This window comes from Dicentrarchus labrax, unplaced genomic scaffold (assembly GCF_905237075.1).
Source record: "Dicentrarchus labrax unplaced genomic scaffold, dlabrax2021, whole genome shotgun sequence".
Classification (NCBI taxonomy): Eukaryota; Metazoa; Chordata; class Actinopteri; family Moronidae; genus Dicentrarchus; species Dicentrarchus labrax.
The window spans coordinates 20,066,546-20,202,229 of NW_026136701.1; the positions used below are offsets into that span (position 1 = coordinate 20,066,546).

Below are 135,684 nucleotides of genomic sequence, written 5' to 3' on the forward strand. Positions count from 1 at the left end.
CATATCTGCTAATTGTGATAAAGGCTTTTCATGCTTGTACTTTCTTCACCCTTTCAATGCTGTTTCTTCTTTCTCCCCCTTACTTTCTGGTTTTTCCTATTTCTATAATATCCTGACAAATACTCCACCACCAAAAGCTGGCCAGAGTACCATTTGGGTATGAGAATGGATGTAGACAGGCCCTGTAGAATATCCAGGAAGTTAATTTTGGAGGACTTCCATGAGGCATTCTGGAAAGACCCACTTCCAGTTAATTCAAATTAGAACCTCCAGAGTTGTGAGAGTTTGCAGCTGAATGGGATTCACCCTGTGCAACCTGTCCCCGGGTGTTTTTTTTTCTGTCTATTATCTGCTCATCCTAAAACACACCACAATCATAGAGGACCATCACACACCATAAACACCATGCTTGGGGCCTCTGAGTGCACTTTTAAGTTTGCAACACTAGGTGTCTCTCTAAGGATTTGGTGAATGAAATCCAAATTCCTCAGCAAATTTGAAAACCCCTTAGTTCCAAATTAAGCTCACCTCATCAAGCAGAGGGAGGGAAAGTAAGTAATCTGGTGCCCATTGACTCAATCAGTGCAGCCTGGAAGTGGGCACCACTCTCTCTCAGTTTCAGCTTCATTTTGTTTTGCTGGCATGAAAACAGAAATGTTGCCAAAACATATAGTAAAGAAATATAGTGGCTAAAGACAATAAAAGAATAAAAAAGAACAATAGGGATTATGTAGCATGTCTGTCTTTCTCTTTCTCTTCATTACAATTTTTACTGTAAGTCAACAAATCTTTTGAGTGATGAGTTCTATCATTTTAATTTCTTATTTTCCTTACACACAGTCATCCAGCAGTAGAAGGTAACTAAGCACATTTCCATAACTACTGTATTTACTTACAATCTTGATATATTTCCATTTCCTGCTACATTACACCATACTACGTTTCAGAGGGAAATGTTTTACTTTTACTTTACAGATTCATTTGTTATAGACAATATCAATAAGCCATTACATTATGACCACCTGGGCACCCTGGTGGTCATAATCTTATACACCCCCATATACAAAAACTGTGATGCACTGTGTGTTCTGACACCTTTCTATCAGAACCAGCACTAACTTTTTCAGCAGTTTGAGTTACAGTAGCTCGTCTGTTGGACTGGACCACACGGGCCAGCCTTTACTCCCCACGTGCGTCACTGAGCCTCGGCTGCACATGACCCTGTCTCCGGTTCACCACTTTTCCTTCCTTGGACCACTTTTGATCGGTACTGACCACTGCAGATCAGGAACACCCTACAAGAGCTGCAGTTTTGGAGATGCTCTGACCCAGTCGTCTAGCCATCACAATGTGACCCTTGTCAAAGTCACTCAAATCCTCACACTGCCCATTGTTCAATTGCAGCCTAATATACCCCACCTACTGACAGTTGCCATGATAACCAGATAATAAGTCTTATTCACTTCACCTGTCAGTGGTCATAATGTTATGGCTGACCGGTGTACTAGATTAGGTTTGTAACTATGATGGCTTAACATAACCCAAAACATAACCCAACAAGGTACAGTCTTTCCTGTAATGAGTATTTTCTTTCCCAACAAATAGATGATGCTGGCAGTATTATAACGTCATCAATACTACAATTTGTAAAGCCAAAACACAAAATAACTTTGTTGAAATACTTTTATGAGTCAAATCACTGGCCAACTTTTTCAGTTGAGGTTGTTTTCATGGATGTGCTGTGATAAATTTCACAGACTCCCTATCACAAATCAGATTTCTACTTATCAGAACTTCCGTGTTGTCTGATGTGCTGAATGGTGCAATAAAAGCGGTCTGTCAGTCAGTTGTATATGCTTCTTTATTGAGTGTGATCAAGCTTCGGCCAAACGTCTGGAGCCAAACCAAAGCCCAGACCATTATTAAGTGTGTGTGTAGCACATATCTGGAGCTTGTCTGACAAAACCACCCAGTATGGGGAAATGTGGGTAACAGTGGTTTTTGTAACATAGCTGCAGCTATAAGGCATTGATGTGACATCATGTCTTCAATTACAGTGAGATGATCGTGGGCTGACGGAGCCACTTGTCACATTTGTCAAAGGAGTAAAAGCTTTCTATGAAACCCTGGAATTCATTTTTTTCACTGAAATACAGAAAACAGTTTCTTCAGTAGGAATTATGTCATATATTAAATATAAAAGCAGATCTCTTCACACATATATCACTTTTGCCTCTTTTGTTGTGTGTATAAAGGACCCTTTTCTTATTCCAACTGTCAAACCTTCAATCTCAAATCTTATTTTAGGCTTCTCTCCTCACTGAACTGCAACTTTTCTTAGAGACTGAGCAATGTGACCACATTTCTCACCCACTTACACCTAAACAGGAACTTTCAAAGTATAGCCTTTAACTTTGTGTGCGCATATGTCTGTGTTGTGTGTGTGCATCTCCATCCACGAGAGCTGTCGTGCATGGGTGTGCGTTTGCTTCACAGTTTATGCGTATATGTGATTTTCTATGTTATATTTGTTCCAGGGTATCAATTTGGTGAGCAGGGCTTGACTTGGTGGCCAGTAATAAACTTCTATTCCAGTGCTGCCTGTGCAGTGGCCTTCACCACAGGCAACTCTGTGGCTGGCCGCCCGTGCCACCACAAGGAGAGCCATACATCTAACTGGTATGAGTCACTGCCCATTTACTATAGCTCTCACACACAGGGCCACAAAGCGATGCATCAAGTTGTCAGGCTTTCAAGAGAAATCATCTGGGGGTTTTAAATTAAATTCAGATTTTTTAAAAACTTGACATGACTGCACTTGACAGACCATCATGGGATTCACTGAGGAAGCTACTGTACATTGTGCTAAACAGTTTATGTTATCTTAAGCTCACAAATGGAAACTATTTTAATTAATTTTATATAGTTCTGATAAAGAAATGTTTGGTTTAACAATTATAAAGTTTTAGTTAGTAATATACAGACTGTACAGTCTGCTCCTGTGCCAAAAAAGGAGAAATAAATAGTGAAGCAAACTTTGAACACTCCTCTTTGGCTTTATTTGGATGTTTACTTGAAGATATATTATAATAGAGGGGTGATAGTATTCTGTGATTATGATATCAGCACATTATGAATTACTCAAAAGCAAAATGTATTGAAAAGTTGTTAGCCTTGTATATGCTTTAACTAACATCTTAGAGAACACCAAATGTGTATTAATTCTCTGCTGAAAAAAATTCCCAACAAATGCACGATTTAGGGAGTAGGGAAGTCAAAAAAAAAACTGACTCATTTTTGATTTGGACTTTTTGAAAGGATTTGTTGATAATATAAAAATATACAGTGAACCACTCATTCAATAGCCCCAATAGGATATGCATTTATCTATATGTGCTTTGTTGATTAATTACAGTGCTGTTGTTCTGTTTCCAACCTCTTCACAGGCAGCATCATCAAAACAAGTATCCATAATGTACAAACATATTACATTATTGTATTTCTCTGGCTTCCCAAATTGGGTCATCAATCACAATTCTTAGATCAAAACAACTTCCTTCTGGATTCACTCCTGGCATTTTTTGTAACGACCTGTGTAGCTGACAGGAAAAATTTAATATATAGGAAAATATGCTACCTGAATCATGGTGAAGGCAAGGATGTCTTTGGAAACAATGACACTCCTATTGGGAGGAATGATTCCACATGTAGGAATGTGTTCTCTTTCTGTTTAAATGATTCCAGACACACTGCTCTCCCTATCGGCTTTACGCGGGTGCACAGGCAGCAAGCATGCACATGCATACGAGAGCATTCACTGAGTACTTAAATATTTTAGCAGTCGGGGGTCCACTAATCTGTAGTACACACGAGGTTTTGCTGTAGCATCACTTGTCAGTGACTTGTTATGGCATTAGGCATCTAAGACCAAAAGACAGCCATTACTGCAAATGTAAACCCAGCTGCTCTGCCACCTCAGTGTTTGAGTCTTACTCAAAGAAGTGTAAGTGCCTCCACTGGAAAAGGCAATGGATCAGCGTCACTCAAAAATGTTCATAATGGTCTTTTATGTTATTGCAGGTCCACCCAGCAGCTTCCTTTCCTTACAGCCAGGATTTGGCATTCTTTGACAACCAGATGTTGGACCCAGAAAAAAGACTAATGTGTGGTGCCAACCTCTCTTATTAAGAGCAGAATTCAGGAGTTACAATAGCTCATATGGGTTGAAATAAAGACATGAAAAAATTTAACCGCTCATGGTGACGAACCCATCAGAGAATTATCACCCAATTCTGCAGTTCCCCTTAGCTTCTCTGAGCATTTCTCGCAGTTCATTGTTTTGATTAATTCTCACCTCCCTCATCAGCTTCATATTCAACAACATGCAGCAACAGCTGAGCAAAAAAGTGGATCATTTAGCAGCTTAAGAACCTAATATTTCCCCCAGGAGTTGGTCTAGAGCAGAGGTTTTCAAACCATGAGGTACGCATCCCCAGGGGGGCGCAGGAGAGTTGAAGAGACAACACAAAGTAGCGAGATGACGCAAATACACTGCTGAGGTGAAAAGGACAGGCGAATGCTATTTTATGAAAACAATGGGAAGTTATTAGTTAGCTTTTGTAGTTTGGCCTGCTGATTTGGCCCGATTATGGAGGGGGTCAGCAGTTTGAGCTACAGCAGTGGATGTGACACACAGCTCATCCTTCTTGGAGTGATAACTCAGTTAAATCTGAACACATATGATATGCACATAAATTATCCTTAAATCAGAAAACAGATGCTCCTAAGATGCTCCTTTTCTCCAGTGTCAGTGTCATCCAGGGATTATGTGAATTGTACTTCCAGAACTTAGAGCATGATTGTCCTCCAAATCAACAAAAAAATCCATAAATATTATAAATATCAACAGAGCTAACAGGAGAATGAATCTTGGACTCTGTGTCGTAAATAGGCAGTTGTTTGCCATATCGACTTTTGTGTTTCAGTTATTGCAGGTTTGACATAACATCTTATTATTATTATTGAGAGATAATTTATTATTGTCTACTGTCTCTATCCGCAACTACCCAGTGCTTCAATGACACAGAAATAAAAAAGTAAAACATGTGTCGTTTTCTTCCATTACTCTTACCCCCCAGTCCTAAGAATGATGGCTTTTGATTGGCTTGTTGCAGAAACTTGCGGAGGGACGCATAGGCACCGCAGTTTACCAGCACCGTGGAAACAACACTCCATCCAGCTGGAGGTTACTGTAACCCAAAACCACCATGTTGGAAATCACCCAATCCATACACTGTGGGAGGTGAAGAACATGGAAAATAGTGAGCTACTGCTGCTACTGCTTTTACCTTTTCCACAGTAACTGTCAGCTTAAATACTGGTAAAAAAATCAAGATGGAGAGAATATATTAAAGCTCCTGGCCACAGAGATGAATCAGTTTGATGTGGGCTATCTACCAAAATTAAAAAAAAAAATGTTATGGTACTTTACTCAAGCGAACCATTGTTATAGTGCCATTAGTCGAAGATATTGTCAGATCCTCATTGCAAGTGGAACAAAATGGCCCATTCATACTCTCAGTGTTGTGGGTGACATGAGTGCAGTACTCTATAATCTACCTCATCTGTTTTTCCATATCTCCAGCCACAGTTGTGTCTTTGGTCTTCCATGGGCGCACACACAGGCGTAATCAAAGAATTAATCCAATGTGGTTCGTATTTTAACCACTTTTTGCTTTGAGGTATGGTAACTTTGTCTGTTGGCCGCAAATCTCGTTCAGTGCAACAAATCTGAATCTTTTGTCCTTGATTGTATACCATTTTATCAATTGTATTAGATACCCTTTATTAGCCATATCCATGTGTGACACACTACATTAAAATAAGCAAAGATTTAATGAATACTAACCAACAGATTAGATAACAGTAGATGACAGTAAGATTACAGGAACAGGTTTGAGCCAGCAACATAAAAAGTGCAAGTAATATTTTAGCAATGTGATGCTTTATCTGTAACATTTTCCTTAAACAGGGCAGCCCTTCAACATGTGACTAAACAGAAAAACATGTAATCCAGGGTGTGTAATTTGGAAGCCAAGTCACGTTTTCAATTCTTGACACTTAAAGGACTTATTCAGATGCCAGCTCCAGTTCTTGGCATCCACCATGACCAACATTTTTTCTTATTTTCTAATTCAACTTCTTTTCAACATGTAGGTACTCTTAGGATAAAGAAAGAGTGAAGTGGAAAAGATGTCAGTTTCACTTAGAAACATAACTGTTGTCAAACAACATGACTCACTTGGCAAAGGTACAAGTGTGATTATAATGATGATTATGCAGTATCTTAAAGGGAATTTTTACAATACAATTTACCATCATCACTGAAACAAAACTAAGAGCCATGCTTGCAGCTCTGCGAGGCTGTACTTTGGCACAGTGGCGCACTGAAATAAATGCTATTGTCAGTATGCTAACATGCTTGTTTAACAGATTTTAGCATCTTAGCATGTTAGCATGCTAAAATTTGCTAATTAGCACAAATTTAAACACAACCAATGTCATTTGTCTTGCAAGTAGCCTATTTGTTCATAAATTAAAGTATTGGGCAAATGACAATTTTGACCTGATGGTGGCACTAGATGAAAACTTAAGGCATTACTAAAATTATTACAATTCCTTTTGTGGTAAACATCAACTAGCTCCAGTAGGACCAGTAAATAAATAATAACAACAGAGTTTCTTATTAATAATATCTCAATTACTTGCCATATAGTTTCAGTCACAGCGCTATTTATCTTGTCATTTGGAGCAGGGTTAACCATGTCTCAATTTACAGTATCTAATCCTCCATTTGCTTGATAAATAGTCCTCATTGTGCTAGTTTAGCTGTTGTTCGCTTACATTTAGACGTTGATTTATTAGTTGAAGCTGTGTTTGTAGTCTTGGTTTCATTCATTTGCATCATACTTTCCTCTTATTTATTCACATAATACAGAACATGGCTGTCCTGTCATGAGAATGACAAGCCATTGCAGGTTTTCAGGGTGATTTGAGAAGACACCTGGAACTGACAGTGTTACTGGCTCGTAAGAGTGCAAATATCTTCAAGGACTTCCAAAAGCAGGCTAAAATTAGTCAAATGCTGAAATGCAGCTCAGCTCACAGCTGGGCTCAGTAAATATGCCTATATGTATTTGTGTTGAACTGTTATCTTAAAAGGGTGATGGCTGGTTGGAAAAGGACTCTCCCCAGACACATTTTTATGACTGGAAACCCTGCTTGCATACCCACTCATTAAGATGTCAAAAGGAATATACCTGTTGCAATAAAAAGTTAGCCAGCGGACATTTGCTTAGTCACTAAACTGTAAGCAAAGGCCATTAATTCTAGCATAAACTCCCACTCCTGCCTGTGTATCTTGGTAGTCGTCAGAAAAACAGCGGAAAGAATAACCTTTTGCCTAAATGTTCATTCCCACCAACCCCTAAGAAAATTATAGGACACTTTCAAATTTTTTAAATGTATATCTTAATGTTTTTATGAGTTGGTCCCAGTTTTGTTTCTATCTTGTGCGTGCAAACAATAGCACAAACATGCACAGGAGGATGTGGTCGACCGCCATGCTATTCACATTGTTCCACAGACTGACAGTTGGTGGCAGTAATGTGCAATATGCCAGAAAATAAAAATAGTAGGTGCTAGTGGTTTCAAAAAACTTTAAATCACCCTTTTAAATGTTTTAATGGGGAAGGAAGTGCATTTAACATTAGGTCTCATGGATACAAATGTGTTTTGGTGAAAAACTGTGAATTTAAAAATAACTTTATTTACAAGAAAATTCCCCAGAGTACCTTTAATACCCCCTCAGTATTGTGCATGAATGAGCTAAAAGAGCACTGTTAGGCCTTTTCCGGTACACACACTTAGTTTTGAACTGTTTGAATAAGTTGTAAACTCAAAAGGTTGGTTCCCAGCTGGAATAAAAAAATAATTCCAAAGAAATTCCTTGGTAACCAAAGTGGAAGTGTCATATTCTACATGTCGCTGTGCATTGTAACTTGGCTGAAAATGGCTGATAGCAGCTGTGTGGAATTGTTGACAAATGTGAAATTGATCAATATAATAGATTTACAGGTCATAAAAACCAAAACAATAAGCTAGAAAAGACTTACAATCTCAACAGACCCTTACAGTTGTTGATAATCAATATTACATGTGTATTTGATTGAACGTAAGAAATAAATATTAATGTAACTTTAAGTAACACTGAGTGTTGTTGAGTTGCATTCACATGTGGTGATTTAACAGATCTTGTGATGTATTGTTTACCACCTCAGACTTTGCCCAATTCCCAGACTCATCCTTCAAAGATTGATCTTCATCTCCACACACAAGAATGTTTGTGAGAATAGTTTCACAGTCTCAATAGTACAATTCCTATTGTACTAATGTCAGAGTGAAACTGAATTCAAAAAGTAAAAAAAAAGTTTTTATGCAAAGCATCAAAGATGACAGAGAGATTTATGCTTGACCACAACAAACAAGAGTAATGAGGAACATTCATGGCTTATAAAAACATCAACTCCCAGAGTGCTCTAAATCCAATAAGGTTCATGAGTTCAAACGTCTTCAGTGTACAAGGCATGTGTCTTCATCTGCCAAGTTCTCTCCTTTGTTTTTTGCTCTTTTCTCTCATCTTTCCAGTCTCTTTTTTAGACGTTATCTCACTTATTTGTTGTTCTAGTTTAAAGACCCAAAGTCAGTAAAGCAGTAAGTCAGTTTGCCCCCAAGTATGATAACAGGACATGACTTGGGGAGAGGTTTTGTCTGTGCCTAGCTGTATTTTCAAGCCTCCACATTCAGTGTCAGTCAGTCTCCCACTCCGCTATCAGTTTTTACTGCTGACGGCTGGAGACAGGGCTCAGGGAGACTTTGGCTCATGAAATACGAGATGCTTGGGGCATGTTTAGATTATCCCAGACCTCTCCACTTAACTCACCATAACACTCAGTTCACTGCTGAGAGGAAAGGCATTCATCACACAGACTTGACAAGACAAGAAACATGAAAATAGGATGGCCTCTTTTCATCTATGTCACTCCTCTGGTACAGTTGAAGGTTGAGTACGATAGCTGATCTCTACTTTTGTAACTATACAGACCTACCTCTGTAGAAATTGTCCCCTTTGCAGCACAGTGTTGTTCTTGTCAATGTTAATTGTTTATATACTGTCAACATTCAGTATATTATTTCAGCTAATGTGTTTGTGTTTGTTCCCGCTTGAGGTGTTTATAATGTAGTATCTCTTAATCTGTGTATATTTCTGATTATTGTTTGTCATTCTAGCGGCATTGCTCCAGGAATGGCAATGGGAGTCTGTCAGACAGTCCACCTCTTCGGTCCTGACTGAAATATCTCAACAACTATTGCATGATAGCAGTGACATTTAATGTAGGTATTCATGGTCCCCAGGGGATGAATCCTACTAACTTTGTTGATTCACTGACTTTTCTTCTAGTGCCATCATGAAGTTGACATTTGTGTTTGAGTAAAATGTCAGTGACAGCTATGGATTGCCATGAAACCTAGAACAGATATCCATGGTTAAAAACTCCTGACTTTTCTTCTAGAGTCAGGCTTAGCTGTTCCTTTTGATCCACTCTGATTAGCAACTAAGATGGTGAACATAAACTCTTTTTCTTGTTAGTCTTTCATGGTGGGTTCAAAAGACTCATACTTTATGCTGTAGTCTAAATATACCCTATTTCCGATGATTTTCCTTTTAATTATGAGGATATTACTGTATAGATACTGACTCTAACAAAGAAAGTGTACATAGTGTGTTGAGTAGAGACCTGTATTTTCAAAAACTTTAAACTTGTCTAATTGATTGTTGTTTATTCTGTGATATGTCACTGCTGACTTTGCAATATAACACTCGGTGACCTTACAAATTTTGAAAGTGAAAGCACACCTTCCCACGTCCTGGCAGACTCCTACTAGGTGAGGCTGTCTGGGTACCACATGCACTTATAATAAGCATGCCCAGACAAACATACATTCCACTCAGTGGTTATGCGGTCTGCAGTGTCTAGTATGCATCCCTCTCCACTCCCAACCAGCCACACACAGCCTTCTAGCTGGATAATTCATAGTAACGAGAATCTCTTGAGGTTACATCTACTTGTGATCTGGTAGAGGATGTCTGAGTTCAGAAGACCTGCTTGAAACTTTGTTCTTACTGCAGCCGTTTAAGGGAATTGTTGAAGGGAACCATCATTCAACTAGAGACACTTTCATGGGCTCCCTGTCATCCAGGTGAAGTAACTTTGAGCACCTACTGAATTTCTATGCGCTCTAGGGTTGCTGACTGCTACGTGAAGGCAGCAAATGAAAAGAGTCATCAATAAGGTGTGATAATGAGTGTCATGAGGAAATGCTGTTGTACATTTAGTTAGAAGATATTTCCTGGATACTGTATAGTGTTCCACAAGCATCACAAATCACAATAAATGTACAGACATACAGAAGTACTGTCTAGAGAGAACTGAACTCAAACAACTGCAAATCTGCAGAGAGGTGTGTCAGTCTACTGTTTCTGGAAAGCAAGAGGAATTTTATTCTGAAACTTCTGAAGCACTCCGATTAAAAGCCGCCTCCAGTAGAAAAACAGCAACTGGGCAACATTTTCAAGACATTTTTGTTTTTATAGCTGCTGCTCTGGGCTGAACCATGTAGTAGAGTAGAGACTTATTATAGAATAATTATACAATGTCATCTTGGTACACATTGGCACTAAATGCAACAGTTGTAATCATATGCTTCCAACTACAAAGAGGGCAGCTCTAAAGACAAGTCTTCTTGAAAATTGTAGACTGTCCTTGGAAACAAGAACCTATATGGAGCTGCTGGATGCCTGTCAGTACATTTTGTCGGCTGTCCGAGTCCTGTTTGAAAAGAAGAAACTGAAGACTTTAGTTTCAGTTGTTCAGATTTCCTCTCTGCCAGCGCAGGAGGGCTCGTCAAATGAAACCAAACATTTTGGGCCACAGTCCCAGGAAGCAACATGAACAAGAGGTTCTGACATTTTCTTCCAAACAACTTGAAATGGAATGACCAAAAAAAGCCAACCATCTGCCAGAAAGCCAGTATGCAAAGCCAGGCTACTTTCAAGAGAGTTTTTTTTTTTCTTCTGCTGAGCGAGAACAAGGTCATCACATCGAGTCATAGATAAATAATGTAAATAATTCAGACAGTCTAATCACAAAATTAGCCACAGCTCATTTCATCCCACCTACTATAACAGAAGAGTTACCCCTTCCTGCTCATATTTCTGTCTTGAGTATGATTTTAATATATACCATAGTGGGTAATTTCCTCCAAAGAATTTGCTGCAAAACAGAGATATCCATGGGTCCTAGGTTTTGCATCCTTCGGTGATACCCTGACTTTTCCTCTTGGAGAAATTGTTGAATGGAATGCAACTAAGTTTGGCACAGACATTTGTATGCCGCTAAGGATCAATTGTAACAATTACTTTTCCTCTAGAGCCATCATCAGGTCAGATTTGTATTTGTCCAATGCATTTGCTTGTGGGGAAAAAAGGTGGGAAAGTTACAGTGTCGGACAAACTTGACTCAGCAGTTGTCATCAGGGTGCCCATGAGCAAAACATCTTCCCTTATTAAGTCAAGCTGCACAGTGGCCAAGAGTAGAAAACTGGTTTTCCAGAGTTGCAACCAAATTTAAATGAGTTTGAACATAAAAATGCTCAGCAAATTGTCCTGGGTAAATAAATGTTTAAAATTTGCATAGCCATAATAAATCAGACCACTAGCTCTGCAAAGCCACACTTACATGCAGCATTTCACCTTACTTTGAAAGGAATTCCAGGCATGCGGCCATTGATCTGTATTTTCTATTTTTAATCCCTATTGTACATTATCCAAACTATTAATTTTTAATTAGCCACATCTGCACAATGCTTTAATAAATCTTTACTTCAACATACTAAATATCTGCTGAGCCTATATGGTTCTAATTTCTGCATTGTGATAAAACACGTAAACACTGACAAATTTTCCGAAATGTGGTTTGGGTTTGTGTGAGAATGGCTGCCATCACACTGTTAAACCCGACTTTCATTGGTACACAAGGAAAACCAAATCAAGGAGGAGGACTCTATAGCTACCACCTGTGCTTCCATTCTTTGTTCCAGTCATCTTTAACCATTAATTATTTTCAGGCCTCAGGAGTCTTGCTGTCCAAAAAAAAAAATAAAAAAAAATATAAGGGCTCCTTGAGGAAACTCCTAAAGTCTGGAAAACATTTCTTTTTGGCCACTGAGGCTTTCATATTAGCCGTTGGCGCATGTAGATGCTATTCAGGCTCTTTTCACATTCTTATGCTTTCAGGAAACCTCTGAAATAACAGCTCCACCCCACCACTTAATTTGCATCTAGTGGGTTGAATTTAGTTTACTATCTCTTCTACTGCTCCATTCCATTACTTGTAAGCTTATTTCTTTATGGGTAAGTTAGACCAATTTCCTTTATTTGTGTTATTTTCCTTTAAATCTAATCCTTAACTTGAAGAAAAGTGTTTAGGAGTGCTTCAGGGATAGTAGTATCTGTCTAGGATACTGCACTGAGCCCTGTAATTAGGTTGCACTGGGATGTAGTGATGCTCTGCTTGATGCTGCTCAGACTTCTTCCTAAGCACAGGGGGCGGGTCCGAGACAACTTTCCCGACTTGTGATTTGATGAACGCCGGATTTTCCAGCGTCAGTATCTTACACTCTGTTCAGGTTCAGTGTTGCGGCGTTTGTCCAGCCTCCTGACGGTGCGTAACTCTCAAGGAACAGTGGTTTGCGCTTTTTTCATGAAAGCCCTTTACCATCAGTCTGAGATCTGGGCTTAAGGGGGAACGGATCTGAAGGGCCCAGTCTGGCTGTGAGAGGCATCCTTATACTTTAACACCCATGGCGCTGTAGTATAAGCACATTTTTGTGGATTGTGGAAGGGACCGAATTTTATTAAAAGTCGCCCGTTTTCTGTACAACTGCGGGCGCTCACCATGGAAATGCAAAGGTGGACCACCAGGTGGAAAACGAAAAGGTGGCTATGGGATTCAACGCTAACCGCTGTGGTCACATTAATTTTAATTCTACAAGCTGCCAGTGTCAGAGCAGGTAAGAAGCTTCATCCTACCTTCATCCCAGGGCATCCCGGACAGCTTGAGCGCGTCCTATAGGCTGGCAGCCAGCCCATAGGTGATAGTAGGCTGCTGGCCAGCGATCCGGCCATCAACTTTAATTTAGTAGACTGACAACCGCTGACCAGTCGCCATAACTTAGTTTAGAAACATTTTTAGTTGCTCAGTAGACTTATCCGCCTTATCCAACATAGTAGACGATATTTCTTTTGTGTTGTTTTACATTCCAAGTTTATTGTCGTGTGTCACCAAATTAACTGCACCTGCATCAAAGATTCCTGTAACTTTTAAATGGCTTTACTGTCACCACAATGTGTGTCTACATTTTGTTTATACATTTGAAGTTGTTACCTTGAAGTGTACGTTTAACTTTAAATGTATAAGCTACCTGCGTAGTTTGAATTGGTCCAAAATTCATGTTGGATTGATTGTGATATAAGGTTTTTCTTGGCACAAACCGACGGAGATGCTGCTCTGTCTTAGTTTCCTCTGAGTACCTAAGAAGGCGAAGTCTGCCATCCAGGTGCGGTCAACGAGGAGAGGTTGACATGGTTGATTTCTTCTTGACACGAATAGGTGGTTCGCGTCAAAAAGTGAATACACTGTTATAATTGACAGCCTGCTGTATAATTTTGGAAGCTAATGTTATCACAGAAACACATTATTTGTGTATGTGTGTTCCACTCCACCACTTGGTAGTACATCTGGAAACCCTTCAAGTTTTACGCCTGACTTTTACGCACGACGTCTGTTGATATAATTAGTTGTCCACATTAAGTTTTTCCAAAATATCAGTGAAGTAAGAGCCTAATAGTTAAATAAAACTCACAAAATGCATAAAATTAGTTAAATATTTTCTCTTATAAGCTGTCAGCCATTGATATCCCAATCTGACAGCTGTCAGAGTTTACTGGCACAGTGTAACTTTATACTTATAGGTTTTGTGATAAATACTCCGAGAGTTTATATAATACACTGGACACTGTGGAATTCTAGGAGAGAAATTCATATTCTGTCCTGAAGGATCACCATCTTTCCACATTATCTGGGCTCCCACTAAGTCCAAGAAGGGGCGTTGATGGAAAAAAAAAAAAATCAGGAGTATTTTCTTTGCTTTAAAAACACATATGTGGGTCACATTAACTACTGTGTTTATATTTCATTTGTCTCTGGAGTCATAAAGGCATCCATCCTCTACTGTAGCTTTAACCAAGATATATTTGTGTGTGTTAAAGTTGTGTGTCTGTTTGGATGCATGTTGCGTTTTGATATTTGTGGTTTTGACATTAGAGCAGTTATTATGCAACCTTTCAAACACTTGTTTTCTTGTATGAGACCCATAATACTGACTAAAGTTATTTAAATAACGTATATTTATCTGGCTTTTAAGGAAGGCTAATATACAGTAGTTGGCCATTTGTGCAATTGCATCCTGTCCAGACATTTCCTGTTTTAAGTCCCACCCCATTTTGAACCATCAGCATCCATTGTTTTTACTGTACAAGTCCTTTGATCCATAAATAAATAATTCCTCAGTGGGCAAATTTCAAAGAGCTCCGCAAAAATGAAAAGATCATGAAAGCAAATATCACAGTGGCATGACTTGCCCGTTGCCCATCTTTCTTCACTCTGACTGATATTTAAACTAACCATAATTGCATGATGTGCTTACAAACATTTACAGGCTTTCCAGCATACTTTAATTGCTGCCTATGCTGCCAACTCTCAGTAGATGGCAGTGACTGAGAAAAGATGCTGCTGCACGACTGCAGGGCCACAGAGACATTAAGTCAGAATGTCGCAGATTTAAGTTAATCACAAGTCTAAACTTAAACATCAGACTGTATGATTCTGATGAGTTATGAGTCGGAGAGTGCTGGAAATGTTGCTGAAAATTGTATTTTAATGCACAAGGGTCTGCTGGTGAAATTGCTTTAATGATTTTAATGGGTTTCTCGTGTCCCTACATGCTTCACAGCCTCAGGAGAAATCACACTTCTTTGACATGTTAGTAGCTTGTTAACATGACAGATAGTATATCACATGTCCCTGCCAACAGTCAGAAAGATGTGTCATTAAAAATCAGAGAGAGACTGACAAATTACCCCTCAGACAAGACTGTGGCTAGTCTGGTACTTTTAGCACGAGAGAACTGTCTTGTCTCTCATGTGGTTTTCATCCTTATCATTAGAATATGGTTTATTGCTTTAGAAAGGTGGAAAGATGGGAGTCTTTTTTTCAGGATAAGTTGAAGGTATAGCATGCTGGCTCCAAACTCCTTGAAGGCTGGAGCACTTTTAAAAAGCTATGCCTATTCATTTGGGGTCTTTAATGGTTTTGGGATATCGCCTGTTTTTCAGGGCTTCTGTGAAGCGATGGTTGTGGAAGGAGAGGGGCTGAAGAGTTGGGGGTGCGGGTGTGTGTGTGTGTGTGTGTGTGTGTGTGTGTGTGTGTAAGTGTGTGTGTGTGTGTGTGTGTGTGTGTGTGTGTGTGGTTGGGGGGGTTCGGGGGGTTCCTGGCCAATTCAGCACATCTGGAATATATGAGGCCTTGAGGTATGCAGTAATGCAGAAAGGCATTCTGAAACTCACAAAGAGACCTTTAGTCCAAGCTTTCTTTTTTTTTTTTTCAAAAACCAGTAGCTCTGTACTTGAGACAATATTCAGAAGAGTCACAGACTATTTTCTTTTTTATGAGACATTTGGTGTGAGGTTTAAAACTTGGCATTTGGTAACTCACATTTGTATTTCGTTCGGTCTGTGTTTGAGTCAGAAGTCAGTCTGGTGGTTCAGCGTCTTTCTTTAAGCCGTTTTTACTCCATCTTTCACTTGATATAGTCACGGTGGGACTAAATTTAATAGAAATCAAAAGAAAATAAATTCTGCTTTGCTTGATTTCCCAGCAATGCAGCTTCCTTGATGTTTATACTCTTAAAAGTTTCAGCGCATGAACTGTGGCATTTGATGATATGGACCCATATCAGCATAAATGACTCGAATCCTTTCCATCACTTATAGAGCAGATCTGCACAACCTCAAATGAGCTAAAACTGGAGACACAATCCCCGAGCATGTGCTCGAATCAAGTGAGTTTGATTCCCCACTCAAGCTGCTATTTTTCTGGTCACAGGAGAAGTAGCTACAAGGGATGGGGCCTTCTCCGTTTAGTTTCATGTATGTTTTAGTTAGGGGGGTACAGGGAGTGGTGCCAGGGCCATAATGGGTTCAGCATGTGGACTTATAGCTCCACCCATTAGACCCCCTCCTGTTCACTAAAACGAACAGGAACTGCACAATCAGCACTTCCTGTCTTCACGTGCCACATGACTCACAAAAACGGAAAGTGTAAACAGGCGTATATTTTTATAATAAAATTCCTTAGCTTTGACTATAGATTAATGTTGAAATGTTTAGCAAGGAGGCACTATAGGAAAGTATGATGAAAGGACACAGTCACAGTTTAGGATCTACATTTTGTATGAAAAGAAATAACTTTCCCCTAAATGAAAACGTTACAACACTCTATTCCTTTACATAATATTTCTTCAAATAATATTTTCAGAATTGGTTCATCTATGTTTTTTGACCAAACTCTCTAACTGGTTTGCACATTTTTTAGTTTTTAGATTTATGGAGAAATATAAGGCAGATGAGGAGATTTCCTGCAGTGTGAATTTCAAGCAAGCCGTCTGTCTGATCCCTTTAAATCATTTTCCCACAATGTTTGCAAGCCGGTATCAAACACATGGATCTCAATTTTTTTCAGAAATGGGAGATTTCACATTAAGCCTGTTATTAGCTATTCCTTAAAGGCTTTATCTTCCCAGCTGACCATTCAGACATTGTTTATCATAGCTGGGCCTTTGAAGAGGACACATCCTGCCTTTTGACTCACTGAAAAGAGATGAGTAATGTGATGTCAGGACACTGGTTTTTGCTGCTGTGGTTTATGTAACAGTTAAACAAGTAGAATGTATACTTGGGTTTGGAGTGGAAATGTAACTGTTCATTCATTTTATTGTCTGCATTGGACCTCTGTTAGCTTTTCAGATTCCCTTTTAGTTGTAGATCTATTTTTTTCATCAGGCCAATACATATATTAATGTGCGGTTTAAAAGTCCTTCTTGTTACTTCAGTATATTAACAGCACAACAGTACAGATATGTTATTGCATGTGATGAATCTCATTACATTATAAATGTTAGGAAAGTTATGGTCAGAAAGTGTTTGATCTGTATTTTTGTGTATATGCCAGCATGCCAGCGTATTATTAACAATTAAAACCCCAACTTTAATTTAGAGACCCCTCACCAACATGGATAAGAAATAATAAGTCGTGGTTTTGTTCATTATTTAAAGTTAGATTATATAACTTTTTAAAGGAGATAACACATTCTTCATCTCGCAAATGAAAAGTTGAATTTATAAGCAATAAAACACCCCCTTGCTCCTTTCACGAACTCAGGCTGCTACAGCCTTATTTGGTCTGGTATGGCCAGTAGCTTATGATGGCTAATGTTAGCAATCTTTAAAAAGGCACTACTCTGTAACTGTCATTACTTATTACTTATATTACTACTGTGAGTTTTCTGTCTCTAACACTACATCTGAGCATTTGCCATTATCCTGTAATTATGACTTGTGGCACAGTGGCTGCTGTTTGGCAAAAGTTACATAGTATCGAAAGATTTGGGTGTTAAATGACTTAAAAGCTGCTTATAAACATTAGAGCTACACTGATTAATATAACAGATATCATATTGGTGTCAGCTGATCAGTTAAAATTGCATGCACGTTTGAGGAAAAGGTGCCTTACACAGTCTGTCTACCAGAGAGCATAGACAAGTAGACTAGATCTTTCAGTTGTAAAATGGAAACATCCCAAAAAACAACAACCAATGAAGCCATTCATATCAAGATGTTTTTTGTCGTTTTTTATCGGAATTAAAAAAAAATATTTTGGTCTCTGCATCACAAATCCATTATTGGTCGGCACATAATAAACAGATCACATTTGACAGATAGCAATGTTGCAATACTGTATGTAAAGTATGTGTATTTTATAATGAATCGGTTGCTTAAATTGCACACTGCCACGTATGGACAAGTAATAACATACTGCAAGAGCTACACTGCCACAGTCAGAGAATATGAGTCAGAATGAAACAATTTGTTCACAGCTACACTTTTCACTTGTCACACATTTATCTATTACAGTTCCCATAATGACTATGAATTAATATCCTCCTACCACTATTTTTAAGCAAATTCAGCCTCAGGCAGACATGCATTAAATCACGCTATACTGTGCGTCAACGCTCCAGTTTATACACTAGCCTTAAAACATAAAACCATATTAGGCTTCTTAAAATCCTCAGAATCACAGTGTAAATGATGAGAGAAAGAGAGTAAAAGTCTCAGAAATTAAGATAAAGTTACACAATTGCAGGAGAGAGAAGAAATGATCAACAGTGTCTATGGCTGCAGTGCACTGTAGTTTCACCCCTCAGTACCAGGTCCATTGATAGAAAAGAGTCTAGTAGTGTTAAGAAGCTTGTAAAGCTGCCCCCCTCTGCGTTCTCCTTATTCCAAAGACCCAGTGATCAACAGCAGTGAGTTTTATCATCCCATAGATGCCATGGCTTTTGGCTGGGTAGGGGGGAGGGGTAATTATGTCTGGTGGTTCCTAACATTTTTACTGCTCCTCTGACAAGGTAGCTCATAAACGAACAACTGGTTGAACTGACAGATTTGGCCAACCGTCTCTGCATAGGCAAGGGGTGTAATGTTGACTTATCATCAAAATGCCAGGTCCTATTAGATTTTCTGTTAACTGTTGAAATATGCTTACAGTGTACTGTAAAATTACATGCAGTTTTTACAACATGTACACTAATAATACATTATATAAAGAGCATTTCCTTCTATAATCTCATACATCATCTTAATTGTTACATTTACTTGTATTTGAATGTTGTGTGTATTCATTTTTTGGGCTATTGTAATCAGTTTTTTTGTTCTACCTTCACAGCTGAACCAGTAGATGTACTGAAGGTTCTAGACTTCAAGAGCTCTCCGGAAGGAGTACGGAAAACAACAGGTTTTTGCACAGTCCGGAGAGGATCCAAACCCGACGTCGCTTACAGAGTGGGAAAAAATGCTCAAATCAGCGCTCCAACCAAACAGCTCTTCCCAGGTAACACTCCTTACCTTCAACAGATTAGCAGCAACTTTGTCCATCAGTTGCTTCGGACAGTAGAAAGTAGAAAGTTGAATGCAGCATTTTCTTGAGGATCACTTACCCACTGTTCAGGAGGTTTTATTGCCTCTGTCATCTCCTGGAAACTTTGAACATACACTTTTATCTGACATCTGAATTTTATTTGGGCAAATTTCAATAGGGTTCTCAGAGATGAGAGATGTCACCATATTTGGTTTTTGGTCTAGCATAAAAACCATGCAAAAGCAGACACAGGAACACTTACATAATCTCATTGTTTGGGTTACTAAGGCTACAGCTAGAGCTCTTTGAAGCTATTCTTCACTTCACTTTTAGCTAAATGCTTTAAAAACTAAACTAAATGGGGAATGGGAATGCCATGAGTTTTGCAGGTATGTGGTCATAAACCAAAGTGATTGGACAAACTGAAAGTGCGAGTGGTTGTGACTTATCAGTCTAGCCCTAAGGGGTGGACTGACTGACCGACCACCAGATTGCCCTCACTGGAGCAATGCTGCTAGCATTGTTAAAAATGTTATGCCTACTCAAACAAATAATTGTTTGGATGAGCATGAAACCAATGCACTTGTTTACTGTCTTGAACCACTTAATAGCAAAACAGAAACATATTTAAGAAATTTCAACTTGACAATAAAATAGCAGATAATGATGTAATCAGTGTCTGTACTGAAACCCTTCATTACAAACACCTGTCTTCTAAAATGCAGTCCAGACTTTATTTTCAAGAAGATGCACATGGATGCGTTGGTGTTTCAGTAGGCCCCAAGAGCCCATAGGGGATGAGAGTCACTCAACACATGCTGTATGAAATGTCAAGTAAACATATGAGTCAAGTAGGAAGAGCAACAGCAGATTTTTGTTATTTAATATTCTGGGGAGACCCCAAATTTATTGCAGCAAATCAATGATAGGAATATTTCTTTTGATGTTTTGTGGACTGATCTTGTCAATAAAGTATCTTTCCTCAAGTTTGATTGCTGGCTTGCTGGGTTGTCTCAAGTATGCTGTATTTGGCTCATGTAGTGAAATGTATCAGTGTTTTCATACTGAATGTGCAATGCCTGACTCAAAGTCTGCTGCGGGGCTGTTTGTGAGAAAAAATGCCATGTTTATTTTATTAGGAAGGAGTCCACTCAGGGAAACACAAAAGCCATTTGACTGTAAAACCATTTGGTTTGCTACTTTCTTACACTAATTGCTACTCATCAGCTAATCCAAAAATTGAATTATGAACTGTAGAGGACAAGAAGTCTTTACTGATGGTTGTAGAAAACCAATCAGCTGTTGGCAGATGTAAATTTGATATTTGCCAATTTCCAATGTTGCCAGTGGCTTTTTTACAGCTGAAATATGAAACATTGTGTATTTAAGCACAAACACAATGCATAATAATGTATATCAAAAATGTTAACATCCATTGGAGGCCTGTTAATTCTTTATTACAGGGGCAAAGTATAGAAAGAGACCCCAGTTGCTTACTCACTCCAAACTAACTTGGCAAGAAAGGGTATAGAAATTTAGTAGGAACTGAGTGCTGTTAAGTATATTGGCCTAGTCTGTGCAGTATGTGTTTGTTTGGTTCAATTTGGCGTGAATTCAAAGAAAAAAAGCTGTTCAAAATAGTGTGAGGTATTAGAACAAAATGTCTGTGATTTTTGGCTTAAACTGCCAGCACACCTTACACTTTCAGTAACGGAAATTTGAAGAATATAATTAAGCTTTAGAGGTGAGGCATTGGAGGTGTGTCAAAGTGTCAAAATGTCCTCAGTCAGAATAATTGGACTTTTATATGATCGGGATTAGTTATTTTGTCATTGAACCGAGCTATTATGGTTTTAAAAATATGACATTTGTTTGAGTATTTACAGCCTCTGTAAAATTAATGTGGCTACATCACCACTATAGAGTCCTTTCAGGGGATGCCAAGGTCTCTTTTAGCTTCCTTAATAAACCCTGCTCCAGGTCCACTTGTCTAGACACTGAAGTTTAATGTGAGGAGAGAAAGTTAGACAGCTAATAAACTTGCCATTAGTCAATTTAGTCATTACAATACAATTGCTCTTGTAATGACATCAGTAGAAGATAGATGTGTAGAAGACAGAAATGCAGTCTGTATTCCATCTCTACTTTGCATTTAATGCAGATTATTTTCAAAGACCAATAAATAGCTCCCCCTTTCAAGGCTTTTATAGAAGTGTGAGTTAGATTTAGAAAGAAATAGCAGTGTTAACTTTTTCGATATTGTCGACCGCTTAGCACAAAAACTGGATAGGGGGGAAACATGTAGCCTGGATCTGCTTTGTTTGTCTGTAACGTGTACAAAAAAAGAGTAAAAAGGACATGACGATGGTTTTACGTGGGGTTATATGCTAAACTAAAGCCAAAGGCTGCTGATGGTAGCTTCGTATTCACTGTTAAGTCAAGTCAAGTCAAATTCTATTTATGTAGCCCAAAATCCCAATTTGCCGCAGGGGCCTTTACAATCTGTCCACAATCAACACCCTCTGTCTTTAAACCCTCAATTCGAGTGTGGAAAAAGACTCAAAAAACCCTTAAAAATTTACATTGTAAAAATAAGGGAGTGGTATCTTCTCATCTAATTCTCAGCAAGAATAAGTATTTTTACCAAAATGTCAAACTTTCTTTTAAATTAAAGAAGGGAGGTAGGCAATAAACCTTTGCAACATCCTCAGAAATGAAGAAAACATTGACTCAGCATCCCCACAGGAATTATTTAATTGAACTGAATTAAAATACTGTGGTTATACCGGGCAGTTCCCATGTGTGTAATTGCATAAATCTGAAGCAGAGCAATGCTGTACAAGCTCTGACAGAAATGTACATTTAACCAGATCTTGCAACTAAATATCTTTTGGTCTTTTAACCAACATACCAATCTACCTGCCTGCTGCTTGTTGCACCTTCAGGGGGAGTTTTCCCAGAAGATTTCTCCATCCTGTTTACCATCAAGCCCAAGGCCGGCCTCCAGTCCTTCCTGCTGTCCGTGTACAACCAGCAAGGCATCCAACAGCTTGGCGTGGAGGTGGGCCGTGGCCCCGTCTTCCTGTATGAGGACCAGCATGGCAAGCCTGCCCCGGAGGAGTACCCCCTGTTCCGCTCCATCAACCTTGCTGACGGCAAGTAAGTGACTGACTGCTTCTCAAGAGGGTTTGAACATGTTGGAGGTCAGATGTGGGTGGTAGAGTTTTGTGTCCCCTGGATCTTTGTTTTTCTGTATTGCATTTTCAGTGTTGAATTTAAAATCTGTTGTGAAGCCTGTGTGACTAAATCAAAAGCAAAGCAGCACATTTTGCGGCTCATCTTTGAGCACTAGATTTATAGGTTGTATTTTATTCTAAACAAAACCAATCTGCTTAAAGTATTTTCTCAAGCACAACATACTTAACTCGTCTTGCCTGGTAAACTGACACACTGCTCTGAGGATTTATTACCATCTTATGTTTGTTCAGTCATTAATACCATATGGAAGAAGTCAGACAGTAATGGCAAATAAATAGCTGGCTGCAATTTGATGACAGCCTTTTCTTTTCCAGCTTATTTACAGCAGTGGTATACTGATATGGAGTAATGAGCAGGGTCTTCATAAATGGCATAACTTTCCAATGACGCTGATACAAAACATTGTTACATAGCCATCTATCACACAAATGCTAACAGAAATGCCTTGAAATGATTCCACGCGGTATTGTTTGTCCGTAATAAATTATATCAGGAAAAAAAGTACAGTTTAAATATACAGTACTATCATGACTTTCATTTACAATTTAGCTATTTATGTAGCCTGTAGTAGTGTGCAGTTTACATTTTGACACAGGTGAAATGTATCCTTTCCAAATTTACTAACAAAACTGCCTCTGTATTTTTTAACCATTCTCTCTGACATATTGTTTCACCAAATCTAAATAATATTTCCCTGCATATTCAATGGTATGGAACCTGTAGACATTCAAAGGATAGTCTGACATGTTTCGTGCAGAGAGTTAGATGGGAAAGTTGATGTCTGTACGATGAATATGAAGCCACAGTCAGCAGCCGATTGGCTTTGCATAAAGCCTGAGAGCAGAGGGAAACAATTAGCCTACTTTCATGACAAACAACAGTTTATGCTATTGACAGACAGATTTTGTTAGTTTTTGGAAGAGCCAGATTAGATGTTTTCCCCTGCTTACAGTCTTAACAGTAGGCTAAACTATGCGAATCTACTGCTGGTTATAGCTTTATATTTAGTGTACAAATATAAGATTGGTATCTAGCTTATCATCACAGCAAGAAAGCAAATAAGCCCATTTTGAAACTATTCCTTTATTATTATTATTTATTTTATTTGAACAGGGACAGTGCACAATAAAACATTAACCATGTATATAACAAGGAGAGATTCATTGCACCGGGTTTTAGCAAATTGCTATCCCCCCCCCCCTTAGTCCCTGGGCAGGTAGAGGGAACACAAAATAAATTAAAAACAGTTTCTAAATTCACAGTTGTGCAAAATTTCAATTACAAAGTTTTGAATACACACATTCCCACATCATTAAAACAATTTAAAACAATTTACCCCCCTCCCGCCAACTTTTATAAATAAATATGCCGCCACCCAATCAAATACACACACACACACACACACACACACACATACACACACTCACTTTAACCACAGTCTGTGGCAATTTTCTTGAAAGGACAGGAAGTGCCAGAGCATTATGGTTGTATTTCTGACTTCCTACTGTTCCCCCTTGTTGCACAGATGGCATCGTGTAGCAATCAGCGTGGAGAAGAAGAGCGTCACCATCATTGTAGACTGTAAGAAGAAGTTGACCAGGCCACTCGGCAGAAGTGACCAGGCTGTCATCAACACAGAAGGCATTACTGTCTTTGGCACCAGAATCCTGGATGAGGAAGTCTTTGAGGTAAGGCGGCCATATTGAATCCCTATTCACCTGGATCAAGCCAGCTGCATTTTGATGAATATGATGTCAATTAAGTTGAAGGAGTGATTTTAGGTTTTGGGAAATGTGCAGTTCGCTATCATCCGGTCTGGAAGACATGGAGGCAGGGGAAACAGGTAACCTGCCTCCAACGCCACAAATAAATTTCCCCTTAAAACCATTTTTTGTTTTTGACAAAAAAGTTTTGTCATTTCTGTTTGTTTACAGAAAACATCTAAATACTGGCAAGAAAATGAATGTGTTTCTGCATTAGTGCAAAGGACTTAATTACAATTAATACCAAATTGTCATTATTATTATCTTAAATAGTTTTTGCATATGATATTATTGGAAACATACAATACACTTCACCTCTGACACTTGAATCTGTGTGAGGGTCTGCTTCAGGATGTCCATTCATCATTTCTGTCATCTACACAGTGTCTTTTGCAAATACAATGCAGACATTCACCACTAGATTGAAGTAATTATGTTTTGAGGGAGTCTGGAAAGCTTACCTATGCCGGCGATTTCTCCATTCTGGTTAAGTATGGAGGCAATTGAAAGCATATTGTGAATCCTGCTCTCAATGAGTCTCATTTACCATTGTGAAAAGGGACAATTTTAGTGTCTAATACTTTAAGTCCAAACGCTTTAAGGCCAGACATTTTATTTGTCTTTCATTAACTTGTGCATACAGTAAATGGTGAATTTTATTGGCCAGAACAACAATATTGGCTTTGTGTACTTGGCAAGAGCCATGAGCAATGTCTGTAGAAAGGCTACTTGCACAGTGTGTTGTTCAAAGTGCTTTTCTCTTCTCAACACTGGTTGTATTTGGTTAAATAGTTGACTTAATAAAAGAAAGACTGAGGTCTAATGGGCTTCAGTTGTTCATATTGGACAGTGTGTTATTTGAGAAGCATGAGTTTTGGAACTATTTGTGAAACGTTATTCACTCAATAACTATGACTATCAGAGCTCAGAATCCTAAGTCACAGCTTAGTGCGTGGTTACTAAGGTGGCGATAATGAGATGGAGGTCCTAGCTACCAAGTTTAGCACAGGTAGCTGTGAGCTGAGTGGAAAATGTGAGCTGAATGCTAGCTCCAAAGACAATAGGCTCTCTTTGATGTCTGCATGTGGAATGCTTGCTAAGTGGAACAGCCTGCAAAATGTTTGCCTCCAGGTCAGAGATGACTTTCCACAGAAAATGGGATCCCACTCTTCTTCAATGATAGATTTTTGGCAAGCAGATCACATTGTTAGGTATTGAGGTTAAACATATAGACAAGTTTTTACATGAATGGTGAATATAATTTACAGCAATATTTTAATATTTTATATTTTTGCTAAAATACAGTGAGCACAATCATAGTAAATTAGTTTTAAAACATTACCAACGGTAAAGAAAATAAGGGTGAAAGCGACAGTGATAAGAGTGTGGATTGTAATTAAGGTTGTTAAGTGGAAGGGATAAAAGTAGCCTAGCACTTTCACTAAGCTGATTCATCACCAACCATTTGGCTTTTGTTAGTGCTCTTTGTTTGAACATATATTACACTAAATGGTGTTGAATTATAGAATAATTTGTTTTGTTCTCTTTTTAAAAACCTGGAAAAGAGAAAATGATTCCTTTTGTTCCAAGCGCTGAGGCTTTTTGCACATTGCAAGGTGGTTTTAATCAGTGTATCACACAATAGCAATGCTGTGGTGGCCTAGCAGTCATATCTTAAACTCTAATTATTTCCATTTCAAGTTTAATAACCCTAGATTTGTTGATTGCAATCTGGCTACTTGTACAGACCCTTCACTGCTGTCTTACTGGCCACAAGGTCACAGGGTCTTGGCTAATTGTATATATTCCTATAGATAAAAACAGTTTTGGAAGGTAGATGTAAGCCATGTGTTTGGTATCAGTATACCTTGGAGGCTATGGAAACTTTTGGAACACTGCTGACTGCATTATCTGCTGTAGATAAACACAATGTGAAGATCTGAAACATCTCTGCAATCAGGTAGAGTCCAGATCCTCCAAAGCCTTGTATGTATAAAAATGGTTATTTAAATTGTATAGGGATACACCTAAATGCATGATTTAAATCTAAAATGTCGAATTAATTGGGATTCTTATCCATTATCATTGTGTAGGTTTTAGGTTATAAAGCTCTGCTGTATGTATAGTATATATATTTCCCAGCTGGTGGAGCGTAAGATATCTCGATGACTACTAGATTACTGTAAAAGAATAGTATAGATAAACAGAAATTGAAAAATGACAAGTTGAGGTTTTATGGGAAGTTATGTGCTTGATGAACAACAGCCAGATTGCAAATAGTTATTTTTACATTTCTGTCTATGTTTGGAAACAGCTTTAGAGGTTTTCATTGGTATATTTTTGTAATTTGGAGAGAGTCTTTATGCTAAACTAGGCTAATCACCTTCTGACTCCACCTCCACACTTAATGCACGGATGTGAGAGTGGTATTGATCTTCTCATCTAATTCCTGGCAAAAAAAAAAAAAAAAGCAGATTAGCCTATTCCCCAAAATGAAAAAAACTTTTTTAAGATTCAATTTAACTTAAATTTAAGATGTGTGAAAATGTATAGTCCCTAGAGGATAGACACCGTTATTGTTTTTATTCCTGACCTTCGTTGCCACCATTGTTAGGCCAAAACATTCCCTTGACCAACACTTTGGTCAGTGATAAAATATCTTAAAATTACATTTCTATATTTCCATGAAAGGTGCTTTGGTTATTCATGATGCCCGGAGGATTGGTTTTGATGAATCTCTGACAGGATTCCACTGTAGCTATAAGCAAAGATGGAAGTCCATTCCAGATTCTTACCCTGACCTTTAAAATAACCTTACCTAACCCCAACCATCTCTAACCATTACCTTAAAGTTGTCTATTTTATACATAAGCATACCCATCTCAAGGCCTATACCTAAACGTACTTTAGCAAATGTATCCAACAAGAGACAAAACATTTGCTGTAGCTTTCCATTGTTTTTTTGGAAGAATTATAGATTTACAGCCACAAGAAAACATCCAAGACCAACAGATTAAAAAACTGTGACTGTTTTGCATACCTATCCTGAGTTTCACAACTTTGGATCCATTCTGCAGTTTAATTACGGAGGTTGGCCATGAGCTTTCTCACTAAAACTGCTTTGAGCTGTGAGGACAGAGCTACATTACTGCAGTAGATTGCATAAGCAGGTGTCAAAGATGGAAGCACAGGGAAGAGTGAAGGCTAGGGGAAAATATGACCAGTGTGTGCTTAGTCTTGGCTCAGATTGCACAGCTGTTTAAAAGATATGCTCACTGACCGGGCCTCCAAATGCCTTCTTCCCCCCCCTTTCTTCTGCTTTTTCTTCTTTTAAATAAAAGCCACAAGATATTTGAATCATCTCTCATTTTTATGCAAATCCTTTCTTCAGACTTTAAAGGACAGGGTGGGATTCTTTGTTTGTGCAGTACGTCAGAATGTGCGTTTGTGTGTGTGTAGTTATATACGTGCATGCATGCATAAAAATGTGTGCATGTGTGTGTAAGGAGAATCAGGGCAGAGAGAGGGAGAAGACGAAGATAGTTTGTTTATGTGTCTGTCATTACTGCATAGTAGATTGTTCCAAAATGCTGTCCCTCAAGCAGGATAGTCTTTGGCAGAGGAATCTAACAAGATTCTGATGGGCTCTAAGCCTTAAAGTGAATCATTGTTTATGGTTGAGTCTGACTGTTTCTCATCTGTCTAAGTCACTTTTCACCCTCCAGTACCAGTCACAGAATGTTTTGGTTAGGACTGTGTAATAGGAATATAGTAATTAATTCATATTTGTATGTTACTGTGACTGAGAAGGTTGTCAGCTACTTTGTTCTTGAACTTTTCTAACGGCAATCTAACCCCTGATGGTGCAGTGTCGTCTTTTATCAAATTGTGTCTGTATGTGACCTCCTTGTCCCTTGCGCTGTGACCCTCACTAAATAGTACCAGCACAACTAGGAAGTAATGGACCCGAGGTGCTTCTTAAAACCTTTGCTGATGAAAAAGACCAGAGCAAGGAAAAAAGAAAGGGAGATAGAGAAAGAGAGAGAAGTGAAGAAAGGGCGGGCAGACAAGCAAGCAGATGGTTCAAACAGTTCAACAGCTTTGTGAGCTACTGGCAGGCGAAATGTTTTAATATTCGAAGGGTGCAAGACATTTGTATGCCCCCAGTGCTTGAAAAGAAACTTTATCCCTGTGCTGACCACAAAGGCTGCATTTGATAAAACAGTGGGAGAAATCTGGAGACTATTATACATTTTTCCTCTTTTCTGCTTCTTGGTTAATTGTTGTCCTTGTAGAGTTTTGAAATTCCATCTCTCTATTTGTTCTTTCAAGATGTGTTCCCCTCCCAGAGTTTGGAAATGCAGGCTTTTTAGATGCTAAGTGTGTCAAGTTTGTGCAAAGGTGGGCGCAAGAGATAAAATAAAGAAAACACAGAAGTGAGTACAAAAGATGCAAGTTTGCACAATGTGCATTTTAAAAGTAAAAACATCTGCAAGAGAGAGAATTTGAGAAGCCGAAGTCCACATGCCCTCTGAGATGGCCACATCTGGTTGATGATACCTCTGGAGGTTCAGTGTGACGAGCAGGTCACAATGACACCATTAAAGGTTTTGGTTGAAGTGCTTATTTGATAGAAGGTAGCTCAAATGAAAGGTTTTTAAAGCAAGGTCTGTGGATTATCCAGAGTTGGGACATTATATCTGGAAAATTAATATGTCAATACACCTGTACTGTCTATAAATCTCAGACAACATTGTAGTAGTAAAGACTGTCCTTTCATTTTCTGTTGAGAGCCCATGTAGTTTCCCTTTAAGCCTAGATAAAATCCTGGTGTCATGCTGTTTCTTAAATAGCATCAAGTCTGTAAAATAAAAACTGATCACACAAACATAATTTGTGATCTTTTTCTCCCACCTTTGCATATGTGCATTTGTGTTTTACTGGGTCAGACCGCAGATGCTTTGGGCATAATTCCAAATGTGTGTTCCAGGTGCATTAATATCCCCCAGCTGTGTCTGAAGGCAAAGTGACCTTCTGCACCTGGCCATAGACAAACTCCTTTCGAACACCTAATTACATACTTACATGTTGTGTAGACATTAGTGAAAACTATGTTTAATTTGTGTACAGTGTAGGGAAGAGCAGCAACATCTTGAGATTCACAGATTGCTGCTTCCTGATTTCGATGTAGGAATATATATTTAGGGGAACATTTTGTACCAAATGCTAAACTATTACTGCAACTTATGGTACCTGGATTTGTTCTGCCCAAAACAAAGTCTAGCATTCAGAAGCTTTAAGTGGAACAAAAGTAAAATCCAAAGATGGCAGTTTTGCAATCCTAGCAAAAGAGGAGAGATTGGAGTTTCAAAAAGGTTTGCCTGTGAGGCTTTATTCAGGGCAAAATGTGTTAAAAAAACAAACAAAAAAGCCTAAGTTGAGGTTGGTATCCTTCCAGAAATTGACACTCTAATGCTGATAACGTTTCTAAATCAAGCATGGTCTTAATTTTGTAGAGTCAAACTATAGCTTTGTTTATGCCTCCAAATTAGTCGAGCGAATGCAGAATGGGAAAACCCCTGTGCCTCCTGTCATCTCTGATCCAGTGCCAGCAGGAACTATCTGCATCTAATCAAAGTTGTGTCTTGATTTTTGAGGTCAGTCATGTGCTTTGCTGAGGTAATGTGTGCATATAATCAGATGTCAACTACTCAGATGTCAACCCCCCCCCAAACACACATCTATCCTTCTGAGTGGCATTCAGAAGCTCAAATTTGACGTCCTATTAACAACACAATGCCAAGGACAGATTTCATGGTCTGTTGAGGGCTTGTAATACTGCCAACTATTAGGTGATCATCCAGCTGCCAGTTATTTTCCTTTTAAGTGACTCTGGTTCCTCATGGGTGTGGGCTGTGCGTTGGGAGGAATACTCTCAACAGCAGGCGCCAAGGTCATGTAGCCCAGAGGCAATGTAGTGGTGTCTGTCCGCTGTTTTACATTTCTTAGCTTAAAATCAGATGTGAAATGTGTGTGCTTGAGGAAAAAACAGTGGTGTATTTATCTCCAGTACAAAAGAAGCCATACTCGTAAAATGGTTTGCTTATGGGTGAAATGTAGGCGAGAAGGAGTCTCTTGTCTTCAATCAGTCAGTTTCAGTTTGTCCTTTTATGCATTTTTTCCCTTGGAGTGGTTGTTGTTACAGTGTGAGATGAAGGTTAACGTGTCATGGCATATTCTATTAACATGCATATTGTACACAGACCCATTAATAGATCGATTGTAGTGTAGCTTAGATAGATGATTTATCCCATTGTGTCTGTGCCAGCTCTGAGCAGAGCCAGGGCATTACTGTAGATCATTCCTGGAATTCTGAGGAGGAACCTCAACAGATGCGAGAGAGATGTGCAAGACAAGCCAGACAGTAACATCAACAAAAGCACCGAGATGCAGACAAAGGAGACACAGAGGGTATAAAAAAGAGGGGGGAAATGATGAGGGAGAAGCCGATCGGGAGTATGGGAGTGATTGAATCACTGACTGGCTTCATAAATAGGTTAAGTGTGTGTGGTCTTCTGACAGAAAATTTTTGGACTCTTCTGCAGATCTTCACCACACATTTCTTGTTGTAGTCAATACAATATGTTCTTGCTTTACACAATTTTTTTGTAAATATACATATAAACACGATTAAAAATATAGTGAATGAGTGGGACTGAACGAACATAAAAAGTCAGTTACCGTCCATGCACACTGGAAGACATGAGAAGAGGAAGAAGAGATATTGCCAAGTGAAATGTGTCTTTGTTTTTAACTGTCTTGTCCTCTGTTTCCGGCCTTGACTTTCAAACTATTTTCACTAAATTATAAAAATGACATACATGCAGTGGCTAAATGTCACTAGACTTTCTGTTTGTCATTGGAGATTTCTGTTGTAGTGGGAGGTTCACGAGGTGCAGGGTGAACTCTTAAGAGCAGGGTATTACCAAACATAACCTTATATAGTATAAATGGCATAATAATTGAAGCTCACTCAGCATGCATACATTAGTCGATATGTAAAATTCAATGTGTATGCCTTCTGGCTGTTGTTTGGGTTGTTCAATACCCTGTTGAGATTAACTGGTCACATATGAATAGAGTGGTGAATTTCTAATGTATTCCAGAGGCCTAAACTTATACAGATGTTGCCTCCTGTAATTTAATGCAATCTGCATGTATGTGCTTCCTCTTTAGGGGCCACCCTGAATGCGGCCTTCTTTCACCTCTACACAGCACTTAGGTTATTTTCCCTATTTATTTTTCCTCTTCATTACTTACTCCAGGTGGATTCTGAAAAAGGTCAGCTGAGGTGCCCATATTGTAGATTGGTAGATAACATTCTCCACATCAGTGGCATAGCAGTTTCTGGTTTAGAAATTCCTTAGGAGACTATCATGGAAAAAGAGCCTGTGGCTAATGGAAGGGTTGGGAGCGGGGATCTAATTTCCTTTTCCAAAAGCTCATGAAAAACAGACGGCCTCAGATAAGTACAGACCTTGGTTATTTATCTGCTGTGTAAGGGGACTTGCCATCCCTAATGGCTGAGTGAGGGGACTGTACAATAGTTATTTTTTAAAAGCTTATGGACTCCTAAAGCCTTGATTTATTCCATAAAGTTATATGTAATTAATAGTCAAGAGTCTACTGCCTCTGGTACTGGACAACATCTGTCTTGTTGTTTTATTGTCCCATTTTATTATCACCACATTGCAGAGGCAATCAAGCGAAGAGGAATAGGTGCATACTTCGTGTAGATTAACATTTGGTTTCCATTTGTAATCATGAAAGAAACAAAGAAAAAAATGGACAATGTGAATGGTCTCTTGAGCGTCACGGCTCAGGAAATAAAAGTCACGTTCATTTTGTGCACACACAATGTTGATTGGCAGCTGGAACGCTTCCAAAGCTTGGATGGGCATGAAATTCAAAATTGAACCGTCAGTACAAAAGATTATCCACTGCCTCAGAAAATACAAGTTTCTTTGATCAAAAAGTCAAAAGTCAAACTCTGTGTACATACAAAATGTACATAGAGTGGTAAACTATAACTTCTAAGGAGCGGTTCCGATTCATATCTCACCGAGCCGCTAACAGCAAGTGAAAGCTTAAGATTACCGTTTGCAGACGCCATATACTACATTCAGAAGTCCTTTTGGATTCTGGTTCAGTTTTGAATGAATTCAGCAACTGTAGTGCCTTGTTTTGTTCCCAATTGCAATGATGGATTGTTCTGTATTGGCTGCAGTTCTTATTCGTGCCTCTGACTGGCTTCTCCTCAATAGCAACAGTGGCTAAGGTTCCTCGGTATGTAGTATTTGGAGCCATTTGCCAAACCAAACTGGAAAAACTTCTCAGCAACTAAGTTGAAATAAATATAACTGATGGCCATAACATAAACCTATAGTGTTGTTAATTATCCAACTGACTCCCTGTTTTTATGTTCATAAACAGTGAGGAAAAAAGAAAACTCTTCACAGTCGGGGGAAAATACTTAACAATTTTTGATACTATAACCTGTGAAATATGTTGACATGGCTTCTACTGACATGCTGCTTTTCTTCTTCTTTTCCAGGGTGATATCCAGCAGCTTCTGATTGTGGCAGACCCCAGGGCAGCCTATGACTACTGTGAACACTACAGCCCTGACTGTGAAACCCCCAACCACCACGACACTCCCCAGGCTCAGGAACCTGAGGGCGAGGTCAGTATCTGGAGGGGGAAGAAAGTAGACTGGCCAAGATGGACTTAGGAGTAGCAATTGGGTGAGAGTAGTAGTTTTGTGGAGGGTGGGAGGAAGGGAGATAGATATGGGAGAGAGGAGGGGGAAGTAGGGAGGAGTTTAGAGATAGTTGGATTGGGGAGAGGGAAGAATAGTTGTAGCAAAGAAAGGAAGGAGGGGAACAGGGAGGGAGAGAATATGGAAGCTGGAGTTTGAGATATAGTAAGGCTGATTACAGGAATTTGGAAAGAGGCCTTCAAACTTGGGTGTTGTTAATACGAGTTAGGAAACAAAAGATGAAGTCAGAGAATAAATTAGGAGGCTTGGATGGATGAAAATTAAGTACATCAATATGAAAGATGAGGTGACTCTAAGTCAAACTGACATTTGAATTCTAAAAAATGAAAACTATAATAGCACTACAACTATTATGGATATTTTTTTCATGTTTCAAAAGAGGATAACATTTTCTTTAGACATATATGTGTAAGCAAAGCCTAAGCTAAGACGTGCGCCATAGCAACGGTTCACTGACATTTTAGGGCGATTGTTGCTAGGAGACACAAAGTCATCTTTCCGGGGGCTATTGACTCGAGAACGTCATAACCTTTTATAGCTCACAAACATTGATATAAGATAGTCTTCCTCTTTTTTAAGTTAAGCCGTCCGCCCTTTTTAAGTGGAGAACCTCTCATGCTATTAAGTTTGTATTCCACCTGGCACATGCAAGCTAGGCGGTTAGCTCCCACTCGGAATCATACACATCATACAAATGGAGGGGGGTCTGGCTAGTGTTAGCAGTCTGTCCTTCATGGGTCCAGTTGTGGTAATGGAGACTCACAGCGAGGGGTAGCCCTGTAGCCTCAGCACTCCACACATTACCACGTGATTCAAATAACACCACGGAACAACGTGTGGAGTGGCAGTGTAACACAGGGAGTGAAGGGATTAAGCAACATAAAAAAAAAAAAGTTTCCCTGTTTTCTCACCCCCATTCTCAACTTTTTCCTTTAATATTTCTGTAACATGAAAAAAGATACATGACAGCTAGTAATAGTAGATAAATATAACCTAGTTTAAGCCAGTGAATTTTTGCCATAAAGACATAAAAAGCAGAATATATTCCCAGCAAATTGGATGATCTTAAAACATTTTGCCAATACTGCTCCAGGCAAAAGCACTTTGACAGTCTGACTTGTATGAGTTTCTATGTCAACTCCAATCTGTCTCTTTCTTTAGTTTGTGTTTCACTCTTGGAAACATGCTGACACATCAAAAAACATTGTTGAGTCGAACTTATCATCTGAAATTCTAATTTTATTACCGCCGGCTCTTAAACATCAGTTGTACCCCTTCCGCCAAATCTCTTAATTGAAATACAGTGCTTTGTGTCAGGGCCTCATTTTTCTTTATTTTTATCTTCTTTTTTTGTTATTTTGGTAGTTCAAGCCTTTTTTTTTTTGTCAGCTGACATTTTCCTTCAGTATTTCACTAAAAAACTGATGAGCTCACACTGGAAACTTTTCCTTTTTCCCTGCCACGAAGTCTGAGCCCACTTTGGAGTGGCCCCGTGATTTATATCACTAACGAGTTCTGCAGGCTCTGCCCAGACTCCCAGGGAAATTTAAGCTTTTCCTTCCCCAGCTAGACTCCCAGTACCTGGAAAAGTAGACTTTAGATCCCTCGTTCAAGAAAAAAAAATTCAGAGTCCGGGTCTCTATCTGAAAATATTGGCTGTACAGTGGATACCATGTCCTGGAAAATATTGCTTCATCATCAAGTTACTCTTCAGCGCCAAGACAAGGAGCTTGTCAATTCTAAATAGACAGCAGGGAGCAGTTTGGATGCAAGAACATTGTAAATCTGGTTTATTCATTGCCGGTTTCTGTGCAGTTTCTATCAGGAATGTTTTTCCTACATTCCAGCTCAGTATTTTAAAGAATTGATTTTCTCCTGCACAACTGAAACATATTTCATCCAGAAGACAAATCACTGTTGTAGAAGTAACCGTAAAAAATGTTTGTGTACGTTGAGGTCTGACCTTCTTTCCCTCAGTATTGGTTTCTAAACTAAACCTCTACAATTCTACAAAAGCGCCGAGCATAGCTATGACCTTAACCTCTGAAGATGCTCCTTGACCTGAAACACGCCGCCTTTGCAGTCGTCAGCCACATGTCTGCAGCTGGGTTAAAAGAGGAAGAGGGAGTGATGCCGGTGGAGGAAGGGAGAGCTTTTTTTTATGAGCACACTTCAGTATTTACGCCTTTCATCCGAGTCTGTGGTGAAGGCCTTCTGCTCAGCCAAGCACTTCAACACCATAAATCTTTATAAATCCTTCCTTCGTTCTCTATCTTTTTCTGTATTTGTCTCTGACCCTCTCCTTCTCTACTCTCAGTCAGTCTAGTAGGCCTGGCCAGAGCTTCACTCTTGAGTGACCTCTCTCTCTCTCTCTCTCTCTCTCTCTCTCTCTCTCTCTCTCTCTCTCTCTGGGCCACTGAACGGAGGCCAGGCCAGCATTGCAGCAGCCTGTGGATCGTGTATTATTTTTATGAGCTTAGCAGTCGTCCGGGGAATAATATTTATCCCTGCGCTGATAGAGCGATGCATATCAGGGGCTGGTCTGTTAACTTAATCTACCCCGCTTTTTTTTGTGTGACAGTGTTAGTAGAACTAAAAGAAAAAAGGCAGTTGAGCAGGAACCTTAAGTTTTTTACATTGGGCTGAAGTGGTTAAATTGCATAATATGTTGTGGGTTGTGCCAACAAATGGCATCAGTGAATAACACTGGTGATTTAAAGGAATAGTTGGACATTTTCAGAAATATGCTTATTTGCTTTCTTTTTAAGAGTTAGGTGAGAAGACTGTTACCACTCTCATGTCTGCTGGAGCCAGGTGACGATTAGCCTAGCTTAGCATAATAACAGGGGGAACCAGCTAGCTCTGTAAAATGACAACTTGAGGTTTTACACTTCATTTTTTGTATGGTTAAAACAAAAAACCTAACGTTACATTTTAATTTGTGAGCTGTAGAGATGCTTGTAGGTAGCTCTTTTTAAATGATTTTTTTTTACATTACCTGTTTCCCCTGCTTTCAGTCTTTATGATAGGCCAGCTAACTGTCTCTTGACTCCAACTTCATATTTATATAAGGATGTAAGAGAGCTTCCAATCTTCTCATATAACTCTTGTGAAGAAAGTGAAAAAGCACATTTCCCCAAATGTGGTAGCTGTTCTTTTCAAGTAACATAACTTCAGTCTTATGTCATTGCATTGTGGTTATATTGATGTCTCTTCTCTGGTGGGTCAGGTTGAATTAATTCTCAAATGTAAATAAACCGCAACATAATACACAAAACAGACCACATTATGACTTGATGGAATGCTGTGGAGATCCAAAAAGAAACGTTCTGTTTAAAAAAAACAAACACATGTTGTCACAGAGACTAGTTTAATGCCCCAGCATTTTTCAACAGTGGTTTTACCCCCTGCTACTGTATTCTGTATATTCCCCATAATTTACCAACATGTGATGAGTCAGGGCAGCTTAGGGTTCCTGTTAATGGCCAGTTAATGAAACCCTGGGGCCATAGTTAGCTTACAAAATTAAGTGGTAGAAGCAGATATGTTTTCTCTGGCATCACATTAATCCTCCAACATCCCGTTGGAAGCAAACAAGAATCTTAATTACTGTTTGCTTAGATACACACATGAACCTTTCAATGGGGCCATGTGAGGTTCAGGGGATAGTTTGGATGGAAGGGAAGCAAGGATTGCTGCTGTCATCCATATGCAAAATTGTTCAGTTTTCATAATGGATGTGATATTTTCATCATTTGACCATGTTATTTCTAAAATAGCATGACTAAAACAAAATATTTTAATAGTTTACAAATAGTAAACTGTTTGAAGAATGATATGCTCTTATATGCCATGTAAAAAATGTACAGTATGTCTTTCAGACATGCTGCTGCCTTATTTACATGATTGTTCTAATTAATTGAACCCTCCCAATCCCTTTTTCCTTACAGTACACTAACTATGAATATGGTGAGCTCTATGACTACATTGAAGGAGAGTTAACCACTGATGCTCCCCCAACTGAAGGAGCCAAGACTGAGGTAACCCTTGACTAATATAGTTATCATGGCTGTTGCCATGAATAACACATGACCACTTGACCTCTTGTTGTCAGCTTTGTACATCTCTTGTCCCTTATTTTCAATCTTAATTGTTCTCCCTTACCCTCTCTTTCTCCTTTGTTCTTCCCCTAATCCCTGCCTTAATAGCATGTCTTAATGTCAGATTTAATAATTTGACTTTTTTTTTTTTTTTTTTTTTTACCTTACTTATAGCTAAATATATACCACAAACATATCATGACTATTATGGACCCCAAATGTCACCCTTAAATTCATTATGTTCTTGGTGCTAGAAACGAAATAGATATGTACATTAGCCAAAGCTCTTGAATAATATATATATATATATAATAATCTCACATATATAATGTTTTCTGTGTGCTGTTCTTGCCTAATTTCAGACAAATGTGGGTGGAGACTACTACACGGGTGAGTATGACTACACCACAGTGGACGGAAATCAGCCTGAAACTCCCACTGAGAATGCGGGACAAGGCCAGGTAATTTCTTAAATATTTTTCACATTTCTACACAAGAAGATATGAACCATGAACAGGAAACATTGTTTAATAACTGCTTCAGTAAAATACAATATAAAATGAAAATAAAAGTAATTTTAGTATAACATGGTAACAGCTGTAGATGATTATTAGTTGGTTGACAACCTAATTTGGTGGTATAATGTTGAATTACATGTTATAGAATTATTTTTGTGAAATCAGGAATGTTTGGACAAACTTATTGGTACAAACTTGCCCTGTGGGATGCATTTTTTTTATTATGGTGGAAAATTCTTGTGCTTCACTGACTTTTAACATCTATCCATCCAATTAACATCCAGATTCCTTTTTATATAATCACTGGTTTAAAATGAGATTTCAATAAAACTGCTTGGGCATCACAAACAACAAGACATATTTTTATGATCGTCTCTGGAGGTTGAAAGCCATCAAGGCCTCACAAAGAACAAACTGCTCACTCTACTCCTTGATTTCCATGAGAAACCGCCTCTATCAAACAGAGTCTGGATAAAGACCGAAGCAGGAAAACTTTGTCATTTAATGAACCGTAACCAATGGAAAATCAGTAGACAGACGCATCCCCTATGTTTCTGCCATATCCTGAATTTGGCAGATCCTGTCTTAATTTGTGCTAAACCATCACATAAAACACAACGTAATGAGGAACATTTGGGGGTTAAACTAAAACAATACGGCCGTGTGCTCCGCCAGCCAAATGTCTGCCGATTGCATTGTGATGTACCTTGAGGTTGATAATGCAGCTTCAGTCAGCTTGAGACACTGCATTCATTTGAAATGACAGGCCAGAGGGTTAACCACAGAAAGTAAACATATGCTGTCCCATGTTGGAACACTTGTCTGATTACTGAGGACTGCGATGGACTGGACAACTTTTAGACAAAGACATAGTATCACATTGCCTGCAGACCTAACCCAGTTGACAAAATACTACTGGTGGATGCTTTTAATAAAAGAGTGTTGCAGTATTGTGTTGTCAGTAAATGGCTTTTATATTACTGCTATACCCTACCTATTTGTTCCTTATAGAGGGTATTTTTCGCTGGATGTCTCTTTTTAGTACTCCATTTTCTGCTGGTTCAGCATGTTGCCCCAAATATGACCAACTCTTTAAATCGCACCTAGATTTAGCCATGGATGGTGGTTTGTTCAATGCTCAGCTGTTGAATAATATCAGAGATTCTTTTTGCCAGTTATTTACCATTAGGTTACAATAAAGCGATGGACTGGCAATAAAAGTTAGTTTAAGCTGTGAAAAAAGACATATTCATTGCTGTTTAGAACATGGAAGTACTCCTACTAAATGATTAATCTCTAATAATTCTGAGCAAGACATTTTGGACTATGATAAGATCCCATGAAGTGAATCCCATTTGTGCATTATTGCAATGTGCTCAAATGCGAGTTGTTATTAATCGAACTGAAAACTATGTGCAACAACTTTTAGCTGACAAACGGATGCATACAGAAGCAAATTTCCATGAGAGGACGATATTGTTTCTTCACTCTCCCCCAACACACTGCCAGTATTTGATGTGTAGTGATGCATTTGAGTGTAACACTGATTGACAAGCTGAGCACAGTCTGATTTACAAGGCAAAGCTTGTAAATCAAACTTCAATTGTTCCTGTACAATCATGTTTACTCAGTGCCTCAGATTCTTAACACAAGAAACACAGATTCTTAAACGTATTAATGAATCTCTATCTTCTTAAACAGTCCTGCTTTTTACAAATTCAGCTCTGATTTTCACTTCATTGGGTTTTTAATAGTTCTTCAAAGTTCTTGTTTGTGTAAACATTTGCATTGACCCAAGTATTCAAGATTATGCAGTCTAAATTACCCCACTGGTCTGTCATGTTGTAATTTTACAGCATGAATGTATTTTACAGTATACACCATATTTATTGACATATGCCACTGTTTGAGTTTCTAAAACATCAATGTGTCAATAGTTTGGGACATCTCACATCCCTACTGCTTTGGAGAGAAACAATTTCTAACATTAAAATATGATCATAGATGTTAATGTTAATCAAAGTGCCTGTTGACAAAACATATGTGGAGTTTCACATATGTTGAGTTTTGGATGCTGTCCCAAATTAGATACATGGATGTGTGCACAACTAAGTTTCACTTAGTTGACGTCCGATAATTTCAGTGTGGTTGTGCTAAATACTAATGCCTTGACTGTGAATCATGCTATAAAAAACATGTGAATCACTGAAGCTGTTCACATGGTTTCATTTCACTAATCAAACCTCCATGTTCCCTCCCATCTTAACAACCGCTACTCGCTCTTTGCGATGCCTGGATTGATCCCAGAACTATGATGGGGAAATAGTGGATGATTACATCACCGGTGTGGAGCAGGTTGGGGTGGACCCCACCGCTGCTGTGGAAACTGCTGCCCCAGTGGACAACCAAGAGAAGGTGGATCCTGGCACTGACGTGTATGAGTTTAAGGAATACGACCTGAAGGAATATGACAACAAAGAGTTTGTAGAGAAGCCATATGAATATGGTGATTATGGCGATTATGGCCCCACTGACGGCAAGCCTACATCTGCAACATATGAGGATGAGTTTGGCCCTGGTGTTCCAGCAGAGACCGACATCAGAGAGAGCAGTGTAAGTGCTGGAGCGGTTAGTAGTGATGGTGGGCGGGGGGGATGTATGGAGGTGGTGGTCAGGAATGTGGAAAGATGGAAGAGATGTTGGTGGCATTTGTTTGTTGGGTTGTTTGCGGTGCCCTTGTGTTTGTTGTTTCGAATGGTATCAGGTTATAGCTCGGAGCGCTCTGCATGCACATTCACCAAACACAAATACACCGGCAAGCACAAACACACACCATGTCTATCTAAGTCTCCTACAGATAAACAGATGTCGACCCAGCTGTCAGTACAGACACGCCCTCCATAACCTCTTGACCCTGGTGACCTTTGCTGTTTATCAAAGGCATCCCCCTACCTGGTTAACCCACCAATGATCTGTTTGGATTATCTGAAGACTGAGGCTTTGCAAATGTTTTTTTTTTTTTTTCTTCTTCATAACATCCATTTAAATCCATATATAAAGAAACAGAGATCTGCTGAGCCAGTGTCTATCGTGGCTCATTTCAGGCACCCTTACTTGCCTCAGGATCCAGATTCTCAGAGGCAGGAAGTGACACGTCCTTGTCTGGATGTTGGCTTGAGATCTGTCTGCCTTGGGTTAATCTGAACCGCTCTATTAGTGCTCTCCACTCTTTAATCTCAGGACACCACAGCTCTACTGCATGACTTCTTTAGGCTAAACTGTACAATCTAGTGGTTTTTGGACACATGGTGTAGGTGGTTTGTGAATTCTTCTCATGTGAAGTCATTGTATGGATAGTGTCAGGTAACGACCTCTACATTTGTGCACAGTTGGGGTCTTTTTTTTTTTTTTTTTTTTTTTTTGCAGTTCCTGGCTGTAAGGAAGCTTAATAAATAGGAGTCAGACCAAAGTCTAAATTATAGCTCCTTGCAAAATGATTCTTGAGGTTTCATTTTCCAGCAGGCAGAAAAAAAAAAAAAAAATCTGCTTTTTGCCTCGAGAACTAAAATCCTTTAAAGCATGCAGAACTCTAGTCAGCATTTTGCTTAGCTTTGTGGAGTTTGTTGGTGTTTTAAATAACCTCCATAAAAAGGGAAGACACCCAACACGACAGGGCATCTGCTGCTCATCCGTCTCAGTTTTTCCATTTTTGGCTTTTAGACCATTGGTGCTCTGCCTTTACAAATGTCTGGCCATGTGAAAATACTCACCTGGTCTGTCTTATGTTCGTAGGTGACTGGAGGTCACAGTTACCTGGGAGAAAAAGGAGAGAAGGGTGAACCTGCTGTCATTGAGCCAGTAAGTAAAGTATTACACTGCTCGGCTTTAATTCTGATAATAAACCTCACAACTGTGAAAGTTAAACACCAAACAACCAAATGCTGAAAGTCAAATTCACACATTTCCTAAATGCATTTAAAAAAAAACATCCGAGAATGGAGAGAATTCACACTTTTAGACATAACTACAGTATATTTTGCCCGCTATCAGACGTTAGCTAGTTGCCAAATAGCTAGCAAGCTAACAGGCTGTCAAATTCAATGATAGATAATTTGATAAGAAAACACTACAGCTACGTAGCTTCTCTGTCTTGCTAGCTGTAAAATAGCGAGCAGGGGACCTCCTTCCTCAAATGAATCATTAATCCTTCAGTTAACCTGCAGCTAATTTTATAGGCCAAGGTCTTTGGTATATAAGCATCAGCTAGCTATCTTATTAGCTTTTTAGCTGTGTGGGCTAGCTAGCCAGGTTTCTATGTCTTACTGTCTGTTGCTTATTTGGTCTCTTATGTTAGCCAACAAAATGTTCAGAGTGGCATATTTCAAAACTAGTGTTGACTGGCTTTTTTTTTTATCGATTGAGACTTTCCAACAGTTCTGACAATGATTTATTAGTCCTTCTCTGCATAATTTCTGGGTAATTTATATTTTCTTTTATCTGTCCTTTTGAACAGTTATCTCTTTCACATCTGATTTGCATCCACATTTTATGTATGTTCAGTATTTCAGTTTCAAATCCAACTTGAGGCCATGTTTATTCGAATGAAGCAGTTAAAACTTTCTTTCCCCTGCTGATGAGATTTAGCACACAACTTTTGGTTTGACGGCAATAGATAAACAACCGCTGTCTACACAAAATGCCGCAGTACATAAGTTCTTTAGAGAGCCATCCTATTCAATTTACCACTATAGGCTAAACATGGACTGAAATAGCAGCTACACTTAAAGTCTCTCCTCCCATACCATCTGTACCACCACAGGCTCCCATCCAAATCGTTAACCACCACACACACACACACACACACACATTATAGAATAGAAAATCAGATAGAAGTTATCTGACTAACTTGTTATCTTCTTGAACTTGTAGCTATAAGTAAACTCCTCAACCTCAGACCTCGCAGGCTCTCATTTCCCCTTCATTCTCCATTGCCTGTGGATTTACAGGCTGCCCTATAATGCTACTGTATCCACTTTTTCCTTTTTCAGGGGATGCTTATAGAAGGACCCCAAGGAGCCCCCGGCCAAGCAGTGAGTATCACGTTCTCCCACACTCCTGTCTGCCTTCCCCAGATGGAGAACAGCTAAAGAGGGAAAAAATGTCTTTATGGAAAGAGCATCAGCCCTGATCGCCAGTGAAGCTTGAGCTGGGAGAGACAGTCAAAATGTGTATTTGTGCATGAACGTGTGTACATCTGTGTCTCTGTGTGTGTGTGTGTGTGTGTGTGTGTGTGTGTGTGTGTGTGTGTGAGTGGTGAGTGCAAGCGAGAGAGAGAGAGAGAGAGAGAGAGAGAGAGAGAGAGAGAGAGAGACAGAGACAGAGAGAGAGAGAAGGAGGGTTGGGGGCTATTTTATTTTGAGGCTTATTTCTTTTTGAACCCATGTCTATGCTTCTGTCTTTGTTGGCCTATACATGTGACTAGACTGACTGTGGTGGGAATGCTGGTTAGCAGCAGTTTGGGATATAATATGCTAAGTATATGTATGTCTGTGTGTGATCTCAGGGTATTCCTGGTACCCCAGGATTGCAGGGTCCCTCAGGTCCCACAGGAGATCCTGGAGAGAGGGTGAGTAGAGGCTGGCCTCATTTCACAGCTGATTACAGATGTTTTTGTGAAGCTCTGTCACTCATTCTACTCATTATAAGCATTAAAATGTATCAAATAGTTTTATTTAGCTAAAAATAGAATAAAACATATTTACAACAATTTCAGAGAAGTTGTATATCAACCAAAATCCATATTTTTTCAGGTTTTAATTAATACAAAATGTACTTAAATAATAACTTTATCCTTAGTCATTCATCTTACTTGTTGAATTATGGGAGTCAGCATTTATATGAACACCCCTGCATGTGTGTTCTTCTTTAGTGGAAAGCTGTAAAGTACAATCCTAATGCCATGGAATGAATAAAGCAGTTGGACACAGCTTGCTACCGCAGCAGTGGGGGTGGGGGGATGGGGGATAAGCGAGGAGTGGTGCAGGGAAATTAGATGCCCATAAACTGTCAATATACTAACAACGTTCCCAAAGAGAAAGAAAGAAGAAACAGCTGTATTGGTATGCTACAGGACTTGTAAAGAAGTTCAAGGAGTTTAAGAAGTGAAATATGTAGAAGCCTAAATTTTTCCCAGCACCGTGGGATTCCACTCATTTATTTGATTGATTGGATGCTACAGAATAAGTGCCTGTCCCCTCCAGAAGGCTGGATCTCAGCTTGTTTTTCCCAAATGTGGTGATTGCCTCGCACCCCTCTTTCATCACCCTTTTAGCACATCTACGTATTCTGTCTCTGGAGGTTAACTCTTTAATTGCCAACAAAAAAATACCCCAACACGCCTCCTCCAATATGAGCAGCAGACGTTGCCTGTACAAAAGGCTTATTGTTCCACAGGGTGATCAGAAAATATTTTGTTGGTCCAAACGTCTCCCACCGCCCCATTCATTTCCTCCCATGAGAAACAGTCTCGCTGAGGATTGACAGGGGGATTAAAACTGACTTGTTTCTGTAGTCTTGTGGTTTTCCGTTGCGCAGTATCCGCCTAGACTCAGCGTTTGATCGGCTCATTTCTCTCATAATCACCGTCTCCCTCCTTTCCACTCAATCACCACTTACCCAGCCCTACAGGACCGTCATTAACACTAGATGTCGCTATGCTATAATAGCAATGGATGGAGAATATTTACCACCTCTGGGAAAAGGCAGATGGGAACACATGGCATCAATTTGAGCCAGCAGTCTGAGATTGCTGCACATGACAAGACTACTAAATAGATTCTGGTTTCTCTGGAAACACTGGGTACTACTTCTACTTTTTACGTTACGTTTTTGACTTTATTAACCCTAAATCCAGTCTTTGCTGTGATTCTATTTGTATTATTCGGTATGAGCAACTTTTATGCTATTTAGTCGTTTTTAGCCACACATGGCTTCAAGGATGTCGGTTTGTAAGTGACAACTTTTAGGTAGATTACCATAAAATTAGGTAAAGAATTATAGGGTCCCCAGAGGATGAATCCAAAAGATTCGGTGAAGATGCTTTTCCGCCCATCCATTACTTCTGCTCATGACAAGATTGAGCCTCAGCCACAGCTGTGCTTTGAACTTAATGCCAACACAGGATGCTAACACCTTACATTTTCCATTATTAAAGTTGAAATTGTTAGCCTATGAAAATGCAAAGCTAGGCATGGAAACATGCTATGGTAAAGAGCAAATAGCATGTTAGCAAGTGACTATTAGCATTAAGTTTAAAATACCTTAGACGGAGAGAGTACATATTAGAATGAAAAAATACCAACTGACAAAGACTGACGAAAGTTAAACTAAGTTTGACAAGCGTAGTGTGAGATCCTAAAATAGCCACCGTAAGAAGAATACGTACTTACTTACTTACTGCTTAATTTATGTTACAATGTAATCTCTTCACTGGTGCCACCCAAAACTCCCCCCCCATTTTCTATTCATTGAACATTTGTGTTTACTGGAATCTAATGAGCACTGTAACCTCCCAGGGTCATGGCTGTGAATTTCTGGTCTTGTTATAAATTCAGTGCTCTCCTGCAATATCCCTAGGCCAGCTTTATAATAATACATTCTTTGTCTTTACTTGTGATTGAATCCCCTGTCTTTTTCTTCTCAGTAGGATTAGTCAATTATCTATTTGGAATAAGCAACAACAATGTAGCAAAGTACCTTCCCTTTGACATTATTGTTGCAGATAAAGAAGGGATTTGCTGGGAACAGATTAGTTGTTCAGCGTCTGCACTGTTACTGTTGTTTGTTAGTAATGTTATCATTTTTTTTCATATTATTTTCAATTTGCAGAGCACCTCCAGGGGATTATAGAGAAATAGCAAAATAATCATGTTATCTCATGGGAAAATATACAACTTGCTTATTAAGCACATCTAATTAATTGTTCCAGGCAACGGTACACACTGGTATACAAGTCAACAAAACAATAGCTGATGATTCAAATTCAATACTTTGAGGATGTGTATGTTAACAACAATACTGTAAGTTCTTTTGAATTGCATTATTGTAGTGAAAGGGGATTTTGAAATCTTTTCTTTTGTTACTGACCTCCAATTGCATTACACTTTCACATTGAGACATGATAAAAGAAGAGAAGCACCAACTCTCTCTCCCTCCTTTGATTCTTCAGGGTCCTCCAGGGCGTCCTGGTATTCCTGGTTCAGACGGTGTCCCTGGGCCTCCGGGTACCATTCTGATGCTTCCAGTAAGTCCTGCCGCTCTCCACATGCCCACTGGGCATTCTGTGTTGTTTCCCTCCCATACTGTACACCTTTTATCTCAGGCACTAGCCCGTGAACTTGCTTCATTTAGCAAGTTTACCTCATAGCATCACCAGTAGGCCAAAGGACCGCAGCCTTATTTTCTTTGGGTTACAAATCACTTACCTTGTAAATGTCAGCCAGTGCAATGGAGTGGAACCAGTGACTGAGGCTTTGAAAGGCTCGGTGACACGTATTTGTGTGTGTGTGTGTGTGTGTGTGTGTGTGTGTGTGTGTGTGTGTGTGTGTGTGGGGCATGGTGACAGCTTTACAGGTTTAACAAAAAAATATTTGAACACACTCACCAGGGGAGACCATTAGATGTCACACTCTTTAAAAAGAGACAAGTCAATTTGTTTTTAATTGTGTTTCTTTTTTGTTTTGTGGTTGACAGTTCCGTGCGGGCGGTGAGGCACACAAGGGGCCTGTGGTTTCAGCCCAGGAAGCTCAGGCTCAGGCCATCCTTTCACAGGCTAGGGTAAGTATCAGGGGTAAATATGACCCCAATGCATCCTTCTAACTTTGGAGGACACTTTACTCAATAGCTGCCATTTAACTATATACAATTCAAACAAAATGTTATAAGAAAAATAAATAGAAGAAAACATTTAGATGACCCAGAAAGTGTAGTAAACGATGAAAGGAGTAATCCCTATTCACAAGTCCCCCTCATCCTATAAATTGTCTAAATTCCAAAATATGGACCTGTGTCAGGTTAGGTAGTATATAAAGCCACGCCAGATGTTCACACTCACTCAGGGGTCCTGATAACCATTGCACTGTTGAAAAACAGGTTAAATTATGCAGCTGTAAGCAAGGTGTGATCTATAGTAGAACACATGGAAATCATTAGGTGTTGCACAAACACTGAATATTCACACATTCACAACACTCTATGGAGCTGGAGGGCTGTCAAAACGGGCGTTTAGTAATGTCTTGAAAGCACTTGTCACCTTTCTGTATTTGTCTTTTATGCCAGAGGTTTTGCCCGAGGCAGGAAAAAGAAGAAACATGGCAGGAGTTGTAACTTGATGTGAAAATGTAAAGGGAATTAAAGGGAGAAATTGTTGAATTCTCTTTGACCTATTTGCACTTTGGAAATGCAATTAACAACCACAATGCAAATACGATAACTAATATGTGAGCTAGGGTCTTCAGTCTAGCATAGAGCTTGAATTGCTTTCCTTTAAATTAGCCAATTATTCAATAATCAGGCTGCAAATAAATCCCAGACAACTTTTTTGGCAGCACAAGACTGTGGTCAACCATGAACAGGAACAAAGACCAGAGTGGTAAACCCTGAACAAGAACAAAGTAAAGTTTGCACATTGTAAGCTTCCATGCTATGCAGAGGCTAAATAGATGGTGTTTTATAAGTGTTAGTGTATTAGTGTTCTTTTCTTTATTCTTTATTCCTTTTGGTTTTAAGCCCAGTTAGTTGAATGTGCGTCAATTTATTTCAGTATTCCAAATTCCTGCTTTATTATTGGGACAGCATGAAGCATACCAAATTAATTTTGCAATATTAGAATAATCCCATAAACAAACAGTAATTTGTACATGATAATCTTCATTTTTAAGGTTTAAAAAGTCAACTTATTCTATCAAAGGTATCTCCATCAGATGGAAGATGCTAATAAACTGACTATAAATAAAACATGGCTGCACTTCTAATGCAAAACATTCATTATCCTAATTCCTTGTGATAGAGGAACACATTTCTACATATACATTCAGATACATTCAGTTGGTGTAGACAGATATAAATGAAAAAAAAGTGTCAACATTGTGAGCTGACTGTTGGGTTGGGTTGTTTCTGTCTGATTCACAGCTGGCTATGAGAGGCCCTCCAGGGCCAGCAGGCATGACAGGAAGATCTGGTCCTTTGGTGAGTAACTTTTGAAAATGTCTACATGCAGACACATAAACACCATTGATCTACTTACTGTAACATTCATTCATTTCACAGTTGATTAAAAACACATTAGGAGATTCGTGCTTTGTGTGAAAGCTTCAACTCCAAGAATGTATCATATCCTAACACACACCAGTACATGCAAATGCACCCACTGATACACACACCACCCTCCTCCCTATTTAAAAATGAATAGCCGAAGCCTTCCTCTTGTTTTGAGAGTGTTTTCCACACAACCAGTGCCTCCATGACTTTCTCAAACAAGGCATACATTTTTCACCAATCCTGTAATTCTTGGATATCAGAGGGATTTTGTAGACGTGGAAAGATCATCCAGGAGGTCTTTCTGTTGTACATTCCCAGTCCAAGTTTGAAATCTTACATTATGTGTGTTTGGATTTGCATTATTTTTTTGTCCACCCTAGATTATATTGGTCTCCTTGCCAAATGAAGGGATGAACAAATATTTGGCCTCAGTGCAGACATGTTGATTCATTAAATCTGTATATATTTTTTAATAGGGAAATCCTGGTGCTCCTGGACTTAAAGGTGACAGTGGTGATTCTGGACCACAGGTAAGAAGAGTTTCTTTTCTTTTTTTACATAATAAACTCATTTGTATTTTGTTGTTTTTAAATTTAAAAATGTTCACTCTTATACATCTCAACATAAAGAAATTGTAACTTAAATAATGGTTTAGTCTTCAGTGTGTAAGATTTAGTCAAACTTTCATGTGTTTTCCCCATAGGGACCCAGAGGTCTTCAGGGTGCAACCGGTCCACCAGGAAAATCCGGAAAAAGGGTAAGAGTTCTTTCTAACCAGGATAAACCAGAAGGTTTTCATATTTTATTACGTTATTGATTCATCTCCTCCAGCTCAACACTGTGTTGAAACATAAGATTAAGTTTAAATTCCCGAATTTCTAATATTTCACGCCAACAAGGATCCGTGCTACGGTGCCCAAAGAGAAGAGCTTGTCTAGTTTCAAACATGGCCTTATTTCAAATAAGTCAGCTGCACCCAATAATCGGCTCTGCGTGTTGTCTAAATTCGAAGGTCATGTTTATTTAACTATAAACTAGTTTAAAAAATGATAGTATCTTCCCTGTGTTTATTCTCTAAAACCATCCAGGATAATTGAATATTTTTGTAATGTGATTTTCACGTAGCCTGACATGATATTTGCACGTCCTCCAGGGTCGTAATGGAGCTGATGGTGCTAGAGGAATGCCAGGAGAGTCAGGGTCCAAGGTAAAGTGCAAACCAGGTTCTCTAATAAACCAGTGAGTGTCTGTAAGCATTTGAAAAGTTGCTCTGCCAAAGAGATTGATAGAGCTAACCATCTGTTGCTGTGCTGTTTCAGGGTGACAGAGGTTTTGACGGCCTCCCTGGTCTTCCTGGGGAAAAAGGGCACAGAGTAAGTATGAGGAGAGATAATTTGGGGTTTTGATGAACAAGGTTGGAGAATAAACTTCATTAAAGACATCTAAAAGTGTCCAAAAATAAGATCATACAGTCTCTTATTTCTAGAACCCCGATCCTCATTGATCACAGTCACTGCCGCTCCGTACCCTGTCCTTACAGCAGCATCGGGGCTGATTGGTAGTTCAAAAGCCACCTCCCATCCATCCCAGTGCTGACAGATATGAATTCTGAACCAGTGGAACTCATTAGGGCGTTTGACCCACTTATGAGATGTGGGACCAACTCCAAAACCACTTGGGTTGCGTATAACCAGGCCGGGAGGCAAATGAGGAGTGCTGAGTTTGGTGTTTGTGGAATTTGGGCCTGCATAGAAAGCTGAAAGAGAGAGGACAGAGATCACAGAGGGGTATTTCTAGACAGCCTTATCCTATACTGAGTAATTACAGGGCCACCAGAGGTAGGCCAGTCCTTATAGAGCACTATAAATAGTAGACACCATATACGTCCATGCCAATTGTGGTGACCATGCTAACTGTAGATTAAAGGCACTTTTGTTGCCATTTTTTGTAACTGTCTTTTGAACATTGTCTGTGTTTTCACATTTTTTGACCCATGTCATATTTTCTTCAAGAAGTAAGAATTAGGAACTTTTTTTCAGTCTTAGCTGCAGGGATCAAGCTTGTGGACTCTTGTGACCCGCCACTCCCACTCTGATATTCCTTGCTTGTGATCTTTTCTCTCCAGGGAGAACAGGGTTCAACAGGTTCTCCAGGACCTCCAGGAGAGGATGGCCCAAGAGTAAGTAGTACATCAGTCACCATATAACTTACCCATGTTCTCTTAAAAATGACTCTGCCTTCCTTAATAACGCACTCTTTCTCTTTTTATCCAAAGGGTGAAGATGGCCAGGTTGGACAAAGAGGTGTGGCAGGAGATAGTGTAAGTGTTTTTATTATCATTTCATGACACAGACATGGACAGAATTTGTTAAGTGCGTCTTACTGAATCAGTACAAAGATAAGAATATGATGAATACATGACCATCATATTACTCATTTCCTGTGCTACTACAGGGCCCATTCCTTCATTCCTTCCTCTACATTCATTTTGGCAATTATTTTAACACACATCCTCACCCTCTTTTTTTGCAACTGTAACGACATTCCTGTCTGCAAGGACCATTGCGTTTGTAATCTCAACCATGCCAAGACAGAATGGCTCTGAATAATACATCAGAAAATAGAACTGGGAAATGTGTTGTTCTGTCATTACCCATGAGAAATTGCCATATTCTGCCTAATTCAGTTCAAATGGGCCATAGAGTTGCATGAGAAATGGTTGCTCCCATTCATACACAAAGCAACATTGTCCTTTTAAAGAAAAAGTTGCGCAGCATTTTATCACGTACACTGTCCATAAGATGAAAAAGCACATTAAGTGCAATGATTTTAAGTGGACAAGATGTTGAGATAAACAACTTTCATTCCCTGAAATGCACCTGCAGTTACTAGATATGATCACAAGGGGTCAGTATTTTACACACTTAAGTCAAGCCAGTTTTATTATATTTCCCATACAAAGTTTCAGACAAATTAACATGAATGACTATATGTTCTTTGGTATTATTTTACGTTATTTTCTTTAACTTGTATTTGTCTTGATATACACAGGGTCCTCGAGGTTTGCTTGGTCCCAGAGGGTCTTCAGGTCCTGGCGGACAGCGTGTAAGCCTAGCTCCTATATGACTTAATTCTCTTACAACTCATAAGTTGTGTTCTAGCTCAATGAGATGGACACCTTCATTGTCAAACTTCTTTTTTTTCTTTTTAGGGTCTTCCTGGACTTGATGGACAAGCTGGTCCCAAAGGAAACATGGTGAGGAATGTTTTGGTGTTTTTTAATATATAGCCATATAATATGTTTGTGAAAAAGGGAGTTTTCCTGCAGACAAGACCACCTTAGCAATCAGTTTGTAATTTGGCCTGCCTGAGGCCAATTGCAGGCCAGTGACCTTTTACCCCTGTGTAACATGACAAGAATGGAGGTCATAGGTAATTTGCTGATTGGAGATGGCAGATGGAGATATGGATTGTCTTTTAATAGTTGTTAGACCTTTTCCGTAAACTATGTGAACCTGCTGACTGAATGGGCCATGATGAAGAGGCCTCAAGCTTGAGTCAGGGATGAAACAGAGAAGCTTGTCTGTGCGTGGTCCCATCCCGCATTCAGCTTCCCAGAGGGTCTGAGTGGGACGTTTGAATGAGAGTAACAGATCATTGGTCGAGACAGCTGGTCAAGCCCACACGTTGTCTATGGTCACTGAGTTACTAAGCCAAAACAAATAAGCAGCTGTTAAAGGGACACAAAACAATAGGAATCCTGTGTGCTTCTCATTAATTTCTCCAAAGTTAGTATTGATCTTGGAATATTCTAAAAATCAAAGTGGAAGACTTCAAAGTGTCCACAGTAGTAGAGCTTCCCAGAGGGTTTATAAACCCTCATGGCACTTACACCAGCCTCTAACATATGGATATTTTGAAGACATCCTTTACGAGTGAAGAACCTAAATGTTTTTACTGACTACATTTAAATCTTCTATAAATGTCTAACTTAGCATTTTGCACTCAAGGCCTTGCTAACAATCACAGTCAGGCAACCTAAACTTCCCTGAATCCAGCATTTGTATTTAGTGTTTGTTGTAACAGCTGGAGCAGATTGCTTCACAAGGGTCTTGTCTGTTTTTGTATATGTTTGGTTTGTGACACACTAAATCTCAGCAGGGATTCCAAACAACCCACCATTCCGGTTAGTCTTATTAGCCTTAATCCATACCCAGATGGCTCTGTAGCCACACAGCCTGTATTTAGAGAAAGATGTATTTCATAGCCAAACTTCAGATCTGACCTGCCACCAGATTTTAGGGCTGGCTTTGTTAGGAACTAAACATAACTTTGGATTAGGCCAGAACACAGACAGCTCTGCTTCATGAGGCAGTGTATCACATTTCTCTCCCCCCTATTTGCACCTTTTTGTTTCACATTCTTGACATAGATTGGATAAAGCCAATTCAACCATCTATGGTCTATCCAAGCAATTTCAACCAAAGGTTTCGTTTAACCCAATACCACATGACTTTTCAAGGTTCACTCCTCATTGCCCTTATATATAAGTTAAATTATTAAAAAAATAAATAAATAAATATATGAATTTGTTGGTAATATTGTTTCCTTCTTTCATCGTCGTGCAGATTAAAGTAAGTAAAAATTAAATCACTTGTAGCTACTTAAAATATTCATTGCATCCTCCCCTTTCTTTGTAATGTACAGGGTCCACAAGGAGAGCCTGGACCTCCTGGGCAACAGGGTATGCCTGGTCCACATGTAAGTTTGTTTTCTTTCCTCTCTTTCTCTCTGTATCATTCTTTTTCCATCCCCTGTCTGATCACTCTGTCTCTCCTGTTGTGTCCCCCATTATTTCCTTTCCTGCTCCATATCTTCGTACCAGTCCTGTCATCTCTCTTCTTCCCTGTGTTCTCTCCTGTTTTATGAATCAAATATTTACAGCCATATTTTTCTTTGGCTCTACTTCCTTTTTCTTCTTTCCCTCCATCCTTCATCCCATAAGTGGCAGCCACTCTATAGAGCATTCCACGCGTAAATAGAGCAAAGAACTTCCCAGTGTTCACTAATATTGTTTCTCTACAACCACGAAGAAGAAAAACATCCTCTGTCCTGCTGAGATGGGACATGTTGTACTGATTTGATAGCACTTAACCCAATTACGCTGTCCAGTTGGTGGCACAGTGAAAAATATTCCATTTTTGAGTCATCTTTAATACAAAACAGTACACCCAATATTGCAGCCAGGGCTAAATGACCATTGCCAGGTAAGATTTTCAGTGCTGCTGACGCTCACAACATGGACAGGATGGCGTCATTCCCCTGGAAAGTTTTAGCAGGGACATGTCCTAATGGTATACAGGTTGAATAAATAGCTTAATTTTAGTTATACCTGGCCGGAGGCAGATTGATGCCTTCCAGGGAAGGCATTGGACCACAGAAAAATAACACAGCCCTCTTATTTTAACTGTTAATAACTTTTTTTATTCTTCATGGGGTGAATTCTCAAGAAAGTCTGCAAGAAGTGTGACTTGAAAATGGCTCTAGGAAAGAACATACCTCCCTTTGCACAGCTGAATGAACAAATCTGAATAAGCAGCATGAAGAAGCCAAGCAACAAAAACAAACTGCTGGAACTGTAGATGAATTCGTTACAAAATTACAAATACAGCACACAATGACAATTAGGTATACACTTTCACAAATTGACAAAGCAGGTGTTGTTTTCCGTCACCTTCACTTTGTCTCAAAATCATGTAAGCCTGGTTACAGCAAAACTTGGGTGACGGTTCTAGTAACAGATCTATCTCCATTGTCTTTCAGGGTCTTGTTGGTCCTCAAGGTCCAATCGGGCCTCCTGGTGAAAAAGTAAGTAAAGAGGGAACCCAGTCACCCCTTCAGTCTTCCCACCACAACTCTGCTCTGCTGCACCCGATAAGTGAATGGATCAGTCAGGAACCTCTTAAGTGATTCAGCAGATACACTGCTGTCTGAGGCTATAGGCCTTTACTGGCTTCTCTGAAGCTCTAAAACACACACATACACACACACACACACACACACACACACACACACACACACACACACACACACACACACACACACACACACACAAGGATAGACCCACACAGACATGCACTCACACACACACACTGTATCCATATTACCATAGGACTATTCCTGCATAAGCAATTACTTTGTCTAACTGAGAGTATTTTGTTTGTGGTTTTGTGGACATTTAATAATATTTCAAGCAGATCAACTTTTGTCAGTCTTCATTGGGCTGTTGGGGGAGTTCTATCTAGCTTTATCCACTATCTGTCCGTTTAACTTCCAATTTATTGCTTTCTCTTTGTAGGGACCTCACGGTAAACAAGGTTTGGCTGGCCTTGCTGGTGCTGATGGCCCTCCTGTAAGTAACACGCCTGACTCCTTTTTCATTTTTAAAATACCAACGGACAAGACCAGATCAACCGTTTATAAACTAAATCTCTTGATTTTATTTTGTAGGGTCACCCAGGAAAAGAGGGTCCTCCAGGCGAGAAAGGAGCAGCTGTAAGTATAATGTAGTTTTGTTGTTCAATCGGATTCTACAGGAAAGTTACAGTAATTGCAGTTGTTGTCAAAGATTCATCAAATGTGTCACACTACAGAGTAAAAAGTGGCACAGACTTAGCAAACAATTAGATTTAGTTTTTGTTAAGCCTACATAGTGTCAGTGCCAGTAGGGTGACGTTTAACATAACCACACAATTTAGATAATATCTGTTAAACTGTCTCAAAATAGAAGCTGACTCATTCATTCTTTTTTGTGATTTCTAATCTCGTGATTTTCTATGATTGCCTCCTTACAGTTCTATGTGGTAAACTGCAATGAGCAAAAAAGCCCAATATGCCATTGATTATAGATGATGCTGTCTATTAACTTTATGTTCATATGCATAACTTTGTCTATTAACTTCTTCAGGGTTGATTGTTGAACAAAAACATTGGGAAAGCATTGTAAATCAATTAATAAAATATTTAGTGAAGTTATCTAACAAAGCAGAGACACTACAGTAAAGGTTGATGGATACTTACAGTTACTTCATCAATCGCTTGACGCTGTTTTCAATCTTTTAGGGTCATCCTGGTCCTATGGGATCCATCGGCTACCCTGGGCCTCGTGGTGTGAAAGTAAGCACTATCTTAGTCATACAGTACCACCCTGCCATGATGAATTTCCATTTTCTCTGAATTTCATCTGGACTCTTTTTTCTTTGTCTCCAGGGTGCTGAGGGAATTAGAGGCCTCAAAGGTGGCAAAGGAGAAAAGGTAAACACCTCCCTACTCTCCTCTTCTTCCTCAAGATGATTGACAGATGTCATTCTTCTAAGAATGGACCCATAAGAGTTGTAATTTCGTCTCAAATGAGGCTTCTTTTGAATCCAGCAAGTGGAAAAAATCTTAAAGGCCCATCAGGCTGGCAGTTAAGTTCTCATGCCAGCTGTAATGGAGTGTGGAACATTAAAGGAGAATGAGGCTGTTTGTAGGCAGATTTCAGTGGAGACTGATCTGTTGCCATTGTTTTCTTGGATGGCTGGGGTTGAACTTGACCTGTTGCTAGCTCCTTGCCACTGGATCGATTTTCCTCTCAATTGTCAGGAAACTGATGCTCTGCAGAGATTATCTAAAAATACTGAACATGATGTTAAAAGCTCTTATACTTTGATACTTCTGTCTTATGTAAATCTCGAGGGACGAGTATTTTACCAATCCCAAGTAACACATTAGGTTATATGCTTATCATATTTTATTGGGTTATGATTTAGTATCTCAGTGCTTTCATGCTTTAAAATATTCCAGAAAACTGGCATCAGTATATACAGCTGTCATGAACCAATGATAGCAGAGCCTTGGAAAAGATTGAAAACTGCATTCTGAATTTTAACCACCAGATGTCAGTATAACAACAAAGAGAAAGAAAGAGTGAGCTGAAACTTCAAAACTGCTTAATTGAATCCTAATTTTAAGTGGCCACTAGGTGTCAGTATTAAACTATTCTAAGGAGTCCTTTTACTTTTGATTGCCAACAGCACTATAAGGCTGCCATGATAAACTTTCACTCTGATTTTGTCACTTAAGTGGTCCATCAGTATTCTTTTTTTTTGCTATTTCAAGTGTTTTAGAAATGAATTATTTTACTTGGTTTAACAATTTTTGCCTCTAAGATACTGGATAAAACACTCATCTCTAAACAATTATCTTTTCTCTTCTCTTTCAACTTCAGGGAGAGGATGGATTCCCTGGATTCAAAGGTGACATGGGTCTCAAAGGCGACAAGGTGAATCATGATCTCTAAAGATAATACTGGTGTTTGCAGTTGCAGAGAGTGATAGCGTAGTAAAGATAATTACACTGTTTTCATTTGTTTCTTTGCATTAAGGGTGAGGGTGGTGTACTAGGACCCAGAGGAGAGGACGGACCTGAGGGCCCCAAGGGCAAGTCAGGACCCAATGGAGAAGCTGGTCCCCTAGGTTTAGCTGGAGAGAAGGTAAATAATCAATACCTGCAAAGACTGAATTGTAAGACTGGATTTTCATTTTGATTGATGTTTTTTATTGACATGTGGAAGTTCAAGCTTGAGTTCAAGCTTTATTGCATAGGAGAACTACATACTAATGAAACTGTAAGGCTTTAAAGAGTCATAAAAGGTTACAACATATACGTATACTCATATATAATTACATGTATGAATACAAGGTCCGTTTCTGGGCTGTTGTGGGATCAAAAACCGAACCACAGTCAAGATTGCTCTTTTTACAGATGTCTTTAATGGACTAGAGAGAAAGCAGTCTAAAGAGAGTAGTTTACTTTAGATTTACAGCTGTCCCGATAAGATTTCCTCACCCTCCCTTCAGCTCTACAACAGTCCCATTTAATTGGCTTTATGTTGCCAACATTTCTCCATGGAGCTTTGATCTTGCCACAGAGTTTCTTGCTGTGTGGTGGTGCAGTATTTATATATAACAAATAAGTATTACAAGTTTACAACAAGATCTTTGCCCGTCAGATTAAAGGATTAAAATATAAATTATGACTTTAAAGAGGAATAATAGTTTATGAATGCTTTAGCAGAGTCATTGTTTTCTTATACCGTAGATAGGCTTAGATCAATCCATTCTGTGTCTTAAATGACGTAAAAACACTGCAGTAATCTCGGAATAATTGTTATGTAAGCAGCCATAAATAGGAAATGCTTAAAAATGACTAGAAATTATTTTTTTTAAAAGGGAGGGACTTGGGGGAAATTACTTTTTCAGTCATTTCACTAAAATTGAAATCGTGATTTGCAAATACAGCCCGCTGCTTTTGCTATATCAATTATAGATTTTACATCATCATCCTGATTTGCTTAATATTAGTGGAACAGCACAGTAAAAGTACAAATTAGCAGCACCAGACTCAGAAGTTTTGGATTCATGATAAGAATATATGACTTTACTTAAGTTTAAAAGCACACGGGGTAGTTACATCAGATTCCGTGTACTTCTTAATGACCATACTCATGTCTAAAATGACCAAAATGGACCAAAGTGGGTTCACATTTGGGATCAAAAGCAGAAAAGGCCTCTGCACGGATGATGTCATGTTCATAGTATTAAAATATTTCCCACACTAGAAGGAAAACTTTATGGTTATAAGTTTATTGCTTTTTGCAGTGCTTCTGTGAACTTTACTGCAGTCTCCAACGATGTCTCTGGTGACACAATGAGAATTCATCATTTGTTTTGTTTTACTTTGCTCCTTTTTAGGGAAAACTTGGAGTCCCTGGATTGCCTGGGTACCCCGGCAGACAAGGCTCCAAGGTGTGTGATGAGAGTAATAATGTATTCTACTGATCAATGCAGAGGAATTCTTACAGTATAAGCCCCAACTCCGCTGGGAGGTCAGAGATCAGTGCCAGCTGTAGGTGTTTGGCATCTTGGTCAAGGGCAGTTCAGCAGTGGGAGACGTTTGCCAACAATTTGAACAGTTGAAGGACAATCTCTGCTCACTGCATTTCCTTTCAGTGTGGAACTATTGTGCTTATGTGTGTTCACATGAATATATGTTTGTGCATGTGTGACTATTTACTGTATATACTGTATGTACTGATTCCCAGTGACTGCAGAATCTTCTATCCATGTCTGTCTGATTAATATCCACTCATATCTAAACTTATAAGCTCTCATATGCCTTTCTATAATCTCCAGACTTGCTGACTAACCCTTACTCACACAAATGAAAACCCAAGCAGACACCTACTGTACTCTCGGCACAACTCTTATAGGAAGCCTAAGTGGCATGGTCACCTGCTGGAGTCATCAGCTGTCCTCCCCCCTTAAACTCTTCCTGGCATTATCTAACAGTCTTGGCATTCCTTGCACTGTAGCGCTGACCACTGTGCCACAGCTCCACTATCAAGATGTGCTGCTGCAGCTGGTTCCCCCATGCTGCTGTCAGCACTGACAGCTTGGCACTGTGGCACTGATATGATGGGTCAGATACACCTACTCTCACAATGTCCACATAGGCAAGTCTTCTGCTCTGTCTGTTAATGTCAGCAGGATCTGAGCTGAGAGTGGCACACAAATTATTAACAGACCTGGACAAATTAGACAAAGTGGGAGAGACGCAGATGAAATAAGATACAAGTTGAGTTGTTGTAATCTCAATATACTGTATTCTGTCCATTCATTTGCAAGCAATTGTATCGCTTCTTTTAATTGCTGGATATTTTACTTAAAAACTACCACTCTAGTGGAATCTGTGTAATAAATATGTAGTAAAATTATGTGGTAACAGTGAAGATAGCAAAAACACAAAGAACATTCCTTTGTTTGTATCCATAAATAATTTTAAAAAAGGCTGTCCACAAAGGTTCCCAGTGGAGCCCAGGATCAGATCTTCTTTTTAGACTCTTTATACTTCAAAACATTTTTTGGAGAGACAATAAAGGCATTCTGACTTTGGCGCGATATAAACAGTCCCATAGTTTCTCTCTATAGCCTGCATTTGAAGTTTTTTTTCTTTCTAAGAAAAGAGAGAGAGAGAGAGAGAGAGAGAGAGAGAGAGAGAGAGAGCTATCCAGCATTTAAAAATTGATTGTGAAAATCAAAAAAAATTGAAGTGTGAAGCTGTCTTAAGTAACTTATAATGAGGATAATTTTACATTGATCTATATTGCTTCATATCAAGTGTTGTGCACTGTTTGAGAAAAAGACACACGTTCCCAGTAACACAGTAACATCAATGTTATAAAATGTCACATTGTCCTCATGAGTAGGTTCAGGGTCAAAGTCTTGGCCCGTTTGCAGCCTTTATCCCCCTCAATCAACCTGCACATGAATCCCTCCATTGGCTGTGTTTTTGGCTGCTGCACCCCATCACTCTCTGTTAACAGCTTTCCCACACCGTTAATTCTGGATGCCATTTGCAATAGCTTCAGTGGACTGTCTTATCTCTGTGACGCAAGTCAGGCTTGTCCAGTACCAGCTCTCCTTTCAGTTTACCATAACTGCACCTCTGTGAAAAACAAATTAAGCAGCATAGATCTCCCTTCCTGCTGTCTCCACAATGTTGGGCTATTTACCTCTTGCAATTCTGCCCACGCTGCCTTGTTGTGGTGCCCTTGCTTATACTGCACAGTATTATGCCTCGTCTACATATGCATGTGAGAGGTAATGAGCACTATAGATGTGCATTGCATCAGGGTAAGTTTTAAACTCACAACACACAGACGTGCACATGACCTTGCAGTGAAGCTGAGACAAAGAAATGTTTAACTTAAATTTGTTGAATATATATTTGTGCTACCTAATGCTGCATAAAGTGAGGCTGCATCGGTAAGCTGCCAGGTAGTCCTTTTATTCATCCAACTGATTTACCTCCTAGTATTTGTTTGACTGGCACCATCACCAATATCAGAGGGCACAGCCTGCGAAAGTCCAATAACTGAATTGCTGATGTGTATCAAGGGGCATCGGCTCTTTCTCCTTCCTTTGTCTTTATTTGTTCCTACTATCTTTTTTATCTTCCTATTTTGCTTCCTAACTATGCTAACAACCTAACAACACCTCTGTCTGTGTGTCAGAAAGTGGCAAGAATGAGGCTTTTCTTTTGGGCTCCTGTTAAGCATTAAAAGGACGTTCTCATTCCTCTATGGGAACTCAAACTATAAACTGTAGCTACATGATTACAATCTGCTGGCAAGTATGGCAGTACTTAAGTTAGGGCTTCACAGTTTCTCCATTAATTAGCTTTGGTCAGTAAAGCGCAAAAGGAATGGTGCTACTTTCTCTTCAGCCTCTGTCACATTGTTACTGGACACAGGCTGCAGTAGACATCTTTTATTTTATATCTTCCAACTCTCTGATGTATTTCCTCTTTCTTTCTCTCACTTTTTCTTTCACTTGTCTTGCAGGGCTCCAATGGATTCCCTGGATTCTCTGGGGCAAATGGCGAGAAGGGGGCAAGGGTAAGCCACAAAATTCATTATTCTCAGTCCTATTAAAGACAGGTACACTTGGCCACTATGGGCTCTCCTGTGTAGCAGATGGATTAAGTGTAGATGTATTAAGTGTAGTGTAGAATATTGAAACACATGATTGGCCGGACTGACAAAAAATTACATTGATCGTCAATTTAAGATGTATTTAGTGCCGTCTGTAATAACTTACAGATAGTATGCTTTATATCACAGAGTCAAATTAATTTTGTTTACATAGACCAATACCACAGATCACATTGCCACATTTGGACATGAGCATACAACACCCTCTACCCTTAGACCCTTGATTCAAGAAGAACTAAGAAAAAAACTCTTTGAAAAGATACTTGAAAGATACAATGGAAGAAATGAGAGAGGAACAGAGGAGGGATACCTCTTCCAGGACAGACAGACATGCAAAAGATGTTTGTGCACATAATAACAGTTTAGGAATGATTTGTCCCTGCATTAAGTTTGTTAAAGAATCCCTAAAATGTCACTTTGGATGTAGAATGTGTATGTCACTGTCACATAACCGAACTGCGTACCAACTGCATGACAAAGTACACCTAAACAAAGTATGTTGACACCCATACATATGATTGTTAAACATCTTATTCCAAATGTTCCACTACTTATAAGCCGATAAGACATGAAGTTCCAGGTCATCCCAAAGGTGTTAGATGGGGTTATGAGTAAAGATCTTCACCATCAAACTCTGAAAACCATCTCTTTACTTACTTAACCTCATCAGGTTGACACAGGGAAGGACCGTACCCCAAATTTTAACCCAAATTTGGAGACACACGATCAGTAGGAGCGTGGAGCCAAACCATGAAAAACAGCAACAAACACAAAACAGTGAGAGGACAGGGGTGTCCACATACTTTTGGACATTCGACTGTACTCAGGATTTAACACTCGAAGGAGGACTGACAACTGTATTCAGCTGTGTAACTGTAGAGTGGTCCAGCTGAAGAGGGTTACAGATGAAGGCATAGGTTGTTGTTGACGAGACACGCTCGTCTTTGCTCTCAGACAGACACTGAGAGGCAGACACCCCTGGCCCCGGCATGCTACAACTGACAGGTAGTTCAAGCTGTCAAGTGCCTGTGGGTAAGCACTTACCACAGCAATTTGATTATTTATTTTTGTCCAAAGATGCTCAGATGGTTCTATTTCCCTCACTCAAATCCCCTCAGCATTTGTGACTGTCTGATGTTTGAGTGTATTTGTTATTATAGAATTGCTTTAGCTTAAACTTCTAAAAAGAGCTGCTGATGTTGCAAGGAATGATTTTGTCCTAAATCAAAGCTTTTGTTTTTCTTTCTCAGGGAATCGCCGGCAAATCAGGCCCAAGAGGGCAACGTGGTCCAACGGTAGGCATTTCAAGCGTCTGCCAACTCAGCCTGAGCCCTCCACATAAATGATTTATTGTGTTCAAATGAAAATCTCTTCCTTTGTGTGGTTGTGTATGGGCTTTATTTTCCTGTCTTTTGAAGAGGGTATGCAGTGAATTGTAGAGATGGGCACTAGATTGATTACCTGCCCTTTATACAATTACTTTACGTGTTTTGCTTTTTTATTGCTTTTTTATGTTTTCCAATATCGAACAAAATACTGAAAATGCTATTTCTTTTCCTTACGATTACTGTATTGTCTTACATACTATGTATTTAGGGTCCACGTGGTGGGCGTGGTGCTAGAGGACCAACAGGAAAGCCCGGTGCAAAGGTGAGAGTCAGGACCATTTTAGAATTTATAATGATGGGGCCAATAATGGTGAATGTAGATGTTAAAGATTATATAGACAAAGTACATAAACAGGCAATGAACAGGTTAATTTGTCAGTTGTAAATCGTATATAAAAAAGGAAAAATAAAACAAATATATTAGTCATAATAATTCTTAGGTGGCAGCTCATGTAGAAATATAAATATGCATGTTCAAACAGGCTTGTTAGATATCCTCAGTGTCAGCACTTTGCATATTTTTGTCAGACTTCATACTTTGACAGTTTTGACAAAGTCAACAATGCTTCTCTGTGCCTTTTCTTTCTCCTCAGGGCACCTCAGGAAATGATGGACCTCCTGGCCCACCAGGAGAGAGGGTTAGTGTCAGATATTATTTGATCAGTGCCTCTTGAAATTCAGAAGTTTTGTGCACTGAGTTGGTGACAGCAAAAGTATACCAGGTGCATTGTATTATGAATCTCAGCTCAAAGTGAATTATAGCTATTTGTCAAATCAGAAGTAATTAAAATGTATATGTTCTCTGCAGTAGGTGCTGATGATCAGCTTTAAATTAACAATTATAAATGTATGTTTATTTTATCTGAAGAAACCCAGTCTTCGTACTCTACATCAAGCTGAAACTGACATAAGTTAATTTATGAAAAAAAGATGGCTAAATGATTTTAAAGTAATCATAGAAAGAAAGCTTGATTTAGCAACTAAAATCAAAAAAAAAAATCTTCTTATCCTTTCTTGTCTCTATTCATTTTCTTTTCATTCAAGGGACCTCAAGGACCACAGGGACCTGTCGGTTTCCCTGGACCTAAAGGACCCAATGTAAGTAGCTGCTGTCAAAAGTGGGAGTTAGCACCGTCCACAACAAGTCCATGTTGACACTTTTCATATAAGCTTCTCAAATATTAATACACAGTTACAACCTGATGTCTTGATTTTTATTAACTGTCTACCTGTTCACCCCCAGGGCCCACCAGGAAAAGACGGGCTGCCTGGTCATCCCGGACAGAGAGGAGAGACGGTGAGTGGGTAGTTTTGTCCATGAATGCTTGGTGTCGTGCCGTTTGACCCTGAACATCATGCATCAGCGCCCACTCACTCCCCCACTCAGTACCTCAGATAGGATGTAGAAAAAGTCAAGGAAGAGGATAATTGAAATAGCATACAAATTGTGTTAGGGCAAAAATAAAACACCAGTTAGAGAAAATGTAATATGGGAACTGCAGCACAGCTCAGCTATTTTGTTGTACATGTACTGTATTCTAATGACAATAAAGTTGGAGTGAATTTAATATAGCTTAGCCGTGCTCTGCCAAACAAGATGTTTTGCCTATTATTCATCAATAAAATGAAATATTAGCCAATAGGGTGAGAATACTTAACAGAAAAAATAAATGTAGTGCATATAGTTTGTAATTTTTTGGAGTCAAAAGTGTCATTTTCTTGAAGCTATTTAAACTTCTAAAACTTCTCTATTATATGCTTATAATGGAATACATTTGAATTGTGATATTGCCACTTTTACTTAAGTAAAGGAAATGAGTGCCTCTTACACCACGGAAGTATGTGACATAAGGGAAAGGTTATAGACGTAAAATTATATTTCTTGCTTTAAAAACTCATTCTTACTGGCTGATTATGAGACCAAATGTAAAGATAAATTAGTTTGCAGTGAACAATCAGGAGAGTGCAGATTAATTTGTAGAGCTAAAATTGTTACTATTCTTAACACAACAAAACGATATTAATAACATACTCTGACAGGTTCTACTGATTGTCTGTATGGCTCAAACACTACATACTATATACCACAAAGTAGACAGCACAGTGCTACAGCTTATAACCCTCCCACTGTTTTTCCCTTCAGGGCTTCCAAGGAAAGACAGGACCACCAGGACCTGGAGGGGTGGTTGGACCACAGGTAGATATACAACACAGTACACTGCTTAAATTCCACCTCCTCACTTATCCTGTGTCTGTTTTTGGAAAGAGTTGGAGACACTGACATCTTTTAGTATGTTCCTGTATCTACAGCTGAATCCTGAAGAACAATACCAATATGCATGAATGTAATCAAGATGTATCAAATGGTTTTGAAAATAATTTTGGATGCCTTCAGTGAGATCTTTTGTCTTTCGAAAGTAATGAAGCGTAGGCTGAAAATAAAGTGTTCCATCTCATTAAAAAGAACAAAAAAGCAAAAGTAGGTAATAAAGAAAACGTTTTGTTGCAATGGTATTAAATGTGAGATATATCCTAAACATCTTAAGTCTACTTTCTATATCTGATCTCCTTCAGGACACAAGTGATGACTTTTATAGCACATTGACTTTAATATGTCTCTGTTGTCCCTGACAGGGCCCAACTGGAGAGACAGGACCTGGCGGAGAGCGAGGACATCCGGGCTCTCCCGGTCCACCTGGTGAGCAAGGTCTACCTGGAGCTGCTGGAAAAGAGGGTGGAAAGGTAAATGAGCATGAATTTTGTGTGCTACAAAAGTAAAGTGCAACAGCCTTAAGTAGTTGTACATGTATTAGGCGTTAAGTGTTTTTTTCTCATAAAAGACCCACATATTAGAGGGCCACCTCTTTATTCCTACACTTGAACTACCCATTGCATTTTAATGTAACAGATTTATTATAATATGAGAAAACAAAGTATAATAAAGAGAAACTACTTTGAGTTGTGGCCAAATTTGCATGCAGTTATCTTGTAGTTCAAACTGCAATAACGTCTGAAGTTATGCAAGGTTCTAGTGACGTAGAAGAGTTATTAAAATGTAGTCTTTGTCATTGTTCTTTTAACAACTCACATCCAAATAAGTCATTGTTTTTAAAACACTCGTTTAAGCTCTTAAAGATTTTATACTTTTTATTTCCACTGTAACAAAACTGCACTCTTACTGCACTCTTATTGTTAAAAATTAATGGGTTCAAAAGATTAAAAATTGAACACATTTTTGCAGAGTAACTGAAAGGGGAAGTCTCACTCTAGTTTAGTAGTTTTGCAATATGAAATAATGGTCTGATAGTGTTTAGGAACATAAGGTACAGTGGTACAGCAATTAAAAAATAGACTTTCTTTGTTGCTTTTGTTTAATATCTGGTGTATTCTAGTCTTCATTATTCCTTTGATCATTGTTTGTTTAAAATTGGCACATCTTCTCTGTTTTGCCTCCACTACTCAATCATTTGCTGTTGTTCCCACATAATACGATATAATTCCAGTTTTTATCAAACAGATGAATCACTTTAATTGTTTTTCTCTGACTTTCCTCTGCCATTCTCACAGACCTAGCTCTGCTCATTGTTTTCACCTAAAGCAATTCTGTGTTTAATGATTACCTAACAGTGTATCAGATGTCGGTTAAGTGGATGTTATTTTTCCCTCCCTCTGTAGGGTGATCCAGGTCCTCAGGGTCCTGGTGGCAAGGCAGGACCTGCTGGCCTGAGGGGCTTCCAGGGGGCACGAGGTCTTCCAGGGGCCATGGTAACACACAGACCACCCACACATTGATACACACATGCACACATACACATATGAAGGGTGTCATCCCACATCCTGAGCGCACACCTGGTTGACTTTAGCTCCAAACCCCAATTACCAGGCTAACTACCTGCTGTTAAACCAAATGTCAGGCTTGGCAGTGGATCTGAATAAAAGGTGCAGAACTGGCTTACACAGAAGTAACAGAGAGGACAGAGCCAGACACAATATTGACATGTTTTATTATCATTAATCTCAACAAGGTTAAAGTTGGTTGTCAGTGTGGCTTTTGCAAAGAATTTTATCTAGTAAAATGTCTCTAAAATGTAATCAGCTGCAGGCTTTTAATTCCACATTTACAGCTGAACTTGTTGCAGATTCTTTTCTATTAGAAAGTCCTGCTATGTGTCTGATTGGAGGATGAGTCAAAGCCCTCTGATTCTGATTCAAACCCACAAGTTTGTGAGTATATCACATGCACTCTGAGCCTGCTGAGTAACCCAAATTAATTCTCAAAAGAAGTGGGTGTGGGTGAGAATAAGTTCAAGGTGAAAGCGGATGGCTGTTAGAGGCTGACTGAGGATCAGCTTGAGGGACTGAGGCTGAAGCTCATTTCAAGGCTGACCATTAAGAGAGCACACGACAGCACTGCCCAGACTTATTACCACCGTTATGTTTGTCCCATGTGTGCAGAGGGATGGCTTTCTCTTCATAACGGCAGCACACACACACTACACAAACACACTACACGAGCAAATACAGCCTCCTTTTCTGTCTTAAAGTGATGGCATCCGACACAAACATGTGCACCTGTTGTATAAGGAACATAAAAGTTAATCTCATTCTGTTTGCTAAGAGAGTGCAGGTACAAACACACATATTGTGCAAGCAAATGTGCACAAATTTATTTTTCTTTTTTTGATAGGCATAGAGAGAGGCACACATACACACACACTCTTCATCCCATCTCTCAGTCTTGAGGAAAGGCACAGTGGCAATATACGAGCCAATAAATAACTTTTTGTGTGTCCGGCAAAGAAAGATCCTTCCAGCCTCCTAATGCACCGTGGTGAAATGTGGAAGCCGGGGAGCTGGAGAGCCTGCTTGGCAGCGCCTGCACCCCCTGGCTCTGTCGGAGCCTGTAAATTAGTTATTATAATGAAAGTCTTTACTGCCTCTGGTGAACTGTGTTTTCCATATGCAATCTCAACCTCCTGGTGCTATGATTCAGCAGCACAGGCATTGCCATTCAAGGGCCGGGATCTCAAGGATATGACAGGGGTCCAGAGAAAGTGGCCCACCACAGGCTTAAAAACCTAGTCATCTCTTCACTTATTAATTTCCTTTGAGTGCATTTAATGACGCCTTTTGCATTAGTAATAAAAATATGCCTAAAGATTAGGCTATATCATAATTTATTAGGTAGTCACCACTTTTTCCCTGGTGGAGTGGAACTGCAGCCTAAGTAAATGTGTTGAAATCTAGGTATTTCATTAATGAGCATTTTTGTGCAGCGTCACTAAATTGATATCATTATTACGTTATTTATTTAATGAGTGTGGTGATTTCAGACAAATTCAAGGACTGAACTCATCAACCGGTATTTCCTGATTGCTTAAAGGTTTGGTTCACTCAATTTCCTCACTAACCTAGTGGTATCTAACCGTGAAGATTTTTGTTTTATGTGTACAGGTTTCAACATGTATGCCTTTTTTTGCTATCACCCCAATACAATGGATGTGAATGGGATTTTGTTTGTGTTGCTCACAGCATTGAAAAGTTTCAAAAACTGAACAGCAGCATCTTTCTCCAGAAACACCGAAACAGTGCTCACTTTACCCTGGATAATCCACAGACCTTACCGTGAACTTTTCATATGGACTATTTATTAGAAAATATTTCTAAAAAATCTGTTCTGTTTGACTTTTAAAATGTAATTTTTTATCCATATGAGAACCATGAACAACATTTTATTGGGCTGACAGCTGAAATCTTCTAGACTTATATTGCAAAACCTGTACAAATAAAACCAATTATCTTCAAGGCTATATACTGCTATAGGTGAATGAAAAAGTGTGTTTCTTGTGTTTTGGGTGAACTGACCCTTTAATGACCGGCTGCCTCAGTAAATTGGAAGCTAATAACATGCCGATTGCAAGGACAGATTCAAAGAAGGCACATCACATATTTCCCCTTTGTTTTCATGTACATAAATATAAATATAAGCAGAGATTAGAAAACAGCATCACTTATATTCAAAAAGACATACTTAAACTACTAAATGTAATTCCTTTTTGATACTATATATATATATGACAAATTGCTATTTACTGTATGTGTTTCTGGATCTAAGCCCTCCATCCACATATGCACATACACATGTCTACACATATCTACACATACACATGCGTGCACACACGCACATGGTAACATTTAAAGGCCCATTTGACAGCTGTGATTACTGCTCTTTGAATGGCATTGAGCGGCGGCCTGCGGTGAATGAGATCTAACCCTCTCCTGTCCTCTTCTTTCAGGGTCCAGCTGGCTTAAAGGGAGGAGAAGGGCCTCAGGGTCCCCCCGGCCCCATCGTAAGTAGCCTGTTACTATGGTTACCCCATCTCTCCTGCCACAGAGATTGCAGTGAAAAGTGACTTTTGGAGAATGAAGTTGCACATGCTGTGCGCTGCTCCCTTCTCCAATCATTCAGCAGCACGTGTAATGTAAACTGCAGTGTAGAGGGCGGTATGATTGAAATCAATACTTCAATAGGTCAAAAGATGGTGTTCAATATGAATATACATTGCAACATTAAATGTCAAATGTAATTTCTTTGTGTTCTTTGTTTAGTAAGTAAAGTTAGCTAAATATATATTTTTTAAATTTATACAATTTTACAAATCTATCTACGTCAAAATAGATAGTTCTCAGTTTGATCGAATGTTATGGTGTGTCAAGATTTGTAAGATACACTATATTCACATTTAAGATCATGCAATTACTCCTCAGTTAGGAAAGATAATAATTATCTTTCCTAACTGTGAATAATCTCTCATATTGATATTTATTGTTTTTCTATTATATTGCTCTGGAGAAGATAAACATTTCAGCTTTATGAAGATTAATTTTTAGCAGTTTAAAATAAGAGGCTTGTGAATTTGTGCACTAAGGTTTAATAAAAGCAATTTGCTGCTTGATTTATAGTGTTTTTAGAACAACTAAGAGATATTCTCAGGTATGAAATTACCTAGAGTGTCCAACAACATCAATTTGAAGCCTGGCCTAATCTTTGCTTAATCGCCTAATTGAGCAACAACTTGTTTCATCCCTCTAACTTGATTGGTCTGAGATGTTCTCCTCTCACATTGAGTAGTTACTATAGCAACTGTTGTGGCAAAGATGGAGCAGTTTATTTATTTATTTTTTTTCTGTGTGACCACTACTTTTAGAGAAACTTTTCACTCAATTGATAATCAGACGTAATACACTTTAGGATGTTTTTCTCTTTGATTATGGGTACTTATGTTGCATCTTCTGCACCACCGATTCACCCTTAATCACAGTAAAGGACATCCTCTTAGATGCTATTATGCATTCATATGCTGCGCTCTAACACAGTTTAGTACCCTGAAAAAGAGCAGGAGTGGCAGTGTAATCCATAAATAAGTGGGGCACTTTTTGCCTGCCTTTGTCTCTGAGCCCCTCAGTTAGCGATATATGTGATGAAAAGCCTCGGGAGCTCTGGTGGTGAATCTGTACAGAAAGCTGACTGACAGGCAGCTTTGAACTGGCTGACATTTTGTTCAAGCGTTAAACGCAGGCTCCCGATAATTGCCCCTGCTCACCAGCGACAGAGCAACACCAGATTAGATGACAGCGGATATGCAGAGCACGGATGAAAAGATGATGAAAGCGAGAAGAGGGAGTTCTCTGAATGAGTGAAACCATTTCCACCGAGAAATGAGATAGTTTTCTTAAATTGGCTTGAAAGTGTGGCATTGGCTGAAAACATGTGATAGACTGTTTTGGTAGTGTTTGAAAAACTCCTTGAAAAAGAGGCCGGTGTGCAATGCCCACGCACAAAAGAGATCTGATATTTTCCTCCATCGATTTCCTGCCAGAGATTGAGCTGCTGTGGGAAAGTCTGTGAGTGGTGTGTGTGTGTGTGTGTGTGTGTGTGTGTGTGTGTGTGTGTGTGTGTGTGTGTGTGTGTGTGTGTGTGTGCGTGTATGTCGCTATTTCATAGTCTTTTTAGAGAGGGTTATGTGTATCGTGTGAGACAGACCAAGAAAGAAAAAAAACCCCAGAAAGAATGAACACGACATGAAGTTGAGTCACAAACTTTGGATGTGTGTCTGCATGTTTTGTGTTGGAGTTTTGATTTCTAGTCAGAGAATCACATGTGTGGGAAAATAAACATGGGTAAAATAAGAGGGAATGAAGCAGAAAGAAAGAATGTGAAGTTATGTGAGTCAAAGAAACTTGATTGTGTGTGTGTGACCATATGTGTGTCCTGGCGGGCAGGTTGGCAGGGTAGGGATGACAGTTTGGAGCTCTCTTGTGTGTGTGTGTGTGTGTGTGTGTGTGTGTGTGTGTGTGTGTGTGTCACCGGCAATGTCTGTCATGAAATGGGCCAGGCATATGAGTGCCAGGTGGCAGCTCACATCAGCAGCTGAATCAGACTGTGTGTGTATGACTCAGGGTGAATCTTTGGCTTGCACACATGCACATGTTTTATTTGAAAGCAGCCTGAGACCTTCCTTGTGTAGGACAATGCCGTAATGACCTGCTGATCAAAGAAGTAAAGAAGTAATACTTTATGGGATTCGGGCCACCTACACAGTGATGAGCACCCACCTGGGAGTAGTGAAAAGCAGTGTAGTAAGCCGGCATGCTGATTTGAGAAAGAATGGTAAGACCTTCCATAAATCCTTGGCTGAGGAAAGCAGCTGAATCTTTTTATTAAGTTAAGACTTCAGTGATGGGTTGGGGTCGGGGGTTAAGAGAGAAAGACAGAGACAAAGATGCACAGTAACAATAATAGCAACAGTAACAACAATACAGGTAGAAATGACTAATAATAGTAATTATGATGAATGATACCTAATGAATAATAATAATAATAATAGCACAAAAACTCCAGGGAAGAAGTGAAGTTAGTAACATGCATTAATGGGATACAAATGTGTACAGATAGAGAGGGAGAGGAAGAGAGGAGCTCAATGCATCATGGGAAGTCCCCCAGCATTCTAGGCCTTTGACAGCATAACCAAGGGACGGTTCAGGTCTCACCTGAGTCAACTATAAGGTTTATCAAAGAGGAATGTCTTAAGCCTACTCCTAAATGTGGAGAGGGTGTCTGCCTCCCAAACCCAAACTGGAAGTTGGTTCCACAGGAGAGGAGCTTAGTGGCTCTAGCTTCTGTTCTAGTTTTGGAGACTGTAGGAACCACATTTTGTGCATTCTGAGAGCGCAGTGTTCTAGAGGGGTAATAGACTACTATGAGCTAAGATATGAAGGTGTCTGACCATGAAGAGCTTTGCATCTAATGCCAATTAGATGTTCATGTGTCTGAAATATGATATGATGGTCAGTGGTGTCAGCAAGATCTAACAACAGAGTACAGAGACAAGTCCATTATCTGCTATTAAAAAGTAATCAGTAACTTTCACCAGTGCTGTCTCTGTGCTATGATGTACTTTAAATCTTGACTGAATTCCTCAAATAAGTTGTTATGTAGAAAAGTGGCAACTACTTTCTCAAGAATCTTAGAGATAGGGGAGGTTAGAAATAGGTCTATAGTTGGCTTAAACCCCTGGGTCAAGAAGGGGTTTAATTACAGCTTCTTTAAAGGATTGTGGTACATAGCCTGATAATAAAGACAGATTGATCATTTCTAGTAAACAAGTGCTGACTTTGACTTCTTGAAGGAGCCTAGTAGTTCAGTGAATAGTGTCCTTGTGTAGAGGTATTGTATTGTAAGTATTGTTTTGTAAAAAAATTAAAAACAAACAATGTGGTTCATTCATTCGGATAGTAAATTAAGTAAACTACACATTGTAATGTCCTTAAAAATGTCCCTAGAGCTAGTTAAACCAAGCTCACTTGTCTGTGGCTTTCAGCAGGAAATTTAATTCGTCAGTTGTCTACCACATAATGCAGCAATGACTGATGGGTCTTTATTCTTTGGTGACAGGGTTCTCCCGGAGAGAGAGGTGCTGCTGGCCCTGGAGGTCCCATTGGTCTGACAGGACGCAATGGCCCCCAAGGACCACCTGGTCCTGCTGGAGAAAAGGGAGCTCCTGTGAGTATTTCTGTCAGACTCTCACTCACTTACCACTTCTTGCACTGCTGCACAGTTAAAGCAAAATGTGGATTTGACTGCTGGTAACTCGACACTTCTTAATGAATGTGATGAATGTTTAGGGAGAGAAAGGTCCCATGGGTCCCGCTGGCCGTGATGGCATTCAAGGTCCTGTTGGTCTTCCTGGTCCAGCTGGTCCTCAGGGTCCCCCAGGAGAAGACGGTGACAAGGTGGAGTAAATATGTGATACACTGGAATACTACTATATTATCAACCACAGAGAATTAGTTGTGTATAAAAGAATAGCTCTTGGTGAAAGGTAAAACAGATGGAGACAGCCTAAGAGTTCTACTTCAATATAAACTGTCAGTATGTTCAAAATGTATCCAGAAATATGAACATGTTATATATACCTTTGTATATATGTACTTCTTGGAATATTTTACTTTGTGCCATTTACACTTCTGTCTATTGTTGTAGTTACCTTTGGAAAACCATGGCTATTTCACATAGACTGCTGAAATGTTGCCACAATAAACATGTACTCTACTGCATAATGACAACATACATCCCTTAATGTACAGTGTCTGGAGAGAAAATACAGCAAATACATTTGACACACACATTTGACACACGTAAACAAATATTTTTTTAGCCTCAAGCGTATCATGACAGAAAATATGTTCAGTTTGCTACATTTGGTAAACAAAATAAGCACTCATTGCAAGCATTAAAACACAAACAGATAAACAAATACATTTACTGAACTAGCCAATAGCTTACATGCTCTGTTTACCCTCAGGCCTCCAAATCCCGCATTCACAGTTAATCAGCTGAACCACAGATCTGCAACTTTACATTTGTAACCATCATGCCTCTTTGATCCAAGTCACGTCTTCTATCGCTCCATTTTGTCAATCATAGTTGCCAGTGGGGTTAGACAGGGAGCCAATCAATTAATTGCAAACACTTGCCCAAGGTCTTTGTGGGCCAATCAAATTAAAATCTCTTGAGAAATATTTACTGCTCAATCATGGTAAAGGTGACATTTTAAGATATTGAACTGACAAAACATGGGAGGCAAGAGCCTTTTAAGATGGAGAGGAGATGTGAGCTCTGCTGTTTGTATTGCACCACAGGGAGAAGTTGGCGGACCTGGACAGAAGGGAAGCAAAGGAGACAAGGGTGAACTTGTGAGTCTTTTTTTTCTCTCTCTATTGCTTTTTATATAATTCTTTTTATAAAAGGCAGGGAGTTTTGACTGATAATCCATGCTAAATGAGCAAACTACACTAATCTTAGCTGCTGAATTCTCGTATGAGTTGAATAAATCAATGAACACAGGTTACTTGGCAATGCCTCATCTGAGGTTATCTTGCCCCAAACAGTCTGCAGCATATAAAATATTAACTGCAGTGTTGCTATGTTTCCTAAATGGTTACACAGTTTCCAATAAAAATACCAGTGTGCTCTGACCTTATCTTATACATCTGTATTTTTCAATTGAAGTTGTTTTTAGTCCTCACAAGCAGAAGAATTTGATATTGTAATATATTTTCTTCCTTCAGTTGGACAGTCTGTGTAAGGATAAACAGCTGCAGCATGCAATTTTTATTAATTCCACTAATCTCTAGTATATATGGAAACAGGCAGGTCAGTCTGTGTATTATTAGCAGGGCTATGTATTGTCAAGAAACAATATGTATAACAATTGAGGGGTTACAATTCAATATATTGGAATATATTGCAAACTGTAAGGCAGTTGATTGCATTTTCTTGATGTGTAAGTGCAAATATTGTTGAATATATGTACTTTATGGACCTGACCTCAACTAACGGGAATCCACATAAATGATAAACAACATCTTATTGTTCCTTGTGTTTTTAGGGACCACCAGGCCCAAGTGGTCTTCAGGGTGTAGTTGGAGCTCCTGGTCCAGCTGTGAGTATGACTTTCTGTGGCCATCTAATGTCAACTTTTGCCTTCTAAGTTCACTTTTATTAATGGATGTCATATTCAGGAATAAAACATGCAATGAAATGAGAGCAGCCATGCACAACAATATTTACTCCAAATACCACAATCTTTATTTGGCAGACACCAAATTTTTATTGAATGTTTAAAATGTTTTCAATATTTTTAATTATTATTATTATTGTTTTCCTGATGGTAGCCCATGCTTACCATGGTGGATTTTGGGTCAGAACAATGAAATGGCAAATCATGTTTGAAATATTTACTCCAATTCAAGGCCACACAAAGACAGTGACAGCGATGATTTGAAACAGGAATTGGAATTGCCTGTGGGCAGAGGTTTTTAACAAGTTGTCTTCAGACCTGTAGTGTTATCACAAAGTAACAGAATCATGTCTGGTTCTGCAGCACTGGACCTTGTTATTTGGTAGCTTCCAACTGTGAACAATATGTACTCTGTGCAGGTTTATACTTTACTTGTGATAATCAATTAAATGAGCTGCTAGCCTTAGTTAAAAATAAAACAGTGTTTTCCCTGTATGGGCAGAAATTTAGAACTGTTCCAGCCAGGACAGGGATACATTATGCAAGCAGTATTACTTTTTACCGTCGCCTTTGCAGTCCAAAAACGTTTGGCTGCAGTCCCTATTCATTTAAGAATCCCCATCCTTTTATCGTTTCACAAATTTCTTTTTAATCACAAATTTTACTTGAGGCAACTTATTAATATCAGGTTACCCCACAAAGAGTTTTGTAATCACAGCTTTTAACAGCTTGTACTTTAATAAGACATTTTTTAAGCACCCAGTCATTAATTACATGGCAGTTACCAATTTTGAATTTGTATTTCTTTGCAGTTCTTGCATAGGATTAAACTTGTGACCTACCAGTCACAAAACAGTCTCAAAAAATCACAATGATACACCAACTTGTCAATCATTTCCATGTATTACCTCATATGGCACCAGGGTTAGCTGAAAACACTACCTTGTATGCTGCAGAACATCCTCTACTCATCCATCTCATTAACACAACAGGAACAGTCCTGTTTCTACAATAGCTGATGGCCCGAGGGCAACTAACAGCTCATTGCTGTAAATTATCAGACCTTAACAACCATTCTAGCAAAAATTCAGCATCTGCAGGGCTCTGTGGGGGCTACAATAGACCTGGTGAGACGGATTGCCGCAAGCAGGTAGTGCACCCAAGCTGAATAACAAATTATTTAACAGTTGTTTGTCGTGGTGAGTCAGTCTGCTCATGTGTATTCATATCTTCATAACTGAGACCTGAGTCGTGCTGTGTAGTTTGAACATTATCTGCCCTTTTTTATTATTGTAAGTCTTAATGCAGTTATCATTTTGACTATACTATCCACCCCACCCCTCAATTCAGAAAACATATTGGTGTTTGTACGGAAAATGAATGAGCCAATTTCCTTATCAGCTAAGGCTTAACAAGGTTTACAACAACTCTGTCGCCAGTATTGTCTTCAAGATGCTGCTGATGATCTTCATCAGGATGTGGTAGACATACACTTCTACAAATAAAGTTTTGGATTTAGCATCAGCTAGTAAGAAGATATAAATGTTGTTAAAAGAACAATTTTTGAAATGTCACTTGGCACAAGGAAACATAATATGAAGCAAACAAAAATAAAAGCCACTTTCATTTGTTTTAGTGATAATCTAAACATATGTTAAGTTATATGCGCTTCAGGTGAGTCATAAACCTGCCTCAGCATGTGTGTGGTGCCTCCAGGGCCTCAGCATACCCACAGGTACAATACACGTGACTGTGTTAATTACAATTATTAACAGTTAAGCATCAATTTTCAGATAGACGCATAAAAAAGTTAGAGTTAGAGTCTTGAAAAATGAAACATCCACAGCTGGTAGGTTTTAGTGCAAGTAAATTATACATTGCCTTTTGATGATTAAAGGCCCCTAAGAAAGCATTATTCTAATTAGAACTTCAGTATTTGTTGAATGCACATATATTTTTCCATTCCTTCTTTTTATCTGTCATTCAGAAACAGTGAGACAGTTTTTCAGAATGTAATTTGTCGCTTCTGGAGAATTTACTTTTACTTTCTAAAAATTAAACTTGTCTTATCATGACTTAAACTGACTGAGACCAGAAGTCATTCTCATACAGTGGAGGGTGAATGACAATAGCAGACTTCCTGCTCATTCGTCATATTTGGACCATTATGTGACAAATCACGAGAAGCAAGCCATGTTGGTCATTACTGTTGTTTTTGGTGGATCCATCCAATTCCATCAAACAAAGAGCTCCACTGTTCTGTTCCAGGGGAAAGGATTGTGTCAACAAAAATAGTGGAGTGAGTTGTCCATGCAGTGTTACATTGATGTTCAAACACTCTACAGCCACACACATTTCTGATTCCATTCTCCCTGGGGAGCTGTTGGGGCACTGAGATTTGTGACTTGTTTTGGTTAAAGTCTCTCTAAAGGTCCGTCCTCCTTATCTCCCACTCTTCAGTTCAAAGCTGTACTCACGCTACCTGTAATCACCTAACATTTCCTTCTAAACTGTTCTGCATTCAGAACCAGTGCCTGAGGCTGCCTACATGTCCCAGGGCTCAGTGAGAGCTCCACAAGCACTTTCAAGTGCTGACATGCGTTTGAACTGAAAACTCCCAGTTTGTCAGCACTTCACTCCTTCCCCGTAGTCTCCCGTTTCCATCCTCAATAGCCCTGTGCACCTCTGACTTCACAGATGAAGTCAGCATATTTCACATACCCTCTTTACCATAACCCTGTGGCTATACTGTACTGTATCCTGCACTCCCTGATGAGGAGCTTTGGTAATCTGGCTGCTGTTTCCCCAGGTAGCCAAACAGCACAGTGGAGCAGTGGTTAGAACTGTTACCTTACCCTTGTACTTGCATACTTGTTTTGTGTTTGCATTTATCTCCAAATACGCTCCACCAGCTCAAAAGATCTGTATGTTGACTCTAAACACTAAATGGCATGTGAGTGCAAATGTCTAGTTATACGTTAGCCCTGACATAGACTGTTGATCTGTCCATTGTGCGTGCTGTGAAAAGCTCTAGCCCCCTCATGACCATGAGCACGAATATGTGGGTGGAGAGAATTGATGGATGGATGAAATTGCCATTAAATGACCTTCAGAAAAGGCATTACGGTAACTGTCTGTCCTAATCTGTGTTTGAATATGGGCATCGACCCACCTTCGACCATGTGAGCTTGGATATACACCATAACCTTGAAAAGGATTAAGAGAGTAAAGAAATCCCATAAGAGAAATTCCACATAGATACCAGTGTTTGTGGACTTGAAGCTTTGGCTAATTGGGATCAGAATATAGATATTTGAATTGTATTGGATTTAATGAACTTTGACCTCCTACAGGGCAGTGATGGTGAGTCTGGACCGAGAGGACAGCAGGGTATGTTTGGCCAGAAAGGAGATGAAGGACCCAGAGGATTCCCTGGTCTACCAGGACCCATCGGACTGCAGGTAGATCAAATCTGAATCTTTTATACACACACACATACACACACGTTGATTCTCTTTCTCTCATTTTCTGAACACATGACAACCAGATCACGTTGAACGCAGCCTAGTAGGTATGCACATCGCTCTCCCTCTGTCAAAGCCAGACAGAGCAGAAAGAGTTCCTCCACACCCCTTAAACCGACAACATTTCATCTCTCCTTACATCATTTACATTACATCAAAACAGAGCATAATTTATTAATGCAGCCTCGGCTCCTAATAACACTTTGTATTGCTCCTGGGCAAATAATGCGTTTTTTTCCCCGCTCAAGGACTTTCCTTACTATAGACAGTGCTAAAAATCCATCACCATTGCTAACATTTTGCATTTGGCATTTTGCCGCGGTGTTAATGGTGGAGGGGAGACTGCCATTGGTTTTCCACTCAGACTACATCATTATCATGCAGTAAACCGCTTCCCTGCAGTGCTCCCAGGCCCAAATAAGAGACCAGCTGCTGTAGTAGCCAGTGTTTGATTGAATATTTTGAATCAATGTATAGTATAAAGTCATTTATCTTTTACAAATGTGTCTCATACTAGGCATGTTAAAATACACATACAGTATTCATTTCCTAGAGGATTTAGAGAAAAGGGGCAGAAACTCTGAAGCAGGTTTGCAGTCCATGTCTTGTTGAAGGATGCTTTTAATACTAGAATGGACACGTTTGCTTTGTCGAATATCAAACCTGTGACCCTACAAATAGTGGGTCTAACCACTAGCACACCCTGCCTACCCAAACATGCACTATGCATATTAAAGGCTGTGGAGAAGAGTGATGCTGAGGGCTTTTATCAATAAATGACCCGCAGTTTTATTTTCCACTTCAACACACATTGATCTCTGGCTATTTATCTTATTTTTAATGGTAGTAGACCACTGATTCATAGAAAGTGTTTTTCTTGGAATCATGCACACACAGTGTACACAATCCATTTTTGGTATTAAAATGATACTTTGAACTTTTTAGAGAAGAAATAACACATTTTTCCTCTTGCAAATGAAAAGGTGAAACAATTAAATGCACCAATTCAGTTCAATACACTCTGGGTTTTTTGCAGATACAACCTTACTTTGTGTAGTATAACAGGTAGCTTATGGTGGCTAATGTTGAATTTTAGGTAGATATTGCTTGTCTAACTGACAATGCTGAGTCATTTCACTGATTTAATCACTCTTTTCTTCTTGTGCACTATTTTTACCAGTTGCTATTTTCTTGTAACTATCATTTGTTACCACAGTTTTTGTTTTCTCACAAGGATATAAGACTAAGGCTAAGCTTTAAGTGACTACTGCCCCACAGAATTCAGCTCTCTTTTCCTCATAAGTGCATTATAGTGTAAGAAGAGCAAAAGGGCAAAGCATGTGCTCATTTAAGTCAATGAGCTGAAGTTGAAGAAACTTGCTTTGGTGGCAATTAATGAAGAAACGGGACATTTTAGAATATCTCAAAGTCAATTATCCAAGGACTCACTGAGGATGAAATTAGAGAGAAGCCCTGCTGGTCAATAGGGCCAGATAACGTTGTTATTAAGTGCAATTGGCTTTTAATTGGGCATAATGCACTCCATCTCGACTCTTTTAATTATGTTTGGCTAAGCTGCCCTTCAATAGATGGCAGCAGTCACTGCGAGCTCAGCTCTTCAATGCAATTATCTGTAGCATTAATGATTTTTGACTGTGGGGAATGAATGGCTTCAGTTTGAAAGGCTTCCATCATCTGGGGCTGTGTTTGCCGTGGCATATTGGAGTCCTTGCTGAATTCTTCAGATTAAGAGGTTAAGATGTGGACGTAGAGGAGAGTAAATATCAGATTGGATTACATCAGAGTGTCCTTATAGTTCAAAGAAAGTGTGGAAAATAGAGAGAAATGCCAAATCATAAGTTAACATTTATAGATTTGCTCTGTGCCAAAGAGTAGTTGCGTGTGTATTTATGTGTGTGTATGTTAATTTTACTCTCTTTCCAGCCATCTAATCCATTAAAACACATATTTTACAAAGGAGCCTAACAAGTCCAGCATTCATCAAGTGTCCACCATAGCCAAACATTAAACGTGAAATGAGTTGATGCTTTATTTATTTTTCCATTCTTACTACCCTCATGCTTTATTACTGTGACTAAAGCCCCAGTCCGAATCTGTTATAAATGAGCCTTCTCTGCCAACGCAAAGGTACAGTAAATCAACAACTGTGCTAAAACTACACATATGTGATCTCAATAATGGATATCCATGTCACTTTGATTTTACGGCAACTTATCACTGCCGCCTCTCTCCACCCACCTATTGATTATACATGCTCCATCATCAGAACTTTACTAACAAAACCAATAATAACTGCAATTATGCAGATAGACAATTAGCTACAATAGCAAGCAAGAGCTCCTTCATTTATGTTTCATATACACCATCCAAAGTTGTATTCAAACTGTTTTAGTCAAACATGATTGAATCCCAAAACTGGATAATACACACTGCCTGCGCTGTCCCCTTTGTTTCCACTTTCCTGTGGACATAAATGGATGGAGCTCCCACCCTGTAATTTACACAGGCTGATTATACCCAAGCCTCCCATACCCTTTAATTACAATAGGTGTCCTTTTTGACTAATTGTGTGTTTACACTCAGGGGTTCTGCTTGTATTAATGCATTCTCCATCACATTGCATCCTAAAGCTCACTATTCAATACACATCACCTTAAAGTACCTGTTAATAAGCAGAAAAAATTTATGTATGCTCCTGTCAGTGGATGTTTTTCAGTGTGCAGTTTTGTGCTCCCTCACATGACCCTTTTCTTTGTGCTGAAGAATATTTGTCTTCTTCGCAGGGTTTGCCCGGCCCCCCAGGTGAGAAGGGAGAGAATGGAGATGTCGGAGCAATGGTGAGTGTAGCTCTTTTTGTGACTTTTCTCTGTTACAGCGATTCATATTGTTTTCACGTACAATCCAGTGAGGTGGGAAATTGTGCTGATTGTTCTGAAGTTTTGGCTGGTGGCTGAGTTTGGCAACTCCACCAGCCACTTGACAGATGTTTTTGAAGTCTCTGGAAGATGTACTGACACAAACATTTCTGCTGGTTAAAACTTTGCATGCTCTGTTTCCACGTAGTAGGTTTTCATCTACTATAATTTAATGATTTGTAAGTCGAGTTAGACAACACTAAAATGCTCTCAGTATGACAGTAAAGGGTGAGTTCAGCCTACAGATATTGAATGGGGAATTGATTTTCTGTTATACCGTCGCTAGACCTGTTCTGACATCTGCACCAAAACAATTTCCCTGTACACTGTGTACTTAGTGGATAAAGTGATTCTGATTCAGGTTTTGATACCCAATAAAAAACAGCATTATAGCATGATGATTTGTTTGGATTTATTTTGGTAGAGCATACATTTTGTTTGTAATAATTAAAGCCATATTGGCACTACTCTGTACTGAACATTACTCCTATTTTTGCTGACAGGGTCCACCTGGTCCTCCTGGCCCCAGAGGTCCTCAGGGTTCCAGCGGAGCCAATGTAAGTTAGATTTGTTTGTTTGTTGTTTGTTTTTCTTTCTCTAATTTAAAGTTTAAAATGGATAATCCCTAACTGTCCTCATTATTTGTCCACAGGGTGCACAAGGTCCTCCTGGTGGTATTGGTGCAATGGGAGGAGTCGGTGAGAAGGTAAGAACCAATATGTTTTCCCACAAAATAAGTACATTTTTTGGAACGTTTCTCTCTCTGCCACTAAAGAAAATGCCATTTTTACAACCATGTAATGCATGAAAAGCTTTGGTTGTTTGACATCAAAGTGGAAGATAAAAACCAAAAGCACTGAGTTGGCAACCAATACACAAGCTAGTCACCTGATAACATTATCCAGATTTTTTACAGGGAGTGTGACAATCCATATTTTCACACATTAATCCATGTTTTCCCTGTGATATAACAGGGAGAAAATGGTGAAGCTGGCAACCCAGGATCACCTGGAGAGCCTGGTATCGGAGTAAGTACAATTTCATCCTTAAGTACTCCTTATCTCATTTCAGATATATATTTTTATATTTCCAAAATCAAAATTTACCATTTATACATGTGTAAACATCACTTAAAATGCATGGCAAGTAGCTCAACACACAACGTATGCCCTTGTGTACAATTCATCCGATATGTAATTGTCATTGTTTAGACAATCTCCCTATGAATATCTGTGAGTGAAGCTAATTAAGCTATGTTTATTATTTGACACTTCAGCGGTGGGGGCTATTTTACCTCCATATTACTGTAGGCTGATGTCAAGCAATGCTAGCAACCTGAGGGCTTTCCAGCACATAATTAGCTCTGGAACATTTGGACACCTCCACTATTGGCGGTGTCATTAATCTAACCTCCTATACAAGGCTGTGATTGGAGGCAAAAGTCAGAATATCTCAGGAGTTATTTTGTATCACAATAGGAATCACAATAGCATGGGGTTTTTTAGTTCTTTAATGTCTCCAAAATTAGTGTTATACGACAGGAAGTTCACTTGATCATAAAGCTTTTAATATTAATTTACATAAATGTCACCTGCATCAATCCACATACTATGAACAACATACGTTTTATAATACAGCATATTGTGTTTGCCTGCAAAAGTACCTCTGCCTTTTACTTTCCAGTGGTTTAAATCCTGATAAAGTATCCACAGCAGGCACCCTGATCTTGAATGTCTCAGATCAGAGCAGTGCCACTAGTCCAAGCTAAGTATACGACGTTGCTTGTGTAGACAAGTGAGGCCTCACCAGAGTAATGGGTATGGGCCAGTCACCCTTCTTGAGTCCATCAGGTTCTATTGACGTATCTGTCTGCTGCCATGTATCTGTTTACAGTGACAGATAGAGCCAGTGTTGCATGTCACATCGAGGTCAATTTCAAAGGTGCCATGCTGGCATTGACTAGAGAAGTGCTCTGCTCTAATGGGCCAACTAACGATTCTGGGCTTGTAATTACGCTCCAACTGCTGCTCTGAGTCATAGCCAACACTTTAAGACACGGTTGCTGCTATTACTGGAGCAAAAAATGATATTGTAATGATAACACTATTTAGTGGGATCTTTTAGTGGATGAAAATCTGATTTTAAAATGAAACTCATCAAATGATCTGAAAAGCATGCTTTAAAGGTTCGTTTTGGTTTCTTTTTTCAGCTCTGAGACCCATATTTATTTTGCTGACAGTTGTAGTGACAGATTTAATAACACATATGTCTTGTGCCTTATTTAGCTTACTATCATCAAAGTGATGTGGATGGCCCTTATATAGTCTTCATGGTGACAAGCCTGTGATGCATTTTCCCCCAGGGCCCAAGAGGAGAGACTGGTGAGAAGGGAGAAACTGGTCCACCCGGAGCTGCTGGACCTGCTGGTGCTCGTGGACCCCCTGGAGATGATGGTCCCAAGGGTAACCCTGTATGTCAGCTGCACTGTCTCACACACACACACAGTCATGACTGATGCATTATTAAAGCTGTCAGAGACAGAATCACCGTGTCATATTTCTCAGTCGAGCTGTCTGGCTGCCAGAGTTGTTGACACAATGTCAAATATCTGAGTCAACTCAGTCTTCTCACTGTCTCGATCTGTCTGCAGGGTCCTGTCGGCTTCCCAGGAGACCCTGGTCCCCCTGGTGAGCCAGGTGCTGCTGTAAGTGCTACATTTATCCCTCAATCAATTGTATGTTTATGTTTAGAATACTAGAGCAATTGGTGAATATGCATTGAATGAATTGTCTTTGTGTAACATTATATGATATTAACTATAAGTAAATACCAGTAACAGTAAGAATTAAATCAAAAGCAATGAAAAGACCTTTATTTTCCATAGGTTTCTGTTTTTCGCATTTTTATGTGTCATTCTTGATTTTTCCTATTTTGTTTAGGAGGATTTTGTTAGTCCCAGTTTGCATTAAATTTTTTCTTTAATATAAAATGGTCCAAACTGTGACGTGAAATAGTGTTGCAGTACAGTGTAGTGTACTAATGTTGTCATATTTTCCTATTGTTTAGGGTCTGGATGGTTTAGCAGGGGACAAAGGAGATGATGGAGATGCCGGACAGCCTGTGAGTCTGATTTCAATCTGAAATTGTAAATACAACAAAAAAGTAAACAAATGAAAATTATCAGCCAGTGACATTCAGCCCCTAAAAATAGCTTTCTATGTACAGGGTGATGACCAAGAATGAAGTTGTTTACTTCCTTCATTCCTTTACCTGAGATTACAGAACAGTTTGAATTAATTATGGCTTTCCTTCAACATTCAAAATCTGGAAAATTTGCATTTGTTGAGGTTACATATATATTCTGAGAATAATGGGTATTGTTTTTTACAAAAGTAGAGATATCTCATAATGAAACATAACTCTTCAGTTTTTGTGAAGTGGAGTTAAGTGTTCTATCTACTCTAATTTAGGGCCCTCCAGGTCCATCTGGTGAAGCTGGAGTACCAGGACCTCCTGGCAAAAGGGTGAGTACATTTCCAAAATGATACATGAGATGATACGTCTGCTAAGCTCTTGAGATGATCTCTATTTTTGGATTCACAATGCTCTCGCATGCTCCTGGTTTTTACCCACTGTAGGTTGATACACGTTTATGATCGTTTATGATGTTTGTATTTTGAATTAATATACACGTGTTTGACAGGAAATTATGCTCATTAGTTAAAGTGAGTGTCTAGAATAGGCAGTAATTGCAGATAGAGATTATCCTGCAAGGGAATATTGACATATTGTGAATTTGACTTGCAGTAATGTGAAAGCAGTAGGACTGCTGCAGCTGCTAATGTCGGGAAATTAACTTGTCACTTTAATTTCTGGCACTCGATGCCCTTTCTGTCACATCAGACTTTAGCTGACATTATTTCATTTCACTAGCATAGCATTTTTTACGATGCCTTCCATTTACTATAATAATGTTTTACAGTTAGCAATAAAGCATGCCATTAATGTACTATGTGAAAGGCTGCCACAATATGGAAAGAGAAAGAAAGTTGATATTCAAAGTAAATTAATTTCATTTTGTTTACTTCAGCAGAGATGATGCTCAGTTAAGTTAGCTTTTCCTCAAGAGCACCAGTATTAGTAAAACACTGCATACAGAACATACAATAGAACTCTTGCATGTCATAAAAATACAGGTATGATAAACATTGCTTGGGATCATATATAAGAACCTAACATAAGAAAATAACATACACTTATTCAAGTACTGTACATATTTGCAGTCCTTTTTTGCTTTTTTCTACTTCTCCTCCACTACATTTCAGAAGGAAATATTGTACTTTTTACTCCCTACACTTGGGGACCCTTGTCAAGTTTTAGATGTCTTTGAGTTGTTAACAGTTGCACCAAAGATTTCCCTTCTAAGCTTCTGACATGGTTTTATTTAAATAATTGTTTGAGGTCCAAAGAGGTCCCAAAAAAGAAAAATATTAGAGAGAGGTCCAAAAAAATACAAATTGTGTAGCAGAACTTAGATGTTTTTCCTTCTGTCTTATCCTATTAATCATCTCATGACCACTTAGATTCTTGTTGTGACCCACGAGAGGGGATACCACCCCTAGGTTAGCAGCCTCTGGACTACCTGACTGTACATAAGATAAGAGATAAAACAATTTCTCAAGCTTGTCATGACGGAAGATGATCATGGGGTAGTTACAGTAGCATTATGTGAGATAAAATGTATAAAATATCTACCTGTGGTGGTGCTTCACAGCCAGAAATGTTTTCTGTTAAGTATCAGGCACACTAGTTTGCATGTTTTCCTGCAATTCTGTGGCTTGAATTAAAATGCAGGCTGGGACGGTTGATGATACATTTTAAAAACATTGGTATGGTAAGCACTTTTTAGACCCATCATTTGTATTCCAAAGGATAGTATCCAGGTGAAAGAGGCTACGGAACAAATTCACCCCTAGTTCCGTGTCCATATTAATGGACCTTGCGATAAAATTTTTCATCCCTCACCAAGGTAATTGTGGGTTAGTCTTACGCCCAATATCTTTTCGAAAGTGACTCACGGTTTTGTGCTCATTGATGCATGTGGTTGCTTGACTACATTAGCACACATGCATGCACGGGTGCATACACATGCCTGCATACACACACGCGTAAGCACATTCACTAATGCACATACACAGTTGACAGGGCTCATAACCTACATTGGAGACTGGTGGCTTTTGTTTGGTCTATTTGATTATGGTTTCTAATGGCAAATGACAGCCCACTTACAAGGTTCTGACCAGAGGCTGTTTGGTGAAAATGCTAAATGTGCTTTTAGCTCACTATGTTGGGAATGTAGGGCAATGTCCTCGGAATGATGCTGCCTGGCCTTGCATAACCCTTTCTCTTTAATAATATTCAAGGTCAGAGTATGCATCAGCTGAACAATTAGTATGTACATGAAACTACTGCTTGTCAGCAAATTTTGGATAATATCCCTTTTAGAGAATAATGACCAATTCTTTGTCCTTCTGAATAAAATTATGAAAGGTTTTGACATGAGAGAGTACAGTTGTTAAGTTAGTTTGTTAATGACCTTATGGTGGTGTTTATATACAAAACTATAAGTGCATTTTTTTTTCTTCTTCTTCTTCTTCTTCTTCTTAGGGACCTGTTGGACAAGCAGGTCAGGAGGGCAGACAAGGAGAAAAGGGATCGAAGGTAAATTGCCGACCATCTGACTTCAACATTAGCTTAACTTTTACAATCTGGGATCAAGGTTGCATAATTAAATCAAAAGAGGTCTTATTTGGTATCTTATAAGCAAATTAATATTTAATACTGGAATGTAAACACCACTGAAGTCAAAATATTCAGATACTCATATTAGATTGAGATTTTGACACCAAGATGAAAAATTTACACTTGGAACATTTGGGCTACCGAAGACAATCTATTGAGTGATTTCTATCAAACCTTTTGTACTATCAGGTTACATTCCGTCTATCACAAGATCCAAGAGAGAGATGAGTTGAGATGAGTGACTGGAAACACCAGACACTTCAATTTTCTATATCAATTTATCATTGTTAAACTTACCTGGAATTCAAACCATTTCAAATATTAAATAATGTCTAATTACTTGCTAGCATAACCTTGAGAGCAGGTCAGCTGAAATTGCCAAAAAGATGGATTTTGGACACATGCACTGTATTGTAAATAAATAAATAAATATGTAAATAATTACATGGATTAAATAGAGCTTTGCTATTTTCCAATAATTAGTGCCGAAATGCATAATTATTTCCAGGAAACTTACTTGGAAATTAAAGATCTGTAGAATAACAACTACAATATTTCAATGCTATACATTCATTAGTATTTCAACATTAAGTATTCACTAGCGGTAAAAGTTCACAGTTAGGTAATAAAAGACCTACTGAGTTTTCTTTATATTCAGTTTTGCAAGATGCATTTTTGTGTGTGTGTGTGTGTGTGTGTGTGTGTGTGTGTGTGTGTGTGTGTGCGTGTGCGTGAGGTCTAACAAATGTGTCAAGTGCATTTCCGTCCTCATAAAACATTTACAAAGAAACAAAACAGGGACCCACTCATAGAAATACAGCTCTATACTGCTACTAGATGTCTAAAACTCTACAGGGAACCTTTAAGTTGTGTAAAGAATTCAAATCTGTATGGTCTTTCTTTACTTACATAAATGGCTGCCAGACTTTGCAGCCTGAAGGCATTCTAACCAAATTGGATTTGATGTCTGTGATTATAGATGTCCAGCAGATATAAGGGGAAACGTCACAACAGTTCAAACCATTTTTTCTAATACCATTCCGAGTTGTGCATTTATGTGTTTACCTCAAATCCTGTATATTAGAATTAGAATTAGTCTCGCAGAACAAGAAGCAGTGGGGTTTCTTGAGACTATCAGCGGATTTGATTGCTTTGTTAAAATCCACAACATGCTAGTGTTTGCACAGTTGAAGAACATCAAATAGGAAAAATCATTATAAGCCTTAAAGAAATTGATTGTCTCCAAACCAGTTGGTTCAAAGAAATGCCGAGACAGAAAACCTGACAAATCTCAGACATATTCTCACCCTTTCTTTTGTTCATTGTCGTTCAGCATCTCTCAAACTGCCACACAGACACACACACACACATACAAATATATCCACATCGAGGTAAAGGATTAGAGTTGATTTGATGGAGACAAGACAAAGCCTGCGTGCTGATCCTAGAGTGTCAAATTCAGGCCTAATTGGTTGTCAGAACAATTTAATCCCCCCCTCCTATGAGCCTAGTCGATATGACAGCTCTGGAACTTCAATGCATAAAAACTTGCTGTTCCTGCTAGACGAGATCTGGTAACATTGGATCTGTTTGGATGCTGCATATCCTCAAATCCTTCCAACGCTGCAAAATATCGAACAATGTGACTTCATGATACAGAATTGCTTTAATTAACAAGTCGGGTAGAGGTGTTGGTGTCACTAATGAAGAAACATATTTGACATTTACCCGAACACATATGGTACAGGAAACATATGCATCGCAAAATAATAGCATTTAATGGTTTTGACCACTAGTAGCCCTTTGGAGCAATGTTTTTGATAGCCAGTGCCAGTTTTGTTTTTAACTATGATGTCAATTACCTTTTTTCCACAAGCTAAAAATAGAAATTCAATAATAAAAACAAACTGCATGTTTTGTTTTTTTGTTGAAATTCAATAAATGCATAATCTGTCCCCAGTAAGTAAGAGACTCGACCCACAAACCACCAACTTTATGCATTATAGTATCACAATTGGATGGGATTGGATGAATGCACAGCACTTCTCTGTGTGTGTGTAAGAGAGAGTGACAGAAGGGGAAGAGAAGGTGGAAGGTGAACTATTATAGCACACGATGTTTCTGTAAGTTATCAATAACTCACTCAGAACTCTGCTTTGTCACTTGACCCACTTGGATGAACCCATGGGTCCCTAGGGTTGTGGGTCAACTCGCACATCACTATTAAACAATTAAAAGCATTAAGAGAGTAAAATGTTGAACACTTGATACTGTCACTTTGATTCCGATTTCAGATACCTTTATTAGCCTCTAATTAAATTATTTTAAATAGAGAAAACATAAAACGGTTTGAGTTAAAACTAGGATAAAAATTACTAAACTGTAATTAAAACTAAGAAGCATTTCCATCTAAAGACTAAAACAAAGTCTAAAATAGCTGCCACACAATGTCAAAAAATCAGCTTAAGTGTTTATGAGGAAGGCAACTGGACTCAAGAATACACACAATTCATTTGGTAAAAAATAAATTGTCAATATAACTTTGTTTGTTTACAACAAATACCACCATTAAATGTAGAGACAGAGAGTATATGAACCCTCTAGACCATGAAAAGGAAGTCATTGTTGTTTTTTGCTAATGTTTAACAGGGAGAAGCTGGAGCAGAGGGGCCTGTTGGAAAAACTGGACCTGTGGGACCACAGGGACCTGCTGGAAAGCCTGGTCCCGAGGGACTGCGTGGAATCCCTGGCCCTGTTGTGAGTACATTTTGTTCATAAAAATCTGTAACACGTTTTTATGTTCATGGAGTAAATTACAAATTATGTAAGTTCAACTATTCTTGTATTAAAACTAATGTTCTAGTATCCTGGATACTTTTTGAGTATGTATTGCTTTTTAAAATACACTGTTTAGTATCTCTAAAATCTAATACCAGTATTTGAAATATTCTCATGTTATTAGCCATATACTGTAATTATTTTTTCTTTATTTCAGGGTGAGCAAGGACTCCCTGGTGCTTCTGGCCAAGACGGCCCTCCTGGACCTCTTGTAAGACATGTCCTCCCACCTCCTCAGTAAAAATTAGAGTTGCAATTATTATAAGTCATTATTGGTTATTATAAGAATTGAATGACAGAAACTGGTCATTTGAAAGAAAATGTTTTTTATGGTACAATATGCCAGTATTAGAGAGCTGCAACAATTTGTCAATGAATATATTAGTCTGACACAAAATTAACAAGCAACTATTTTATTTTAAGCAAGAAACCACCCTCTTGCTGGTTCCAACTTCTTAAATGTTAGAATTTGATGCTTTTCTTTTTCATTCATGATAGTAAACTGAATAGCTTTGGATTTTCACACTGTAGGTCGGAGGAAACATGACATTTGAAGGTGTCACCTTGGGCTTTATACAAGGCATTTTTCCCTATTTTCTGACATGTTTTGGACAAAAAAGATTACAACTGAAAATACACTTATCAAGTATTGCTTATAGCAGTTGTTACCTATGCAGGACTAATACAATATAGTCACCATGAATGCAGAGATCTGGGATGGCTGTCACTGTAAACTAATGTGAATTCATTTCACATTATGCTTGACAATCTGATTCTTTCCCTCCATAGGGACCCCCTGGACTTCCTGGTATGAAAGGTGACTCTGGATACAAGGGAGAGAAGGCAAGACATTATTACGATGCTAATCTCAAATGGCTTTATTGTGTATTTCTCATATCTGCTTATACGCCTTATCTGAAGCTTCCACAGTAAGCAAACATCTAGGCCTATTGCCTTTATCTCTTTGTTCACTCTCTCCCAGTGAGATGAAGAAAGGTTCTGCTCTGTGAGGGGCTTTCACAGTGATTTAATGCACTGAATGAATATGTATAAGTCCAATAATATCATCTTTCTAATGGTCATTGGTTTAATGCCAGCATGCAGTAGTCAGAAGCAGATGGTCATAATTCTGCCCAGCAGCAGGTGCGGAGACAGACCACCATTGTTAAATATGACGACCACTATAAACACACTAATTATTCATAGGCAGAAATAAGACAGTAGTGAGGTCGTCTGGCCAGACATAAACTTGTGCAGGTGAATTTGCATTTTTGTTTCATTTTGAAAAACTGCCTTAATTTTCTGCAAATGATGAATGAACAGAAATTAAACTTTAGTAGATATGAAAATTACTTTTTGCCAAATGGATAATTAGTATAAATATTGTTTTGCTCTTTTGATTTAGTCTCAGTTTGTGTTCTTTATTTTTCTGTTCTGCCTGTTCCAGGGTCATCCAGGTCTAATTGGTTTGATTGGACCTCCTGGTGAACCCGGAGAGAAGGGAGACAGAGGTTTGCCTGGACCTCAGGGTACTGGAGGTGGCAAGGGTGATGCTGTAAGTCAGTCTCTCTGTGCTATGCTATGTGCTATGCTCGCCACTGGCTCCACAATGTAAATCTCATAAAGTCATAGCATAAGTGTCACTATACATATGTCACTATATAGTCATAGGAAAGAGAATGTGAAACTTTTTAACTTATTATTTTATGACAGATACAGTATATTGTCATATTACTATAAGTAGGGCGGGGTGGTCGGGGTGTTATTTTTTATCAACATTCAATGCATCATATTTCTGGTGTCCAAATGAATGATACTTAGATCATTTCAACAAAAAAGTAAAAGCAGAACCCAGTTCATTGCACTGACTATCAGTTTGATTTTTTTATGTAATTTTGCATTCATTTGCCACATTCTGCTACATATCTATATTGTAAAAATACTTAAATATCAACCAATATTTCAACCCTATCTCCCAGGCGTAACTGCCAGAGATATTGGACAAATACATCCATCAAATGTCATATCTTAAATGAGACATCTATTAAATGAATTCAGACTGATGTCATCTGTTTTCTGTTATAAGGGTCTGGGTGGTTCCCAAGGTCCTCTCGGCCCTCCTGGTCCCCCTGGTATTTCTGTAAGTTCCATTTCTTATTGATCAAACATGTATTTTTCCACTGTGTTACATCATGACTCTTGCTCATCATATATTATTTTATTCCTTTTTCAACAGGGCCCTCAAGGACAAAAAGGTTCCAAGGGATCAACTGTAAGTTGTGCTTTCATTATTTTATCATTTTGATGCCATTCTTTGCCAATTATGAGGTTCTCCTTAATAATGTCCATGATACCTTGTTGTCTGTCAGGGTTCAGCCGGTCAGAAGGGAGACACCGGACTGATTGGACCTCCTGGACCACCTGTAAGTTTGATAGATCTACTGAAGCATTAAGAGAAAACTATAACATAATGAAATGATTAAGTAATACTGTACTCACTAGAGTAATTAATAATCGTTGGATTCAGATCTAGTACTGATCATGTAGACTTTTCTATACTGGGAAGGCTATACATTCTTTGTAAACCATCCCTTGATAAATATGTATCAACAGCAATAATGTGCTTCACCTTAACCTCCGTGTTGCAGGGTCCACCTGGTGATATCATCCAGCCGCTGCCCATCCAGCAGTCCGGCAGAAAGACAAGGCGGCAAGCTGAGATGCAGGGAGACGCGGCGATGGCAGATTACGGCGTGGATGGCGTGGGCATGGAGGGAATGGAGGATGTCTTCGGATCCCTCAACAACCTCAAACAGGACATCGAGCGCATGAAGTTCCCCATGGGCACCCAAGACAATCCTGCCAGGACCTGCAACGACCTGCACCTCAGCCAGCCTGACTACCCAGATGGTAGGATGGGGACGGTGTTTATCGTAGTATTACCAACGAGACAGAATTCATCAATGGTAGAATTTGGTCTACAGGTGTTGTAGTAACAAACGTAAAAAATAAACACAGTGATGGTCAAGTGTTAAAACATTTATTCTACACTTTGCATCAGTAGGAACCAAGAGTGTAATTCCCAAAGGTATCATTTCTTCCCCCTACTTTTATGGTTTCAGTTGGATTTACTCTTTAAAATCTCTACAAACAGCATCCTCTTACTGTACAGCTGCCAAAATCCTGAAGAAAGTGAGGAGTTGATAAAAATGTTGCTGATAAAAATATTGACATATTCAGCTTCAATTAGTACCATGAGCTCACAGCAATTAAGCTTTATAAGCAGCAGCAGGTGATTTTGAAGTACTTTTTGTGCCCTGAGTTTCACCTCTCAGGCTACTTACAAGCTGTCATATGTTTGGAGGTTGGTGGGGCTGCGTGAAAGAAAGACTGCAGGCACAGCTCAGGTTGTAAAGTGTCAGGGCTCTATAAGGGAAACTAATTCTTTAATAACATTTAAAAATGTTTGTTATTGAAACCAATTTCATTATGTTAGATTGCTAGATTCATATGAATGTATATAAATACAGGAATTTACGTGTCTGTGTGTCTTTTAAAAACCAAAGTAAGGTCAACAATTATTTTCAGCGTTGATTAATCTGTAGATTATTTTCTCGATTAATGGCTTACTTGTTTGATTTATAAAACAATAATAACAAAAAATATAAAAACAGTTACTTCCACAATATCCTAGAGCAGAAGGTGACATGATATATACATTGTCTATCATTTCAGTCCAAAAAATTCTTTTTTTAAACCTGGAACTATTAAATGTTTGTAATTTTTGGTTAGGTTAAACATTAATTAACAGCAACAGTATTCAAATCCAAAGCTGTGCTTCATACCACTGCCTTGGCTCTGTCTCATGTGTTTGTCTCTCCCAGGTGAATACTGGATTGATCCAAACCAGGGCTGCATAGGAGACTCCATCAAAGTGTTCTGTAACTTCACAGCAGGCGGAGAAACGTGCATCTACCCAGATAAGAAATCCACAGGAGTAAGTAACGGGCAAATGTTAACATCTGTCATATACAGCATCAGACAAGATTCAAACGGTGTTTTATGGTTTAAAGAAGTAATTATGGTCCAATTTTAATGCAGTTGCAAATTATCCAGTAAACATTGAGTTATTCAGTGAGGTTAAAAAAGCATGTAGGAACAATTTGCAGCTAATTAACAAAGATCTGTGTACAGCTATTGCAACAGTGACATGTTTTAAACTTCTCTAATTGTCATTTTTGTTTATTATAGGTCAGAATATCCAACTGGCCCAAGGAGGCTCCTGGTTCATGGTTCAGTGAATTTAAACGTGGCAAAATTGTGAGTCAACATACATGGCTTTTTATTTACTTATTTTCTTTTCTATTACCTCCCAGCAGACGTTCACATCCTTTCTAGAAACACTTTTTTGTTTTGCTTGTCTCATTTGCAGCAACTGTTTTCCACCAATCTCTTTCTTTCCCTTCCTTCTTTCTCTCCCTCCTTTTTCCATGAAACTTTTCCTTTCTCCCCTTCTCATTCCCGTTGTTTTTCTCTCCATCTCTCTGCCCCCAGTTGAACTACAATGACTTGGGAGAAAACACCATCAACACAGTGCAAATGACCTTCCTGAAGCTGCTGAGCTCCTCAGCTCGGCAGAACTTCACCTACATTTGCCATCAGTCTGTGGCCTGGTATGACGCCAAGGCTGACAGCTATGATAAGGCGCTGCGCTTCCTCGGCTCCAACGATGAGGAGATGTCTTACGACAATAATCCCTTCATCAAGCCACTGATAGATGGCTGCGCGGTAAACACTCCTTTCCTAACTTTCAGTTTGCAATTCAACTTTTTTTCCAAATCCAATAAAATCCCATTAATCCTCACAAATATGTAGACTGTTGCAGAAACATTTCATATAACAGTGTTTATGCAGGTACAGACCAGAAGACTCAACGGTTCAAATGTAGAATTTGGTTAAGAACACACCTGCAACTCCTGTTTGATTTGTATTTATAGTGTTTAATGGTTTGTAATTAACGTGAAAAGAGACGGAAATTATTAGATGATTAACCGAGTAGTTGATTGACAGAAAATTAACTGGTTCCAGCTTCTCAAATTTGAATATTTGCTGTATTTCTTAGTTTTTTATTAGATTAAATGGAATATCTTTTGTTTTTTGACTCTTCATCAGACGAAACAAGCAATTGAAGATGTTACCATGGGCTGCGAGGGGCACTGTATGATATTTTATGGGTCAAATAATTAGTTGATTAACTAATCAAGAACATAATCTGTAAATTAGTCACTAATGAATTAATCATTAGTTGCAGCTCAAGTAGAAAGTCTACGGCATATAGTTTTTACTGATCTAATAGCAGTTGGGAAACTTTCAGACAGATACACCTTCTTTAAATTATTTAAATCAATTGTGTGGTCCCCTTTAAGCTAAGAATAGAATATTATATGATGTGTCCATCATTCATCTATTTTCTTTTCCTCCATTTTCAAGATGATGAGGACCCCCTATGTTTTTTTACCGTCTTCTTGTCTGCCCTTTGTGTTCGCAGGTGAAGCAGGGTTATTCAAAGACGGTGATGGAGATCAACACTCCCCGCATCGACCAGTTGCCCATCATTGACGTCATGCTGAATGACTTTGGGGAATCCAACCAGAGGTTTGGCTTCGAGGTCGGCCCCGTCTGTTTCCTCGGCTAGACACGCCCCTACTCCCCGCTGAAGGACAGGGTCAGAGGGTACATATTAACACCCATATGCTGAGATCCGACAACCTTTACCTTCTCTCCCCGCGAAGCAAAAACCTGTGTTTTCTTTTGTTGCCGAGAAGATCCACTCAAGCCCGGAGAAGAAGAGTGCCCCTAGGCCCTGTCATGAAAGCGCTGACCAGGGGAAACTACTCCTCGCCCTTGTAGGGCCAGAATCACATGACTTTAACTTACATGTAGTAATGGGAGTGACATCAGGAAAAGGACATTTGATGCCGTGGCGGACAGTGGCGCACTTTCAGCAACAGAGAGAGGATCCACTCACCCCAAGCCCCACCCTCCCTTGTCCTTCCCCTCCCACCACGCCTCCCTCTCTGGATGCTCCAGGTGCTGCTCTGAATACAACCACAGAGGTGCTTTTGTGCAGAATCACAAAACACTCAAGGTGCTAGAAAAAAAGTGCTTTTTGATAAAACTGTAATTATTATTATTATTTTGTACAATATTGTTCCTTTCCGAATCCACTCTAAAAACTTGCATGTGCCCCAGCTCTTGGAGTTTAAATAACTATTTGGTAAACTATATAGAAATAAATTCAATGAATATATTTGACATGTTTAAAAGCAAATTTGCTAAGAAATATAATGTCATTTGAAAACAAATTTGTAAGTATAAAATAATCCTTTTGTAAATAATATAAACTTTCAATATTTGATTTTTATGAGAGCAAACTAAACTGGAACATCACACCTGACTCTAAACACATTTTGTCTTTTTTCATCAGTTGGTATGGCCATCAGGATATTAAGTCATAATAAAATGAGATAGTAATATAAATATTGTAAGAAAGGGCTTATTCTTCCAAACTTAAGAATGAAAACTTACCCAGATGTTATACTGTACCTCAGTTTCTTTTAAAAATATGGACATATTTGACATCAATCATGTTTATGTCTTGATAACACAATCGAGTGTGAACATTATTTGTGGTGGCTAACTTACTTAGAAAAAACTATTTTGTGTTTGTTAAATAGTTTTTTTTATTTCATAAAAAAAGTCCATGTCAATTTTCTTCTTTGTAACAATGAACAAAATGTTTTCTTGTGCCTTGAATTGTTCATTCAAAAATATTAAAACTGGATTCTGAAAAATGTCGGTTTGAATGTCTGTATTGTTGGCTATTTGAGTGCAGAAACGATTAGTGCTCTTTTTGTGATTCTGTGCTGCCTTATAAATATTACCTTCCTTCGCCATGATAATTTAAGATTAGAAGGATTAGTGGTTCCAAGTGTTTGGGTTCATGTGATTGATTCTGCTGAGCCCAGCCGCTGTGATCTCTTCCAGTTTCTTTCTCTGACTCAGATTTGACTTTGATCAAGATCTGTTTGCATCTCCATCTCTTTAGCTTAAAGCTATGATAGCATAGACTTCAGCGCCGCTTTCAAACCTGTGTAATTGCAGTATGTTTACAACCTATGTACAACTGAAATAAATGTTTGGTGCTTTTGCAAATGCACACTGCAATCGTTTGCATTCACTTACAGATTATAATAGTTATTATTTATAGTAAATTGAGTCCATAGGACCAGTGTATTGAGCAAAAATGCATGGTCGCACAATGCAAGTCTGCTGGGATCTTACTGCCAACACTGCATGACAACAACTCTCCCCAGGCTGATTATTGCACCAATGCCTTTTGAAGAAAATACAGTATAGTGAAAATATTTGATTATACCCCCCTTGCCTCAAAGATGCCCCCTTTTTTTAGCCAGTTATCATGCATTGCTGATGTTCTGTTGCAGGTTCTGAGTGACAACAGTCAAAAACTCTGTGCTGTCGCCCATTTAGTTAATTAAAAAAAAAACATATAAAAAAACAGTTCACCCACCGATCAATCTATATACATCAAACAACATGCTGTTTCATTCAGTTCACTTCAGTTACATGTTACACAGCGACGGCTGTGTGTACAGTTCTCTCTGTTTTGTGCGATTTCTTGCTTCCCATTCTTTACAGTGAAATGAATTGCTTGCAATTATGCATCACATAATTTAGTACATAATCACACTACATGATGTAGACATAATAATAGCTCACAGAGCATGTTTCTGTGCTGCTGAGGAGTCTGTAGCAAATTCAAATTGACAGTAATTATCTTTTCTTCCCAGGGAGTTTGTCATTTTAGCAGTGGCGAGTGTGAAGGTACAGATTACGTTTATGATAATAAAGGATGTTGGCTGTGGGATAGTTCACAAAATAGATGTTAGGCAGCAGTAAGTGTTGAAACAAACTGCTGTTTCTTGTGCATGCAGTGAGGGTAAATGTAATATGATACTTCATTTTTTAAGTTTTAGGGTTAGGTTTTAGTGTTAGATCACAGGCAAATCTTAAAAATGATCTCATCATTTAGGTGTTTGTGTTTGGTAAGGAAATATTAACATTGTTCAAATTTTTCTAGCTACAGAAGATGTTGGCTTTAAAACCCTCTTTTGACCTATTTATGACTACAATGACACAGCTATGACAACACAAATACCCCTGATGATAAAAAGACAAATCTCTAAATGTTTTTGGCCATTGTTTGATTAACACTTGTCTAAAAATCTACGCTGTGACAACTCCATAAACATGTTATGGCAGGCTTTATGTGCAGTGATAAAGTGTTATCACCGCATCAAAAGTAACAACATGCTGTTGCCTGACGTTAAAGTCGCCCTCCACTCAAAAATATGTTTTTCTTCTTGTATGGCCGGATGTTTGAGCTTCACTGTGCAGAATGATGTATGTGCAGAGTTTGACATAAAAAAAAACTGTCACATTAGTGTTGCAAGCAGACTAGTATATACATGTCTAGAGGGGATCTTTAAGTATTTATGTCCCCTGGACTAATGTAAAGTTGTCAGGACAGAGATCATGGCTATTGTCAACACGCATACATAAAGTTTAAATTGTGTTTATGACGTTTTATGCTGTATTATGGCACCCTTTTACATACCAATTTAAAAAAAAAAGATTATACTATATAGGTCTGCTGGTTTCAACTCACCTGGTTGTAATTTCCCTTTCTGGCCAATCTGTGATATATATCGGAGACCTTGGTTGTAGCTGACACAGCACAGAATCACAAAAGCCAATATGCTCCCAAAAATCTTTGCAGTAAAAAAACATACAAATCTAGATCACATAAACAAACCTCTATCTCACAGCTCCGTCATATTCTATGTCTCAGCAATGTTTTCAGTCTACGTACAAGAAAAACAATTTTACTTTTGTGAGGTCTGTTTTGTTTTGTTTTTCCTTCTGCTGTGTGAATCATTGCATCTGTTAGCAGAGCTCTGTGTGTACTTCGTAAAGCTGAATGCTGTCATCATGTTTTGGTCAGTGGAAGCACATATGGTGGTGACTAATCATTAAGTTTGTGTGCATGACAATTTTTCTCGGGCTGATGGCCAGTCATCTTTTTTTCCAATGTTTTTTGAATTAATACAGGGCCACCTGTTTTTCATCTTTAAAGGGAAAACGACATGTTTTGCTGTTAGGTAAAAATGGCTGCAGGATCAAAACGGAGATGAAAATAAGGCTGCGATCCAACAATAGGATGTTGCTGGGGTAAGGGGCTGCTCGCTTACTCTAATCTTATCCACTCCAAACCAATGCCTAAACCCAGCTAGTCACAGCCGATCTGTTGGGACGCCCACTTTGGTCAACATGCTTAAAATATTCTGTCCAAACTCCAGGCCTGCCGTGGGCTGCAGTCACATCTGATGAGAGGCAGTTACAAAGAAAGGAGAAAAGAGGGGAGAAGATTTATTTTTTTGTCTATACCACAGAACTGTTAAATTCTCTCTCCACTATTCTTACTGATTTTCTCTACCCATTTAATCCTTTCCAGGGTCATGAAGGGCTGGACCTTACCGCAGCATGAATTAAGCCAGAGGACAAGAAAGCACCCTGGAAAGTTTCCACTCTCTCTGAGGGCTAACATGGGGAGACAGACAATCACGTATAAGGCAGTAAGACAATTCAGGGTCTCTGTTTCATCTCACGGGGGGGTAAATTGGAAGAAACAGTAAAAGCCCCCCAAAAAACACGCAAAAAAAACAAAAGGTAGACTGTGCCACCTCAGCACACTTATCATCTTGTTATTATACAGTGGTTTTACTTCATCTCCCCTAAAAAAATCTAAATATTTAAGAAGCCATTTCTATACTTTCCTGTACTATATATAAAATATATAAAACACCACCATTATCGTAAATTGTGCGATAAGTGTCTCTTTACCCATTAAACCAATATTTTAAACACAAGCATTTTCTTAGTATATCTTTACATAGTTTTATCACTAATATATCTGGCTGGTTTTGTTTGATATGCTCTTGGAATGCTGTAATGTCACAGAGTTAATGGTTAGATTATAAGTGCAAACTTATTGTTTACAACTATTTACTTATTGTTGGCTAGCGGTGACACTGTATTAAGGCATCTTTTGTAACATACAGAAATTGAGTAAAATAGCTAAGTATCAGTATGGCCAAAGTAGGGTGCACGTAAGCTAGAAGATGTAGTAAGCTTAATTAATTTGCAAATTATTGCAGCTAATTATTAAACTTTATTTGATATAACTTAACAGAACATCAGGGTTTGTCAATGCACTTTGCAACTTTTTAGTAATTTAGTAATCACCAATGTCACATTAACTGAAAACCAAAGGGTACTTAGTTTAACCTAAACCAAAAACCTATACCTAAACTGAACCAAGATCTTTACTTTAACACTGCAAATCTTACTGTGTGGACCATTGGTTTAAATACTTGGACAGATGGGAGCAAAATCTGGAAAGCTTAATTGAAATCAAGGCATTTACCCTCCAACTGTTCCAGCCGAACTGCTCAGTGACCAAGTGTCTAAAACGTATGTTGTACTGGAAAGATATGGTAAAAGTTTGTAACTGATGCAAAAGAGCAAAAAAGAACAAGTGTACACCTTTCTGGATAAAGGAAGATGGAGCTGACTTGTTTAAAATAGCCAACAGCATGTAATTTTCAGCTATTTGAAGAGGAACACTAGAAACAGCCTGTATTGACTGGAGTCTCTTTTGTAGCAAGATAATTGCGTGTTCTCTCTGTTGATATTTTCTTGACAGACAGAATTCCTACAGACACAATGCATCTGCTATGTTTACAGCATTAAAATGTTTCAGTAGCCTATTGATTTCTTTGCGCTACTTCAGTAAGTATATTGTTTGTTGCAATTATGAAAGTGTATTTGAACTGCAAAAGATACCCTGTGCTCATCATGTGTCATAACCAATTTGAACTGGATAGAGCCACAAAGCAAGCAGCAGCCACTGTTATTGCTGGAGAGAAGCTCATCAGGAATGCAGGTCATGGCTTACGAAAAACCCTTTGTTCAAGTACGCCAAGAAACTTCTGTCTCCTTCTCCTGTCAGAGGCACTCCTTGAGTTTAAGTATTCCCTGTTCAAACAGTTTCACTGGGAAACACTCCAACAGTATTGTGCTTCATTGCCCAACCCATCACCTCATCCCAACCTGCTGAAGACTGCTGATCTGGAGAGGGCCCGGAGACACCCCTTACTCCTCAGGTCTCCAGCTTATACTAGCTGTGCTCTTACATTAACATTACCTGATGTGCTCAGAGAAGGCTGAAAAATCTGACCGCCTCACCCACCTCATGTCTAAAACAAAATGTGTGCCCCAGTTCACCTAACCTGACAGCGCTTTGTATCCTCTTGTCTCCTTTGCTGCTTTTCCACTGTCCAAACAAAGACGAGAAGAACAATCCGTCCATTTTCCTTAGAAAAGGGGAAACGTTGATTGGCATACCAAAGTGAAAAGGCTTCCCACTATGATAAAGGTGACTCCTACAGTCAAGGACATGCTCTTGCTGCAGCCTGCGTGTTCATCCTCTAGGGGAAGGTCTGGACGGAAATCAAATAGAAGACATGGCTTGGGCTCAAGTCAAGAGCTCCGTATGTACCATATATATTAAATAAATGTTCAAGTCGATCTATACCAATCAAGAATTTTGTTAGCAAAAGAGATTTCCATTTAAAAAGGTGATATCTGTTATTACCAAATGAGTTTTGGCAAAATATCTAAACTAATGACACATTCTTTAACACTTTTAGTCAATGCAATGATAGAGCTTTTATAGACAGAATTTAGGATACTGACGTTTTCTTTTGCTATGTTTCTTCTCAAATGTTTCTGTGGTATTTTCAAAGTCCTTTGCTTCAGAAAACATTCTCGAACAACTGTGGAAGAACTGGTGAGGACAAATTAGATAAAAGTCAAACAAAAGTAGTCTGAAGCACCTTTTTTCAAAACTTATTTCCAGTCTTACTTCAAAGCAACAAACGTCTCGTTTATGTTCAGACAAGAATTTGCCAGTGGTCTCTTATAAATCTCAGCTGAAGTTAAACAGCTTGAGCACGAAAGCTGAGTAAACAGCCGTGTGTCTTATACTCCTGCACAATCTGTGAACTCTTATTTGTATGCATAATGAGCACTCCACAAATTATTTAATGCCTCGTATCAATTATTTTGAGCACTGAAAATAGTGTGTCATATGAGAGTATGTGACTAATGGCTTTGGCCAGAGAGGAACATTATAACAGCGCTACACCACAGAATGCGTTGTGTCATTTGTTTCAGTAACATGACAGATTTTACAGTCCTGTATGGAAATGAGATCTTGGTAATCAGGAGTATTTCAACAGTTTAAAGGGGTCATTCACTCAAAATACAAAATTATTTTTTTTTTACTTACTTCATGTTATCTTGCCATGCAGTTTTGGTTTCATTTGTCAAGGTTTTGAGGTATCCATTAGAGATTTCAGCATGCACATATCCCATTACAATAAAGGCAAATTGGATTTGGTTTGAAGTGGTCAAGACATTACAGTATTTCATAAAAAATGTTTGCAACCAGTCTCTGTCCGCTCTTACTCTGGATTAGATATATATGTATGCATATGTGTGTGTGTGTGTGTGTGTGTGTGTGTGTGTGTGTGTGTGTGTGTGTGTGTGTGTGTGTTCATATATGAAAGTCTATTTCTGCCAGGAAAATAATATTATTGTCACTATTACACTATTAATATTACAAAAGTTTTCAAGGTGAGAATGAGCTTTCATGAAATAGATGCAATGTTCAAAGGAATGATAAAATAATAACTTCATTAATTCAATTCTATTCTGCATTATAGAAAATTAAACGATAATTTAATTGACCAACTAATCATGATGAGTTTGCTTATTCTGTCTTTAAATGATGAATTCATTTTTAAAAAAAATATATGGAATCGCACAAGAATCTTTTGAATACATATATAAGATTTTTTCTTATTTCCTTTATGTGTCTGCCAATCATATACCATCTCACAATTCATCTGTTTCCTGGTTTAAGATTTAGTTTAAATTTCATGATTGCTTTAAAGGGCCAGTGTGTAGGATTTAGTGACATCTACCGGAGAAGTTGCGGTATCCAACCAAATAAGAAATTATAGTGGCCGTGAAACTCAGTGTTTGTCCATTCTGGGCTACTGTAGAAACATTATTATTAGTAGTAGTATTAGTAGTAGTAGTATTTCTAATTATTATTATACACTAATGAAAACATATCTATGAATATTATATTCCATTTTGCCTATAGATCTTCATAAATGTTACACACTGCCCCTTTAATTTAAAGATGCACAAGCAGCATGCTGCCTAAAACTTAAATGAAACTCAGCAGGAGCTCTGATTGGCCAGACTCCTCGGAGCTCCAGCTGTAGAACCTTTGACTTTATAAGTCAAAATGTTGACTTATCTCTTATTTTGATTTAGAAAGTCCACATGTTTATCATATTTTTTTTATGTAATCACTCCTAACTTTTTTTTATTTTTTCTTGGCATAATTGGGCTTCCGTACAATTCCAGTCGAGGTGAGCTAGAAAATGTTTGGGGGTTTTAACCTTTAATTTCACATCTGCACTAAAACACCAAAGTAGCAAACAATAATTTCTTGCCAGTATATAAAAGTAAATAGGCTGTATGTTGATATCATAGTCTCCCCTCTCTCTCTCTCTCTCTCTCTCTCTCTCTCTCTCTCTCTCTCTCTCTCTCTCTCTCTCTCTCTCTCTCTCTCTCTCTCTCTCTCTCTGTCTGTCTGTCTGTCTGTCTCTGTCTGTCTCTCTCTCTCTCTCTGTCTCTGTCTCTCTCTCTCTCTCTCTCTCTCTCTCTCTCTCTCTGTCTCTGTCTGTCTGTCTCTCTCTCTCTCTCTCTCTCTCTCTCTCTCTCTCTCTCTCTCTCTCTCTCTCTCTCTCTCTCTCTCTCTCTCTCTCTCTCCATCTCTTTGCGCGTGCACTCGGGCACAGACACGCAGCAGCAGCAGCAGCTCTGATCTCTCGTCCTCTATCTCCCGTTTTCTGTTGAATACTGCCAGCTGCAACTTTTGTCACCGCACAGCTGCCGGTGGATCCTCCTCACACACACACACACACACACACACACACACACACACACACACACACACACAACAAGCTGGATTCATTAAAAGTCGAGAGAGGCAGCTGGATGATGTCATATTCGTGAAGAAGGGTCCCTACAACCGAAACGCACCGAGGACTGTCGCTGCATGCAAGCCCACAAACTTTTTTCTCCCCTCCTTGCAGTGACGAGGTTTCTCCCCGCTGCCCACATGGCGTGCGTAACGGGGACGAGTGGATGGATGTCCCCCCCTCCTCCCCAGGAAGCCACGGTTTCTACCAGAGCTTAGTGGACGAGGTGGCGCGAGCCCCGCGGGCAGAAACTCACGTGAAAATTGTTGTTCCCGTAGCGGAGGAGGCGGAGGAGGGAAACAGTGTAGCAGCCGGCAGAATGTGGTCGCTGTCCGTGGTCCTTAACCCGCTGCTGTTCCTGCTGCTGTTCGGATACTGCCCTTCAGTGGTGAGTTCACTGCCTTGTCGTTTGTCTGTAAGAAGGATAGAATAAACTTCAACACGAGCTAAGTGTGTAATGTTTTTAAAGTTCTGTTGACTGGGGATGTCTTTAATTAGGGTGGAGCACTGCACAATCGCTCGGTGAATGAGCAACAACAGAGACATGAGTCATTTCAGTTTGGAGGCATTATTTGCTGGAATGATTGTTTCCCTGCAGTCTGGACTCCCAGCTTTGGCAGCAATTAACACCAATATGAGGTTAAATGTTTGGAAAGAAAACTAAAAATTAGAAAGAAAAACAAAATACTGAATTGAGAGTGGTGGCTGAGAAAGAGGCATCCTCACAGCACTCATGTTTATTGCCTACATCAACCACATAGCAGTGCTATTGATCCTGGAGAATTGCCAGGCATATAACTCACTTTTAAGGGAGAGTTCAATCATTGTAAAAAATAAATAAATAAATAAAAACATTGCTGCTGTGAATTATATTCAAATCCCCTCCCCGACAGAAGAAACTGCACTAAACGTCTTGATACAGGCATATTCTCTCCCTCTCTCCCACTCTGTGAAACTGACTTTAACTGAAATGATTCATTAATGTTTGATGCAGTTTTGTAGCCTGTTCTCTCAATTGATATACCTGCCTTATTTTATTTTATTATTATTTTTTTTTTAAATGTGATGTGATTCATCCTGCCTAGTTTAAGCTTTCCAAAATGGGAATGCATTTGGGAGCATTATCGTAAATTAGGAGGAGCAGCTTGCAGATCACCAAGCCATTTGGACAAGAACAATGGTCGATTAGGTTCATCCCACCCATGCAGAGTACAATCCCTGTGCCAGTGTCTTGATTGCAAAGCAGTGTCCTCACAGACTACATCACCTTGCCATGATTGAAAGTGGTGTGCAGCATTAATGTTTCTCATTTGTTCACAAAAACAGGAAATGTTTACAGACTAAGTCGATACTCGGAACTGTGCAGAGATCTGTCAGAAAGTCTAAATAAACTGCGGAAAACAAAAGAGGAAGCAGCTGTCTGATATATTTAATGAGAGAAAAACTCTTTGTGTGCAGAGTTCCTCAAAAATAAAAAGCCAAGTTGGAGAGTGCATCTGGCTTGGCTGAGCTACAGATACATTTTAATATGAGGAAATGTGAGAGTGAGAAGAGGGGAGAGGATGTGCGTCACTCAAGAGACAGAGGAGAAAGACCGTTTTAACAGATTACTGAAACTTGCTTTTTTTGAGGAGCCTTTCAAAGCAGAATAAGGAAAAGAAGAGGGTGTTTTTTTTTCTTCCTCTTTTATCCCATTCAGCTATGATGCCATGAAAGAGATGCAGATTCCAGCTACAGTCATGCTGCACCAAGCCATCCAGTATCTCTAATAGTTTCTTAGACTACTACACTGTACCACATATGACCAGCAGATATCTCAGTGCAATGCCATTTAATCTGCTGCTGCTTTTTCGTGTAATTTTCGTGAAATCCACATTTTGCATTAGAGTTTGGGTGACAAGGTGAGATTATTATATTCTACTTGCTTTTCTTTTATCTAATAATCATATCAGGAACAACTTAACATCAGGGCATCAGTAGAATACGCTTTAATTCCTAGATCACAAACTTTACCAGGAACCAATATCGAAGTGGGCAAAGATCAGGGCTGTAGTGCTTTGATAATACCTGAAACAATTTCTTACAATCTGATAACAACAACATAAGAGAGTTGTACTGGGGAAAAGAATGAAAACTCAGGAGATTGATAGCAAAGAGGGGTTTTTTTTCTATTTTTTGACATCAAGATAAGAAAGCGAAAATAGATGTGGCGGAGAAGTCCAATGTTTAAAATAGTCATAAAATAACATAACGTAATTTCTGCATTGCACAACATAAATTCAGTGTTTGAGCAGCTATTTAATTCTTAAACCACATGACTTTGTAAGGCACTAATTCAGTATAATTTAAATTTTATACACAAAAAGCAGTCTCTTTGTAGATGAAGATGATGAGTCAAAGACTGAGCTTTCTCCTTGGTGTGACATCTTTGCCTGCTCAGAGGGGACATGATCTTTCATGGCTGTTTCCAAGCGGTCTTTAAACTGTTCAGGCTAACAAGGAAGGATGAATGGGAGAAAGATAGCATGTCGGCACTATGAAAACAGGGCACTTAACTTTTCTATCCACGAGCATCAAAAGGCTGGCGGATGCCAAAGCTCACATGTTTCACATGTTATTTTCCAGCCAGATTGCGTTTTAGAATGTAAAACACTATTCAAATAATTGTTGGTTGTCTGCCAAAGACGCTGGTAGTGCAGACAAATTTACCATCCGCAGTCAAAGGTTGCCAGTATTTGGCTGGAGGCTTGTGTTAATTTCCCATGCTGACAGTAAACAGCAGTATTGTTCAAATCGGGATGTTGTTTGTGTGTCTGATAGCTATCAACTTTTCCAGCACTTCAGGACACTTTGATCAATATTTAGAGCAAAACAAGTTTTTACTGTGTACACTCTTGACATTAGTTGATGGTGCTGCATTAAAATATGCTGCATTGGCTTATGATGCATAACTTAATGTTCTTTAAGCTTTAAACTCTAAAGCTGTGGAGCATATTGAATGTAATAAAGAATGGGAAAAGCTCCCACAAATCAGGTTTATCTGCGTCTCCCAGTAGGACTTTCAGTTAAGGTGTTGGAAGGCCTAGTGAGGAGAAACAGAGGAATTTCAGCTCTTGGGTTATTCATCAAGGCCAGGAAACACTATTTATTGTTGGAGAGGAAATTCACTGGAGACCATATACTGTGGAGGACTATCTTACAGCAAAAGCACTTTAAGGCCAGACTTTTTATAAGTCAGTGGAATTGGTTGGTGTCAAAGCATTGGGGGCATAAGGCAGAAGAATGGATGACCCATGAGGAAAAAATAATAACACATAATAGCAGTGTGCTGCAATTTCATGATAGTGATATCATCGGTGTTGAATTTATTTAGTGTGTCTGTCTGTGGATGTGTGGGCTGTGTATTTATGACTGTGCCTGTGTTTCTGTATGCAGACCATCCGGCCAAAGGAGGGGTGGCAGGTGTACAGCTCAGCTCAGGATGCAGATGGGCGTTGTATCTGCACAGTGGTGGCACCTGAACAGAATCTGTGCTCCAGAGATGCCAAAGGCAGACAGCTCCGCCAGCTCCTGGAGAAGGTATGCGCACACAGCCACACACATTTCTGTTTACTTGACAATGCACCGAGTCACTCTCCAGCACACAGGTTTACTGTAAGCAACCAGAACACCTACATTCATAGACATATAACATTGATTTCTATCGGTATTCATGCTTCTTTGTTGCCCTAATCCTCTGGGAGATTGCACCAGCCAGGTCCATAACCCTATTTTCCACTCCTGCTTATATTACATGGATGACATCAACTGCATGGTTGCTTGTAAAAGACAAGAACGCTCTCCATCTCATCTTAACAGAAATGGAGTATCGTCGTTTTTTTGTTTGTTTTTTTTGCAACAAACCATTCGAGGCTCTTGTGAAGGTTTTGAGTATTATCAGGCTTTAAGCATCTGATTAGGAAGGTTATTTCTGCTGGAAAGTGGACTATTATCTGAAAATCAGCTTTTCAAGATTTTGTGTTATTTATTTCTACCACCATGGATTTTTAGTAAATAAAAGTGTGTGGTTTGAATTGCCAACATCATGAACTGAAGTAGAAACATAATTTCCAAATGAAATAGTTTTTTCCCCCCGTGACAGTAGTGATTTAACAAATTAGCATTAAACAAACAAACAAACAAACAAATAGCAAAGCACCAGAGTCACTTTCCTCAATTAAGATGCCATATAAGGAAACTTTTCTCTAGCCTACATTTTAATGTTGCATGCCAAAGGGTGTTCTCTGTCATTCACTAGGGCCTTTGACACTAATGTACTAAGCTGCCTCAGGGCTTCAGTGAGGCCATTTCAGGATCCCTCTACCAGAGCCAGAAAAGTATGTGGAACACAATGTATGAGTGTTGCGCCACTTTGCTAGTGATGTGCTCCAGTAGTGTTGGTTGGTTACAATTAGAGCCAAAGAGAGAAGATAGAAAAGACCACATTTCTTCTTGTTCACATGCCCCATAAACCCAGCAAGCTTTTGTTAAACCAGACAGAGACACTGTAACGTTTCTGTGTCAAATATCTGCTATGAAAAATGTTATAAAAGCTAGCAGATTCAGTAGTTTATCCATGACATTTAAAAAACAGGCAGTTGGCTTTGAATTATAACTGATAAAGTGAAGTATATGCTTGAAAAACCAAGCAAGAAAACTGCCACGTAACAGTCCCTTATCCATGTAAAATCCACTCAAAGCTCTATTCAGGTCACACATGGATGGTTAAAAGACAATCACATTGGAGGTCAAAATGTTGATTTGTTCCTTGGGAAGTTAGAGCATGGCAGGCTACTGAACGGCTGAACATGGAGGACATTTTAATCTCGCGGTGGACGGAAAAATCAATGCCGCGCTGTTTTCATTCTTTTCAAAAGGTGCAGAACATGTCGCAGTCAATCGAGGTGCTGAACCTGCGGACGCAGAGGGACTTTCAGTATATCATGAGAATGGAGAGCCAGATCAAAGGACTCCGGTCAAAGTTCCGACAGATCGAATCGGACAGGAAGACGCTCGTCAACAAAAACTTTCAGGTATATTTTTGTTTGATGTTAAACTTTTTGAAAAACATCACAGGAATAGGCTGTGAAAGGATTTCCTCTCAAGTTACCTGAGAAGCATCTGAAATGATAAACTTTCATTCCTGATAAGATCAATACAGAAGCTACCACTGTTCGGCCAAGGACAAAATCACCTTAAGAGCCGGACATGCTGTGAAAGCAGCATCCAGCATGGGTTCTTAAAGTTCATTTATCAGTGAGAGTGACAAGGTACTGATGGTTACATGAAACATTTCCATTATCCATTCATTACCCATTAGAAAACAGCATGTTGGCAAAGCAGTGATCAATTACAATAGTTAGCAGTGTTGTTAAGTAACATAAACTCATCTGTTACATTATGCTGTACATACCCCTGCTTCTTCCTGTCACAAACTTTAGAAGAACAGAAATAGATTCAGATTTTTTTTTCTGTAATGATTTTACAAAATGACTATCTATAAAGCTTACAACATTTGAAATGGACCCCGACGAGACATCCCCTTGAAATTGTACAGAAATAATGACAAAATAGGGACAGCGATGTAAAGAAAGACACAAACAGTAACACTAAACCAACAGCAGCTAATAAAAATTAATTTAATAAGAGACTAGTTTTATAGATTCAGATTTTAATAGTGACTCCACTTCTGAACGCCACTGTAAAACAAAGTTTTGATGCTATGGCACGTATTGCCAATTAAAATAATTCTTATGGAGAAGAACATTGTATTGTAAGAGAAGAGAATGGATTTACACAGAGTTTGACATTTTATAATTGACACTGACATTACATAACATTAATAAACAGAGCAATTACTATAGTAATTATTACTATTATCATCCATCAGTGAAATTTGTTTGGGTGTAGAGCTTATCCCTCCTTATTTCTGTATGCTCTTTCTCATCATAAACTTAACAATAAAAATAACAATTAGAATTTTTTTTTTTTTTACATTAAAAACAACTTATAAGTGAAAGAAGAATCTTTATTTTGTGCCATAAAAGCCCCTGAAACAGATGCATTGGAAACAAACTGAACTCTCCTTGCCAGGATGAGATTTGGTAAGACAGGTATTTTGCAGTGGTGTATTCTTTGTGTTTTCTAGGAGCTGAAGGGAAAGATGGAGTCCCTGCAGCCGCTGATCCCTGTCCTGGAGCAATACAAGACAGATGCCAAGCTCATCTCCCTGTTCAAAGAGGAGATCAGGAACCTGTCTGGTGTTTTGATGGGCATCCAGGAGGAAATGGGAGCCTACGACTATGAGGAGCTGCAACAGAGGGTCCTAAACCTGGAAAATCGGCTCCGCAACTGTATGAATAAACTCAGTACGTCCATCGCAGAAAAAGCTGATTCAGGCATGGTGACTCTAGATTAGGCGACGGCAGAGGGATCATAGGCACATTTCTTGCAGCTAGCTGCAGATTGGCATTTTAGATACAGAGGAGAGGACTGAGTAGATCTGCTACCGGAGGCAGAACTAATGTTTGGCATGATTCTGTTTGCAGAGTCAAAGAAAAAAGCTTTGTACTCCTTCTAGTTCCTTCTTTGCAATTTGCAGTTTGGCTCCACCAATCCATGTTTAACTCATCTAATAAGATCAATTCTGTCTCCAGAGCAGCTTTGCATCTGATAAAGGTTTGCATGACTAAACTCCAATTTGCCAACTGCCAGGTTATCAGCACTGATGGAGCCTGTCAAAGTGTCAATGTAAATAGCTAACATGTGAATGCTAATGGGATGTGGCTGGAAATCTGTCTGCGCTTGAGATGATTACTTAAGCATTCATGAGCTTTGATTGATTAGCTAAAATAGCAGTTAAATACTTAATAGGGAACTTGCAAGCTTGCGTGCAAGTGATAGCTTACTGTCATTTGGCACAATTAAAGTGTCTGGGAAGATGAATTAAGTACAGCTAAAGTACTTCAAATATTAAACCATGTGGGATAAATGTTAACCCAGCCCTGTCACAAAGCGAGGGGCTTTTACTAGTTGTTGGCAGTTTCTCTACCCTCTATAAAAGGAGAGAAGAGCATGTTGTAAGGTCCAGATGCTGAACACAAACAGTCCAGATATAGAACTTTTTTCCATTTTATTCAGAAAAGGAGCCAATACCAGATTTAAGCAATCCAGTGCTTTGTGATTTATTCCAGTATTACCATCAAAACATTGGCTGTAGCTGCTGGTGCAGTTTGTGCTGTATTTGACCGGAGCTGTGTGTGATGTGTTCACAGCATGTGGCAAGCTAATGAAGATCACTGGGCCGCTGACAGTGAAAACTTCAGGGACCAGATTCGGAGCCTGGATGACCGACCCACAGGCATCTCCCAAAAACAACAGGGTGAGCCGAGTCAATGTGCTATGCTGTGTGTTTTAAGTCTTTGAAGCAACAGCGAGCGGTTTAATGATTTACATACAACGGCTTCCCTCCTGTTGTTCAGGGGGGGATAGATGTCGTTGAATTACAACATCACTCTCACTAAAACTTTGTTTTGTACACTTGACTGCTGGGATCAAACATAGAAGTTGATGTCCCTTGCTGGACATTTTGATGTTTTTGTTCCATGATGGGATTCTTTTAACACTTTCAACACTAACTGAGTTACTGGAAAGGTTTACACTTTATTTCCATATGTGTTTTGCCACAGTTACTTCAGAAGCGTGTTTTACAAAAATTGGTCTTCATATATAATACGGCTGAAGCTTTGTCAATTATCCACTGAGCACTAGGCACAATAATGGCCAGCCTTTGAAGGATGCAACACATAGATTTCATGAAAAACCACCACACAAATAGTCACAGAATAGAGTCATTGGAATGAGTACAGGGTCACCTTATGTAGTTTTCATGTAAAGAAACATGTTTTGTCTACATTCAGCTACATTGTGGGTATCCTTGAGGCCTAATGGCCTGGATGCAAAACCTATTTTTTGAATACAAAAAGACTGTCAAGGCCAAATAACACTCTCTAGTAGTAGTACTCTCTTGAAATAAAAAAAAATAAAAAACAAGTCACAGAAAAGAAAAAGCCAGCCTCAATATTAAATACATTAGGCTCTTAAACTCCACAAGGACGCAACAGCCTCGGCCAACGTTACTGTATCTCACAGGCTGTACCATGCTCAGTTTTAGCTAGAGTGAAGATACCGGTATCATATGAAATTAGATCACCGAGGCACAAAGGCATCCATTGACGTCAATCATGTCACGCTAGCCTAATGTTCAAAAGTTAGCCTAAATTTTGGCAAGGGGAAAACTGGCATGGCGTTTTTCAAAGGGGTCCCTTGACTTCTCACCTCAAGATATCTGAATGAAAATCAGTTCTAAAGTCATGCCCACTTTATTTCTTTTTTGCAGTATAAATGTGTTATTGTTGCCTATAATAAAAAAAAATTATTTGAATATTTCTGCATACTGGGGTCCCTAAACAGTTTTGGAAATGCATAAATTGTATATAAATGGAAGAGACTCTTGTGGATTCAGTGAGCCCAATTATAAGTGTTATGATGGTCCCCAAAACATAACAAAACACAATGTACATTACAGAATTCTGAGTAGAAAAACCTGATACACAGTGCTGAATTGCCTCTGAAATTAGGTTCCCAGCTTTCAGATGATGTACTGTATTTGGCATACACTGTTAACATGCTATCTCCCCCTAAAGATCATGAACAAATAAAAGCAGATACAAACAAATACATACAAACATAACAGAGAGCCTACTTATCAAAACACTGTTCTGTAAAGTAGGGGTCAAACACCCCACAGTGGATCCTAAACCTGTAAGTAAGTAAATAAGAAAAACCTACAAAACAAATGGAATAACTCTCTTTTATTAAATAACTATAAAACAACTCACAAGCACTTAAATGCTCATTCATCCCATTTGGACTCTGACATTATAAATCCAGAACATTCTCTTTCTGTTTCCTAGGGTAGTTAAAGTCACCCTGCTGCCCCTGACCTTATCAGTACCATTAAAAGAGAATAAAAGTCCATCATTGAACGTTTGGCCTCCAACAAATGTCTGGCTGCTGGTTGCTTTTCTATCCCCTGTTGTGGAGTTTGTGTGCTGTCATCCCATTTTTTAGTGAATGCTATGTTTCTTGTATGTTTTTTCATGGGCATATTATCATATAGGTTACATTTTTAGTTTTACAGGTGATTATACTTTCACCGATGACTAAATGAGTAAATATATTGGTGTTTGTGGTTAAAAGTACAGATTGCACAGGTTATTGTAAGTAAATATCATGGGAATGTTGTCTGTATTTGTCCTCAGGTCTGGTACATGGACAGCTACACCAACAACAAGATAGTAAAAGAGTATAAATCCATCGCTGATTTTGTGGCAGGAGTGGAGTCGAGAACCTACAACCTGCCTTTCAAATGGGCTGGAACCAACCACGTGGTGTACAACGGCTCTCTGTACTACAACAAGATGCAGAGCAACATCGTAGTGAGGTACAGCTTTGAAACGGGTCGCGTGGTCACCCAGAGGGCTCTGGAGTCAGCGGGCTTCCACAACGTGTACCCCTACACCTGGGGCGGCTTCTCCGACATTGACCTGATGGCGGACGAGCTGGGCCTGTGGGCCGTGTACGCGACCAACCAGAACGCTGGGAACATCGTGATCAGCCAGCTGAACCCAGACACACTCCAGATCCTCAACACATGGAACACAGAATACTCAAAGAGGAACGCCGGCGAATCTTTTATGATCTGTGGGACGCTCTACATCACTAACTCCCACTTGACCGGCGCCAAGGTGTACTATGCTTACTCCACTAAAACCTCCACATATGAGTATACAGACATTCCCTTTCACAACCAGTACTTCCACATGTCTATGTTGGACTACAACGCCAGGGACCGCGCCCTCTATGGTTGGAACAACGGCCACCAGGTCCTGTTTAATGTTACACTTTTCCACATCATTAAAACTGAGGACGACTCTTAAGCAGAGGAACATACTGTACACATATGAAAGAAAATTATGAAAACATAACATGGATGGTTGCGCTTGAATGTTACTATTTATTTATTTATTTATTTATTTATTTATTCATGTCATTTCCCTGATTGGTTTTGACCCTTTAATACAGATTTAATTATCGACATCTTGCTATTGGCAGTTTTTTGAACACTTAATTAATTATGATATTCTCCATGAGGAAACATGACACTTTCTCTATAAAAAAAATAAACAACAGCACAAAATTAAAGGCGTTTTGAAACATATTGCAGGCAGAACATTTTCAACTAAATACTGGTACTTTTACTTTTTAGAAACACAGAACAATGAACTTCCAGTCATTTCTGCTGCGCCTTTTTTCCCCTAAAATGAAAGCTTTTCCAAAATGAAGTCTTCATATTTATAATGGTTTTCTCATTCAGTATTGCATTTATTCATGCAACCTAATTTATTCATATTTTGACTGTGTTCACTAATTGTTCGTTTTGTTTCCATTCTTTCACCTCGCCATTTATTCATCATCATCTGTTAATTTATTCTTGCCTTTCACTGCCTCCATTTAGCTTTCCATTTGTCTTTTTACTTTTCCTTTCAAAAGTTTTTTGCACTTGACCTTGTAAAAGACAATGAGAACTGTGGTGAAGCATAATGCACCTGTATAGTTACTGTTCTTGGCTTTTTTGTGTCTATGAAGATTCTCAGTCATCCAGGTCATGAGATATTTTGAAGTACTAAGTCAAAGTACTTCAGCAAACAGCAAATCTGGTGGCCTTTAACTTAGTACTTTGAGATATAAGCTTTTTTGTAACTTCAGCAACAGTTTGTATGCCTTATTCAGTGCAGTAAGTTCTGTAAGCCCAAGGAAAACCGCTCTCGTGCATGAATGTTGGCTATCCTAATAGCATTTTTACTGTAACTGTATATCTGTGTATTTTGTATCTGCACAACATCCCATTCTTCTCCTCTCTAGCTATAGTAATGGTAAAGATCCATTTATACAGACAGCAGTAGATAACTTTAATAAGCATTCATTTGTGTAAATAAGAAGTTATTCATAACCAAAATAAAAGTATTGTTTTCATTAAGCCAGTGTTCTGTGTATTTGTCTTCTCTGGATACATTAGTTTGGTTACTGAAATGCCTCTAATGTAAGGACAACTGCACTGTTGGATTTAATGTGACGTCACTCTGAATCCATAGAGCTGAGTGCAACAATGCTTTTCTGCCAAACAAAAGAGTTGTTTCATTGTCCTCTATAAGGACAAAGTGACATCACTGTAACTCTTTGTCAGAGCTTTTATCACATTAAGAGGTCTTCCCTCTTTACTTTCAATAAAGAAGAGGACGGCATCTTTGAGCTGTAAATTTCACTTCGTACTTGATGAAAGCTTGTAAAAGCTTCATGATTTGGTCTGACTGGGTTCTGGGGATTCAGACTCTGTTGCAATTCCATGTACAATAATACTATAAAGCATTATTATAATATGATATAATATAATATAATATAACATAATATAACATAACATAACATAACATAACATAACATAACATAACATAATATAACATAATATGATATCATATCATATTATATAACGATAAAGTATTAATATTGACAATGGACTTTTTAGCAGTTTGTAGGAAATGGAAATGTCCAACCATGGACACATTTTCAGTGTATTTTTGAACATGGTAAGTAATGGTATTTTATTAACTAGAAATACTAGCAGAAGGAAAATAGGTTGTTTTGTTGTTTTTTCACCTAAAATGCTAGACTATGTTTACTAAGATGTTTCACTAAATGTGAGGCCTTAGGTGGTTTTCTATGTTGTTTGGAATTGGAAAAAAGAAACAGTTAAGATGCTAACAATCATATGAATATTATTATGGACTGGAACTGAGCAAAAACAAAAATTTAACTTGATATTTTCCTATTACAATTTTTCTAGCACATAACAGTAACTCTAAAAGTAATTGTTGTACTGATACAGTGGTATTTTGCATGTATTACATTTTCAATGAATACAAATTCCTAACAAATTTACTACACACTCAATCAAGTGTTAGTATGATAATGTGATAATATAATAAGGACAGACAAGGACAGTAACAGTAGAAACATTGTTTTCTTTTCTTTTTCTTTTCGTCCATCATGAAATGTAAGAGGAACCATTTATATGGCTGCAAATTCATATAACAGGTAATAAATCCACTGACTAATAACAAGATCATTAACCACAAGCAGCCAAGTCAAAAACAGCTTTCATTGGCAGCCTGTTAATGACTGACTGAGCTCTTAAAATACTGACATATGAAACATTTGTGAATAAAATCTAACAAGTAAAGATAATTCTCACTTGATTATAGAAATGCTCAAGTCAAATCAAACAAGTTTATGCACCGTGAAGACGTGAAGTCACGCCTTATCAGAATTTACTTGTTCTCAAAACATGATTATTAATGCACGATGAAGAGATAAGAAGATAAGAAGTCTATAAACAATGAGATTCTCAAATACTAATTTGTAGATGCAGTGAAATCCAAGAATAGAAGTTAATTATGTAGCAAACACAATTCTTACAATTGTAAGTTTAATGAGGGAAGAGAATCTTTTTAGTGTTAAAATTTTCAAGCAATTTAATGTTGTCCTAAAACAAATCCTTGAAGTTAATATTGTCATCTTCACACTACATTAGTGTGTTGTTTACAAGATTTCTACCTTACCTTGTTAAGATTCACACCTTTTGCAGTGCCAGTCTGTTGACTCATGTTGATGTTGACTTTTTGTGGTGAGGAGGTGTGATTGCACACTGTGATTCATGACCTTGAGGACTTTTTTCCCCATCCATTGCTACATGCCCAAAGGTAACTGTCAGAGTTGGACCAAATGTCCCTACACTACATACACGTATAGTACACAGAGGTATGCATACATACACACACTTATATCCACTGTATATAGCACTGACCACCCACAGCTCATTCTCTGACAGGCTCGGTGTTGAAATTCTCCTCCAGGTCAGATTAATGCTGGGCAGCCAGGCAAGAACTATTTCAAAGGTCAGAAAAGCAGACACAGCAAAATAGGCCTTAGGAAACACAGTATGGATCTCCTGAGATATTGATCCCTGGAGTGCATCCGTGTCAAACATTTCCCCATGGTTAATTTGTATGTTTCTTACAGTATCAAGAGGCATCTGTATTCTATAATTCTTAAATATACCTATAACTTCTTGTACAGCCTGACAGTTTGCTGGTGGACCCTCCCCCCCAAAAAAAAAAAAAAACACAGCAAAGGTTCCCTCTTGGATGCCCCTATGGTAGATAAAACGAGACAAAGTGGTGACTAAACTTGCAAGAAAACTGATGAAGTGCCCTCCAGGTGGCCATTCCAGTGGAGAAAGTGTGATGAAGTACACTAATGGGTACCCTTAAAATGGAGAAAACGTGAAAGATAAGTGTCCTCTAGGGCCTCAAATTAGTAGTATTTTATAGTTACCGTACTGTAAATCTCCACATAATAAAAGAAATGGAATCTTAACCAGGGTTTGGAACTGTTTCACCATGAATGCATCACAACTTTATGCACGCTGGTGCCCCACCACATGCAGCTTTGGCCTTTTTTGTTTTTTTGCCTGGTCTGTTAAGTCCTGGCAGGAAATGAATTCAACCCTGTACGTCTCACATCTTACAGCACTACAACCTATGAGGGGCTCCTTCTTGCTAAAGTTCAATGAACCACAACCCTGCCAACCCAACAACTTTGCCAAGGGCCAAAGTCTTCTATTATTAGTGTACTCAATTCAGTGAAGCACACTCATGTTCATTCAGGTTTTACTTCTTTATTAGTGTGCTCGCTATAGTGCAACACACTCTAGTTCAGTTGTGTGAAGTGCACTGCCTGTACACCTCTCACTGAGAAACAGTGAAGTATTTTATTTTATTTATGGATTATTTGATAGGGACAGATATAGTAAACATGAAGACTTGGGATTGAAAACAGCTTTCTGATGTATCATGTGTTTATAGCTGATGCTAATTTCCAACACCCGTAGTAGATGTGGATTCACAGTCATTTAGCAGACCAGTCCTTATGTTGGTGAGACCATAGAATCATATACCCCAAACTATGTATCTTCCCTGTCCAACAGTCCACATGACAACCTAAAACTAGACCACTAATCCCGATGAAAGCTAGGACTACATCAAACACCATGTCCTTGTTCTCATAGGTACATTTTTTCATTTTAAATCAGGGTTGATAAGCAGACCCTGCAAATGGAATCAACTGAGACAATCACCTTCGCTTTCCTTACCTCTGATCTACCACTGCAGCGTGCAGATTTTATGTAGCCCATTTCTTGCTCATGCAAATTTGTCATTAGCGTAAGATAATTAACTGTGTTTATGGTGTTTTGAATACCATTACAATATATTTCAGTTAACTGCCTTTTTGCCATGTCATGAAACAACACATCGAGGCACCAGCACATTGAAGATGACAGTTTATTCAACGTTTCATTCATTTATATCTTCAATTTTATTTCTCCCAAAACTTTAACATAGTTGCTCCTGAATATTTAATGTTAGAAAGATATAAAAGGATATAAGTTTTCTGGGGTTTTAAAGTGAAGAAGCAAGAATATTAATGGGTCTGAGTAATTATTAATGATGAATAATGAACAACTTCCAGACCACCTTATAACTTGTAGAGGAACTCTTCTGTAAATTATAGCATTTTATAATGTTAGCTTGATCAGCATTAACTGAAATTCTGTAGGAATCATACAAAATGTGACTGAAAATGTAAACAAATCCAGCATTGCTCTACTAGGGGATGGTCCCTGCGGAAGAAATACAACAGAGCAGCATGGAATATACAGCAACACGGCAAACAACATGCAGGGAGCATTACAGATAATAAAACCCCAACAAGAATTGATTTTTAAATAAAGACAGGATGCACACAAACACAATAGAAAAACAAGTGGGGGCTGTGGTGGAGGCACCTCTCTGTAATAGTTGCAACAATACAGAGCGGGTAATTGCTTTTAAACAGACAAATCAGTGCAGTTAAATGAGAGGCATATGGTATGCTTGTCTTCATTTGACATGAAATACCTTGATGTGTTTGCCAGAATATTTTCTCATTTGTTTCTAGTGGTACTTACCTGACAGCTTAAGTTACTAGTTACTTTTCAAAATACAGTTTTTCATACCTTTTCTATCAGTGAAAACGATATATATATATATTTTTTTTTGAATTCCATTGTCATGATAAACTGACAGATTAAAGGTCCAATGTGTAATATTTAAGATATTTTGGCAGAAATGGATTATAATTTAATTACACTGCATGATCACTTAAAAATAATAATGTGTTTTCAGTCCCTTAGAATGAGCCGTTTTTATCTACAAAGAGAGTGTGTCCTCTTCCACAGTGTCTGCTATGTTGTTATATGGCTCTAGATGCTACTAAATCCTACACACTGGTCCTTTAATGTTCCTTTATTGGTTGATAAAATTATCCTACTTCAACAAAACAATTTAAAAAATAGATCAGCTGGAAAACGCATTGTCAGAAAGCTGAAAATAAGGCTGTCCTTTTTCATCATCATATATGATAGTAAAACACTGAGTGGGACCATTCTTCTGCATATTGAGTACTTTTACTTACTGATAATACTTTTACTGCAGTAAAGGATCTGAATATTGTTTTTCCACCACTGCAGTGATGGTGTGTTAACATTAATCATTGGAACTGTGTTGCTAGGTAACAACTTGGGTTAAAATTTTCTTCCTGTCAGCTATTGATATTAACATACAGATCAACAGGAAATAAACCAAGACAAATTTAGAAAGCTGAATGTGAAATCATTTTCAGAGATGAAACAGAGGCCGTACTTAACACACAGTGCAACTTTTTCTTTGAGAGCCATTACCCATCACCCAAATAAGAACTCTAATTGCTCTGGGCGGATGCCATTTTATGAGCATCCACTGGGATCCCTTAGTTATTATTATTACAGTGTAAACATTAACATCTGCTGACCATCATTGTGCATGACTTTAGCTGTCAGTCCAGCTTTGCCAACACAAAAGGATTAGAATAAAATGATACGTTAAGCACCAGGGAAGGGAGATATATCATTTTCTCTGAAATACAAAGGGTATTTTTGATTATTTTGATTATAGTATGTGATGCAACAAATCATCCTGACAGCTATGAGCTAATCCTTTAAAGGACCAGTGTGTAGGATTTAGTGACATGTAGCGGTGTAGTGGCTGTTTTTCAGTTCCGGTGCCAATCTCAGACCTAACTAAGGGAAGAAGTTGCTTTTAAACATCAATTCAGTTTCAGTCGTTTTAGGTGTTCTCTTATGCAATCAAAGCACGTTTGAGGGCAGTGGAAAACAGTTTGAGTTCAAGATAGAGCCACAGACTGTCTCTAAAACAAGTCAACTGTGGTGATTGAAGTCATTAAAGTTAACAGCTATTGGTGGCAGGGAACATTTAGACTTTACATTTAAAGCAGGAGTATAACAAGACAAGATTTAGCCTCCATCAAAGGTCGCCCTTTTTGTGTCACACTTTATAATTAGGTTTGTTTCCAGATGAGGTAAAATGGAAATTGTACTTTCATTGTTGTGATACTTTAACAAATGGCATTGTTATTTCCGTTTGAGAATGAACCAAATCTATTCACCTAATCTGGCTTCACTGCAATGTTGTTTATGGTATCCCATTGTATCTTCACCGAAAGGCTGATATTCATCTTGAATATTTAAAAAGATTTCAAATTTCTCTCTCTCAAACGTTATCTTTGAAATTGTATTCTCAAAGGCAATACACACCCCAATGGGTATGAATGAATCAAAAACTAAAATCCTAACAGTATATAATACGAGTAAATTATAGATGCATTCAACATCTTTCTAAACAATAGAGTAACTAATGAAATAGCTTCATCCTAATTCCAAATATACAGAGCTGAGCAGGGAGAATTCCTTTTTATACATGCAGCTCTTGAACCTAAAAGGGAACATATTAATTGCGTCCTTAGTTATGGCTTTTTTGAACATACTGTAGGGTACCTTGAGACAATTTTATAAAATATCCTGTGGACTGAATGCAATTTAAACTGCAATTAGAAGAGGTGGAATGAGATGTGACCTGGAAGGAAGTTTAAAACTCCAAGTCTATTTTTTTACACATCCGTAACTTCTTTTTGAGGTTCCTAGGATCAGTAGTATACCAGGAAAGGTATAAATTAGTTTATGAGGGGAATTGTATGCACTGAGAAGAGTCCATTTCATTTAACTTTAAAAACGGCAGCTTGGTCAGTGACCATATGGGTAAAATTAAGAAGCTGTAGATACCCAAGAGCAGGGGTCTTCAGTGTTTTTCAGGCGAATGACCCCATAGCTGATAGAGAAACAGAGCACGGATTCCAAACAACATATTACTTGTACCTTTTTCTGGTTAATAAGTAAGCACTTCTTACTGTATCTTTTTCAGGTTGTCTATGATTCTGTTTTTATATTTTGAGGAACAGTGCTCTTTGAATTTAACTTTGAATTGCTTGCCTTTAATCCCCACAAAATATTGTTCAACAGTTGATCATAATCTTAATTTGGATTGTCTTTTCTGAGCAAGCTTGTCAACAACTTCTGGAAGCAGCGCTTTAAAATGGCGATGCTTTGGTCTGATTCTGCTTTTAAAACCTCAGGCCAATACCACAGGCAAATCAAATTTATACAAACAATGATCAGATTAAAAGAGGTCAGAACCAAAATTCTTCAGAGTCCTTACTTTAATGGAATTATAAGAGTTGAGGAGAGATATATATTCGCAGAGCAAATAGTACATAACTTCTAATGCATGAGTTGCCACAATGGGAATCAAATTACTAGTCTGCCTATAAAGTCTAAGATTATAATACACTTCTTGAACAAATGAAACAAACATTTAAAAAAGGACACAGCAGAAACTGAATTGCTTTACACTTTTTGAGCACTTCCCCGTATTTATTCACAACATTGCTCTATAATGCCTCCAACAGCAATCACTGACACAAAAAAAAACCCATGTATTTACGAGCAGCATAAATGTCACATCCCCTCAAGCAGTTACGGATGATCAAAGCTACTGTAAACTGTGTTCTGTCTGTCCACCAGACTGAATTACTGAACCCAGAGGCCAGAATTATTGTCTGGGATCATCTTAGATATTTTATAGTAGGAGATAAAGCAGAGGAAATAGAAGCAAGCCACTTCTTCAAAATGTGTCACGTTTTGTGTGAGACAACAAATTCGGTGCAAAAAGATTATGTCGGTAGACAGAGGTAGATGGGGAGAGATAGGGGAAAGAGCTAGAGAGAAATGTTTGCCCTTCACACCGTTGCTCCACACCAATTGTGTTAATTTTGAATGTCACTTGTTCAGGTTTGCATTTCTGTATTTGGCTGCACTCCTCTGCAATCATCCCTTATCTGTGTGCACAGCAGCTAAGGGTTCGTCTCTCTGAATGAATAGGCTCAATAAACCTGTCACAGCCCAGACTTGTTGACTCTGTATTGACTCATGTTACAGCGATCCATCCTTTTTATTAGCTTCAGTTTGGCTACAGATTTACAATGTGATGTTCTGCCCACACATGACAATACCATTAAAACACAAAGTCACTTAATATACTACATTTTCTTTGTTCTGCTCAGTTGTTGTTGCTTTCTGTACTTTGAGGTGACGAATACAACGGCACCATGCTCTATTATTTTTCAAAGCAGAGATATTCTCTGTTGCAGGACTCTCATCTACTCATCGGCTGCTAAAATGCTGAATGCTTGAGAACGGGTGTAATTATTTAAAGGGATCTTCAAATGTGTTGTGATTTAAATATACAGTAAACAAAAGACTACTGAATAATGCTGAAACCTGGTATCGTTCCCAAATTGGACGGTCTGTAATACAAGTACAACGTAATAGAATTGGGGGTATTAGTGTACTTAAATTAGACATACATTATCTTCTAAGAAATGTTGATTTACCTTCAGTTGTTCAAGCTCCTCACTTATTGTATGTTCAATATCACCCCAACCTTTATGTTGTCAAGAAATCAAGAACTGGCCTTTCAAACATGACTTAAGGCGTGTAAAACCATGTTTGCTTGGTTTTCACCACATCGGATATATTGGAGCTTTCAGAAAGCCTGTTTTCCAGTCAATTAACAATAATGTTGAACCCTATTCACAAGTTGAAAACTCATAATTACGATAACACCAATATGGCATGAATGCAACATATAGGAGCTTAACCTCAAACACCTGCCAATCAGAGCTCCAGTTTGCAGGTCTGTGCTGACTCGAGAAACATCACCAAACGTACACTAAATGTTTAAGCAGGAAATGGATCATCTGTGAGGTGAAATATCATATAAACAGGCAGACACATACGTATATGAGCCATAGTACAAAGCTAATGTAAATTGCTCAGGATGTGTGTGTCAGTTCAAAGCCTAAAATATAAATGTAAAATCTACAGCTGATTAGCAGTGACATATTGGGTCGACTTTCAGTTTTTCTCTGTAATTTTGGTAGAGTGAGGTCAATAGATGATAAACGGATGGCGGTCGACAGGTCCTCGGAGCGCCATCCGGGATGTTAGCTTCTGCGCCTGTCAGGACAGGTGCATCGAGATCTTTGACTGACAGCCAAGCATGTCGAGGCATAGACGAACAGGCGCTTCTTCCAGATTAACTTTCTACTGCTCAAGTCTCAGAGATTGATCTGTGCCAAGGACTGGCAAGGTCTTGGTGTGGGTATTGTAAAAAGAAATTGGATCTATTCTTTCAAGGAAAGACTTCCCAGGGTTGTGAGAGAAAGAGAACGATAAAAGAAATATGGCACTTTTATTAAATCACTTACAACCTTTGTCTGGGATGTGCTCACACACACACACACACACACACACACACACACACACACACACACACACACACAAACACACACACAGAATCACTCATATTGTTTCAGGGTCAGTCTAGTTTTAGTTCATCCAGATGTCAGTTTTCTTTAAAATTCAAAAATCCCAAAAAAGAAGACATAAATACCTTTCAAATATACTAAGGTCCATTCAAGCATGAATATTGCCTTCTGATTTATCTTTATACAAGTTTAGAATTGCATGAAAATAGCAGATAGTGCACATTCTTGGTAGCATTTCTTATGCACATACAGTAAGAAGTTTTGCCTTGTTATCAGAGTTAATGCTTTCATTGTGTTCCATTTCTAGTATTGTCAGGCTTTGCAGGTAATGGAATCAAACATAATTTAATGAGACTGAATCATCAAGATGATCTATCAGTATCATTCAATTTGTGAACTTATTGACCCTCGCAGTACGCAGGCAAGGAAGACATTTCACAGCCACATGTTTCATACATCCGCTAGTGATGTCCACAACCTCTCTCTCTCTCTCTCTCTCTCTCTCTCTCTCTCTCTCTCTCTCTCTCCATTGGTGGCCCATGTAAACAGTTGGCCCTCATTCAGTCTGCATTTAACAATGCTGAGGTCTGCATCCTCGCTGCTTCGCTGCTGCCTGCTTTCAGAAATTAAACTCCCTCCTGATAATAAATTGTAAATTGTAAATACATTTGTATCTTTAATCATTATGCAGTCTTGCTGTCAGAGTTTTGTTGAGCAGGCTTTAATAGTTCAACATTTTAGGAAACGTGGTTATTCACTTTTCCTATTCGCTACGTAACTAGAGCTGGATCTTAGATTAGCATACAGACCGAAAGCAGGCCTGGTTCTTTTAAAAGTTCAAAGGTCCGCCTAACAACACCTCTAAAGCTCTAAAAGTATGTTGTATCTCGTTTGTTTAATCCACACACAAACTGAATTAAGCAAGAAAATTTGATGGTTTATGGTTTTAGGGTTTTTGTGTATTTTTGATCTTTGGATAGAATTACCGCCTGTCTCCAGCTTCATATACACAGACATGAGAGTGATATTGATCCTCTTATTTAGCTTTTGCCAAGAAAACCCTTTTCACAAAATTTTAGAACAATTTCCTTTACAGAGTCCACAAAGCAAAATTCTCTTTATGGTTTGTTTCATTGATTATGTTGTTAGCAGTGTTAATGTAACCAAGAAAATAGGATTTGTCATGGATGCAGTAGGCGTTAACAATGCCCTCCAATAAGCTACAATAAGTATGACTGCCAGCAGTCTACCTTATTGTCTTTGACATTAAGGGGCTAACAGTGCATTACCCTCATTACACTCAGCTACTGCAGCAGGGTAGGTGGTACAAATTTGCTGTCAGCCTGCTCTGCATTAGGACAGATTGAAGCAGTCTGTGGATGTGTACATCAGCTATTTCTAAAAGCTGTCACTCAGCAACTATCTTGGATTTTGTTTGCCTGTACTTGGAAATTAACCTACAGCATGTGATTTGATGGATGTGTGTATACCTGGAGCCTTTGTGCAATGTATAGATTTGCATGAGTTTTTAGCTAAATGTGACTTGTTCTGACTTTCTATTTTAATGGTCTAAAATTAAATCAATTAGACATTCCTGAGAGATTTATATGTACGTATTCCTCAGGCAAATGATTCAATTATGTTCTGCAAATGAGGCATAACTGACCTTTAAAAGGGAACTATTCATAGTTCAGTTTCCACAATTGCCTCCATGGTTCAGCTAATCTATTTTGCATTTCCTAATGTATCAAACGGAGCTTACACTATCAGAACATTTCAGACTGTGTCAGGTAACAACACAATCTGGAAGATTGACCTAATTACTGTCACATAGTGTTAAAAATTGGATTGATATAGTGCAAAATGTGGCAGCCATATTGGTGATGAAAAGTCCTTTCTAAATGTATGACTTCACCTCCTCAATCGAATAAAATACAAATAGTTCATCTTTGACAGGCAGCTGATCATTCCACCAGTAATAAATAACATTTTGAATTTGGGTAATTCACTGTAGATTGATAAGTGTGTCACATAACTAATCTGATCAACTAAACATATTTGCTTGCTAATATCTAGAAGTTATTACTTATTAGTTAGTACTGAACTTTGCTTTGCTAAATTTCTCTTTTCACTTAATAATTAACCAGAAGCAGCCCACAGATGGATCAGAAACTCAGCAAAACCCATAAAACGTTATTTTAATTCTGAGTAACCAAATATGTCATACTGAATTTTTAAAATGTTACAGCCCAACCTATATGTGTTTTTTGAGACCAATACCAGCTTTAGAAAGGAACAGTTTACTTTTATGATTGCCGAGCTGGGATGAAAATGATTGTGCCCCAGTTTTGCACTGATATAAAATATACACAAATATACCTGCTTTCTTAAACAAATAATTTATTAAATAATATTTAAGTTAAACATTCTTTAACATGTTAAGTAATTCAACTTACACACTTTCAACCAATTCTACACCATTGTACTGCATTGCACACCATTGTACTACATTGCACACCATTGTACTGCTGTGCATACCATTGTACTTACACATTGCATATAGTGTATATATTTTTCAATTATAGTTTTATATTTTCTATCATACTTTGTAATATTCTTATTTGTGATAAGATTGTATGTACACAGTACTCTTTTTATTGCACTATATTCTCCAATGCTGCTGTGTGTAACTTGAATTTCTCCTACGGGGGATTAATAAAGGTGAATCTTATCTTATCTTATCCTATCTTATCTGTGCAGCTTGTCACAGTATTATAAATTGCACTCAGCTGGATAAACTTTGCAGTAACACCTCTATTTTACCACAAGCATTACATAAAACAGTTAAATTATATACAGTTTTCATATTTCATATTCATTGTCATGTTGTTATTTATATATTGTGATACGATACCATACCATACCATACCATACCATACGATATGTCTGCAATAGACCGATATTGGCCGATTGATATATAGGTTGGGCCGTAGATAATCTGTCTAAAATAATGCACTGTGGTGAGATGGAACAAATTTATTAAGTAATGTATATTGTATAATATTGTTACAATAAATTATTACAGTGACACTGATAATAATCTGATAATCTAACCCTCTACTGAAATCACATTTAGTCACATTTGCAGTAAAAAAAATAATGACAGTGTTTCTGTTTTTTGTTGCTGTTGTTGTTGTTTTGATTTTGCTTTTTTTTGTCAATCGTTTTTTTATTCTAAACAGGAAGTTAAAAATAAAAAAAGATCCTTTTCTGTCTCAGCAGCTGGAGGGGCGTGTCCATGTCTGGGTTTGATTGACAGCAGCTGACAGCACCAGAGCTCCAGTAGGGGAATAAGAGTAAAGGTAGACAAACTTATGCTGTAGTAACTGTGTTAGTTGTGCAAGCCATAGGCAGACAGCATGTTGTTGGCAGTCACAGTGAAGAGTAAAGACCACACCAGCGAATGGTGAATGTTTTTTTGGTCACTTGTTTCACAAGCTAAGGTGCAGGACAAGACATGTTCCTGTATGTAAGTTAGATAAGAAGGTATGGAAAGCCAATGAAGTCATATTCATCTCCTTTTCCCTGCCGTTTGATGTTTTATATGTATTTTAGTCCTGGACAGAAATTCCAAAAGCAGTGTTACTGCATTGGAATTAATCATCAGCTGTCCATTAGAAGAAGACTTTAGCAGTAATGCTAATGTGGGTTGTTGTTCAAAGTCTGTGGCTGTTGTGTTGTGTAGCAGGGTACTGTCAGGCTGTTAGTCTGTTTAACCGCCTGCCTTTGACATTTACTGCTTTGTGCTTTATTTGATCGGCTGTATGGGAACAGGTTCTCCTTCTATGTAAACAGAGAACTGCTGGTATTGAGTCAAATTAATGCAAAGAGGGTGGCATCATGAAACCAAAAAATACAAAAATATCTTCCTTCGGGTTTCTGCTTTAGAGGAGGGGAAGGAAAAGTGAAAAACTGGATGTTAAGGGGTTAACTGCCACAGCTCGAATGGTTGCTGGGATATAAAAGGTGTGATGTAACCATAGTCCTTCTGTCCTCTTTCCCCCTTTTAAAGTAATACATTTTTTAATTTGCATGATGGTGCTTTCAAAAAGATCTGACTGAATCATCCGCACTGACAAACCGACTTGATAAAAAATACATACAGGTACTGGTTAATGTTGTTTGCTGTGCTAATGCAACTCATGTAATTTATCAATATTCCAATGAATTCACCAAGGCGACTTTGTAGATTTCCAGTAAAAAGGAATTTATCCAAGTTTTTAATACAAAAATTACTTTTAAGAATTATGTGCAGGCAGAGGCGTACTGCACACAGAAGTTTTGAGCTGGCGCAGATATCCATTAAAAAAAAGTGTTCACAGCTGTCCTTTTTTCCCCCTGACCTGTAGGTGAGACAGAACAACCGTCGGACATTTTTCATAATCAATAGACTAAGAATAGCATTTGAAGGTAAGCCATGTCGATCCATCTTTCTCAATCATCTTTTCCTCTATCACCCCTGGGGTCAATACCACTGCCTTTAGAGGCAACAACAAAGTTATTCACACTTCCCTCAGGGAGTAACAGCATGGAGCTGAAGTTCTGTAAGGAAGCTAATGAATGTATTTGTCATATCTCTAATGGCTCACTATATCACCACAGCACCTTGGCTTGAGATTTATGGTAATCATGACTGCGGGAAAAGGGAATGCGTTCTGTTTTAGGATTTTTAGTTTCTGTGTACCAGGCTGCACTGATGAGACACCTGGGGAGAGCATTAAATTGACGGCAGCAGAGTTTTTTCTGAGCCAAACTTGTGAAAACGTTGACAGTGTGCCACGGTAAATGATAGTCTAAACACACAGAGTTAGGCAGTTGGTATTCACGTCAGCAAGAGTGCAGGAATGGCAAACTAATGATGAGTCAACTCCGCTATTGATTAGGGCTTATTTTAGTCCCTGAGGCCCACACAAGCCCACACACCCAGACCAACAATATCAGCTCAAGTTATGCTGAGATGTCTTTATCGATAGCAACTCCAGAAACTTTACTGTCCCTTCTTTCCTCACAAATCTAATCCACCAGCAGAACTTCATCTTCTTCCATTAAATCCCAAGTGACTTCATTTTGAGTCTATTTTTTTTATCTACAGTATGCACTCAAAATGCAAATGACCAAGTGTTTCGGGTTCAGGCAAGTACAGAGCCCAGCTGAATAAGACGACAAAAAGTGTTCACAAGCAATATATTGAGATTGATTAAGAAATGAAAGTAATTAGTCCACAAATAATTTTTTTCTGTGGTAAATTTACCAAAAATTACCAAGAGACATAACTTATTCTTCACTTGTTGATCAACTCCAGTGGGAGCGCTGAAGTGGGAACAACAGACGTTAAAGCCAGTTGCATATTTCCTTCGTATGTTTTATGGAGTTTCATGAGTACATTTTGTGTAGCCTGAAAAATGTGTGTGTGTGTGGGGGGGGGGGTAGTTGTTCAAGATTTCTCAAGGGCAACTCCTGCAGCTTCTACAAGAACACACTCGCACAAGGCGAGAAGATGCAGCCTGGGCTGCATGGTTCTGATGCACTTTAAAAGCACACTTGATCAGCAATTCCTTCTATGAGCCCACACATCCCTCAGACTTCAAACACACCTCCTGAAGGTTAGGCACACAGAAATGAGTAGATGACAGAGGGATGCCTCAGCAGAGATGCCTTACTTTGTTGACGTGAGACATTACCTGGGTGTATTTTATAAACCTACTGCCCTCATGTGGTTGGTTCTGGGTCACAGGCAGGACAGAAACATTTTCAAAACCACATAAAACTTTGATGATAGTCATTCAGTTCTCAGAAATACAACTCAGAATGCTCTTCACCTGATACATCCTGCAGGATATTGGAACATAAAGTGATGGTCATGTAACTGTTTCACTGTAAGCTATCTACATCTACAGTAACTGATTACCAATAAATGACTGATGATTCCTGCTTTCTCAGGGAATCGCCATGATTAGGTTAATTTAGGAAACAGCTGAGCTTTTATTCAGTGCAGACTTTATTGATGGGCATGTTCCTCTCCAAGCTGTTTGATTCTACAACACTGTGGACCTGTAAGGTTTAGACGGCTCACTGTAAAGATTTGTCCATCTAAATCTAAATTTATATATGATATAAGTATATGGTCTGTTTAATGGCAATCCAAAATGGTAAAAAAAATATATAAATATAATATAAAATCTATCTAACTAACATTTCATTCTCATACATAGCCAAGTTTTGCAATACTAAAAGTACAATTTAATATGCCAAAAATTTGCATTTGAAACATTTCCAATACTGAAAAATATAAATCTTAGTTTGAGTGACATATACAAATACATTTACTGAAAGAAGTGGAATTGGCAGTTAAGTGGAAATGCTGAAAGAAGTTAAAGTTACTTTTTAAGTGTAAGCACTAAATTAAGTCGTAGCATCAACTTAAATGACTGAATAAAGGGGGGTATAAATGGTAATTGCCATTTGTAGAGTAAGAGATAAAAGCAGTTCAAATGTCTCATAGGGCTGGAACTAACAATTATTTTCATAATCTGCTTTGATTATTCGATTAATCATTTGGGCTGTATACCACCAGAAAACAGCTGAAAATGCCATCACAATTTCCTATGGTGGTGATCTCATCAAATGTCTTGTTTTGTCGGACCAACAATCCACAACCCTCAACAGATTTACTATAATGTAAAGACTAAGGATAAGCAGCAACATTTCACATTTGAGAATTTCAAACAAGAGAATGTTTTGATTTTATTCACTTAGAAATGAGTTCAACAGGTAACCTATAAAAGAAGTTGAAATATCAGATGTGAACTAAAAGATACTTTTATATTTATCTTTTCATCACTGTGCTTTTGTCTATAAATTCATCCTGTTTTAGATTTGGACAAAGCCAATATTGTGAAACAATCTATTGTATAAATCAGCTACACAGTACCTGACAGTTCTTTCACATAAGTACAGATGGCCTGTCACATTTTGTTATATCATAAATATTATGAACATAGATAACATCCAAAAAAGAAGCAAAGAAAAAACATACTACATTATTTTAAAGTTATAAAATATACTTACTGGCTTGAACTCTGTACATCCTTTCATGCTTTCCATCTTTATCACTTCAACTGTCTCATGGTGTGTCAGACCATTGTGCTGCTGAACACTTAAAGCTGCAGTCATCTATATGACAAGCTGTCTGACTTTGTCAGTCAGACAAATACAGTGATTGAATGCTGAATGTGTATTCAGCATTCATCACCTTTTCCTTTTATTGTACATGTGAATCGTTATCGCTCTTTCTCTGACTCTCACACACTGAGGATTATAACACCAACCAACCTTCAGCACAATTTTCCTCCCTTTTGGCAGGAACTTTGTCTCTTGTTCAGACATTTATTTTGTCCCTGCTCTCTGTATAGATACACAAGGAACTTTTTTTTGACTCCATCCTTGAACAGTGCCCCCAATTAAACTTATGACCCAAAATATCCAAAGCACTAGCTCACAATCTAAAAAAGGACTTAAAAAAGCATTAAATGCTGTGATTCAAGAACGAGTCAGACATAGTTCACCTCCAAGAAAACCCACACATTCCTCTCACAAAAGCATTAACATTTGAACTATATTTCCTATGCAAAGATTTCTAATTTATTCCCTGAATAAAAAATACTAATTCACAATCATTCACATTATTGACCATGGTGGAGCATTTATCATCATTGTAGCTTCTATTAACACCTGATGCCAACATTATCATAACTAACATTTAAAGATTGAACACCTGATCATATCTCCTAATTTCCAGCCGTTATTTATAAAGCTGGACTTTAAGGTCACTTTATTATCCCAGTCTATAAGACAAATAAAGCTTTCCAGTTCCTACAAGTACTTGAAGTACTTGAATCATTTTGGCCTTCAGTCATCATTAGAGATTGTGTCATGAATTCCCACTTTGTGCGACTTAATGCTTTTTCTTGTTCAAATGTTAAGAATACCTTAATATACAAGTCCAGTTTGTTATTTTACACAGTTAAATACCAATATGCCCAGTTTGTAATGTAGGCTGTTAGATGAAAATTGTATTCCCAAACTCCAAGCTGAGATTCCTGCGGTGATGTGACTTGATGTGAGTCAACACAAGGTTATGCAACTCTTTTCACGAGCTGAAAAGTGCTCCTTGTGACTATCTATGTAAAACTGGCAGACCCGTTAGTACCACTCATTCCATCGTATCAAGAGGCTGCTTAATCATCTTTTATGTAACTAAGCGGGCCATGTTGAGCTTTGTGCCTACCTCCATCAGACTCATTAATGCCTGAACTGGTTTGGGATCTTCACCCAGTTTATTATTTATTTATTTATGGACATTCCTAGAGACACCTCACCCTACTGATTATATTCTTTAAACATTTTAAATTGCACTTGTATATATGTTGTTTATTCTTTGTGTGTTGTGTATGTGGTTATGTGTTGTGTTTACAATGAAGTTCCTAACGGATCAATGAAGTTATTTTTAATTTAATTTGAATTGATTTTAACTTATGTAGACATTCATGTTGTTGAGTTCTCCATGAGGTATTTGTCTTAACAGCTAACAGTAAGCAGAAATCGATACCATATTACGTCAGTTTGGTTTATATCCCACATTTAATACAGAGGGAAATTCAGAGCATTTTACATAAAAGCATTTTAGAACATTTTCATCTGGAGCCACCAAATAGAGGCAGAGAGACAGAGACTTTTCAGGACAATCTATCTGCTCTGAAGCAGGGTGTCTTGGATCAATAAACTGTATCTGAGTAGTAGGTACAGAGGTACTACAGAGGGTGAGTCTGAGGGTGAGCTGAGGCTAATTAAGCTATTTCTTCTCTCTATATTATCATACTAGCGATTAAGTTTATCTGACTTTTAGAAAAGCTCTATATTAGACCAGCGGTACCAGCCCGCCCATCACAGGGCTTACGCAGACAATCATAACCACATTCACAACTACAGACAACTTTTATGGTAACACTTTGTAACAGCCAGTGTTTTACAGTGTGATTTTTGTTGTATGAATCAGGTACCAATACTAAAAACAAGAGTGGGAACAGGGGACTAACAATTAGGCATTTTGGAGGAAAAGAGAAATAAATTATACTTTAAGTATCCTAAACAAAACGTTGGGGAAAATGGTGGAACCTAGTGTATAAAGTAATTATGCACAGTTATAATGTGGGAGGTACAGTAAGGTAACTGTTTTGTTTCCCCGTACTGTACCACAAAGGTACCTTGTATTTACAAAAATAAATAATAAATAAATTATAATTTATTTCTCCTTTCCTCTAAAATGACCACATGATACTCTTTTCTTCCCCATAGTCTTGCTTTCTTCCCCGTGTACTGTCTGCAGTAAGAACCTGTAAGTATCTTTATTGGCAGTAAATAATTCATGCAGCACAATTACGCTGTAAATTGCAGGCTGCATTATAAAGTGTAAAACCATGTATGTATGTAATGAAACAACCCAAGCAGTGTTCAATCTCTGGTGTGGGTGGAGGTGGAGAGGTGATTGTAGTTTAACATTTTAGGTTATTTAGTTTTGTACATACATTGAAAAATATGAAGTACATTAAGTGGTCAAGGAGTGTAAGCGGGTGGAGGTTGGGGTTGTTTCGGTGCTCCTGAGAGAGAGAGACTTAAGCGCACGTCATCTCTAATGTCAGTCACTGTATCTGGCCTTTTGCATATTGCTTGCGTTGTCCAGAGGTGGTGGGAGGGGGATGTCCTGTCAGATACTCCAGTATATCAACACTGAACTGTATCGAGTCCTTATCCAGTCATTGACAATCACTGATAACAAATCCACACACAATGATTACACAGTAGGCACACAAACAAATCAAAAGCAACCCACAGCCATAATACTAAGCCACATGTTTAGATCATCATGTTATAGGTTTATGAATCATGTTCTATGTCTCGTCAGGCCATTATGGATCTTTTTCTTGTTTTAGCATCACATGGACATTTCTTGTTATGACAAGAAACTGAGCATATATACTATGTTAAATGGATGGATTTCTGGACCTTTAAAATGTTGGATAATGTTAATAATGACATGTCTTACCATATTGCTTCTGTACAACAAGAGAAGAGCAGTTAGATTGTGAAAGTAAAATGTGGATTGATAGTACTGGTATTACCACAGTAATAAAAGAAAAACCTCCCATATTCTCCTCTTCTTACGTCACAGCAGATTTGCAGCTACATCGATCACCCACTGTGCAAAACACCAGGAGAGCCGAACATTAAAAATTCCATGTAAAGACAGGTTTTCAGTACCTGACTTACAACATGCCAGCGAAAAAGGATTGCCTGTCTCCTAAAACATACGTTCATGTTTTATATTTTGTTCAGCAATTTGCTAAAACCCGGTGCAATGCATCTCTCCTTGTTATATACAGGGTTAATGTTTTATTGTGCACTGTCCTTGTTCAAATAAAAGAAATAATAATAATTAAATGAAATGATGTTGGAGTGTTACAATATTGACTGAACCTCCCTTGGCTAATTAAGGTTATTGGAATTAGGCAGTTTTCCATTAATTTAAATCTAAATATATAATACTTTAGGCTGCAGCAGTAAATATAATTATATTTGCATGTACTGTATAATATACAAAGGTCACATTACTTCATTAAATTCACATTTCAGTCACTTGATAGAGGTGATGGAGAAGTGTCACATTAAAAGAGTCTGAGCCAAAGAGTCTGAAGTCAACAATTAATTTTCAACAGTTCCAGTAGAATAATGGAAACCCAGCCAGGGAGAAAGGGTTTAATGAGAGTAACAGCTGTTCACTGATGTATGGCATTACCTGATGATTGACCTGATCCCAAACTTGTCGATCACACTTCCTTCATCGCCTGTCAGTTTCAATCATGCAGTATCTGTCTCCCATTTCAAAGTATCCCTCACATCCTACCAAAACCTTCCCTTTTATTGTTAGAAAATCACTAACAACGTTCAGACACTGCACATACAGTGTTTAAGTAGTTGCACTGTGCTTAAGTATTTACATTTTATGCTACTCTGTTCTTAAACTCCACTATTGCAGACAGAAATATGTTGTTTTTTTATTCCATTGCATTTATTTGATACCATACTAGTTATTTACTACATATAAATATTTACAAACAAAACGTATGTTACTGTAGCTTAGCTTCGTTTCAACTAGCTACAACATTAAAATACTGCTGACATGCTAATGCATTAGTAATAGCTATCAGTTAATGTATGTTTCAGGACATTGCTTGGCGGCATTTGTTACTTTCTCTGGAAGGAATAGTTTTAGGAAACGTGTTTATTTGACGTGATTAGCCTAGCTTAGCGAAACAAATAGGAGGAGAGGAAAACAGAATATATATATATATCTATATATATATATATATCTAAGCAATTCAATTCAATCAATACATTCAGATTTGTCATTTGCCTTGACTAGTAGCATATGGTGGCTAATTTTAGCTAATGTTAGCATTGTTGTGTGATATTACTGAGTCTGTGCACTGACTTTATGATTTAGCTTTGCTTGTACTTTGTACAAAAATACTCAATTCCCAATTTTGGTTGCCATCTAGCTCCTACGTGGTTTGAATGCACTTAATGTTAAGCCAACGAAATGTAATGTATGTTTTAACACTAACCGATACCCCATAATTCTCACTTGAGGCCTCAATTGCTCAGCAAAAGTTACATAGTCTTGTTTTGAATTCTTCTTCCACCACTACTCACTAGGCTTTTTTTTCTCCTGTGTTGTTCCTTAACTAATTAAATAGACTATGCATAGTCTACATATATAAATACACCATCTTTAGTATTACAAGTATTTACAATGCTTGTTATTCAATTGGGCTCTATGTTAGCTTTTTCCAGTATTCAGCAGCCTACACAT

The 135,684-nt window shown here is 38.5% G+C and overlaps 2 protein-coding genes across 2 annotated transcripts; both read left to right on the forward strand.

The window, feature by feature from the left end:
• The first annotated feature begins 12,810 nt into the window (after window positions 1-12,810).
• On the forward strand, window positions 12,811-96,616 carry LOC127364228 (collagen alpha-1(XI) chain). Its single transcript, XM_051401621.1, has 67 exons — window positions 12,811-13,191; window positions 19,245-19,409; window positions 22,382-22,595; window positions 24,220-24,382; window positions 33,072-33,200; window positions 37,247-37,336; window positions 37,759-37,857; window positions 40,222-40,527; window positions 41,707-41,772; window positions 42,963-43,004; window positions 43,478-43,540; window positions 46,142-46,216; window positions 46,666-46,749; window positions 48,103-48,159; window positions 48,708-48,761; window positions 48,935-48,988; window positions 49,385-49,438; window positions 49,551-49,604; window positions 50,357-50,410; window positions 50,507-50,551; window positions 51,283-51,336; window positions 51,443-51,487; window positions 52,939-52,992; window positions 54,055-54,099; window positions 54,590-54,643; window positions 54,742-54,786; window positions 55,354-55,407; window positions 55,501-55,545; window positions 56,501-56,554; window positions 56,657-56,764; window positions 58,026-58,079; window positions 60,677-60,730; window positions 62,077-62,121; window positions 62,423-62,476; window positions 62,808-62,852; window positions 63,259-63,312; window positions 63,458-63,511; window positions 64,358-64,411; window positions 64,849-64,956; window positions 65,890-65,979; window positions 68,511-68,564; window positions 72,170-72,277; window positions 72,400-72,507; window positions 73,417-73,470; window positions 74,166-74,219; window positions 77,651-77,758; window positions 80,626-80,679; window positions 81,261-81,314; window positions 81,410-81,463; window positions 81,732-81,785; window positions 83,120-83,227; window positions 83,408-83,461; window positions 83,824-83,877; window positions 84,228-84,281; window positions 86,425-86,478; window positions 89,209-89,316; window positions 89,555-89,608; window positions 90,187-90,240; window positions 90,845-90,952; window positions 91,484-91,537; window positions 91,634-91,669; window positions 91,767-91,820; window positions 92,046-92,307; window positions 93,282-93,394; window positions 93,649-93,717; window positions 93,952-94,185; window positions 94,946-96,616. The coding sequence occupies exons 1-67, from the start codon at window positions 13,077-13,079 to the stop codon at window positions 95,090-95,092; spliced, it is 5,472 nt and encodes a 1,823-aa protein (XP_051257581.1). The 5' UTR covers window positions 12,811-13,076; the 3' UTR covers window positions 95,093-96,616.
• Window positions 96,617-103,481: 6,865 nt separating this feature from the next.
• On the forward strand, window positions 103,482-114,801 carry LOC127368660 (noelin-3-like). The gene is made up of 6 exons (XM_051409717.1): window positions 103,482-104,049; window positions 107,097-107,240; window positions 108,578-108,733; window positions 109,849-110,068; window positions 110,975-111,081; window positions 113,024-114,801. Exons 1-6 carry the CDS (start codon window positions 103,828-103,830, stop codon window positions 113,699-113,701), a joined length of 1,527 nt encoding a protein of 508 aa, XP_051265677.1. The 5' UTR covers window positions 103,482-103,827; the 3' UTR covers window positions 113,702-114,801.
• Window positions 114,802-135,684: the final 20,883 nt, after the last annotated feature.

What these genes read in the sequence shown, in the direction of transcription:
- LOC127364228 (XM_051401621.1), top strand. Translation starts at nt 13,077, where the DNA reads ATGGAAATGCAAAGGTGGACCACCAGGTGGAAAACGAAAAGGTGGCTA. An exon ending in CTGGTGCTGATGGCCCTCCT is followed by an intron (nt 54,644 to 54,741) that starts GTAAGTAACACG and finishes TTTATTTTGTAG; the next exon opens with GGTCACCCAGGAAAAGAGGG. An exon ending in TGGGTCTCAAAGGCGACAAG is followed by an intron (nt 56,555 to 56,656) that starts GTGAATCATGAT and finishes CTTTGCATTAAG; the next exon opens with GGTGAGGGTGGTGTACTAGG.
- LOC127368660 (XM_051409717.1), top strand. Translation starts at nt 103,828, where the DNA reads ATGGATGTCCCCCCCTCCTCCCCAGGAAGCCACGGTTTCTACCAGAGC. An exon ending in TCGGATACTGCCCTTCAGTG is followed by an intron (nt 104,050 to 107,096) that starts GTGAGTTCACTG and finishes TTCTGTATGCAG; the next exon opens with ACCATCCGGCCAAAGGAGGG. An exon ending in TCCGCCAGCTCCTGGAGAAG is followed by an intron (nt 107,241 to 108,577) that starts GTATGCGCACAC and finishes TCTTTTCAAAAG; the next exon opens with GTGCAGAACATGTCGCAGTC.